We start from the raw sequence: 131,888 nt of genomic DNA on the forward strand, positions 1-131,888 counted from the left end.
GATAATGTCAGATCCTTCTCATTCGCAGTGAGCTGAGCTGAGCTGAGGTGTGTGTCTTCCCATCATCCAGATTGCTGGGTCAATCATTTCTCACCGTTCAGTCTTTGTACCTCAGGTATTTCTGGTTGTTCTTGTAGGCTCTCATTGTCCACCTTTTCTTTCTTCCCCCCACTTTCTGGAAGGCTCTTATGCTCTGACCTGGGTCAAACAGCACCCACTGTATAGCGGTATCCCTGTCGTTCAGAGGCACAGTGCCTGGGATAATCTTTACGTGTTTGTGCATTCCTTTAATAAGCCGCTAACATTGTCTGGCCCCATCCAACAGAGCACATTTTAAATACAGGAACATGCTCAATATTTCTAGCCTCACATACAAACGTTACATGCATACAGGTTGGCTAAACAGAGGCAATAGGTCTTAAGTTTTGCAATGATACCCCACATCAACCATCTGGCATAAGGTATATATTAGCAAAGAATTTGATTAGTCTCTCAGGATAAGTAAATTGGCTATTAGCCAAGATAATCAGGGATGCAGGCCCATTCTCTGCATGACCCTAAACCGTCCTTTGACTACCAGATGCTGGGAGTGGACAATGGGCTTGACTGGTCTGAGCATTCCCTTAGAAGCACCTGGCATTGGCCACTGTCACAAGACAGGATACTAGATTAGGTGGACTATTGGTCTGACCACCAATATTTACAGCACTGGTGGATTGACTCAAAACAGAGTTTTCACACTAGGCCAGAAATTCAGTCAGAGTGGAAGTCAGATGATTGAACAGAATAAACATCTGCTCTAAAAACGAGAAGAAAAAATTAGAATGAAAAATTCAGGGAATCCCAGCAGCAGATAAGACAACTTGGGACACTGCTATGAGACTCGATGCATTCAGAAACAGTGATAAGGGATTCTTTGTGTCTGAGGGGATATCTGTACCATGTTTCCCTGAATTCAGTCTCAGGGATTATCTACACTGGCAAGTTAAAGAGCTCTAAGTTGCTGGCTCAGGGGCGTGAAAAATCACCCCCTCCCCCTCGCCGAGCGCAGCATGTTTGAGTGCTTTAAAGCGGTAGTGTGGACAGGCTTGGCTCCCAGTGCTCGGACCTAATCCCCTCGTCGAGGTGGATTCCCAGGAGCACTGGCATCTGCAACAGGGCTTTGAAATTTGCAGTGTAGACAGAGCCTCAGTAGGTTACATCAGACAAAGAGGAGATGTATTGACTAGGCATGGGGATGCCTGTGCCTTTATGAACTCAGTCCTGTGCCTTTGAGAACCCAGTCCTGGGAAGCCGATGCTGAGAGGTTCTGCCTGGGAGAGGGGAAATAAAAAAGGCTCTCGCCCCCCCAAGAAACTATTTTGCAAGCCCTGGTGTCTCAGTCCCACTGGGGTAACTGCTACCCCCTGTGCCCCTGCCTGTGCTGGGTTTTGCCCTCTGACACCCTCTGCCAGCGCCTCGTTCCTGGGCTTAACTCTGCCTCCTCCCCCCATCCCTGATTTTCCCTTTAGCCCCTCTCCTCATGCTGCCTCCAGCTGCTTGACCCCCCTGACCATTCAATTTCTGCCCCCTGCTCAGACCCTGGCCACCCCCCTGTTCCAATTCACCCCCTTGGCAACTTTTTAACCCCTGTCAAAAGCCGTCCGCAGAATCTTACGGCTAAGAAGGGCAGGGTGAAGGGCAGCGGCTTCAGCAGATGTACGGCTCAGTACCCGGTAAGTAGCACATTTCTATGCAGAGCAATTTACTACACTACACCTGGCGCACCCGACTGGCTGGACAGAGCTCGGGGAGGGGGCGAGCTGCTGGCCCCAGCCCAAGTTCACTCATCAGACACAAGGGCAAACTTTTCTTAAAGGAGCCACATCCTTTTGTTTGTCCCTCTGCCCAGCACTAAAGGGGTCTGCAGCTGGTTTCTCCTGGCTGAAGCGGGAGCACAGGTCCTGGGGAGAACCCACGGTGGGCTGAAGATGGCTGGCTCGGTCCTTGAGAAATCCCCCGGCCCGTACTCCCCCCAGCAGCCCCCTGGGGCCAGCCCAGAAGCTGCCTGCCCATCTCCCCGCAGCCCCCTGCCGAGAGGCTGCCCACCCCATCTCCCCACCCCTCCTCGCCTGGAGTGGCGCGGTGCGAGGCCAGGGCCGGCTGGCAGGGAGCCTGCCCTGGCCCCAGTGCGTGCTGCTGCCACCCCAGAGCCGCTTTAGGTAAGTGGTGCTTGGCCGAAGCCCAAACCTCTCCTGCACCCCAACCCCCTGCCCTAAGCCCACTGCTGCACCCCTCCTGTACCCCAACCCCTTTCCTGAGCAGCCTCATACACTCCACACACCTCCTCTGCCGCAATCCCTTCCCCCAAGCCTGTTCCTGCACTCCTAATCCTTTCCCACACCCCACACTTCCTCCCAGCCCTCTGCCCCACATAGAATTTCCCCGCCCAGATGTGGCCCTCAGCCCAAAAAGTTTGCCCACCCCTGCTTTGAGCCTCGGAGTACTTCCATTGACTCTTGAGTCACCATCAACACTTGATTTGGTTGGGTTCCTGCCAGGTGTTTTGTAGGATAAAGACCTTATTTGTAAGCTCTTTGAAGTAGGGATCTGCCTGCAAACTCCAAGCCATGTGTTAATGTGCCCCAGGGCTTGTAAAAATGGTTTTGAGTTGGTGACACACGCGCACAATGTGAAACCAGGAGACCGTGAACTTTTCCTGTTTCTCCAGGGCTCTGTTGCAGTTGCACCGCGTGGGTCCTCAACACTCATTTAAAATCCCCCAAACCAACCACTGGATGTTTCCCTTCCTTTCGTATTCTCAGTGTTGTCACTTGTTTGTTTGTGAGTTTGTTTTGCCGTTTGTGTCGCTTTATTACTTGTTACTCTGCTATGTGTGTAAAACATTAGTCAAATTTGGAGTGGACATCACAGAGAAATTGTATAAGCCTGAGTGAATGCCTCTTACAATCTTTTCAGATACCTGAAAGGACAGTATTAATATTTACAAGGAGAGCATGACTATTTCTAGTTGACTCACAGATTTGTTTAGCATCTTAAGACTGCACGATGTGTGCAGATAATATGTATGCAAGAGGGTTAGCTTTACAATAGTTAGCTAATGGTACAAATGACTTTTGGAAAGATCATTAAGTGGTCGGCTGAGTCCCTCAGCAATTTTCAAGTGGTCCGCAGAAAGAAAAGTTTGAGAACCCCTGCTCTACGCTAAAGGTATGAATCTCCTCTCGCACTGGTGAGAGTCAGGAGTGACTCCATAGAAGCCAAGGGAATCTGTAAACTGGGGGGAGAGCAGAATTCAGCCCTAAATACTTCGAGGAGCTTCACAGACACTCAGTGTAAAGCAAAGACACACTAGGATGCTCCTTGGCTGGGATGCAGGGGGAAGAAGTAAATTCATTCACATCTCCTTTCCTTCCTGGCCCAGAGAGAAAAGGCCCCATACCTTGTTCCCCACCTTCATGAGCCAGCTAGCCCGCAACCCTGGTGCTAGATTGGAGCCAGTGTCCCAGTAGGGTAAAGCCCCTTATCCCATTTCTGAACCCCTGAGCCAGCCAGCCAGCCCCCTTCCCTGGGGTCGGCTCAGAGCCGGCACGCTCTCTATGGAAAGGCCCCAAATCCATTCCCCGCCCCTCTGGGCCAGCTGGTCCCCCAACCCTGAGGGTGAATTGGAGTCAACACTCCTGAGACGGAAAGGCCCCATATCCGATTTCCCCCCCGCCCCACCAACCTCTTGTTTGGCTTCTGGGACCTACGACATGATTCCCTGACTGCTACAGGGTGTGTTTTCTCTGTCTCCTGAAATAACTCTGTCAAGGTTCCTCCCCCATGCTGAACTCTAGGGTACAGATGTGGGGACCTGCATGAAAACCTCCTAAGCTTACTTTCACCAGCTTAGGTTAAAACTTCCCCAAGGTACAAATTAATTTTATCCTTTGACCCTGGATCTCCACTGCCACCACCAAACTCTAACTGGGTTTACTGGGAAATGTAGTTTGGACATGTCTTTCCCCCCAAAATCCTCCCAACCCTTGTACCCCACTTCCTGGGGAAGGTTTGGTAAAAATCCTCACCAATTTGCATAAGTGACCACAGACGCAAACCCTTGGATCTGAGAACAATGAAAAAGCATTCAGTTTTCTTACAAGAAGACTTTTAATAGAAGTAAAGGAATCATCTCTGTAAAATCAGGATGGTAGATACCTTACAGGGTAATTAGATTCAAAACATAGAGAATCCCTCTAGGCAAAACCTTAAGTTACAAAAAAGGTAGACAGACAGGAATAGTCATTCTATTCAGCACAGTTCTTTTCTCAGCCATTTAAAGAAATCATAATCTAACAGATACCTAGCTAGATTACTTACTAAAAGTTCTAAGACTCCATTCCTGTTCTATCCCTGCCAAAAGCAGCATACCGACATCCACAGACCCTTTGTTTCTCTCCCTCCTCCCAGCTTTTGAAAGTATCTTGTCCCCTCATTGGTCATTTTGGTCAGGTGCCAGCGAGGTTACCTTTAGCTTCTTAACCCTTTCCAGGTGAGAGGAGTTTTCCTCTGGCCAGGAGGGATTTTAAAGGGGTTTACCCTTCCCTTTATATTTATGACAAATTCATTTCACACTGATCACACCTTGTGCTGGGCTTTGGCCATCCCAGCTCTGAGACTACATCCCTGGGCACCAAGACTGCTACTGACCATTGCTTTGTGCCGGTTAGTATCTCAGTGAGGAACTGGGGTGCAGGAGTGGGTGAAGAGAGCTCAGAGACAGTCACCCTAACAAAACGAAGCCAATCTTCACTTTAAACCTCACTTTTCACGGGAAGAGGATGCCGGACAGGAATTGGTGTCTGACATTACGGGGAGAAGCAGGGCTTGCAGCTGAGACTCGCACGGTGTCTAGAAATGATAAAATTGCTACTTCTGTTGACTTTCGCAGGTGAGTCAAGGGACCTGCTCATTCAGGGAGGGGGGTTAAATGCAGAGAAATGGTCAGTTTGTGCAACCCCTTACGGCTTTTCTGGGGGAGCCCTAGGTGCCTTTCTTATGAGGGGCTGGATCCACAAAAGCCAGTGTGCTGGATGGAGAGCTGCCGGAGCCAGCCAGTCGGAACAGCTAAGGACAGGGGTGGCCCAAGCCTTCTGCCACAAAGGGACTTAGGTGCCTCCTGTTGGTTGTCGGCAGTTGGGCGCCTATGCCTGGTCAGCCCTGCTCACCTAACTCCACCGGAGGTGGAACCCTTGTTCTATGCCCGAGTTCAGTGGTTTGAGCACTGAGTCAGCAAGTGGAAGACCTGACTTCAAATCCCATCTCTATCTGATAGGAGCAGCGAGGGGCACCCAGGTCTCTTGCATCCCAGTTGGGTGCCCTGGGTGAGGCAGTCTCAATTGCCCCTGCTGGCGCTGTTCCACTTTGCATAAATCATTAAACATTAATTGCACCCAGGAGCGTGATGCTGCAGGCTGGTGGTCAGGGCACCCTCCTGGGAGATCAGGGTTCAAATTCCCAGTTCCAATGATTTAACAAAACTGGAGCAGCTTCAAGAGGAGAGATGGAGAGAGACCCACAGCAGAAGATCCCGTGACAATGATTTACAAGCTTTCAGTAGAGATCTCACTGCTATGCTTCCTGGATAAATGTCATAAAATCAGTGTATTCGGTGTGGTGAGTTTGTCAGGTCTGAGACAGGAGTTGCTTGTAAACAAGTGACTCCTTTGCCAATTGGCACCAACGAGCTTCTGTCACGCACGCATTGAGCTCTACAGTCCCACTCTCATAGAACAGAAAGGCGAGCACAAAAAATAGGGAAAGGAACAATAAGACACTAAAATGACAATGGTCATTCCTTTTCTGGAGTAGAAACCAAGAACTGAGTGTGTACTCTTTTCACCCCAGTTCTTTCCAAATCCTTGGCCTTGGTTAGGGTAAATTTACACTTCTCTGAAGTAGAATCCTTCACAAAACCACTCAGAATATCAACAGTGTTAGTGAGGAATGGCTCCCCAAAACATGCCCAGCTTTTCTTTAATTTGGTGGCACAGTTTCAGGCTACGGCTGGATCAGAATCTCCGTTAGTTACCAGAGCTGGAGATTCTATTAAAAAATAGCCATTTTTCTGCAGCTATTAGATTGCCAACACTGATTTTATACACATTTTAGCACATACAAAGGATAAATTCAACAAAAAACCCAAAAAACAGGTGACATCTGATTATTCAGAATCAGGACAAGAAATTCTCCCAGCACATTCTCCTCTGATCCATTCAAACATACTTCACTCAGCGCTGTCTCAAGAGTCAGTTATGTTATTTTCAATATTTTCAGTATACTAGGATCTGAATAATGGGGGGGAGGGTCCGAAATGACACTTTGTTTTTCCAGCCCCTGCTTCTCTTCATTTACATATCATTTGAAAACTTCCCAACATAACTGCTCTTCAGCAAAACCCAGAGCAACATGAGAACAACTGGCAATGATCCAATCTGTATCATTGGTGACTAATAACTACTTTGCAATAGGAGGAATGGTATAAATGTGATGTTCCCGCTTCGTGACAGGAAGCGATCACTCAAATTACTCATGGGACAATAAAAAGGAGAAATAGGTCCATCTCAAGAAGGCGAACTGCAAAAGGCAAAAAATGGGGCACTCATCTGGATAAGCTGAAGGATAATGGTGCAGCAAACAGAATTCCAAGTTACTATGTAGAAATCAGGAAAAGAAAAAAAGTATTGATAGCCCTAGAGGTTTTTATGGTGTTGATCTCCCTTGCAGATTCTCTGATCGCTAACATGGGCTGAGTGCCAAGAAAAGGTATTCCCACACTCACTGCATTCGGAGGGCCTCTCCTTTGTGTGAATTCTCTTATGACTAGAAAGGGCTGAGCTGGTAGAGAAGGTTTTCCCACACTCACTGCATTTGTAGGGCCTTTCCCCGTGTGGATTCTCTGATGATTAGAAAGTTCTGATCTTTGAGTCAAGCTTTTCCCATACTCACGGCATTCCCATGCCCTGTCAAGGTTCCTTCCCCACTCTGGACTCTAGGGTACAGATGTGGGGACCTGCATGAAAACCCCCGAAGCTTATTTTTACCAGCTTAGGTTAAAACTTCCCCAAGGTACAAACTAGTTTACCTTTTGCCCTTGGACTTCATTGCTGCCACCACCAAGCATTTAACAAATATGTAACAGGGAAAGAGCCCGCTTGGAAACGTCTTTCCCCCAAAAGTCCTCCCCAAACCCTACACCCCCTTTCCTGGGGAAGGCTTGATAAAAATCCTAACCAATTTGCAAAGGAGAACACAGACCCAAACCCTTGGATCTTAAGAACAATGAAAAAGCAAGCAGGTTCTTAAAAGAAGAATTTTAATTGAAGGAAAAAAGTAAAAGAATCACCTCTGTAAAATCAGGATGGTAAATACCTTACAGGGTAATCAGATTTAACAACAACAAAACCTTAAGTTACAAAAAGACACAAAAACATGAATCTACATTCCATTCAGCACAGCTTATTTTATCAGCCATTTCAACAAAATAGAATCTAACGCATATCTAGTTAGCTTACTTACTAAGTTCTAAGACTCCATTCCTTTTCTCTTCCCGGCAAAAGCATCACATAGACAGAGCCTTGGTTTCTTCCCCCTGCAGGTTTGAAAGTATCTTGTTTCCTCATTGGTCATTTTGGTCAGGTGCTAGCGAGGTTATCCTAGCTTCTTAACCCTTTACAGGTGAAAAGGTTTTTCCTCTGGCAGGGAGGCACTTTAAAGGTGTTTACCCTTCCCTTTATATTTATGACAGGGCCTCTCCCCTGTGTGGATTCTCTGATGGTGAAAAAGGCTTGATCTTTGAGTGAAGCTTTTCCCACACTCACTGCATTCGTAGGGCCTTTCCCCTGTGTGGATTCTGTGATGATTAGAAAGGCCTGAGCTTCTAATGAAGCTTTTCCCACACTCACCGCATTCGTAGGGCCTCTCCCCTGTGTGGATTCTCTGATGATTAGAAAGGGCTAAGCTGCTAGTGAATCTTTTCCCACACTCACTGCATTGATAGGGCCTCTCCCCTGTGTGGATTCTCTGATGATTAGAAAGGGCTGAGCTTGTAGTGAATCTTTTCCCACACTCACTGCATTTGTAGGGCCTCTCCCCTGTGTGGATTCTGTGATGATCAACAAGGCCTGATCTTTGAATGAACCTTTTCCCACATTCACTGCATTGATAGGGCCTCTCTCCTGTGTGGATTCTCCGATGCAGAAAAAGGCCTGAGCTTTTACTGAAGCTTTTCCCACACTCACTGCATTCGTAGGGCCTCTCCCCTGTGTGGATTCTCTGATGACAAGAAAGGGATGAGCTCCAAATGAAGGTTTTCCCACACTCACGGCATTCATAAGGCCTCTCCCCTGTGTGGATTCTCTGATGATTAGAAAGGGCTGAGCTGCAAGTGAAGGTTTTCCCACACTCACTGCATTCAAAGGGCCTCTCCCCTGTGTGGATTCTCTGATGATTAGAAAGGGCTGAGCTGCAAGTGAAGGTTTTCCCACACTCACTGCATTCAAAGGGCCTCTCCCCTGTGTGGATACTCTGATGTTGAAAAAGCTGTGACCTCTGTATGAAGCTTTTCCCACACTCACTGCATTCGTAGGGCCTCTCTCCTGTGTGGATTCTCTGATGACTAGAAAGGGCTGAGCTCCTAATGAAGGTTTTCCCACACTCACTGCATTCATAGGGCTTCTCCCCTGTGTGGATTCTCTGATGATTAGAAAGGGCTGAGCTGCAAGTGAAGCTTTTCCCACACTCACTGCATTCATAGGGTCTCTCCCCTGTGTGTATTCTCTGATGACTAGAAAGGGCTGAGCTGCAAGTGAAGGTTTTCCCACACTCACTGCATTCAAAGGGCCTCTCCCCTGTGTGGATTCTCTGATGACTAGAAAGGGCTGAGCTGCAAGTGAAGGTTTTCCCACACTCACTGCATTCATAGGGCCTCTCCCCTGTGTGGATTCTCTGATGACAAGAAAGGGATGAGCTCCAAATGAAGGTTTTCCCACACTCACTGCATTCATAGGGCCTCTCCCCTGTGTGGATTCTCTGATGACTAGAAAGGGCTGAGCTGCAAGTGAAGGTTTTCCCACACTCACTGCATTCATAGGGCCTCTCCCCAGTGTGGATTCTCTGATGATAAGAAAGGGCTGAGCTGCAAGTGAAGCTTTTCCCACACTCACTGCATTCGTAGGGCCTCTCTCCTGTGTGGATTCTCTGATGAGAAGAAAGGGATGAGCTCCAAATGAAGGTTTTCCCACACTCACGGCATTCGTAGGGCCTCTCCCCTGTGTGGATTCTCTGATGATTAGAAAGGGCTGAGCTGCAAGTGAAGCTTTTCCCACACTCACTGCATGTATTTTTCCTCCTTCTCCTGAGGATTTCCTGCTGGGTTGTGGTTTCCTTGAGGCCCTGCTGAGTTCCCCGACAGGAAATAAATTTACCCATTTTCTCCAATGGATGGTTTCCCTGCTCTCTTTCTGGTCTGTGATGAATCGCAAAGGATTTTCCCTGCTCATGACTCCTGGACACATTCCTTTTCCATCTTTGCAATAATTCTCTGTGTTTATCCACTTGTTCAACATTTTCCTGCTGAGAATTCTGCTCCTCCTTCTCACAAAGCATTGCCTCACCTGCTGTCATAGAGACAGAAACGTCAAACAGGGATGGAAAGGGGAAGACCAAAGGAAAACAAGTGCTGGAGAGGGGTCAAATAAAAATCATAGAATCATAGAATATCAGGGTTGGAAGGGACCCCAGAAGGTCATCTAGTCCAACCCCCTGCTCGAAGCTGGACCAATTCCCAGTTAAATCATCCCAGCCAGGGTTTTGTCAAGCCTGACCTTAAAAACCTCTAAGGAAGGAGATTCTACCACCTCCCTAGGTAACGCATTCCAGTGTTTCACCACCCTCTTAGTGAAAAAGTTTTTCCTAATATCCAATCTAAACCTCCCCTGAACTTCAGGTCCTGAACTCCCCCAAACTCTTCCACCAAATAGGAGAGAGGAGGAGGATCAATTCAGCCTTCACATCCCATCCAAATTCACAGGGGGAACGGAGGAAACTTCTGCCTGGTGTCTGCTAGGATCTATAGGAAGCCATGAGCTATATTTACCCTGAGGATACGACCCCTGCTAGAGACAATAATGAACTGAGAGACCTCCCAAGACTTTGTAGGATATCCCAGAGGTTTCCTTCAGGCACTTATAGATTCTGAGTTGGTTTAACGTTTCCTCACCTGTGCAGAGAGCTCTCAGGATCTCTCTTTCCTCTGGGACCCATGGCTCTTCCCCTTGTTCCAGCTGGGAGATCACATCAGGTTTGGAAACTGGAAACCCTGCTCAGATGAAAGGAAACAAAGGACTTCAGTTGATGTCACAAGACTTTGTCATAAATAAATATTCTATTAATTTAACTACACTGCTTAGTGTGAGGTGGTGTGCCTGGGGCAGTCCCTCACTGAAAAGGCCAAGGTCAGGGCAGGATGAAAAAGGGATAGCATATCCTCCCCAAACTGGTGGTTAATGCTGAAGTTAAGCTCACTGACCAGTCACAAACTGCTTCTCATCACCCACACTTGTTACCAAGAAGCTGAAAAAAGAAACCACGCAGCCCCCTTTATTGCATTCCAGTTCTCTGACTCCCAGTCAGCAGCTAAGTCCATTGCAGTGAGAAGTTAGTTAGTGAGTTAGTGACTTCAAACACATCCACAGCTTCAGATTCAGATAATAATCCACATTCAGACTTCCATCTGAAACACATCCACAGCTTGGATGGGTCATTCAGTCCTTTGTTCATTGCTTCAGTTTGTAGAGAAGTTGCTCCAGAGGTAGGAAGAGGGATTGAAGACAAAAGGGAGATGATGCAGCTACCCTTTATATGCCTTTTGCCATGTGGCTTGTACTTCCTGTGCCCCAAACACAAGTTTCACAGCACATGGCATGGAAAAGTCTTGGAGTTCTCAGTACACAGGCGCACCTTTGCATGTCTTGCTGACTCAATAGGTGTATCCCCTTGGTCCTTTCCATGGGCTCATTGTACAGCTGATGACCCTGGATGGGCCATCGAATAGGCTAGGTAGTGCTGATGCCAATATGTCTGGGGGTGTCACCCAGAAACACTACACAAGTCTGGAAATACAAATATACCCTACATCTCTATATCTCACAATAGAAAGGTGATACAAACTAGAAACAAAATCATCATACTAGGAAAATCATAACATTTTCACTGACAGCTTACATGGCACATCTAGCATGACTCATTGCAATTTTATCATATTGGTATTAATAATAAAATAATAATAATAATATAAAGAGTCTCACAATTCCACATAGTGTCACACTTAGTAAACCAGTGAATTCCCAGGACCAGCTCCTCAGGTCCTTTAAGATGCCAAATACCCACATATCTGCTGGGAACATACCACAGACAGACATTGTGTCAGTCTGTACCCCTATGTTCACTCTTCCGGAAAATTATGATCAATTTGGGACATAGTACGGCTTGTGAGATATCATTTGAAATCATATAATCTACTGAATATTATCCTCCTGTTAAAATGTGGAGCAACACTGTAAGTAAAGTTATGAGATTTTCCTGTATGATATTACTGAAAAGGTATAATTTTGGGGAACACCCCCAGACCAGTTCCCTCAGAGGCAGCAAGGCAAACAGCTGGTCAAATAGCCATTCTCCGGAAGTGGGAAGGTGTGAAGAAGACATGTACATTCCTTCAAAGGGACCACTTGAAGCTCACATCGACCACAGACAGCTTGTCAGCATCACTCAGCTGAGAACTGAAGTTGTTTTTAGTACAAAGGACTGAACTCTAAAAAGAGGTGAGAAAAACGCTTGAGACTCTCTCTCGCCTCTTTCCCTCTGTTCATAACAACTCCTGAAGAACTGACCTTGGGTGGCAGGGGCGGGTTATGGGAGTCCTGGCAGAAAGGACAGACACCAGCCTGTCTCAACATATGGTGAGAGAAAACATTTGCTTTGAATCCGTTTTAGCTTGTTAAGTTAGATGTTTGTGTTTTATCTTGCATTTCTTTTGTAAACAATTCTGACTTTTAGGCCTCATTACCTGTAGTCACTTAAAATGTTTTTTTTTCAGTATTTAACAATTTGGTTTTATTGTTTTATCTAACCAGTGTGTTTGGATTAAAGTGTGTTGGAAACTCCATCTGGAATAACGAGGCTGGTGCATGTCATTTTCCACTGATGAAATGACAGACTTCGTATGAGTTTGCATTGTTCAGCAGTGTGCTGGACAGTGCAAGATGCACATTTCTGGGGGAAAGGGCAGGGATATTACTGAATGCAGGAGCTCAGCAGTACTAGATGTCAGGATAGCATGTATTGCAGCCCATTGGAAAACATAATCCCAACAATACATAGAAAATGATAGGGTATAAATTAGCTGTTTCCACTCAAGAGCGGGAGCTTGGAGTCCTTGTGGATAGTTCTCTGAAAACGTTCACTCAAGGTGCAGAGGCAGTCAAAAAGCAAACAGAATGTTGGGAATCATTAAGAAAGGGTTCGATAAGAAGACAGAAAATATCATATTGCTTCTCTATAAATCCATGGTACGCCCAGATCTTGAATACCGCATGCAAATGTGGTTGCCACATCTCAGAAAAGATATACTGGAATTGGAAGAGGTTCAGAAAAGGGAAAAAATATGATTAGGGGTATGGAAGAGCTTCCGTATGAGGAGAGAATAAAAAGACTGGGCCTTTTAAAAATAAAAAATAAAAATATTAAAAATATTTAAAAATAGCCAGAGCTTTGCAAACCAGCTGAGCGGCGGCGAACCAGCTGAGCAGCACACAGGAGCAGTTTGCCTGGGAGTTCGCCTGGAGTCAGCCCAGTGAGGCTTACATCTTGCCAACTTCTCTGAGGAAGCTCATAGTAGGAAGGTGATATGGAGGGGGGGTGGGGTTCAGCTGTTGTAACCTGCACTGGATGTGCCATGTTTGTCTTTCTTCCACAGGACAGAAGCAACTTTGTCTGTACAAAGTGCAAGCTGGTCTCCATATTGGAAGAGAAGATTGAAGGTCTGGAGCAACAGATAACGACCCTGCGTTGCATACGAGAAATGGAGGATTTTCTGGACAAAAGTCAGGATATGCTTCTACGGGCACAAAGCTCTAAAGATTTAGAGCACGTTGCACAGCGGAGCCAAGAGGCCAGTGAAGAAGCTTGGCAATATGTGACCTCCAGAAGAAGAAGGGGGAATGTCCGGGTTCCAGCAACGCGGACACAGGTAACTAACCGCTTTCATGTTCTCTCCACAGGTACCATTGCGGAGAGTGGACCAAATGATATGTCTGGGGGGAGAAAGCAGAAGGAGACTTCGCTGGTTGGAAGGCATGAGATGCACTGTCCTGAGATGGGGGGGTTCCACAACCACCACTCCCAAGAGAAGGAGGCGGGTGGTGGTGGTCGGGGACTCTCTCCTCCGGGGGACTGAGTCATCTATCTACCGCCCTGACCGGGAAAACCGAGAAGTCTGCTGCTTGCTGGGGGCTAAGATTCGCGATGTGACGGAGAGACTGCCGAGACTCATCAAGCCCTCGGATCGCTACTCCTTCCTGCTTCTCCACGTGGGCACCAATGATACTGCCAAGAATGACCTTGAGCGGATCACTGCGGACTACGTCGCTCTGGGAAGAAGGATAAAGGAGTTTGAGGTGCAAGTGGTGTTCTCGTCCATCCTCCCTGTGGAAGGAAAAGGCCTGGGTAGGGACCATCAAATCGTGGAAGTCAACGAATGGCTACGCAGGTGGTGTTGGAGAGAAGGCTTTGGATTCTTTGACCATGGGATGGTCTTCCATGAAGGAGGAGTGCTGGGCAGAGATGGGCTCCACCTTACGAAGAGAGGGAAGAGCATCTTTGCGAGCAGGCTGGCTAACCTAGTGAGGAGTGCTTTAAACTAGGTTCACCGGGGGAAGGAGACCAAAGCCCTGAGGTAAGTGGGAAAGCGGGATACCGGGAGGAAGCACAGGCAGGAATGTCTGTGAGGGGAGGGCTCCTGCCTCATACTGAGAATGAGGGGCGATCAGCAGGTTATCTCAAGTGCTTATATACGAATGCACAAAGCCTTGGAAACAAGCAGGGAGAACTGGAGGTCCTGGTGATGTCAAGGAATTATGACGTGATTGGAATAACAGAGACTTGGTGGGATAACTCACATGACTGGAGTACTGTCATGGATGGTTATAAACTGTTCAGGAAGGACAGGCAGGGCAGAAAAGGTGGGGGAGTAGCACTGTATGTAAGGGAGCAGTATGACTGCTCAGAGCTCCAGTACGAAACTGCAGAAAAACCTGAGTGTCTCTGGATTAAGTTTAGAAGTGAGAGCAACAAGAGTGATGTAGTGGTGGGAGTCTGCTATAGACCACCGGACCAGGTGGATGAGGCTTTCTTCTGGCAGCTCGCAGAAGCTACTAGATCGCGCACCCTGGTTCTCATGGGTGACTTTAATTTTCCTGATATCTGCTGGGAGAGCAATACAGCGGTGCATAGACAATCCAGGAAGTTTTTGGAAAGCGTAGGGGACAATTTCCTGGTGAAAGTGCTAGAGGAGCCAACTGGGGGGAGGTTTTCTTGACCTGCTGCTCACAAACCGGGAAGAATTAGTGGGGGAAGCAAAAGGTGGTTTTTTCCCTACCAGACTGCTGCGCTGGGCATCACAACATGGGGAATAGATGGCCATCAGTGGAGAAACAACAGTGGAGAAAGAGGTGGTTAGGGACTATTTAGAAAAGCTGGACGTGCACAAGTCCATGGGGCCGGACGAGTTGCATCCGAGAGTGCTAAAGGAATTGGCGGCTGTGATTGCAGAGCCATTGGCCATTATCTTTGAAAACTCGTGGCGAACGGGGGAAGTCCCGGATGACTGGAAAAAGGCTAATGTAGTGCCAATCTTTAAAAAAGGGAAGAAGGAGGATCCTGGGAACTACAGGCCAGTCAGCCTCACCTCAGTCCCCAGAAAAATCATGGAGCAGGTCCTCAAAGAATCAATCCTGAAGCACTTAGACAAGAGGAAAGTGATCAGGAACAGTCAGCATGGATTCACCAAGGGAAGGTCATGCCTGACTAATCTAATCGCCTTCTATGATGAGATTACTGGTTCTGTGGATGAAGGGAAAGCAGTGGATGTATTGTTTCTTGACTTTAGCAAAGCTTTTGACACGGTTTCCCACAGTATTCTTGTGAGCAAGTTAAAGAAGTATGGGCTGGATGAATGCACTATAAGGTGGGTAGAAAGTTGGCTAGATTGCTGGGCTCAACGGGTAGTGATCAATGGCTCCATGTCTAGTTGGCAGCCGGTGTCAAGTGGAGTGCTCCAGCGGTCGGTCCTGGGGCCGGTTTTGTTCAATATCTTCATAAATGATCTGGAGGATGGTGTGGATTGCACTCTCAGCAAATTTGCGGATGATACTAAACTGGGAGGAGTGGTAGATACGCTGGAGGGGAGGGATAGGATACAGAGGGACCTAGACAAATTGTAGGATTGGGCCAAAAGAAATCTGATGAGGTTCAATAAGGATAAGTGCAGAGTCCTGCACTTAGGACGGAAGAACCCAATGCACAGCTACAGACTAGGGACCGAATGGCTAGGCAGCAGTTCTGCGGAAAAGGACCTAGGGGTGACAGTGGACGAGAAGCTGGATATGAGTCAGCAATGTGCCCTTGTTGCCAAGAAGGCCAATGGCATTTTGGGATGTAGAAGTAGGGGCATAGCGAGCAGATCGAGGGACGTGATCGTCCTCCTCTGTTCGACATTGGTGAGGCCTCATCTGGAGTACTGTGTCCAGTTTTGGGCCCCACACTACAAGAAGGATGTGGATAAATTGGAGAGAGTCCAGCGAAGGGCAACAAAAATGATTAGGGGTCTGGAACACATGACTTATGAGGAGAGGCTGAGGGAACTGGGATTGTTTAGTCTGCAGAAGAGAACAATGAGGGAGGATTTGATAGCTGCTTTCAACTAACTGAGAGGTGGTTCCAGAGAGGATGGTTCTAGACTATTCTCAGTGGTAGAAGAGGAGAGGACAAGGAGTAATGGTCTCAAGATGCAGTGGGGGAGGTTTACGTTGGATATTAGGAAAAACTTTTTCACTAGGAGGGTGGTGAAACACTGGAATGCGTTACCTAGGGAGGTGGTAGAATCTCCTTCCTTAGAAGTTTTTAAGGTCAGGCTTGACAAAGCCCTGGCTGGGATGATTTAATTAGGGATTGGTCCTGCTTTGAGCAGGGGGTTGGACTAGATGACCTCCTGAGGTCCCTTCCAACCCTGATATTCTATGATTCTATGATTTTCAGCTTAGAAAAGAGACGAAAGGGGGATATGAGCGAGGTCTATAAAATCATGGCCACTCTCGAAAGACAGGACACTGGACTACATGGACTTTGGTCTGACCCAATGTGGCCACTCTTATGTACTAGGGAATCTAGTGAGCCCAGTGTAACGGGAGGGAGTAGAAAAATCCCTGGGTGTGGAGAACACTGGGAAATTAGAAGCTATAATTCAGGAGCAACAGATGCTAATTAGTTTAGAAAAGCAGAATGTGAAAAATAAGACTCAGGGTCATGTGAAAATGAGGTAATCAAAAATCCAAGGAGCCTGCAGAGAAGAGAGGTAGTGGCTATCACACGTGCGGATGGAGAAGCAAGACTCTCCATTTCTCAGGAAGTTTCACTACCAACATAAGCCATTTTCACACGCTGCAGTGCAATCCAGACCAGTGAGGATTTGTGTCATCTGCGTGTCTGTGTTATAAGTAACCCTGGACCAGCAGCTCTGACTCCAGCAGCCTGCTTGTTACACCCCAAGCACATTCTGGTCTAGGTGGAGTAGGCTCAGGGTTTCAGAGAAGGCCGGGGCTAGGAAGCTTCTGTTGGTTATGCTGGACCTAAGCCCCAGTTTTACTTGAGCAAAAAGAGATATCTGACACTGTGCGATACTGCTCCTGTGCTCTGTTCCCAAAGTGTTCTTCAGCAGGGGAAGGTCTCTGGTCGTGTGTGTGACTGGCAGATTGGGGTGATGCTGAAACAGGACAGAGCAGAGATGCCATTGGGGGGTGGCGTGAACCGTATCTCTTCATTTCCCCTTCCAAGAACTGAGGGGACGGGAATCCTTACCCTGCAAGGTCACATTCTTATAGTTCTCCTGCATGACATCTCTGTAGAGAGCTCTCTGAGCAGGATGCAGCAGAGCCCACTCTTCCTTGGTGAAATACATAGCCACCTCCTCGAAGGTCACCGGACCCTGAGAGAGCAAAAATCCAACACTCAGTACCTGCTGCCCCTCTCTTTGTGTGGGAGAGGAGCCAATCAAATGGAAGCTCTGGGTGGATCATGGTCAGAGTCCCACCCCCACCTCACTCAGAGCATCCTGGAACCACCAGGGTGAGGGGACGAAGACAGAGCCCCTCCTCTCTCCCACCAGATCCATCACACACCTACTAGCCACAGAGTGATACAGGAGATGGAGCCCCCAGCAGGATCCAGGGAGAGCTCCCTGGTAGGAAGTCCAACACGCTCCTCAATGCGAGGAGCTTCATATGAAGGGAGGGGAATCTCCCCTAAGCCTGACTGGTGGGTGCCCCCTTCATATCTCATGGCACCCGCTGGTTAGTTGGGTCAGGCTCCCGCACTATGAATCTGGTTAGTTTTCGTAGCCCCATATAGGTGGGTTATTTTCTGTTCAACGAATTAGAGCATTTCCACCTCCCAACCTCATGGGTCTGGTCCCAGAATCTAGGCCACTTTTTCAGTAACTCCCAGGAGGTTTGTCACCCCGTCCTCCTCCCTTTTTCCACCTTGTGAATTTCCTGTCCCGGCCCAACCTCCAAACCAGACTGCGCAAACCTTCTCGTCTCTGGTGTATTTTCTGTCCCCCTCCCTCCAGAAGAAACCCACCCAAAACTCCCCAATAATCCCTACCTGAGCTGGCTCCACTGCAGCCATTTCTCTTCCCCGTCCCATGGGAGGAGCTGAGGTGGAGGATGGATGTCGTTTTGCAGCCTGGGAGGGTGAGAAGCGTAATTGTGGGGGTTTCAGAACAGGCTTTAATTAATTTCACATCAGAATTCCCCCAGGGCCCTTTCCCTGCAGACAGATATCCTAGATTCTGCCGTGCTGGAAAAATGCTTGATCTCTTTATTTCAGTGTAGACCTGGCCCCTCCTGCCAGGCTAAGAATCTGAGAAAAGGTGTAAATCTGAGATTTTCTTGGTATTTTATAATTAGAGAGACAGGGAAAATCTCAGGGCATAATCAGTTAGAAACAGACAACTGGAGAAAAAGTGGGGCAAACGTTTAGGGTATTTCATAACAATCTTTGATATCTGCAAAGAATACATGTCACAAAGTAAGTAAATGATAACATGAGAGAAAAAGACCAAGATCAGAGGGAATTTTATATTGCTATGAAATAACTAGTTGGAAAAGGGGGACTGTTTGACTGGATTTTATATGACTGTGCAATACATAAACAGAAAGTGATGGCCCCCATTCACAGGGGCAGCAAGGAGCCCTTTGAGGAGGTGATTTAAGAGGGCAAAGGAGGAGGAGGAGCTGGAAGGCTTCCTGGGTGAGGGAAGGGGGCAGCAGTGGGGGATGGGCAGGTGAGGGTCAATGGATAGCTGGGGGCAACTGTGTTGGCAGTTTGGGGCCAGCAAGTGGGATTGGGAAACCGGGGTCTGGGCAGTCTCCACGGGGGACACTTGCTCCTCGCTTCCCCCACCCTGGCAGAGAAGAGGCGTCTCATCCCAACCCCACTCCAGGGGCAGCCATGTTTTGGGAATCGACTCAGGGAACAATTTCTCACCTAGACACGGACAAATCGCTGCAGATAAAATGGGTGGGAAAATCCCCCACACCGGAGATGTTAAATTGACATTTGAGAAAAGGGGAAGAACTGGAGAGAATTTGTATCAGGGTGTGAGAGGCACCAGCAGGGAAAGGATCCAATTCACTCACCTCCCGCCCCCCCTTCTCCCCCGGGGGTTTCCTGAGGGTGCACAGGGACCGTTCAAGGCCCCCCCCGGATCCCCCCCCAGGAGCCCCCCCGGTCCCGGCGGCGCGGGGCAGGGCCTGGCTGCGGCTCCCCTGGGGCTGGGCAGCCCCGAGGCGTCTCCCAGGTGCGGCAGGACGCGGCCCCGCGGAGGAACGAGCTCCTGGCCGCAGCCTGGGGCCGGGCCGCCTCCGGGGGGGGCCGCTCGCTGCCCCCGTCCCCTCCCGGGGCTGCCCGGGCCCTGTTGCCGGCAGAGAGCGGCCCCCCAGCCCGGCCCCGCGGGGTCGGGGTCTCGCAGCCTCGCCCCTTAACCCGCTGCCCCGTCCAGACCCCGACTTGGGGATCGAGTTCTTGCGACGGGGCGCGAGCGGCGGAGGGGGCCAGGGAGCGGCTCAGGAATTGGAGAGACGCGGGGGGGGGGTCCGGGGGGGGTCTCCCTGGATGCGGATCGCTGGTGTCCGGAGAGGAAGCGGGCAGGACGGGAGAGGCTGGGTCCCCACGGGAGCGGTAAATCCGAGGGGATCTCAGCCCCCCCCCCGTTTCCCTCCCCGCTCCTCGGGGATCCCCTGCTCTTCTTCTGCCCCGGCCGTGCCCGGGCTGCCCCGACATTTCCCCCCCCCGCCCCTGTCCCCAGGTCTCCCCCCTTCGCCCCCCGCCCGGGCTCACGTCCCCCCCGCCCGGCCAAAGGCAGGGACCGCGGGGGGGGGGGGGGGCTGGTCCCCTCCCCCCAAGGCAGAGCCGGGCCGGGGGGCGTTGGGCTCCTGCTGGGACAGCAGCTCCGAGCCCCCCCCCCCGGGGCTCGCTCCGGTACCTGGAGGCGACAGCGGGGCGGGCAGGGCCCAGGCGCGGGGGGGGGGGGGGGCTAATGAAGCTCGCCCCGCCACAGACCCCCCCGCACACATCGGTCCCGCAGCAGCAGCCGGCGAGCTCTGCCTCTGCGCATGCGGGACTCCCGCCCCGCCCCGCCCCGCCCCCTCCATGTGCGCACGCCCAGAGCTCGAGCGGCACAACACGGTTCTGTGCCCTGGGATTGGCGCCGGCGGCCCCGCACGAGCTCGGCTCGTCCTCCCCAAGAACGTCACTTCCGCTCGCGGGAGTGTCAGGAACTCCATCTCCCAGCCTGCCCCGGGGGGTGCTTCCGCCTTCCCCAGCTCCGGTAAGGGAGGCTCCCGGGGAGCTCGTGCTCCCTGCCAGCTCGTGCTCAACATCGTGCAATAATATAATTGCTCTAGAGGTGGAGGCCCAAACAGCTTTACAAGCCGTGTAGAACCTACAGGAATAATTTCCCCCACCACTGAAATGCAGGCACCTCTGGAGTGAAATTCCACAGCTGTTAGCCCACCACGCTGCTGTGTGATGTCTCAGGGGAAGGGTGGAAGAAGAAGTCCACAATATTGCAGCTTCCCTTTTAGGGAAGCAAATTGCAGTCACACAGACTGGAACGTGGACAGTCTCAGATCCCCATTGTTCAAGAAGCGCTGTGGGATTTTTAATGACGGCAAACTGCCCTTGTTTTTTGTTCTCACCGGAACCCTGCTACTAGCAGGGGTACAGCGACCCCTACTGCCAGGCTGTGACACTGAGATCTTTTCAGACTTTGCAAGTGGTCCTTTCCTTCTCAGTCACCAACCAGGATTATATATTTCAACAGTGAGTTTCTCTTGACAGGCTGGGTCTGTCTCTGTTCAGCTTTTGAAAGCTGACAAGGTCGAATCAAGAGACTCCCAGCCAGTGATTCCTGCATAGAGCCCAGAATTTGTGATTGCATTAGAGCAGAGCTTTAGTAAGACAGGAACGTCAGGTAAAGACTTCAAGTGAATTCTCTCCTCTCTGGCCCCCCATCCAGAGGTGCTGGAACAATTTACCAAACTGTAAACTCTGGATAGAATGGAAACCACTTCAAGGCTGGGGGTGCTGAAGCACCCCCAGCACCCCTAGTTCCAGCACCTCTGCCCCCATCTCTGCCAACACCCTGCAGTCCTGACCTACAGTGTGCCTGGCTGTTTGGGCACTGACCCCTGAGAAAAGCCCTCCCTAGTATTTTGAGTCCGAAGGCTTTTTATATGGGTGTGGGAGGAACTGCAGCTATACTTAGAACTAGAGCTGCTATCCCTAGCTGTCGGAAGACAGGATACGGGGCTAGATGGACCATTGGTCTGACCCGGTGTGGCCGGTCTTATGTTCTATCCTGTAAACCTATTTTATGGAATTTGTTAAAAGAAATGGAAGTTTGCTGTCCTTTGAAGGAAACAGAAAAGCAAAACTCCTCCCACTCTTTTCCAATGGGGAAAATGTTAAGAATAAGTGTTCCCCTGCCACCCCATGAAAATTAAAATTAAAATGAAACCCCCCCCCCTGTCCTCCCCCCAAAAATCTGTATTTCCATTTTTTATTTACACACACAGAGGCAAAAAATGAACAATTTCAACTAAACTAAAAACTTCCCTTTTTGTCAAAATGGCATTTTCCCTTAAAAAAGAGCGTCAAGACTGGACTGGGAGCCGTGACAACTGCTCGGGGAAGAGCTCTCGCATGCTCGTGATCCAGAACGAGGAGGAGATGGTAACATAAAATATAGGCTCAAACTCCAGCTGGAGAGTGACGTGTGTCACTAGTTACAACCCCAGTGCAGCAGGTTTATCCAGCTGGCTCTACCCCCTCTGCCCCATTTCTCCTTTTCCCCCAGTTAACCAAACCCTGGGCAGCTGGCTGATTAACATACAATTCATAACAAGAACCCCACAGCTTTCCCACCCGGCTCCTGCAGGCTTTGCACCCCTGAGCCCTGTGTGAGAGCTCAGCAGAGACATTCTGCATAGAGCTACGCACACAACCTCCCTACTCCTGACAATCATAGAATATCAGGGTTGGAAGGGACCTCAGAAGGTCATCTAGTCCAACCCCCTGGTCAAAGCAGGACTAATCCCCAATTTTTGCCCCAGATCCCTAAATGACCCCCTCAAGGATTGAACTCATAACCCTGGGTTTAGCAGGCCAATGCTCAAACCACTGAGCTATCCCTCCCCCCTCTCCTCAGCTCAGAAAGACTTGCTGAGCTCATGGGCCTGGCCAGGGAGAATGTGGCCAGAGCCCAGAGGAAGCAGAAGGTCTGGTATGACCGCACAGCGTGGGCCTACGCCACCAGGGATCAGGTGATGGTTCTTATCCCCGTGAGGAAAAACAAACTACAGGCTGCTTGGGAAAGTCCCTTCAAGGTTGTCAAGCAACTAAATGAGGTAAACTATGTAGTGGAGCTGTCTAACGGAGCACATCACCGCTAGGTGTACCATGTGAATATGATGAAGCCACATTATGACAGGGGGAATGTGGTGCTGGCTGTGTGTGGACATTGGGAGGAGCAGGGAGATGTCCCAGGGAGTAGATCTACTAAAGAGTCAAGAGCTGGTTCCCCCCTGGAAACAATTCCCCTCTCTAATCGGCTAACCCCTGACCAGCAAGCTGAGATCAGAGGGGTGCTGCATCTGTACCGACAGCTGTTTTCCAACTAGCCTGGACGCAGTAATTTGACTGTCCCCCGGGTAGAGACAGGATCGCATCCCCCTATAAGATGCTCCCCCTTCCTCGTCACAGGGAAGACTGTTCAGGACCTGGAAAGAGAGGTCAAGGACATGCTGGCTTTGGGGGTGATCCAGCCATCTGCCAGCCCTTGGGCCTTCCCGGTGATGCTGGTCCCCAAAAAGGACAGGTTGATCCAGTTCTGTGTGGACTATCGGAAGCTCAATGCCATCACTGTCTCTGATACCTACTCCATGTCCAGGCCTGACGAGCTCCTAGACAAGCTGGGAGGAGCTCGGTACCTTACCACCATGGATCTTACAAAGGGCTACTGGCAAGTGCCACTGGATGCAGATGCCAGGCTCAGATCAGCCTTTATCACCCCTCTGGGGCTCTATGAGTTCCTGACCCTGCCTTTCGGCCTCAAGGGGGCGCCAGCTACCTTCCAGCGCCTGGTGGATCAGCTACTGATGGGGAGTTTTGCCGTGGCATATATTGATGACATCTGTGTCTTTAGCCAGACCTGGGAGGACTATGTGTTAGACAAGTGCTGGACCGACTCCAGGAGGCTGGGCTGACTATAAAAGCTGAGAAGTGCAAGGTGGGGATGGCTGAAGTGTCTGACCTGGGCCATCGGGTGGGGAGTGACTGCCTAAAGCCAGAACCAGCCAAAGTGGAGGTGATCAGAGATTGTCCCGCTCCCCAAACCAAAAAGCAGATCCAAGCCTTTATTGGGATGTCGGAGTACTATCAAAGATTCGTGCCCCACTTTAGCACCATAGCCACCCCCATCGCTGGGCTATGCAAGAAGGGGAAGCCAGACAAGGTGATCTGGACTGAGGAGTGCCAGAGGGCTCTCTGTGCGCTGAAGGAAGCTCTGGCCAGTGGCCCAGTTCTGGCAAACCCAGACTTTGACAAGCTTTTTATGGTGTTCACCGATGCCTCAGACACGGGACTGGGGGCGGTGTTAATGCAGGAGGATGAAAAGGGGGAGAGACACCCCATCGTGTACCTGAGCAAGAAGTTGCTACCCACGAGCAAAACTAGTCGGCCATCAGGAAGGAATGCCTGGCCATGGTGTGGGCCCTGAAGAAACTAGAGCCATATCTCTTCGGGCAATGCTTCACCGTGTACACCGCCCACTCTCCCCTGACCTGGCTACACCAAATGAAAGCAGCCAATGCCAAGCTCCTGAGGTGGAGCCTGCTCCTGCAGGATTACGATATGGATGTGGTCCATGTGAAGGGAAGTGCCAACATGATAGCGGAAGCGTTGTCCCAGAGAGGGGGCCCTGAACTTCCCCAGGTCACTGGTCAGAGTGACCCCGCTCAGTTCAGTCTCGAAGGGGGGAGAGATGTGACACAGTAGGGAGCGGGGCGGATTGACCTGGGAATGTCGTCCAGTTTTACTGGAACTGTCAGCATGGGGGATGGGATAGCAGGGGATGATTTTACTGAGGGACGAGACCTGAGCCTGTAACCTGAGCCAGGAGGGGGATGGAGCCAGGTGACACCTTTGCCCGGGAAACTGGACAAAGGCTGGAGGAGGAGCCGGGAGAAGGGGAGTGAGACCGGTGTCAGGGGGGAGTTGGCTGGGGAAGAGGAGGGAGCCCCCAAGTTTGGGGTTTTTAATCTCCCTACCCCCCAGAAGGACTTGACTGTGGGGTCCTGGTTGCACCTACAAGCTCTGTTTGGGATGTTCCTGTCCTCGAATAAACCTTCTGTTTTACTGGCTGGCTGAGAATCACGGTGAATCGCAGGAAGTGAGGGTGCAGGGCCCTGACTTCCCCCCATTCCGTGACACTGCCTCTTCCCCAAAGCCCCAGCCCCAGCTCCACCCCAGCGCCGCCCCTGCTCCACCCCTTCCCCTGAGTTACCTCCCGGGGGACTGCAGCAGGGGTTGGGCACATCCTGCACTCACCCGGTGGCGGTGGCGGGAAGTGGTGCGACCCGGCCCCAAACCGCTCTGCCAGCTCATCCTGGGGGGTGGTTCCCCCCTGCCCCCCATGCCTGCTCCTGTCCCCCACAGACCTTGGGCACAGCGCCTGCCCCCCCCTCGGAGGTCTGGGGCTGCATAGGGCACCACAATGTCTAGGGAGGGGCCCTGGCTGGCAGCTGCAGGCACAGAGCTGAGGAAACACAGACAAAGGGAGAAGTTGGCAGAAAGGGGTGTGGGCTGCGGAGGAACTGAGAGCACATTGGGATCCTGGGCCCCTCGTCCCACTGCCCTGACGCCCGCCAGAGCCTGGATCCCCCTTCCCCTGCCAGGATGCTGCTCCCTCTGCTTCTCCTTCCCTGGGCATGGGAGGCCCTGGCTGGTAAGTGAGGACTCCCCCTGCTGTTTTTGCTACCGGGGATGCATGGGGATGGTGTAACACTAGGGCCAGGGTGGGGAAGTACCATGCTGGGCTAGTGACCCTTGCTGGGGGAGTAGGACGGGGGAGGCAGGTTAGGGATCAGCAGGGAGACCCCGTAGTGCAGGATTGTTTACGGGACTGAAACTCATTAATCTCTCTCCCCACCCGCTTTGTCCTCCACTTGTTTCCTGCCCCCTGCCCCAGCCTCCCCTCCTGTCCCGCCAGCGTCTGTCACCCTCCGGCTGCTCCAAATCTATGTCTTCCACAACGCCAGCTCCATTGGCATGGAGGGGATGGCCCTGCTGGGCGACCTGGAGACCCACTCCATGGACTGCATCACCTGCAAGATCCGCTTCCGGCAGCCCTGGGCCCAGCAGGGCCTGACCCCGAAGCAGTGGCAGGACCTGGAGCTGCTGATCCAGCGCTCTCTATCCGACTTCATCCTTAAAGTGAACAGAAGAGCTCAGCAGCAGGGAATGGGCTGTGAGTATGGAGCGATCTGAGCGGATCCCTCTCCCCACCCACCCGGGGAGCTGAGAACTGACACACTCACCGCAGCAACTGAGTGTGTCATTGGGGGCAAGACAGCCAGTCCCTGGCCCTTTGGCTGATTGGAGCCAGCATCCCCCAGAGGGGAAACACCCGTGTGTCATTCTCCAGCCAGGTCTGGGGCCAGATTGTAGCCTGAACTTCCTAGAGCGGAAAGGTCCCGTGTCCCACTCCCTGAGCCGAGGCTCCTGGTCTTTCCTGACGTGTACCCTGACCCTTTGAAAGCAGGTCATTTGGGCAGGGGTCTGTATCTCAGGAACCCTGTGACCAAGGGACCCCAAATTTGCACCACAAACTCTGCCTCAGGCACCGATGTAACGCAGTGATTTTCGAGCCAATGACTGTGCCCAAGAAAAATCAGCTTTAATCAGAAACTGCAACTTACCCTTAACTCCAACCAGGGCCGCCCCACAATCCCACCGCCGTCCTGTAGCCCAACATCCTCATGGCACCTGACATTATGTCTTTACTCCCCCGGTCTCTCTACTTCTGCCCCCTCCTGAGACATCCGGATGCCCGTCCTCATCCCCCTGCCCTTCCTGTTCCAGACCCCTTTGTAATCCAGGGCTCCCTCGGGTGCGAGCTGCACCCCAATGGCACCTCGAGGCGATTCTATGACGCTGGAGTGAACGGCGAGGACTTCATCAGCTTTGAGGTGGACGCAGGCAAATGGGTTGCTCAGCAGGGGGATAATGTGGCTGCGCTCTACGCCCGGGACCTTCTCAACCGGGATAAAGGTGCAGCCAGCGTGATTCAGTTTCTCCTGAGAACGTGTGTCAATGAGCTCAAGAGCTTCGTCCAGCATGGGAAAGAGTCTCTGGAGAGGCCAGGTGAGGCTGGACACCACTCGCTGCCTCTGGGGTAGGGTGCGTTTGCTGTTTATACAGGGATCCCGCACCTAGTGCTCATATGCAGCCACCTCTGGGGTTGGGCGGGGGGGGCTGTTTATGCAGGCATCCCTTCCCTTGGACTGATATGCAGCCACCTCTGGGTTGGGGCAGGGGGCTGTTTATACAGGTGTAGAAATGCAGCTATATCTGGGGTGCAGCGCAGTAGGTATTTCATAGCTGCATTGCACAGCAGTTTAGGACAGGAAGTGAAGGGGGATTCCGTCACCACTGGTAACTGCAGGGTCTGGCCAGGACAGCGGGGCCAATGCCTGACCCCGGGGAAAGGAGCTGGGCTTGGCTAGGGAGTCCCTGAGGCTCAGGCTGAATCATCCCCTCTCCCACGCCCTGTCTCTCTCCCTCCTGTCTCAGAGCGGCCAGTAGCCGTGGTGTTTGCCCGAGCGCCTCCCCAAGCTGGGACCCCTGCGCCGTTACTGCTGGTTTGCCAGGTCACCGGTTTCTACCCCCGGCCCGTCTGCGTGGCCTGGCTGCAGGACGGGGAGGAGGTGCCACCGGGCTGTTGCTGAACTCCAGCGGGATCCTGCGCAGCTCCCTAGCCGTGGAGCCAGGCGACCGGCACAGCTACGCCTGCCGGGTGGAGCACAGCAGCCTGGGGGGCCAGAGCCTGCTGATTCCCTGGGGTAGGTGCACATCCCCAGGGGGTGGGGGGTGGTCATGGTCTCTGGGTGGTTTTCCTGCACATCCTGAGTTGGACGGGGGTGGGTCCAGCCAGCAGGATTGGGGCGGAGGGAGGCAGAGGGAGGCAGAGGGGGTGGGTGGGAGGTGTGGAGATGGATCAAGGGGAGCAGGATGGAGGAGCTGAGGGGAACGGGACACGACTGGGTTGTGGGGGCAGGAGTAGAGTGGGGGGAATCTGAGGGGGTGGGAAGATGGGGGGGAGAAGGGGTGGGACTGTGGGAGAGGCTGAGGGAACTGAGCTGTTGGGGGGCTGAGGGCATGGTTTGGAGGAGCAGCGGGAACTGCGGGGGAGGCTGACGGACCAGGGTCGGGGGGACTGCAGGCAGTGGGTTGGAGGTGGGGGGTGTGGGGCAACTGCGGGGAAGGCAGAGGGAACAGGGTCCATACTCCTGTCCCTGTTCCCAGCATGGCACCCCCTGTTTTACAGAGCAGACCAGGCGCTGGGGCCCTGGCCTGGTCGTGGGCATCTTCCTGGGGGTTGTGGCCATAGCTGCCGTAGCCGTGGTGCTGTGGTGGAGCAGACGCAGGTGAGTCCTCTCCCTCTCTGGGGTAGTGGTCGTGGGCCATTACACCCCATAACCCATTCCCTCTGCTCTCTCCTTCCAGGGGCTACCAGGATGTTGGACCAGGGGAGTCCAGTCCCTGAGGGGGTGGCACCGGCCCAGGCGTGGGGATCGGCCCGTCTCCTGGGGACATGGACCTTGGGGATGGATCTGTGCCCGGCTCCAGAGCTGAGGGCCCCGAGGGCAGGACTGGATCGGAGCGCAGGGAGATCGGGGCCCTGGGTGGCGGGGTGGGATTCTCCTCCCTCTGGGACGTTCGGGGCATGTTGGACACTTGGGGGCACTGTGGGATCGCTAAGATCCGGGATCTGCAGGAAGCCGGCGCTGGCCTGTGCCATTCAATAAACTCTTCAGGGAGGGGCTGCCCAGTGGGTCCCACCGGGGGCTGTAGGAGCCAGGGCCTGGGTGCAGGGGTCAGACACAGCTACATACACAAAGGGGATGGGTGGGGTCAGGGCATGGGAACCAGGAGGGTCCTGGCAGGGCATTGAGGCTGAGCTGGCGTGCCCGGGAAGTAAGCAGGGAAGCAGCTACCCACGAGGGAGACCTGACAACACTATGGCCTGCGGGGCGCCAGGGAGGCCGCTCCAAGTTGGTGGCTGGGTTCGGCTGAGAGCTCCTGGGGGCACGGCCCCTCCAGAGCTGGGTGTGAGGGACCCAGGCTCCAGGGGTAGGTTCTGTCTTTTTGTTCTGCGTCTGTGCAGCACCGAGCACAAGGGGGTCCTGGCCACGACCGGGGTCCTTGGCCCTGCAGTAATACATCTATAATAATAGTCCTGGCTGGGGAGGGGAAGTGCGTTCGTGGGGAGGGGGGAGCTATTCAGGACTCCTGGGTTCTATCCCATCTCTGGGAGGGGGTTGGGATCTAATGGGTTAGAGCAGGGGGACTGGGAGCCAGGACTCCTGGGTTCTGTCCTCAGTGTAGGAGGGGAGTGGGATCTGGCTGGTTAGAGCAGTGGTGAGTGCACTGACCAGCCTGTTACTAGGTAGAACAGCAGCCCAGAGCCACACGAAGAGATGGACAAATTCCCATCCAGACACCTCCTGCCGCAGGCTGTGTCTGCATGGCAGGGTCCAGAGCGGTGAGGCTCCGCCGGCAGCCCAGTGTGGACGCAGTGCTGACAGGAGGGGTCTGTCCCCAAAGTGGGGACAGCACCTTCCCAGATGGCACTCACCCGGTCCACACATGCCCTGTTCTGTGGAATGACTGTGTGCACATGGGGAGGGGTCATAAACATACAGCTAAGGGTAGCATAAAATCCCTCCTGGGCAGCTGTACTGAATCTTTACCTGTAAGGGGTTAAGAAGCTCAAATAACCTGGTTGGCACCTGACCAAAAGGACCAATAAGGAAAGAAGATACTTTCAGATCTGGGTAGGGAGGTTTTGTTTGTGCTCTTTGTATGTTCCTGGTCCAGATGGAGGGCGAGACCAGGCAGGGATATCTCCTGAAAGTATACCTGAAATGATTCACCTAAGATTACAAAAATTGTAAGTACGGGCAAGGAAATGTGTTAGATTATCTTTTGTTTTAGTTTGTCAATTTTCCCTATGCTAAGAGGTAATTTTATTCCTGTTTTTTGTAACTGAAGCTGAGTCCAGAGGGGAGTCCTCTGTGTTTTAAATCTTTTTATTACCCTGTGAAGTTAGATTCCATCCGGATTTTTCAGGTGTGATTCTTTTACTTTTTCTTTAAAGAAAGTTCTTCTTTTAAGAACATGATTGATTTTAGTGTCCTAAAGATAAGGGTCTGGTTTGTACTTACATTAAAGGCAATTGTTTGGTATATTATTCACAAGCCTCCCCAGGAAAGGTGGTGAAGGGACTTGGGGGGATAGGGCTCCAAGTGACCCTTCCCTGAATTTTTGTTTAAATCACTTGGTGGTGGCAGCAATACCGTCCAAGGACAAGGAAAGGAATTTGTGCCTTGGGGAGGGAAGTTTTTAACCTAAGATGGTAGAATATAATCTTAGGGGTCTTTCATGCGGGTCCCCACATCTGTACCCCAGAGTTCAGAGTGGGGAGGGAACCCTGACAAGGGGCTTGGCAACACAGCTTTGTGCTGGGATGTGGGGTCACACCCCTGACCCCCAGAGCTCTGTGCTGGGGGTGGGGGTGTCACACCTAACCTACAGAGCTCTGCTGGGATAAGGATTAAGTGTAGACCAGGCCACAGGCAGGGTTCAGGGGGACCATCCATGGGAGACAGGGACATGGGGCCGTTACTCTCCAGGGGGCTCCAGCTCTGATGCAACTCCAGGGTGGGGGGACTGGCAGCTCAGCGGGGTGAGGAATGGGACACCCATCCTTTCCTATTAGGGTGCACTGACTCCAGTCCAGCCCCAGAGCAGGGGTGGGGCTGGCTCAGGGAGATGGGCAATGGGACACAGGGCCTTTACCCTCCTGCGATGCCAGCTCCACTCTGATGTTAGTGACCAGAATTCCTCCCCACAAGGTCTGGTCTGTGCCCCTTTGTGGAGCATCGGTCTGTGTCCCCTGCCCAAACGTGGCCTCCCCCAGTGGCACCACCTCCCCCGCTCCATCTAACACGCTGGATGGTCACACTGCGCTCATCAGGATGGGATGGGAGGTGGAGGGTGGGATGGGGTGGGAATTGTCTGTAATATTTTGTTTGAATACTGTGTGTGCTTCAGTTTCCCCTGTATGCTGCATTGTTCGCTAGTTGCGGGGGAAATGGCTGTTTACTCTTTGCAGAGGCCCAGCAAAGCAGGTGTGGATGAGGCCCAGCTGTCTCGGCTTTGGGTCCCAGGTCCATGTAGCAAAGCCAAACACGGCAACATTCACCACCTAGGAACCAACAAATGACCCAGAGCATGTTGACTTCCTGCCTCTCAGCAAGGGAGCTGCACACCATTCCCCTGGCCAAGAACATGGACTGAGGAGGGGCCAGGTGATACCAGTCAGCTCTGTGTTTTTGGGGAACCAGGGTGCAGTATCTAGCCTTTTTGACTCATGAAAGACACCCCCTCCCCAGTCTTTGCTTGAACCAAAACCAGTCAGAGGAAAGGCTTGCAGAGAGCAGTGAAGGGCGTTGGGAGACACATCTAGACCCGTCCTGACAAGGGTGACAAGATTAAGACATCTCAATTTGCATACAGAATGGAGAACAGAGAACCGCACTGAACTCTGGGGCCAGAAAGGCAGGGAAGCATGGCATCATGGGGGATCTCTGCTCCAGATGTTAATGAACCCACGCCTGCACACATCCAGCTCAGCAGTTATCAGCCCAATTCTAGTAATTAATCCTTGATTGGTACCCAAAATACCGAAGCAGCCTAGGTGCATTGTGAGCTCCCTGGAAGGAACACTACCCATAGCCAAGAGTGATCAGCTCCTATTGTCTAGCCTAAAGAAAACCCTTGAGTCATCAGTTTACCCATAAACAAATCTAGTGTTCTCCCTTGAACCATTGTTGTTTCTCTACAAAAACCCCTACCTATGTTCAAGTAAGTGTTCTAATGTTTGGATCCAAACTCTGCATCAGTTCCACTGGGATTTCATCTTCTCCTGACTGATCGTGTTGGCCACCTGGGAACCCTGACCAGTTCACGCTACAGGGGGCGTTGGGATCCTTTTCTTTCTCTATCTGTTTTCTACCTCAGGTATTGACCGTTAATAATGTAACTGGTATGTTTGTTTAGCCCTCCTTGTGTGGTTATCACTATTATTCAATAAATAACTTCTATGGTTAAGCTGATTGCTTCTCTCTCTCTCTCTCTCTCAACTTTACTCTTTTGTGGTTTTAGCTTCCCCCATTCACTCTGCAGCAACTCTTCTTTTACCTAGGCTAAAGATCCCTGTAGCGCCCAAAAATCCTGTGGGGTTTGCTCATCAAGTGGGTTGTGACGTGAGAGCGGCGATAGGGACGTTTTAAACCTGTGGCAGATAATGGGGGGGGGTCGGGGAGCAGCTGAAAGTGCTGCTTGGTGCAGCCTATTGAGCCCAGGGGCACATAAGGGGGTCAGCTTGAGAGTGGTGATTGACCTGGCCTGCTCAGACTTGGTGTGTGTGCGTGCATGCGTGTATTCATCTGGTTCTGGGCTGGAGGAACCCAGTCCTGGGGAACCAAGGTCCTGCAGGATAGCTTCATTGGGAGGGGACTTGCAGCAGGGAGAGGTAGAGCTCCGTATGAGAACACAAGTGACTCAAGCAGTTCATTGATGGAATCACAGAATCCCTGAATCCCCCCCCAGAAGAGTAACCCTAATAAATGAGCGTACCCCAAAGTAACAGGCACATCTGGTAACACAGGTGGGGGGTGAGCTCAACCGGGAACTACAGACAAAGAGGGGAACAGGGGCCAAAGAGGCCCAGAACGGCAGCCAAGGGGTCCACACAGCTGTACCCCATTTCTCTGTGCTGGCCTGAGGGCTTCCTATGCCGTGTGCCAATCACCTCATAAACCCGCCTGCTTTGACAAGGCTGCCTGAGTCCCTGCACATGATGGGGAGGGCCATGGCCCCCTTTGGGGTACAGGTCTCTTGGAGGTGTCCAGCCCAGGGGGACTCGCTGAAGGACGCTCAGAGTGTGGGGCAGGGGTGCTAGCTCCCAGGTTTGACCCAATGCATCTCCCCTCCCCGGAGCATTTCCTGTGTCAGCACAACCCTGTCCACGGCCCCAGAGCTCCTGAGCAACCCTGCAATAACAAACCAGCCTGTCCACAGCCCAGTGCTCCCCAGCAACCCTACAATAACAAAGGAGTAGGTCCACACAGCCCAAGCAGGGTGACATTTGGCCCCCCCTAACCCCTCCCCCAACCCTCTCCTTCCGGTGGCAGTTGGCCCCTCCCCTGTCGTGCTCTCAGTGGCCACTGATGCCTCATGCTGCCGCCCCGCCCATTTCCCACCTCTTTTCCTTGCTCCCTCGTGCAGCCCCAGCTGACTCCGCTTAGCAACTAGTGATGCTGCCACACGGTGGCGCCTCCCATTGGCTGTCCTGCTGGAGGGGGCGTGGCCAAGGGAACAGCCCTGGGTGGGGAACGAGGAGGCGGCAGGACACTGGGCACGAATTCGATCCCTGGACACCTGCCCCGTCTGCCTGAGAGTGGCTCTTCCCTGGCACTCAGGGCTGGTCCCATTGCCCCAGGGCAGTGCTAGGGGCTGGGCAGCAGGGGCGGGGCGGGGCGGGGCACCAGGGGGCTCTCCCATGGGCAGTAGGGTGACCATACGTCCCTTTTTCGCCGTGACAGTCCCTTTCTAAAGCCCTGTCCTGGGTCTCCAAAAGGAGGCCTTTGTCCCATTTGCGGTGTAGAGGCGGCAAGCAGAGAGGGGCGGAGGGCAGGGCTGGGGCCGGAAGCCGGGGGGGCGCGGGTGCGCAGTGTGGCTGCTGTTTGTCGACAAAAAACTTCCACCACCCCACAAGAGGCAGGGACTAGCCCAGCGCCGCCCAGAGGATTCAGGGTCCTCGGGCAAAGCAGTTTCGGGGGCCCCTTCCACAATAGGTCCCCAAACTGAGCATTGTCGTGATTGACCCCAAAATATATGTGCCTAGGGGTTTACTCTGGCACTCCCTGTCTCAGACCTCAGACTTCAGACATTCTCCTGGGGGCCCCACTTGCCCCCGCCCCCCTCCAGGGCAGCCTTGGCTTTGCCGGCAGGAGCGCTGGTCACTCCGGCACTTTTCCTCGGTAACATATTCCTTGATATACTTCTTATGTAGGGGCATGTCCCCCCTCCCCCTGCTCCACCCCAAATACAGCAACTAGAAGAAAACTCCCTAGCTCAGGGGTTCTCAAACTTCACTGCACCATGACCCCCTTCTGACAAGAAAACTTACTACACGACCCCAGGAGAGGGGACCGAAACCTGAGCTTGCCCGAGCCCCTCTGCCCCGGGTGGGGGAGCCAAAGCGAAGCCCGACGGCTTCCGCCCCAGGCAGGGGGCCTGTAACCTGAGCCCCGCTGCCTGGGGCTGAAGCCCTCAGGCTTCAGCTTTGGCCCTGGGAATTGCGGCTCAGGCTTCAGTTTTGGCCCCGGGCCGCAGCAAGTCTAAGCTAGCCCTGGCGACCCCGTTACAATGGGGTTGCGCCCCACTTTGGAATCCTGACCCTCAGTTTGAGAACCGCTGCCCTAGATGCTCTCCCTGCAGTGTAACCCTTTCAGTGCCAGAGAGAGCAGCGGCAGCGGGGTCACCCATAGTTCACACCAAGCAGCTATTGGCAAGGTCGGTGCAGTAGGTGAGTAACCGGAGGCAGGGTTATTAGGGTCACTACAGGGAAAGGGGTTGCTAAGCCATTCCAAACATCATGTCAGTGAGTGCCTCCCTCCACCTCCAAGAGTCACTCCTGCTTGCTCTCAGCAGCAGGGAGATCTCGTGTTGTTTCCTTTTTGGGGTGGGGTTGGGGAGGAGTCTGACTCAAATCCCTCCGGTCATTTTTTTATGCGTGTCATTTTTCTTGCTCCTCATGTTGCACCAGTAACTTCACAGGTCGTTTTTAAGCCTTCCCCTGGGGCTGGGATACACGTAATTTGGGAGAACATTAGCAGCTGAGGCAGCGGTGATCAAAGAAAGATCAAGTCATATGCCAGGCATGTACTTCCCTGGAGATACCATGGTGCAGGGTGCTGTACACGCTAGTGCTCACACATGGAACAGAGCAGGGTGGGGATGGTGGTGCGGGAAGCAGCTTGAACTCCTGCCACCAGAACATGTGGGTCCTTGTCTCTGTGCCCCTAAGCTCACCAGGCCTCGTGACAGCCTGGCTGGGGGTGCCCAGGGAGGGCACTGGGCTGAGGGGAAAGGGCTCCCGCTGCTGCCTGGGAAGTCCCTGGCTGCTCTGCTGGGCCTGGGCTGTGTCCTGCTGCTCTCCCTGTGAGTACCCACCACGCTGCCCACAGCCAGCCCCTGTCTCCAGCCACTCCCGCACCCCCTGCCCGCAGCCAGCCCCTGCTGCACGCACCTCCTGCCCTGCCTCCAGCCAGTCTGTCTCCAGCCACCCCCGCACCCTCTGCCTGCAGCCAGCCCCTGCCTCCAGCCAGCCCCCTTCTCCAGCAACCCCCTGCCCTGCCTCCAGCCACCCCCGCAGCCCTGCCTGCAGCCAGCCCCAGCCACACCCCCTGCTCTGCCTGCAGCCAGCCCGTCTCCAGCCACCCCCTGCCCTGCCCACACCAGCACCTGCTGCACCCCCTGCCCTGCCCGCAGCCAGCCCCTGTCTCCAGCCACCCCCGCAGCCCAGGTCAGGCTTTTTGGTTCTTAAATTGCTGTCCAGGAGAAATTTTTAAATTTTAAAAATTCTTCCTGGGAAAATACGGATGTATGGTAACCCTGTTGGTACAAAAAATACATACTAGGGCACATCCCTTAAATCAGAACTTTTTATAGAGAACCAGTTGTTAAGATTTTGGCAGCTCATCACTGTATAACCCAATAATAAAAATATCCCCTCTGCCCTTGTATTGTACGATTGTATTCATTACTGATCATTAAGAAATATCTTTTTAATAATCAAGAGGTAACAGGTGCAGTTAGAGCTATAAAGGCTTGTTGGGATTTGCCCCTCAATGAACCGATGTGCAGGGGGGGGGGGCACAAGGTGGAAGTTTCGCCTAGGGCGCAAAATATCCTTGCACCGGTCCTGGGCGGCAGGCTCCGGCTGCCCATCTTCAGGCTCCTTTTCCCAGTCCCCTGGCCATGGGGCTTTGGGCTCTGGCGACGGGGCTTCAGACCACTATCTCCCCCGCCCCCACCAGCTCCATCGCCCCTGGCCTCTATTGCCCACCCCGACCCCCCATCCAGGGCTTAATTTGTCTCCAGGCTTGCTCAGGCTGAGTAAATCTGCTGTGAAAAGTGATACTTGTATGTTTGTTAATATCACTTTTTACAACAGACTTACTGGCTAGCCATAAGTAAATGACAATGATTTGGAGGGGTGCATGTGCATATTTATTTGTTTTTCTTAAAACTGAGTATTTTGTCAAAAAAAAAAAAAGTGTGAGAACGGCCAAGAGCAAGGGTTGGTGAGGCCACCAAAAAATGTGCCCTGAGAAACCCTGAGCTAAAGGCTCTGTCCCCTTTAAGGGATTTGGCGCGCTTTATGCTAATCAGACCAGTGTCATCACAGATGCCCCTCCCCGGCCCCATTCATTCTCAGCCACAGAGATGGGTGCCTTGTCCAATCCAGGAGGAGTATGGCGAGTCCCCTTGTGGTTGGCTGACTGGGTGTCTCGCGAGCTTTTCCTTGCCCTGTCAATGGCTAGTGGAGCGGTTGGGCCGAGCGCGAGCGCGAGCGCGGGAACTGGCCTTTGATTTGTTCTTGTCCCGCGCGGCTGCGGCGCCAGGTAAGACGCTCCCCGCGCGGGGGTCCCCGGCGCGCGGCGGTGGCCGGGGCCCGGCCGCTCAGGGCGCGTGTCGGGGCAGGGTGGCGCCGGCTGCCACGCGCTGCCCGCTTTGCTCTCTGCTCGCTCCTGCTGCTGGGGGGAGGAGGGGGCTCTGCTGAGGACGTGGGTCAAGGAGCCCAAGAGCTTCGTCCAGCCTGGGAAAGGGTCTCTGGAGAGGCCAGGGGAGGCTGGACACCACTCGCTGCCATGCAGCCACCTCTGGGGTAGGGTGCGTTTGCTGTTTATGCAGGGATCCCGCACCCCGTGCTCATATGCAGCCACCTCTGGGGTTGGGCAGGGGGGGGCTGTTTATGCAGGGATCCCTCCCCTTGGACTGATATGCAGCCACCTCTGGGTTGGGGCAGGGGGCTGTTTATACAGGTGTAGAAATGCAGCTATATCTGGGGTGCAGCGCAGTAGGTATTTCATAGCCGCACTGCACAGCAGTTTAGGACAGGAAGTGAAGGGGGATTCCGTCACCACTGGTAACTGCAGGGTCTGGCCAGGACAGCGGGGTCACCGCCTGACCCCGGGGAATGGAGCTGGGCTTGGCTAGTGAGTCCCTGAGGTTCAAGGGTCAGACACGGCTACACACACAAAGGGGGTGGGGCATGGGGAACCAGGAGGTGGGGGCCCAGTCCACACATGCCCTGTTCTGTGGATTGACTATGGGCACATGGGGAGGTGTCATAAACATACAGCTAAGGGTAGCATAAAATCCCATCCTGATTTTGCAGGTGTGATTTTTTTACTTTTTCTTTAAATAAAGTTCCTCCTTTAGGAACCTGATTGATTTTAGTGTCCTAAAGATAAAGGGTCTGGTTTGTACTTACATTAAAGGCAGTTGGTTGGTATATTCTTCACAAGCCTCCCCAGGAAAGGCGGTGAAGGAACTTGGGGGGATATTTTGGGGGGACAGGGCTCCAAGTGACCCTTCCCTGAATTTTCGTTCAAATAACTTGATGGTGGCAGCAATACTGTCCAAGGTCAAGGAAGGGAATTTTTGCCTTAGGGAAGTTTTTAACCTAAGATGGTAGAATATAATCTTAGGGGTCTTTCATGCGGGTCCCCACATCTGTACCCCAGAGTTCAGAGTGGGGAGGGAACCCTGACAAGGGGCTTGGCAACACAGCTTTGTGCTGGGATGTGGGGTCACACCCCTGACCCCCAGAGCTCTGTGCTGGGGGGTGGGGGTGTCACACCTAACCTACAGAGCTCTGCTGGGATAAGGATTAAGTGTAGACCAGGCCTGGGGTGTGTGTGTGCGTGCGTTCATCTGGAAATTGTACCCATAGCCTGCCTAGAGCAATAAGAACATACAGAAAACGACATCTCGGAGATACTGTTTTGTGCTCTGTAAAAACCTTTATATTTTTTTGTTAACAAAAATAAAATTCTAACTGAAGTAACAAAGAATCAAGTTCTGCCCCAGTGAGAGCAGCCAATGCGGGGTTCCACAAACCTGCGGCTTTGGGGCTCCGTATGTATCTTATACTCAAAGGCCCAGGAACTTATGCACCTAGGTCTAGATTTTTTTTCAGTGGTATTCACTTCCTTTAGCTTGAACTGGAATCTTGGATGCTCAACAATTCTCAAAATGCACTTCGCAGAACCAGATCTAAAGTCAGTTGAGTCCTTTCGCTAGTTTGGATCAAGCCTGTTTGGTGCTCGGTTCTCTGTAGCAAAATAAAATCTGGAACGTTCAGAGAGTGTGTGTGTGTGGGGGGGGATTTGTCCATTTTCTCTACTTGGGTTGCCCCCACCTCCTCTTTTCCCTCAGGCTTTTCCCACCTTGCTAACATTTAGTTGTTAACTAGATCTAAAGAGCTGCCCCTTGTGTATGGTTGCAAAAGACTCCAACCTCTCACTTTATTTTGTGTCACTGACCAGACTATTGTGTTTATATTGTGTTTGTGGCGGGTCCTTCCTGACCCTGTGCAATGGATCTCTGCACTGCGATAAAATCACTGTGAAATTCTCCCTCCCAGTTCTGTGTCCTGGGATCCAAATGTTTTTTGTCTAATAGGAAAGGTACAAATTCTGGTTTGTCACTAAAGGTCAAAGGCTGAGGAGCTGTTTTATCAAAAACTGCAGCAGTAGCTCTAGGCAATTTAATTCTCTTGTATCTCGAAACATTTTTTTTCTCTTTGTCTGAAACCACAGGGAAAAGGCCTTGGAATGCAAATGCCTGTATCTTTCCCCACACACATGCTTAAAATCATCAGTTGCCAAAGCCTAAAATGTAAGGCTGTGCCTCCGTTTCTCTACTTGTGGAATGGGGACAGTTTGCTTGGTTAGACCATGAGCTCTGCAGGGCAGGGGCTGTCTCACCCTGGGTGTGTTTGCACTGGAGCTGGAAGGTGTAATTTCTGGCTGGAGCAGACATACCCACGCTCGTTGTGATTGAGCTGCCGTGCTAAAATAGAGTGTAGCTGTGGCAGTAGGAAGGACCAAACAATTCAAGTACCGATCTAGGGTTTTGGCTGGGACTGCACTCGGGGCAGCCAGCCCCTCCCACCGCCATGGCTACAATCTCTATTTTTAGTGCTCAAGAGTGTGTATGTCTCCTCAAGCTGGAAGTTATATCTTCCAGCTCCAATGTGGATGTATCCCCTGTGTGTCCATGTAGCGCCCAGCCCAATGGGACCCTGATCTCAGCTGGGGCAGGGACTGTCTCTTGCTGTGTGTCTGGGCAGTGCCCGGCACAACGGGGCCCTGATCTCAGCTGACACATTTGAACGCTTAGGCATCATTCTCAACATCAGCAAATCCGTCCTCACCCCAACTCAAAGAATAGATTTCATTGGGGCAGTCCTCGATGCCAATCAAGCGAGAGCTTTCTTCCCAGAGGCGTGGCATCTAGCCCTCTCACAGATAATCGGCAGCCTTTGAACTTTTCCCACCACCACAGCAAGGCAGTGCCTCAGGCTGCTGGGACATATGGTGTCTGCACCTATGTGGTGCAGCATGTCGGATTGCGACTGAGGCCTCTACAAGCGTGGCTCGCGTCCGTGTATCGCCCGGGCCGCGACAGTCTGGACATGGTGCTGACCATTCCAAAGCATACCCTCAATTCCCTACGATGGTGGCTCGACCCCCGCATGGTGAGCGCCGGGGTTCCTTTCCACCCTCCCCAACCCACCTTGATTCTGGTAATGGATGTGTCTGTGCTGGGTTGGGGAGTGCATCTTGAAAGCCTGAGAACTCAAGGCTTATGGCAAGTAGAGGAACTGGTTCTGCATATCAACATCAAGGAGCTCAGGGCGGTCCGCCTTGTGTGCCAAGCGTTTCTGCCCCGCTTGCAGGGTCACTGTGTAACGGTGCTCACAGACAATACCACGGTCATGTTTTATATAGACAGGCAAGGCGGAGCCTGATCGTCTCTTCTCTGTCAGGAAGCCCTCCTACTGTGGGAATTTTGTCTAGCCCACTCCATCCTTCTCCAAGCTTCATACCTGCCAGGCATTCAGAACATGCTGGCGGACAGCCTGAGCAGATGGTTCCTTACGCACGAGTGGTCGATTCGTCCAGACATCATCTACTCAATCTTCCGCGGTTGGGGTTTTCCCCAGATTGACCTGTTTACCATGAAGTGTCCAACCTTCTGCTCCTTCTGGGGTCACAGCCCAGGCTCAATCGCAGATGCGTTTCTGATTCCATGGTCTGGTCAACTACTATATGCCTTTCCACCATTTTCACTTGTCCACAAGGTACTTCTCAAGGTCCGCAGGGACAGGGCGGATGTCATACTGGTGGCTCCGGCTTGGCCTCGCCAGTGCTGGTACCCCACCCTCATGGACTTTTCAGTTTAGTCCCCGGTATGCCTACCTCTCATTCCTGACCGCATCTCGAAGAATCACGGCTGCCTTCTTCACCCGGACCTTCAGTCGCTCCACCTCATGGCCTGGAGGATCCGTGGTTGAACCAGGCAAAACTCATCACTTTTGCAGAATGGATGAAAGGTTTGCCAGTCTCTTCCCAGCGGATCTCATCCTGGATCACGGTGTGTATTCACGCTTGTTATGACTTGGCGAAGGTTCCTCCGCCTGCCATTACAGCTCACTCCACGAGGGCGCAAGCCTCGTCGACAGCCTTCCTGGCCCACACACCTGTTCAGGAGATCTGCAGGGCTTTCATGTGGTCTTCAGTGCACACCTTTACATCACACTACGCCATCGTCCACCAACCTCGGGGCGATGCAGCCTTTGGCAGAGCGGTTCTTGGATCTGCAATACCTTGACTCCGGCCCCGCCTCCGCGGTAAGGGTTGGAAGTCACCTAACTGGAATTGATATGAGCAAGCACTCGAAGAAGAAAAAAAGGTTACTCACCCTTTTTGTAACTCTTGTTCTTTGAGGTGTGTTGCTCATATCTATTCCATTCCCTCCCACCTTCCCCTCTGTTGGAGTAGCTGGCAAGAAGGAACTGAAGGGGGCGCTGGTTTGGCAGGGTCATATATAGAGCACCATATCAGCACCATTCCAGGGGGCTCCACAGCCGGCCCAACGGGTAGCTGCTAGGGAAAAGTTTCAGACAGCCGTGCATGCAGCATACGCACATACCGAACTGGAATCGATATGAGCAAAACATCTCGAAGAACAACACTTACAAAAAGGGTGAGTAACCGTTTTTTCTTCGAGATGTGTTGCTCATGTCCATTCCACATCCCGCCCTCCTTCCCCTCTGTCAGAGTTGTCTGGCAAGAAGGAACTGAGGGTGGGGGGAGCCGCAATGCCCCTTACACCGCGCCATAGAGGGCCACTCCAGGGGTCGCTACCCTACGATAACTGCTAAGGGAAAAACTTCCGGCACCGTGCACGTGGCGAGCACACACGCGTATTGTGGAATGGACACGAGCAACACATCTCAAAGAACACCAGTTATGGAAAAGGTAACTGCCTTTTTCGGCAATTTAAACCTCTCCGAGGTTTTTCCTTGCAGGCAGATGCATTCATATGCTTCTGTCCTGGGTGCTGCTGCTAGTCATTACATAGGATTAAAGCAGTAAAAGAACCAAAAAACCTCTTGTATCACAACCAGTGATACTCGGACCTCAGTGGTTCAGGAGCAAATTAGAGATCAGCATTACCCCAAAAGAGCCACAGTCGTGTGAATCCATTGTTTCATTTACTATAGTACTATTCATACTTAAACAGTATGATGAGGAAATATTTAGTTTATATATGTATAACGTATTATTCTCACAGCAAACAAGGTAATATTTTAGTGCAAGTTGATAACTTAGTTGGTTAATAACATAGTAAAAGCATCCTGATTGGTTATTAACTTAGATTGGTTAACCATTAAATGACACAGTGTTTTAATATCATGTGCTGCAAAGAGCCCCAGGAGACACATTATAAACAGCCACTTGTTGCTTAAGAGCCACAGTCTGAGTGTCACTGGTCTACACTACCAATTGATATGGAAATCTCCCATTGGTGTAGGTATCATCCTCACTAAGTCAGTGCCGAGTTTACAATGGCGCCAGTGGTTCCATGGAGCCGGGCCCATGCTCAGAAGGGGCCCCGACCTGCTCTGCTTGCACTGTACCCTGAGACCCCACCAGCCCGCTGGCTCCCCCCACCTCGCCCACCACTTCCTCCTCTCGGCCTGCCTGCCAGTCGGCTGTGGGCTCCTCTCCACCCCCTGGCCTCACCCTCCAGCTTCTCTCTGCCTCCTGGCCAGACCCCAGTGCACCTCCGGCTCTGGGCAGTCTCTGCTTCCCGCCACCTGTGGGGCCCTGCCTGTCGCCCTGGAGCTGAGCCACCCAGGACTGGTGCAGAAGCCTGGCCAGGCTCAGTCAGTTTTTTTTTTTCTTTTTTTTGGGCGGGGGGGGCAGTGTGGGGGGATTGGCTGAGTCCCTCCGGGCAAGTGGGTCCTGAGGGAGCCCAGCCGGGGCAGATGCTGGCCTGGCTGATCACACCACACCCAAGAGGCCGGGGCAATTCCCGGCCCTGGGACTAACCCTGGCTACGCTGCCAGCTCAGCCTGGTAGACGGTCGCCTCCCAGCAGGGCTGGTGAGTGCTGCAGGGAGGCAGGACGTGGGGGAGGGGGTCTCTTAGGGGTCTGGGAGGGTGCTGGGCTGTGAGGGGGGTGGGGAAGATCTGTGTGTTGGGGCACTAGGGAGTGGGGGTTCTGTGTGGGGTGCTGGGCAGGTGGGTGTTGGGCAGGGGTGCTGGTATGCAGGGCACTGCATTTGTGGCAGGGTCTGGGGGATGCGCTGGACACAGCAGGTCTGGGGGGGCTCTGGCTCTAGGGAATTTGTGTGGGGGGGTGTTCTGGTGTTAGAGGATGTGTGGCGCAGCATGGGGCGGACCATTGTGCATCTGGCAACTGCCAGTTTGTAAATAGTGCCCTTGCACTGGGCTGGGCAGAGCGGGGCAGCCCCTGCCATGCCATTGCCCCTGGTAGGCTCCTCACTCTGGGGATCGATTTCCCCTCCCCCACGCCATGGTCCATTGCCCCTATAGGGGCCCAAAAATATGTTTGGCGCCGGGCCCACAAAAGGTTAATCCGGCCCTGCACTAAGTGCTACGGCACTGTAACCGTAGAGATGCCCAAAGCTTCAAAAAACAAATTAGAAAATGTTTAATAGAGCCTGGGGTTTTTTCAGTTTGTTTGATTTCCCAGAAAAATATGAGCCCCTGAGAGATGTAGTTATACTATTCCGGGGGACTGGAGTCTTAAACAGCATGCTCAGTAACGTCTGCTGAAACCACTGCCCTCCCAGGACGGTACCTGTCAGCACCTGCTTCCCACCGCTGATATGAAGTATTGAGCTGCTAAGGAGACTTGATTCAGTAAAATATTTTACATACGCCCCCTCCAAAAATTATAATAGTCATACATGTTATAGTTATTCCACGGTATCTCCCAATGGAAGGGCCTTTCTCCCGCAATCCCTCCCCTGGGGTTCCTTAGGCCAGTGTCTCTTCACCTGTGTTCCCTCTAAGTTTTGACAGGCCGTGTGCGCAAAAAATTGCTTCTGTGCAAATTTTTGTGTGGGGGGTTTAGGATCTGCGTGCGAGCGCACATGCGCACCGCTTGGAGGGAACAGTGCTCTTCACTCCACTGTGGTGCCTCGCCCCGACCTGTGGGCAGGGGAGAAGGCTGCCAAAGCCGCTCCCAGCAAGCCTATGTTGGCATCTTTGCGTATGTAATTGCCTAGTCATTTCCTTATGTAGCCTGTTGCTTGTTTGGGGGCTTTTTGCGGGGGGAGGGGACTGGGATTTTTGTTTTTTTTAATTTCCCGCCGTCGGAGAACGTGATTGGCTCCCAGTCGCCCAAGCAGCTTTAAAAAACGTTTCCAACGGCCGCTGGCTGACCGCTGCCTCATTCTTTCCTTTCACTTTCGGGTTCCTCACGTGGCTGCTGGACCCAGGGGAAAGGGGGCGTGGCTTCACTCGACTCGCGGCAATTGTCCTATCCAATCAGCGGCTCCCGCTAGGGTCTTCCACCCAATGACAGGCCCCCCCGCGGCTTTGCCCGGTTCCCGCTTCCTCTTTGACCACGCCCTGAGATGACGTAGTTAAGCCCCCGTCTGAATCATGTGACGGTTTTTCCAATACGGTCGCCCTCGCGCGACGCTCAATGGGCCGCTGCGCGTTTTTCAAAAACAAATGGCGGCACCTGATTGGTCGTTTGTGGAGGGGCGAAAGGGATTGGTCCTTGGTCCTGCCAGGCTATTTGAATTCAGCGCAAAGCACTGGTTTCTATCTTTCCCCTGCCCCTCACTACTGCCGGCGGAGAGGGGCTGGTGGCCGGTGCTTGGTGCTGCTCGGCTCGGCTCGGGTTTGGTTTTCCTGACAGAGCCCACCTCGCTCTAGGGGCGGACCTGGATTGCGCGCCCACAGCCCTACTCCACAGCTCTTCGCTCAGGTGAGGCGGAGGCTGGGCCCGGACTGGGCCCGGTCAGTTGCAAAGAACGTGATTCGTGTTGGGGGAGGGGGAGTCGGGCGCCCAACAGTTCGCGGGGTCGGTTGAGGCCGCCGGTTGGACGGGGACGGTGGCCCGCCTGGGACACATCGATGCGGTTGGCCGGCGGCGGGGGGGCGGGGGGGATGATCGCACTGAAGCGGCTGGAGGGGCCGTGCGGGTCGGTCGGTCGGGGTGGTTGGTTCACCATCATGCTGCTGTTCCTAGTGCCCGGGCGTGGCTCCTGAACGGACTGTATCGTCCCTCCCGGGGAACGGGCCTGTTTGTTTGGCGAGTATATTTGATTACCCCTAGCGCTGGCTCTGCTGTGTGTGGGTGGCCGGGCCTGCTGTGAGGGGGAGGTGGGATGCAGAGTTGGTTTGGGGGCGGGGGGGGTCTGCAGGCGCTCACAGTAAATGGTTCCTTTCGCACACGATACGGTTACTGTGTCAAACACGTTTAGTGCTGGCATTGAATGGTAGGGAAGTTGGCTAATGGTTCTGCTGCCTTGGTGAATTACTGGCCCAGAGGTTAGGGGTCTCTTATAGGAGTTGGATGGGTGAGGTTCAAGCGGCCTACAGAGTGCAGGTCTGCCTAGAGCATAATGATGCTTCCTTCTGGCCTTGAAGTCTGAGGCTATGTATACACCACAGCTTAGATCAATGTGAGTTATGGAGGACTTGTGGCCCCTTAGAGACTAACCAATTTATTTGAGCATGAGCTTTCGTGAGCTACAGCTCACTTCATCGGATGCATACTGTGGAAACTGCAGCAGACTTTATATACACACCGAGAATATGAAACAATACCTCCTCCCACCCCACTGTCCTGCTGGTAAGTTATGTTGCTCAGGAGAGTGAATAAGCCATCCTCTTTAGTGACCTAAATTACACCGGCCTAGGCCTCGTGGAATCGAAGCCTGAGCCTGCCCAAGCCCCATTGCACTGTGCAGGGCAGGCGGGTGGTGCAAAGCTGAAGCCCAAGGGCTTCAGCCCCAGGCAGGGGGCCTGTAACCTGAGTCCCAACACGCAGGGCTGAACCCTCTGGCTTTGGCTTTGGGCCCCAGCAAATCTAAGACAGCCCTGATGGCCCCATTAAAATAGGATCGTGACCCACTTTGGGGTCCCGACCTACAGTCTGAGAACTGCTGGCCTAGGTCTGAGTTTGCAATTTGTCATAGAAAAAAGGTACAGAAATTGACTAATTCTGGGGAGTTTATTACTGTCCTGGAGTGCTGTGCAAGCTGTGTAGGTTCTGACTGTTGTTACGTTTAGTAAAAGCATGGGTTCTAGTTCAAAATCCACACCACCTTTAAGCAAATGGGTCAAGTATGGGAAAAGAGAGTGCAAGTAATGGTGGGAAGAGAGGGGCCTAAAACAATGGATTGTGCCTGTGGTAGGGGATGCTGGTCTGGATGGCTGCAAATTCTGTAAACATGCCCTTTATGCCCACCATGCAGATCTGGTGCAGCATATGAAGACTGAGAAGCAGAAGAAAAATTCTGTTTCATTTCTTCTCAATGTGCTTGACTGACTTTGGGGTTAGTGTGGCTCCCAGCATGTTTACTACTGCTGTTTTAGTGCATCAGGTTGAACTGAAAGTGGTGTGCTTTATGGCATGCCACGCAGATGTGTAAGATGTGGATTATTTGGAGGAGATCATCAGCTCAACATTGGACAAGGACCTCAAGGTCCTCCATTCAAAGTGACAGCACCTTGCGCATTCTCTGATTTCCTGAAAGCTAGAGGTGACTCTGCTTGACTGCACTTAGAGCTGCAGCAGGACAGCTGCAGCGCTTAGTGAAGACACTACCTATGCCAACAGGAGAGCTTCTCCCATGGGTGTAGATATTCCACCGCCCCAAGAGGTGGTAGCTATGTCCTAGGGAGGGCTTCATAGTGCTGTCTACACGGGGAGATCTGTCTGTATAACTGCATCCCTCAGGGGTGTGCATTTTCCACACCCTGGAGTGACGCATGTATACTGACAACTTTGTAGTGTAGACCAGGGCTCAGACGATTTCCTCCTAGATGAAAGCGCTGACATTGCTGTGATTGGGCGGGTGCGTTGTCATTTGATACTTCAGCAGACAGTTACAGAAAATTGTTGCAATGTTTCTTGGTTTGCTTACCTGGGGGGAGGGGACAGCTGAAGCCTTTTCTGAAGCCTTGCTTCACTTTCGAACATAGGCTTAAAGTTTGACAAGGGTATCCGAATTGGAACAGAGTTGCAGTGTTATGGTGGGAAGAAACCATTCTGTGTACACTAAACTTTGGAAAAAGAAAAGGAGGACTTGTGGCACCTTAGAGACTAACCAATTTATTTGAGCATAAACTTTCGTGAGCTACAGCTCACTTCATCGGATGCATACTGTGGAAAGTGTAGAAGATCTTTTTATACACACAAAGCATGAAAAAATACCTCCTCCCACCCCACTCTCCTGCTGGTAATAGCTTATCTAAGGTGATCACTCTCCATACAATGTGTATGATAATCAAGTTGGGCCATTTCCAGCACAAATCCAGGTTTTCTCTCCCCTCCCCCGCCCCAAACCCACTCTCCTGTTGGTAATAGCTTATCTAAAGTGACCACTCTCCTTACAATGTGATAATCAAGAAGATAATCAGGAGAGTGGGGTGGGGGGAGGTATTTTTTCATGCTTTGTGTGTATAAAAAGATCTACACTTTCCACAGTATGCATCCGATGAAGTGAGCTGTAGCTCACGAAAGCTTATGCTCAAATAAATTGGTTAGTCTCTAAGGTGCCACAAGTACTCCTTTTCTTTTTGCAAATACAGACTGACACGGCTGTTACTCTGAAAACTAAACTTTGGGAGAGGAATGGATGTCTTGTCCTGTGGAAGTGTGATGCGAGGATCTTGAGCCCGGCATCTGCCGTGTTTCTTATTAGTGGCAAAAACTTCCCTACACATCCCCCTCTTTTCACTGCATTTACTTTTCAGGCGAGGAGGGAATCCCTTTGAAATTTAATTTCCCTTAGGGGGTGTATGGGGAAGATAAAATAGGAAGGAACGATGTTTCTCACTCTTCCCCAGATGAAGTGCCCATCGGGACCGGAGAGGAAACAACCTGACTTCTACTAAAGTAGCAGCTGGCTTGTATGTTGCTGGGGAGGAGATACTGATTTTTTTCTTTTTTCTTTTCATCTGAAAGAAGGATGGTCTCCAGGACTCCTGAGTTCTCTTCCCAGATGTGGGAGAGTGGGGTCTAGTGGTCAGAGCACATATTTGAAACCCAGCCTGGGGAAAAAGTTGTATAATGGTTAAAATGGAGGACTGAGTCAGGATGCTGGGTTCTATTCCTAGGGTTGGTACTGATTGATTATGTGAACACAGCTGGTGTTGCTTATTGCTAGAGCCCTGCGCAGATATGAAATTTGTATCCACATCCATCTGTGATCCACAAACATGGTCTGGGGATATCAAGCAGATATTTTCAGGGCTCTAATTATTGCCTCTTCCTTAATTTCAGCCTCTGAAATGGATGTAAGCATCCTCACCTTGCTTTGGAAAGCATCTTCAGATCTATTGTGGACTACTTGAATTGATTCTCAGGAACTTTGCTTAATAACTTTGTTACTTCCTTTGCAGGAACATCCCTTAGGTGTACAGACAGACTGAGGACTTGCTGATCAGGTAAGTATTATCCAGTGGCTCTCCTTTTGCTCAAACAGAAATCTTAATCCATCTTGATTTGTCTATTATATCATTGACCCTCTAAAAAATCATTCTGCTTTCTCTCCTCAGATTATCTCAGAGAACACCTCATTACTCATCCCAACAAATGATTATTAGCCTATCTGATAGGGAGGGATCATAAATCACAGAAACAGTCAGTCAGGTGAGAGGCTTGGTCTAGATGGTCCATGGATGATCTAGATAATACTCAGGTTATCATACCACACCCTCTCTCTGGTATGAGCACTATTAAGCGGTGGAACTAGCATCTGTCATTGGTGGTTCTGTCATAGGATTTCGTGTGGCTGCCCATCACCGTAGTATCTGAGCACCTTCAATGTAAAAGCAACAGCAAAGTCCCTACTGATCTTCATGGAGTCTCTCACAGATCTTCCTTTTTGGGGTAAAAACCCTGCTCTTGGGCCAGACAGTGTGGGTAATGGTTCTTAGATCCCTTGGTGCTCTTTTCCACTGCCTTGAACCAAACCCCAAGAAGGTTCTGTCTCCTGTACAGCCTTCCTTTCCTTTCAAGTAGGAAGTTTCATTGTGCCTGAAGAGAGATCTCAGCTCTGCTCTTGGGTGTCCTGGGCCCTGGCTGTTACACACCTTGAAGAGGACTCAATCTTGACCATGATGTGATGTCCTCTGGGTTGCCCAGGTAGTGAATAGAGGACAGGTATGATGCTGAGGAGGTGTGCTGCTGGGTTTTGTGCAAGCTGAAGTTTCAGGGCTGACAGCTTAACTTGTGGTTACTAACACAGATCAGGTTTCAGAGTAACAGCCGTGTTAGTCTGTATTAGCAAAAAGAAAAGGAGTACTTGTGGCACCTTAGAGACTAACCAATTTATTTGAGCATGAGCTTTCGTGAGCTACAGCTCACCGATGAAGTGAGCTGTAGCTCACGAAAGCTCATGCTCAAATAAATTGGTTAGTCTCTAAGGTGCCACAAGTACTCCTTTTCTTTTTGCTAACACAGATCAGTTGACTTGTTTGAAATTTGAAAATCAAGGCCCCATGATTCTGAAAACCGTTACACATATACTTAAATTTACTCACCTGAATTACGTTAAGCACATGTGGTTGCATGAATAGGGCCTAAATGAGAAAGTAAAACTGATACCTGGCATCTATTTTGGTGTACGAAAAATCTCCGTGAACTTCTAGTTTCATAATAAAAACAAAGATTATGCTGTGTGGTTACACGTAATTCTTTATCTGCCTTTCTAACATACACATTCACACTATTGGCCATGTTCTTTAAAAGTGCTCAGGACCTAGCAACTCCCTCTGAAAATCTGGCCACTTGATTTTTAGATGAAACTCCCTTTGGGGTTTAGAGAGCATGGCCCCTGCAAAACTTGTATGGAGGCAGAGGAAATACTGGCTTTTCCAGGGGAGTGGGGAGACTGACAGAGTGTGTCTATAGTTCCAGACAAGGGGACCAACAGTGAGCAGACCCTCGCATAGTGAAGCAGCCAAGAACCAGCTTGAAGCCTGGGAGGGACAGCAGCCAACTGGGGACATGCCAGGAGGAGCACGGTGCCAGGAAGGAACTACCCGAGAAGGACAAACTGGAGCTGGACCCAGTATCACTGAGGGCCTAGTGACCTTCAGCAGAACAGGTACCCAGCTTGTACTTCGTGTACCTGCATGTAGCCAGAGGTCTTGCAGTGGGTGGGGGTTGTTACCCCTCTGAAATCCTGGCCCCTATTTCCCTCTGGTCCAATTCACTTTTGCATGCCCTCTCTGTGTGAAATGTGTGAGAAGCACACACCCGAAACAGTCGCATGGAGGCAGGGCCTTGGGTGTGCATGAGAATGAGCTATTGTCTGGCGGTGGCAGTTAACGCTGTCTGTTCCTGCATATTTGCAGGTGCAGCTGCTGTGCCTGGGAGATGTGGTCCTGAGCTCTGGGGAAAAGCTCTTTGCTAAGGCTGACATGCAGGAAGAGGGGGATGGGGATGATGAGACCTCCAAATGTCACACATGCTGGAGCTGGGAGCTTCATCTCCCGTGGGGGCAGCCAGGGGTCATTTCCCTAAGTAACACTCTTTCGGTGTTTCATTGATGCTTATTGAAATCCCCTCTTTGTCCTGAGAATCAAGATTTCAAAGGAAACTTCCTTCTTCAGACAAGGAGAGTCAAGGATTGTAGGGAGTCTGAGAGATCAGACCCCCTGTGTAAACCCTAAAGCAGAGCCAGAGAGGCCAGTCTTTAGTCTGGGGATCTGGGGGTTGCTTCAGACTCTCAGCACAGAGGCTCCTGGGGGACGGACAGGGGTTCCTGTTGTACATCTGACACTTTTGCTACTTTCCCTCATGTAACTGCACTTAGCTCTAGAGAAGGAGCCTTAGAAAACCCAGTGAGTCTGTCCCAGGATGGTTTTCCCCAGGATCACTCAGTGGCTTTTCTGTTCAATTCTGTGAACCTGATTGTATTGTAGCAGCAAACAGATAAACTGAACCCCTTGTTTCTCAGACTACGTGGGTGCTGGGAATGTCTTCAGGTGGAACTGACACCAGTAGGGGTGTGTGTGTGTGTGTGTGTGTGTTTTTTTTTTTTTTTTTTGCACGAGTTTCCCGTAAGGGAGGGGCAGGGAGTTGTGGTCCAACCCTCTGAGTCGTTTCAGGCTGCCTGACTTAATCCAGGGGGTTGGGGGCAGCTGGAGTTGGCAGGCACAGTGCCTGTGGCCTGGTCTACACAAGGAAATTAGGTTGGTATATTTACTTTGCTCAGGAGTATGAAAAATCCAGCCTTGAATGATGCAGTTAAATCCACCAGGATAGACCACACTAGGTAGACAAGCTGTAGCTAGCTTGATGGGAGAATTCTCCTCTCAGGGAGGCGAAGTACCTACTCCAAGGGAAGAAGTCCTCCCTTTGGCATAGCTAGTCTCATCATTGAAATGCTAGAGCGGCACAGCTGCAGAATTGTAAGTGTAGATGAGCCCTGAGTATGTGGGAAAGGTTGGATTTTTGGTGTGTTTTGGTCCTCTTTCCCCAGTAGGGGATAGAAAAAAGGTGAGTGTGAGATATGTTCCCATCCCTTTACTCTGGTCAGCTGGGCCAAGAGCCAGTCTGGGTAGCAGTCTGTGCAGGAGCAGTGGGAGAAATTCAACAGTCAAATGGGTCCTAGGACTAGAAGATACCATTGAACTATGAGGTGGTTGGCAAGTGTGGGGTCATTTGGGTCCGGGCGAGTTATCATTGTGTTTAGCCCTCTGACTGGGGGCTGTAATTAATGTCTGTCCCCAGAGTGGGAAGGGCAGCACCCTGGGAATCACAGTAGAGATTTGCTCCACAGTGGCCCAGGCATGGATACAGTTAATGAGTCTGCTCCCCAGAAGCACTCATGGCTTTGTCTCTTTCAGGTCCTGGGTCTAACAAGTTCAGGAAACGCGTTTCCCGTGGAGTCCCAGCTGCCATCGTAGCTGCAGTCACAGTTTTTATGTTGGTCATCATCCTTACTCTAGTAGTACTTTTAGCAGGTAATTGCATCAGCCAGTCTCTGCTTCCCCTGGATTGTTTCTGTGGGGGGGCAGGGAAGGTATTAACAAGTGAATCCAGCGGGTCTAGAATGGTTTGTCCTGACTTACCTGTTAAACACCATTGTGTACCTCTGTATTCGCCAACTGCTCTGGCCCTTCAGATGTATCCTTGGTGTTAGTCATGGCTGGCCCCACTGCTGCTCCTTCCCTGAAAGGGTTAAACTTCAGGAGGTTTTCCAAGGAGTTCGTGTGACCCTGTCCCCGCTGCTGCACTGGGGGAAGAAGGCAGGGGTGGGGTTTCCAAAAGGTGGCTGTGGGAGTTGGTGCCCATTGAAATTCCCTAGGAGCATGTGACCAGACTCGCTGGCTTGAGGGTGCTGGGGAAATCCCCAGCTGAACTGTCTCTGTAAAGGGTGACTTTGGCACTGACCGCTCTTAACCCAGTGGTCCCAAAACTTTTTCAGTCGTGCATCCCCCCCCGTTCCCCCCCTTACCCAGCCCATGCTCTCTGACAGCTGAGGCTGGGGGTGACTGGGGCAGGAGGGGGGAGGCAGAGCCATGCTCAGGGCAGGACTAGGGAGCTGTCTGTCTTTCTCTGTGGAGCCTTTGAGTGCTCTTCCAGGCTCCGGCTGCTGCTGCTGCTCTTCCTGCCTCCCTTTGGTGGAAGCAGGTTACTGGAGGTAACTGGACTTTACGTGTCCAGGCAGCTGGGGCAGGGGCTGGAGCAGAATTGGAGGCAGAGTGGAGCTGGGTGGCGCTCCCTCCCTGTGACCTGGGCTCACTGTGCACCCCCCCCCCCAACATTTTGGGGACCACTGTCTTAACCTCACAGGCATTTCCATTTTGGGGGTTCTGGTGCCACCTTGTGGCCATTTTATGTCCCTGAGAATTACAGCACTCGTCTCAAACTCATTTACTTGGCTCCTAATCCTCTGCACAGGATAAGCTGCTCCGAGCTGTGCTAGCCCCCACCATCCTTTACCCTGGGCAGGGAACATCCCTGGAATTCTTACTGGTACAGACACCATAAAACACATCTCTGTTGGGCTGGGTCTCCAGTGTCTGATTCTCTGGGAGCCTGTTCCTTGCACAGATTAGTGCAGTCAGGGTTTGTTCCCTGATGTGAGTCTAAACCCATCTTCATCCCCAGATGCATCTCTAAAGCAAAGAGCCTGGGGAGGGGAGGCAGCCAGCTGCAGTAGCAGGACGTCCCTGAGTTAGTAGACCCAGCATCCCACACAATCATATTGAACTATATCTTTATTTGGTGTCAATATTTGTCTGTGCCAGCCATCAGGTAACACTCCCCCTCCCTGCTCTGTCTTTATGGTGAATCTGGTGCTACTGTACTCTGCTCTGGCTTGCTTGTCAGCTGCACTTTCTGTGAATTTGACCCCCAGAAACTGAGTCACTAAAGAAGAGGGGGTCAGTTGCCCATCTCTTGTTTCAAATGGTTGATTTCCTCCCTCAGTACAGCGGTCAGGGGTGTAAGGAGCTTGCAGCCTGGATCGGAGGGATCCTCTCCCCTTATTCACTCAGATACAGAGTCAGGCTGGGGGTAGGGGACACAGTCTCTGACCCTGTGTTACTTACCTGTCTGTCAGTGGAAAAATCCAAACCACCTCTGGCTGCTCCAGTCCCACCTGCGGTGCCCTGCTGCCCGGACAGCTGGATCGGGTACCAAGGGAAATGCTATTATTTCTCCGAGACTGAAGAGAACTGGAACAATAGCCAGAGCCATTGCTCTGCACTCAACGCCTCCCTGACTGGGATTGATGGTGACCAGGAAAAGGTGAGAGAGTGGCAGATGCTTTATCCCAACAGACTGGGCTTGGCAGGGCTGGAATTGGGCTCAGCCCCAGGAGTTTCAGAAACTGCCCTGTTGCCTCTCCTGCTGGGAAACCTGAGTGTTTCTGGTGGCCAAATCCAAGCCCTGTCTAGAACTGGGCTCACAGTCAGGGATCACTCACTCCAGCCCCCCTCTTTTCCCAGAGCCCCAGGCAGGAGGGATCCCCCTCTGTAGGGCTGGGCCAGCCCAGTCCGCTCCGCTCCTGGCCTGTGGGGAACCTGCCTCTGCAGCTCGCCACAGCCACTGACTCCATGGGGTGGGGGCTCCGTGTGTCTGCTGGGGGAAGCACTTGGGCTCTATAGGGAGTGAGCTCTGCCCTTCCTCAGAGCAGCTGCCACCTGGTTTGGCTGAGGGGGACGGAGGGTGGCACTACGTGCGAAGCTGCTGGGAAGACACCTTGCAAGGAAGGCAGAGGTTCCAGCTTCTAAACTGTAGAATGGCAGAGGTAGCTCTGTCCATGTAAACATGGATCTGGGGATGGAGATAGATGGGGGCTGCTCAGAGGCAGTCTTTACCTCCAGCTCCTGCACATGTTCCCAGCTGAGCAGGTCCCAGTCTAATGGGACGTCCAACAAACTGGGATTTTCAGCCAGCGATTGGTTCCCTGGCTGAGGCTGCTGTTAGAGGAGTAGAGCTGCCAGCTGCTCCCCAGATGGTCCTCCTCCACCCCCTTCCAATCCTAGAGTGGGGCCGGGGGAGGGGAGTTCTCTTTTTTGACGCACAGCTGGCTCTTTAGACTGCAGCTTGTTCTTGTGTCGTCAGACCTGGGGCTCTCAGCAGGCAAACTACAGGTGGCCCATCCAAACCTGAATGTGTGAGCAGGGGCCACACAGAGCCACAGGGGCAGGCGAGTGCCAGAGCCAGGGGTCTAAATATAATCTGGTTTGTCTTATTTTAAGCATTTCCTGCTGGGCTTTAAGGGTTTCTTTGGCCGTTGGATTGGCCTCCAGAGGGAGCCAGGCCAGCCCTGGAGATGGCCCAATGGCACCGAATTCGACCAGCGGTGAGTCCTTCCCTCTAGTGATATTCTCAGTGTTAGATCACAGGTGTCTGCCGTGCTGCCAAAAGAGGAATATATTTAACCAAGGTTGTTTTGGGGGTGTGGGAATGTGTCTGGGTTCTTACAGGTATTTGGTTTTCCTGGACTAAAACCAGTATTCCAGCAGCGTTTGAGGCCCAGTGCAGTGTTGTCATTATTTGTATTACTTTAGCGCTTAGGTGTAGCCTAGTGCCCCACTGTGCTCGGCAGTGTACAAACACAGCACAACTTTCTGAGAGGTGCCACGCTGTGCGTGTCAGAGTGACCTGTGGAATCTCTCCCCTTTGGGGCTGAACAGTGGTCGCCCCCAGGGGTTTACAATACAGTGAAGTTGTGAGCACAGGGAAGGCTGCTACCCCAGCTCTCTTTCAGCCCCACTCATCTCCTGGCCCTCCACTACCTGCTAATTTCCTACACTCTATTTTCCCTATTCTGCCAGGGAGGAGTCTGAAATGGGGCAGATGTCTGTACGTGCAGCTGCTCCCTCTGCTGCCCTGCACAGTGTGTAACTGATGGGAAATGCCCAGCCGCTCCCTGACTCCAGCCCCTGCTGTCTGTGTTGCAGATTTCCCATAAGTGGAGGAGGCCACTGTGCATATCTGATTGAAGACAACGGGATCAGCAGCTCGAGGTGTGGCACAGGGAGATCCTGGATCTGTAGCAGATCTGATGCCCATACAATGTGGAAGGGACATGATATGGAATCACAAGTTTGAGACTCATAGGAACCAGACCTGGAAAAGCTTTATTAGGGGTCAAATCTTCCACCATCCAAAGATGAAGAAAGAACCAGTCTCCTCAGGGAGAGTCTAAGGAAGGATTCCTTTGTTATGGCATTTTCCCTTTTGCCCAAGAAGAATCAATCATAAAGTTAGGGCTGGAAGGGACCTTGGCAAGTTGTCCAATCCCCTGCACTAAGGTAGGACTTTGTATTAGCTAGGCCATTCCTGGCAGGTGTTTGTCTAACTTGTTTTTAAAAGAATCTATTAATGATGGAGATTCCACAATCTCCCTAAGCAATTTGTTCCAGTGCTTAACTACCCTGGCAAGTTGGATGTTAAACCTCCCTTGCTGCAATTTAAGCCCATTGCTTCTGGTACTATCATCAGAAGTGAAGAACAATTTTTCACCCTCCTCCTTGTAAAAACATTCTATGTACTTGAGAACTGTTATGTCCCCCCTCAGTCTTTTCTCCAGACTAAACAAACCCAATTTTTTCAAGTTTTCTAGACCCTTAATCACTTTTGTTGCTTTTCTCTGGACTTTCTCCAATTTGTCCACATCTTTCCTGAAATGTGGCACCCAGAACTGGACACACAACTCCAGTTGAGGCCGTATCGGCGCAGAGTAGAGCGGAAGAATGAGTTCTTCTTTGAAGTCCATTCCACATTAGCTGTGTGTGCTTGCCACATGCACCAGTGCTGGAAGCTTTTTCAGAGCAATATTTGTAGGGGAGTGGATCTGCTGCCCTCTGGAGTGGCACCCGTATGGCATGGTATAAGGGTCACTGCCAGCTCCCCCCACCCCCAGTTCCTTCTTGCTGTCTGTGACAGTGCATGGAACATTCACTGCTCTTACTAGCATTGCTTAGACTTCTTGACTTCTTGTAAAGTTAGTGTACATAGTTAGTAGTTGAGTGAGTTTTCGTTAGTCCCATCGGGGACTTAGCCAGGGGATGGGGCATGCCCTGGTTCCCAGGCTTTAAGCCCTGCAATTGCTGCAAACAGCCCATGCCCATGAGCAATCTGCATAGTAGCTGTTTCGGGTGCCTCAGTGAAGGGCACGTAAGTGTCAAATCTGCAAGTCCTTTAAACCTAGGACTTTGTGAGATCAGACTCCAAGCACTCCTGATGGAGTTGGTGCTCACTCCAGCCCCAGTGCTCCGGCGGCAGTAGCAACGGCTGGGAGCCCCGGGGCTCCGGCAGCGATTTAAAGGGCCAGGGGCTCCACCCACTGCCAGGAGCCCTGGGCCCCAGGGAAGCTGCCCCCTGCCAGTGCACTCAGCTGTGTACCAGCTCTTACCAGTTCACTTACCGGCTTACTTTCGCCTCTGGCAACAGAGAAGCAGAATGAGAGGGAATATCCCTCATTACGTAGTGTCAGGTTCATTCCACTTTCATGTGAATTTTACAGTGAAATTTTTACAGCCAAATGTTTCATGAATCAGGTTCCTACCTCCATTCATATAACACTTTTCATGTGTGTGGCACTGATAAAATGTCCAGTAACTTGTTCAGAAATGTATTGGAATCCAAAATCTCAAAGGAAGAGAATTCATTGAGTCAGTGAATATATGGCATTGAGCTAGTCATCCTAAACACCTAGTACTGTCACAGCGGCCACCAGCGTAATGTTCCTAGCTTCTCCAAGCCATAGAGCACCCCGATGCCAACCTGGGCCCTGAGGAAGCCCCAGCCCCAGAGCTCGATTGCAAAAAAAAGTTTGAGAAACACTGCTCTAAGGCTTTAGAGCATTTTTTTTAACGTAACTGCACTCAAAAATAAAACTACATTTTTAAGTTTCACTTTTAAGATTAAGAGATTGCACTACAGTACTTGTATGAGGTGAATTGAAATAGTTACTTGTTTACAGTTCAAATACTTGTAATAAAAAAATAAAGTCAACACTGTATACTTGGTATTCTGTGTTGTAATTGAAATCAATATATTTGAAAATGTAGAAGAAACGTAAATATTTTGGTTAAATGGTATTTTATTGCTTAACTGTGCAATTAAAACTGCAATTGAGCGTGATTGATTTTTCTGTCATGTGGTTAATAGCAATTTTTAAAATTGCTTAAATAGCCCTTATAGACATATATAATAAAAAATGTCCTTTGCAGAATTGGGCAACTAAGAGCCCTGTCCAAAGTCACCCAGGAAGTCTGGCTGAGCCAGGACTAGATCCTAGTTCTCCTGAGTCTCATCCATGGTCCATTTCTTCCCTTCTTTACATGTATTCCAACAAACTTACAGGTGTCCTGTTTTATTATGGCATTGTGATGAGGTGTATGAACCCTGCAGTAGACAATAAAGGGTTAAAGAACGGATCTGGGCACAGGTGGCCCCAGCCCTGCTGCGCCTGTGAAGTCTACCAGAAGTGGAGAAGAAGCCCAGCTCCCAGGGACCTAGCCCTGGGAGTTGTACAGATCTCTGGTGCTCAGGTCCCAGAGACAAATGCAGCAGAGAGCCAGGTCCCTTCGGTTACCGATGAATGTGGAGTGGTAGGTCAGATGGCTTTTGGAGGGTCCTTGTGAGACAGGTCATCTGATGTTGCTCTTTAGTTCTGTTAGTTTCGCTTTTTTTTTCCCCCCCCTTTTGTTATGTTGGGAACTGGGTTTGACCCCAGGGCAAACCCCTGCTGACAATGCAAGCCTGCTCAAGAGAGGGTAGGCCAACATAGGCAGCAGCCCAGAGAAGAAGCAAGAGATTTGACCAGAGAGACTCTTGCTGCTTCCTACAGGCCCTGAGCTGGAACACTGGGCAGAGAAAGGTTTGAGTAGCAGCCGTGTTAGTCTGTATTCGCAAAAAGAAAAGGAGTATTTGTGGTACCTTAGAGACTAACAAATTTATTTGAGCATAAGCTATCATGAGCTACAACTCACTTTGTCGGATGCTCTAATAAATTTGTTAGTCTCTAAGGTGCTTTTTGGGCAGAGAAAGGGACTGCCCCTGGATGCGGGCGCTGGTCTGGCTTGTTGACCTGACATGAGGTCATGAGACTCTTGAGTTAAACTGGGGCTTATCCTGAAAGGGGTGAGACTAAACGTGACCTGACCAGAGGGCTGTCTGAAGACAAAGAGGATCACTGATGGATAGGGTTGCCAACTTTCTAATTGCAGAAAACGGAATACCTTTGCCCTGCCCCTTCTCTGAGGCCCTGCCCCCATTCACTCCACCACCCACCTCTTTCTGTGGCTCACTCTCCCCCACCCTGGTTCATTTTTATTGGGCTGGGGCAGGGGGGTGAGGGCTCTGGTTGGGGCTGGGGATCCAGGGTTTGGGGTGCAGGAGGGGGCTCTGGGCTGGGAATGGGCCAAAAAGCTGGATGCTGTAATGAACGGACACGAGGAAGGACTAAAATGTGCCATTGTTGGCATTGTGTTCCATAGGCTTGACATGTGTCTGCATGCCCTCCAAGCTGTGTTTGCTGTGTCAGGGGTAGCTGTATTGGATGGGGGAGATCTGAGGAGAGATGCAGGTGTATCCTGAGGATCAAGTTTGCCTCATTTCAGCACTGAGTAGCAGGGCATAGAGGTTTCATTGCCCAGGGGCTCGTCAGCTCTCTGGTGGCAGACATGGCAGTGGTGTCCTGGGCTTAGTGAGGGGTAAGTGAAGGCAATGTCTCAGAAGGAACCTTCAGGGCAAGGGTGAAGTGATGGTAACACCTAGCCAGTTTGGGATGGTTTGTGTGGCATAGGTGCAGTGTTGGAGTGTAGGCTGGGGTAGGTAGTGCCTGTTCCACGCACCTGACCTAAATCCAAGTTTTGCCATAGCAAAGAGAAGGTGTTAGACTTCAATGGATTCCAAGGTCAGAAGGAACCACTGTGGTCAGTCTGATCTCCTCCATATCACAGACTTCCCTGAATTAATCCCTGTTTGAACTAGAATGGATCTTTTAGAAAAGCATCCAATCTTGGTTTAAAGTGGAGAATCCACCATTGCCTTTGGTAGGTTGTTCCAATTGTTATTTACCCTCATTGTTGCACCTTATTTCAAGACTGAATTTGTCTAGTGTCAACTTGTAGCCCTTAGACCTTTGTCTGCTAGATTGAAGAGGCCTCTATCAAATTTCTGTTCCTCATATAGATACTTACAGATTGTGATCAAATCACCCCTTAACTTTCTCTTTGATAAGCTAAAGAGATTGAGCTCCTTGAGTCTGTCACTATAAAGCAGGTTTTCCAATCCTTTAATCAGTCTCACAGCTCTTCTCTGACCCCTCTCTAATTTATCAACATCCTTTGTGAATTGTGAGCACTGGACACAGGATTCCAGCAGTGGTCACACCAGTGTCAAATCCAGAGGTAAAATAACCACCTGGCTCCACCTCAAGATTCCACTCTTTATGCGTCTATGGATCACATTAGCCATTTTGGCCACTGTCGCACTAGGAGCTCATGTTCAACTGATTATCTATCATGACTCCTAAAATACTTTGTCCTACAGTGCTCATGTGTTTTGTGCTCAGAGTGTCCTGGAGCATCTGTGAGGGTAGAGTGCTACTGTGTGTTATCTGAGTGTTGGGGCATCACCCAAAGAGGGCAGAGTTAAGGTTGTGTTGCAGGGTGTGGTGGGAAGATTCCCCTGGGTGTTTATGCAACAATGACTTATGTTCATTTGCAAATATATGTGCAAAGCACATTTGGTATTTGACCAGGTACTTCTTTGAGTGCTTGCTCATATCTATTCTAGTTAGGTGTGCGCACGTGCACGGATGTCAGAAACTTTCCCTAGCAGCTGTCCGTTGGGCCAGCTGTGGAGCCCCCTGGAGTGGCGCCGATATGGCGCTCTATATACGACCCTGCCAGCCTGACCCCACCCTTCAGTTCCTTCTTGCCGGCAACTCCAACAGAGGAAAAGGCCGTGGGGAATGGAATGGATATGAGCAACACATCTTGAAGAACAACAGTTACAAAAAGAGTGAGTAACCGTTTTTTCTTCTTCGAGTGCTTGCTCATATCCGTTCCAGTTAGGTGACTCCCAAGCCTTGCCTTGGAGCTGGGGTCGGAGTCAAGGTATTGCAGACTGAAGAATCACCCTGCCGAAGGCCGTGTCATCAAGAGATTGATGGACAATGGCATAGTGCGACGTGAAGGTGTGCACCGAAGCCCAAGTGGCAGCCCTGCAGATTTCCTGGAGAGGAACATGCGCCAGGAAGGCCTCAGAGGAGGCTTGAGCCCTCGTGGAGTGAGCCGTAACAGCAGGCGGAGGGACACTTGCCAAGTTATAACAAGTGCGAATACACACTGTGATCCATGAAGATATCCGCTGGGAAGAAACCGGCGCACCTTTCTTTTGATCCACTATAGCGATGAACAACTGGGTTGTTTTGCAGACAGAGAACTATCCACAATGAATCCAAGAAGAATCCTTTCTTGAGTGGTAACAGCTAATTTAGACCCCATCATTTTATATGTATAGTTGGGATTATGCTTTCCAATGTGCATTACTTTGCATTTATCAACATTAAATTTCATCTGCCATTTTCTTGCCCAGTCACCCAGATTTGAGAGATCCTTTTGTAGCTCTTTGCAGTCTGCCTGGGTCTTAACTATCTTTAGTAATTTTGTATCATCTGCAAATTTTGCCACCTCACTGTTTAACCCTTTTTCCAGATCATTTATGAATATGTTGAATAGGACTGGTCCCAGAACAGACCCCTGGGGTACATGACTATTTGCCTCTCTCCATTCTGAAATAGAGACCCACACTTCTCAGTTTTAGCTTGATGGAGGCCGTCACAAGGTGGTAGTCGCTGCCAACATCTGCACCCCTTCTCACTTTTACATCTGCCAGTGAGCGTTGCCATTAATCATGATATGGTCAATCTGGTTCTTATCTCTACCATTTGGAGAACACCATGTCATCTTGTGAATTTCACGATATTCAAATAGGGTTCCGCCGATGACTAGGTCATTCATATTACAGAAATCAAAAAGCCTTTCTCCGTTTTCATTCATGGTGTCACACCCATGTCTTCCCATTGCTCTGTCGTTATTTGTGTTGTCCTTACGGACCTTGGCATTCAGGTCACCCGTGTCGATAGGTCGTGGTGTGGTACTCTCTCTAACTCCATCTGTGGTGTAAGGTAGAATTTGTTCTTTACTCCTTCATCACTGTCATTTGTTGGAGCATAGCCCTGAATCAGGATTATATTATTATGTTTCCCTTTCAGTCTGGCTCTCATAAGTTTGCTGCTGATGGATTTCCATTCAAGCAGGGAATGCTCCACTCCTTTCTTCAAAAGGATGGCAACACCCTTGTGGTGTTGTCCATCATCCTGTCCAGAAAACAGGAAAGTTTCTCCTGAGGCTGTTGTTAATCTTCCTGATCCCGTTCATCTGCTCTCGCTGACACCCAGGATGTGTAAGCTGTAGTGTCTCATCTCTGCTGTGACCTGAGCTAGCTTCCCTACTTCGTACATTGTCCGTATGTTCCAAAAACCAAGTTTGGTTTTAGTCGTGGTGTTGAGTGCTTCAGTCTTCATGCCCCTGGCTTCCTTTTGGCTTTCACCACTGACAGTCATACAGGTCATTGACTCCTGAAGGCCATCACACACAGTAATGGTCGATTTCTCTGTCACTGTTTCCGTAACATATTTTGTTTTTTACGGGACGGGGCTGTTAGCCCTGTGCCTAACCCCCAAACTGGAGGACCAGGGTGTCTGTTTTGTCTGGCCCGCCCCCACAGACCAATCCGGCATGGTTGAACCTGCCAGGAGCAAAAAGCCCTCACCGACACAGACTCTGGGGATTGTTAGAGCATGCAAGCTGTCTTGCCACGAAAAGACATAGACACTAGAGGACAGGGTGAATACACCATGCTATAATTCCCTGTCCTTTTTGCTCTGTGTCCACACAACAAAACCCTCAGATATCCTGACACATGGGTGCCCAAACAGGGCCTAATGGGACTTTGCTATATTCTAGTTTTTTCCACAGCCTGTGTTCACTCATGTTAGGTTCAGTGCATGGTTCCCAACTGTGTAGATGTATCCTTGGGAGGTGAAAGGGTTAAATCTCGCTGCCCAAGTATGGTGATGTGAAGCAAGGAGATTCTTTTCCCCAAGAGTCAGGCAGCACAGACAATACTGAAGAGGTATATTCACGGCGCCAGGAAGATTGATAGCTTCAAAAGTATGGTGTTACAGTGACCAGTTATATAGTTTTTTATCAATTCATTTGCATTTATCTTGTACTTACAGAGACAAACATTGTTTCAGAGAGAGAGAAAGAGAACACCTAACAGGATAATGACAGGAACAGAACATAAGCATAGAAACCATCCTGATTATATCAAGGGGTGGGGGTAGGGGTGAGTGTTCACAGATATCTGGAGAGCTGTGGAGGGTTTGTACTTTTCTTCCTTACTGAGACGATGAGTTACTGGACGGACATCTGACCATTTAAGTTATCAAGTGTTTACAGCTGCCATTGTCCTTGGGCCTCTGGTATGCCTGCTTGTTAGTTATGTAGGTTTCTGCCTCAGCTGCTAACTGAATTTTTAACTCTTGCCTAACAGTGGGGAAAGTCCCCAGGTGTCTGACAGCAGAGCAGAGATAGCAGTGGGCGAAGGAGGTGGACTCCAGCTGCGGGTGGTTACTCATCAAGAGCATAAAGCAGTCACCAGGAAGGGGAGTGCCACTCTCAAGGCGGGGTACAAGTGCTGGGCTCTCCCAGGCAGGAGGAGGGAGGCCTGACTGCTGGTAGAGGGGACTGAATGGCTTATTCTTCCTCTTAGTGCCCTCCTGGGTAATGGGAGGACGGATCTGGTGGAGCTGTGGGGCAGGAGATACAGACTGGCAGTTAGTCAGACTCAGGGACATGGTGGGAGAAGTTTCTAGGGGGAGCCTCAGTGAGGGGGAGACAGATGGACAAGCAGGCAGTTATTCAGGAATGGGGGCTTGTGGTGTAAGGTTCTGGCAGAGTTGGGCTCTGTCTGTGAAGAGGGGATAGATGGACAGGTGGGGAATGGCAGTGATTAGGGGCGAGGGGCGTGGAAGGTTCTGGAAGAGCTAGAGCAGTTAGTGTGGGGTCTGTGGCTGGACAGACACACTGGTATTTTGTCAGGGACAAAAGTGGGGATGGTGGCTGTGACCGTTATGATGATGTCCTGTAATATCCTGGACAACCCTGGCTGAATTAAGTTTGACATCTTTGGAGTTCATTGTTTTAAAAACGCAAATGTAGATGAACTATATGGTGGTGTTGGGGACACTGGGGCATGGCCACTAGGTAACTCGAGGGGATGGAAGACGACGAGTGTCGATGAAGCCCCCTCGCACTAGGCCCAGGTGTGCTTGCCCCCCCCCCCGCCTGGAGGCACTTGCAGCAGCTCTGCGTACTAGGCCCAAGTGTCCTTGGCCCCCCAGCCTGGAGGCACACACAGCAGTTATGCTGAGAATCTGCAACAATATGTTGCAGAGTCAGACTGCCTGAAGCTAAGCAAGGCCAAACAGGGGAGATACGGAAGAACAATGCTGAATAAAGCAGCTTTATGTATAGTTTAACAAATGATACAGAGAATCAGGGAACTAGCTGGGAACTGGATTGGCTGGCTATATGGATACTTGGGGCAGCTTGCTATTGGATAAATATGCTGGGAAAAAGGATGTATAAAAGCCTGTGTAACTTCCTGCTCTGTGTGCAGGATTTGAGATTTTATTCTCCCTGTACCTTTTTGCAGCTGCAAATACACTTTTCTGCTTCTCCACCCCGTTGTGATTATTGGGTGTAGCACACCGGGTAACGAACCACTCAAGCTGTTGTTCAGCCTCTCGGCACTGGGTGTCGGCAACAGTGGGATTGTATGGAACTCCTTTAGCAGGAAGACAGGGTTAATGCAGTCTCTGGGAGATACGAGGAACTTCAAAGGACTTTCTAGGACAATTCCTGTGAAATGGATTTCCTAGGAAATACTTGTGGGGTGAGGGGTGTGCAAATGACCCACTTCCAGTCCATCCTGTCAAATCTTTGCCCTGGGGAGAGAAACCCTGGAGCTACCCTGCTCCAAAGGGAGTGAGACACGACCCTCCAGCCAAGAAAGGCAACGGCTGGGGAGCCTGAGACTGGGGCTGGGGGTGCCATTGCTGGACCAGTGAGGGGAAACACAGGGGCAGTTGCCCTGAACTGTGCAGTGGAAGGTTCTGGAAGACCCAGGGGTTCTGTGAGGAGGAAATAGGCTGGCAGTTACAGAAGCATGCGAAGGGGGGGGAAAGTACTTCTGGCAGGTCCAGGGCAGTTAGTTCTGGTGGTCAGCTGCCACAGGGACAGGAGGAGAGAGTGCGGGGAGGTTGTTCCAGGGTCGGCCTGTTAGTGAGGGACGGGCATGTTTCAGGAGGGGCACGCTGGGGCGCTGTGCAGAAGGTTTTAGTAACAGTGGGTCAGTAGTGACGGGGGAACAGCCACAAGACTGGTCATGGTGGACGGTTCTGACAGATCTGGGATCTGTCTGTGTGTGAGGGGGAGACCAGTGGATAGAGAATGGAAGTGACTACGGGTGAGGTGGGGTGGGGGAGACAGAGTCATTAGTATCACTGCAGGGGGAGTGTTTTGGAAGAGCCAGGGCAGTTAGTGTTTATGGGGGGGGCAGTTGGTGGTATATCACTGCTGGGGGGGTGGAAGGTTCTGGGAGAATCAGGGCAGTTAATGTGTGTGTAGGGGTGGGGGCGACAGTCACTGGTATCACAGGGGGTTCCTCTGGGAGAGCCAGGGCAGTTAGTGTTTATGGGGTGGGGGGAGACAGTTGGTGGTATATCACTGCTGGGGGGGTGGAAGGTTCTGGAAGAGCCAGGGCAGTTACTGCGTGTGTAGGGGTGGGGGGAGACAATCACTGGTATCACGGTAGTGGGGGGGGGGTCTCTGGGAGAGCCAGGGCAGTTAGTGTAGGGAGGGGATGGTGGGGGGACAGGCAGACTGTGATCACCATGTGAAGGAGGGCCTGGAAACAGCAGAGTCAATAGTGAATGGGGAGCAAATTGGAGGGTGTGCGCATGTTTAGGGATGGCAGGTTCAGAGCTGGGGTGGGGGGGTGTCACTCGTGAGGGCAGTGGATCCGTCACCGCAAGGGGAGTTCTGGCCATTCGTGAAGGGCAGACAGCCCAGCAGAGTTTGTCCAAGACCTCACAGGGGCCTGGAGGAGCAAAGGAGGATGCTTCTGGTAGAGCCAGGCGAGGGGGAAACCACCTGGCAGTTAGTCGGGGTGCCACGGGGCTGGCGAGAAGAGGAAAGTTGTCACAGAACAGACAGACAGACTGACAGCGTTGAACTACCCGTGACTGGGTTCCCTGTCCCCATCCCACCCGCCTGTGACCACAAAAATCCTGGCTGCCTCCTTCGTACCTGCAACCCCATTCAAGCTGCTGTGGTGACCTTCCCCTCCCCTGCTCCTGTCCCGGACTCCTTTGTTGCCAGCCCTGCAGTATGGGCACCGTGAAGCCAAGAGGTGCAGCTTTCCGAACGGTGAGTGGGGAGGGAGATGGGAATCGGCCCTCGGCTGTGGCTGTGGGGTCAGACAAGATCAGGGTTGGCGCTTGGGATGGTGAGCCGGGTGTGTGGTGTAGGGTTCCTGAGAGAGCAGTGGCAGGAGGCCATATGCTGCCACCTACGTCTCTACTGGGGGTCAGTCAGTGATGACAGAGTGAGGGAAGGTCTGGAAGGGTGCAGCAGCTGCTCAGCGAGTGCCCATCCACACTACAACGTCAGCCACGCTTGTTCTAACCTTTAATTCCAGTAACCAATGATGTTGCTGTGTCAGTTTGTGTCTGATCTCTAGTTGCAGTTTTAAAAGCACCATTTTCTTTTGTTTGCCATGTCCTCCTGGTTGTCGGAATTGGGAATTCTTTGAACAATCACCATTGCTCTTCCTCCGGGGGTTACTTGTTAGACAGCCAATAGCATTTGTTCTTTTGTGGCAGCCAGTTCCAGGGGCAGAATTTGCACCCAGTTCCCTTTGGCAGCTGGATTGGGGGGTGGGGGGGACTGAATAAGAAACACTTTCCACACAGTAATTTGAGGGACCTTTATGTTAAATAATTTGCACTGAATGCAGGAGTTACTATCTCAAGTTCTCTAGTCTGGGTTATGCAGGAGGTCATATTAGATAAAGTGGCCGCGTCTGTTACTCTACTATTATCCACGTTTTATGGTGCTATAGAAATAACAATTTAGTACTGTAGTCAGTAAAATGTACTGCCTGACCACTAGATGCTGCTGCTGCTATAGAGAATTGAAGTTGAGACTATATCTAGGCCAAACTTTTCAAAAATAGGAGCCGAAAGTTGGGTGTCTATATAGATTTAGAAGCTAGGTGGCTTGGTTTGCAAGAGCGCTGAGCACCCAGTAGCTCCCACTAATGTCAGTGGCAGCGGTGGATGATCACCACCTCTGGAAAACACACCAAGATGCCTCAAGCTGGGAAACCAGAAAGTGAGGCACCTGAACAGAGTGGACACTTTAAAAATCTGTGGTAATGGAACTCAGATCTCCTAGCTCCAGTCGAGTGCTTTAACTGGAAGCCTGTCCTTTCTTTCTTCCCTCTGTCTCAAATCAGTGAGTGTTGGAGCATCTTAGGTTTAGTAGGACTGAGGACCTAACAATAGTGTACTCCTCAGTGCTTTAAGAAATAATGGTAATAGGCTTGCTCACCAGTCATAGCAAGTGTGTGGAGAACTCTTGCAGGATCTGAGATTACTTGTTATGCTACTTATGCAGAATTTGTTTCAAGTGAAACCGGAAATTCTCAAGGTGAATGGTGCCCTCTGCTCTGGCAGAATCTTAGTCAGAGCCATTTAGAGGTACTCTGGCCTGACCTTTCTGACCGGGACTGTGGAAAACTTAATAAAAGCATCTTTGTGGAGTGCATGGTAATGTCTGGGTGCAATAAAGCAGCAAATAATGTGCATCATAATCAGTACAACTGAAAGTAGAAAGGGGGAGAATCTGATTCTGTAGAATTTTAAGGGAAATTTCTATGGCTTTTCTGCATGATGTTAAAGTGACACTGTTAAAGGTGACTTGTAACAACTAAGTAAATGTGGAGGGGAGTGTATTGAATGTGAGCACTTTCTTGCTGCTTTCAGGTGCATGAAGGTCTGAAGGGGTCTTTTATGTTAAATTATGGATGCGGGCATGTTCACAGCATATACACAGAAAAAATAAATGAAAACAGAACCACTCTTGCTGGAAGGTTGCAATGTAACTGTTTTATTTCTTAGAATTGAGAATGATAACACAAGAACCCAAAACACACAGAGAGAAAACAGGCTGCTCCCTATGGTGGCGAGACACAACTCACCCACCTTGCTTTACTTTGGCTTTTTCACATGCTTTGCCACAGAGCTCCTTGTCTGCAAACAAGACCAGGAACCTCCTACTGTTGAAGAGAGCACTTGCAATTCTAATGCAGTCCTCAATACATGGGAGTCGGGGTGGGGTGGAGGGGATTTGCCTTTATATATTAGAAATGTGGATCTTGCCTGTCCTGTTTGTCGGGAGACTCGGTGGCTAACCAGAGAACTAGTGCGTTTATTGTATCAATATCAGATTCTGAATGTGGGGTTTGTTAGTTGTGCTCCTTCTCCTGTCTGGCTCATCAGCAGCCAAGCTACAACGCTGGATGGAGTACGTACCCAGATTTTGGGAGTAAATTACTTGGCACAGTAGCCCCTTTAAAGTTAAAGGGCTTGTTGATCAGAGGTTTTGAGCAGAACTGTTAGCAATATCCTGTTTGAGGGGCCTCTCCTCTTGTGGTGGTGATAAGTACGAAGAGTCAGTATGACTGGTATGAAAACACAATCCAGGCTGTGTTACTTACCCAAAATACCCAGCTAACACAGCTAACATCAGAGAGATGCTTCCAGCACCCAAAATTCCCCTAGTCACTTCATACCAACACAGACTGACTGTCTCTAAAGATCCATTTTGGGGTGAAACATTGTCATTGTCTCTTTGGAATAAAAATAGTCGCTGGGTATTCTAATGTTGTACTGCGACATGTTGGTATTTTCCTAGATCATCAGCAGGGAATGAAAGAAACACATTGGGGAGAGGGGAAAACCACAAGGGAAGCTAGAAAAAACCTTCATTTATTTCAGTGCATTTAACACCTCCCACATCATTACCAAAAGTTAACTTTTCATTACTGAGATGTGCTGTATATACAGAAAGGATACACTGCCTATGCCCCTTACAATATTAACAAAAGAAATGGTCAGACTTAGGCTTGACAGAATTTGATTCTTATGTTCTTCTTCGAGTGCTTGCTCATATCGATTCCAATTAGGTGTGTGCGTGCCGCGTGCACGATCGTCGGAAGATTTTTACCCTAGCAACAGCCGGTGGGTCGGCTGAGGCGCCCCCTGGAGTGGCGCCTTCATGGCGCCAAATATATGCCGCAGCCGACCCAGCGCCCCCTCAGTTCCTTCTTACCGAACTGTGACGGTCGTTGGAACTGTGGAGAGCGGCTTAGCTGAACTCCACTTTCCCTAGCTTCTCTTGTTAGCACTCATTAATAGTTGTAAAGAGTTTTAAATAGTTGTTAATAGTTCGTTAGTAAGTAGTTAGTAGTTATAGTTCTTAGTGTAAATAGTAATAGGGGGGTAAGGGGCTTTTCCCCTTCCCTCCATCCTGGTACCCGGGCTGATGCCTAGGTCTCCGGGTTTCAAACCCTGCTCGGCCTGCCTTAAGCCAATGCCTACGGGAGACCCCCATGACTCCTGCTTGAAGTGCCTGGGGGAATCGCATCAAGCTGACAAGTGCTGCATTTGCAAGGCTTTCAAACCTCAGACTGAAAAGGAGCGGGACTTTCGCCTGAGGCAGCTCCTTATGGAAGCGGCACTTAGCGCGATGTCCTCGGCCCCTCGCTGAGACCCGGCGCCGACTTTGTTGGTTCGGAGCACGCCTGCAGCACCGGAAGGCTCAGCGCAATGTCCGGACGCTGGCAAAGACTCCCAGCACCGATTGTCTCCGGCACCCCTACCAGCGCGGCGTTGCTCCCTGTCTCCGGGACCGAAGAGGCAGCACGAGGAACATGCTGCCCCTTTGCAGTCGCTGGAGCCACCTGTGCCTCCCTCGGAGCCGCGTCCAGTGTTGGAGCGACTGGCAAAGGCACCCACCGCTTCACCGTTGACTCCGGCGCCGCAAGGGCCGTTGAGTCCGGTGCATGTAAGCTCCCCGGTGCGCACCGTGGTTGAGCTTAGGCCACCGTCTACTCCGGAGACATTCTCTGCGGCGCGCAACCTGATTGCGCTCACCGAGCCTGGACCATCGCAGCCTCCAGTGCCGCCGGTACGGGCTGTTCCCTCAAAAGGAAAGCCCTCCATGCTACACCCTCCATCGCAGAGCGAGATAGGAGAGCACCGATCCCGGTCCCGGTCATCGTCCCGATCCAGACGCCGGTCTCGTTCACGGCACCGCTCATAGTCCCGGCAGCAATCACCATCTCGGCACCGGTGGCACTCGCAGCGCTGCTCCGCCTCACGAAGCTCTTCTTTGCTGTACGGTCGGTACCGGTCCAGCTCCCGGCACTGACCACGGCGCCGGTCTGAGCGCCAATTTACTCGGAGTCGATCCTGGTGCAGATCCACCCATAGATCTTCGCCGAGGTCCAGATCCGGCTCCAGGCACCGATATGGCCACCGGTACCAATCGGGATCATGGTCCCGATCGGGATCTCAACACCGATCTCCATCTCCCTGGTGCAGTGTGGTACCACATGCCAAGACAGCACCGCAAACGTACTCGGCACCACCTTGGCCGTCCCGCTCTGCCTCGAGGTCATCTCAAGCAGGAAGTGGCTACCACGTCCAGGACCAAGAGGTGGACGGCGCTAGCCAATGGCAGGATGAGGGCCAGGACCCTGGTCAAGGTCCTCCACGATGGTCCTTTTGGACTCCTTGGGCTTACCGTCAGGCCCAGGGTGTCCCCTTGGGGGCTTCTCGCTCTGCCCACTCGGAGCCCTGTGTACCAGAGGCCACCATGAGTCGCCCTCCCCCGGGTGGCTCAGAGGTGACTGCCCTGCCCCCAGTTCAGGCCCACGCCCCTAGCGTAATGGACCTAGGGCAACCAGACCCTCCCCAGCAAGACCTTCCCCAGGACCTGTTAGTCCCGGGTGTATCCTCCTCATCTTCCTCAAACGAGGTGGTAGCAGGTACGTCCTCCTCTGGCCCCCCACCTATAGACCTCCGTACCCACCAGGAGCTGTGCCACAGGGTGGCACAAAACATGAACCTCCAGGTGGAGGAGATGGTGGAGGTAGAGGATCCGGTAGCGGACATTCTGTCTGCCGACACACCATCCAGAATAGCCTTGCCCTTTATTCGGACTATTCAGGCTAATGCCACTACACTATGGCAATCTCTGGCATCTATTCCTCCTACTGCAAAGGGGGTGGAGAGGAAATATTTTGTCCCCTCCAAAGACTCTGAGTACTTGTATACTCATCCCCAGCTGTGCTCCCTCGTTGTACAGTCCGTTAACAAGAGGGAGAGACACTGCCAACAAGCCCCCGCGCCTAAATCCAAGGACGCTAGATGCCTGGATTTATTTGAGCGCAAAATATACTCTACTGGTGGCTTGCAGCTCAGAGTGGCTAACCAGCAGGCCCTCTTGAGCCGATATAATTATAATACCTGGAACTCGATGCAGAAGTTCAAGGAGCTTATCCTCAAGAGTCCAGGGAGGAGTTCGGGGCTTTAGTAGAGGAGGGCAAGAAGGTAGCCAGAATGTCTCTACGAGCATCGTTAGATGTGGCGGACTTGGCAGCTAGGACTCTAGCCTTAGGAGTAACTATATGCTGCATCTCCTGGCTACAGGTCTCCGGTCTCCCACCTGAACTCCAGAAGACCTTACAGGACCTACCCTTTGATGGCCAGGGTCTGTTCTTGGAGAAGACAGACTCCAGGCTTCAGAGTCTGAAGGACTCAACTGGGCCATCAAGCGCTCACTGGGCATGCATACCACGGTAATGCAACGTAGGCCCTTCAGACCCCAACCACAGCGCATCTACCCCAACCGCCGGCCCAGACAGGACTTCTTTAGAAGATGTGGCCAAGGTGGTAGGCAGAGACAGTCTGGTCAGCAGACGGGCCAGAACCAGGGTCCCCCCAAACCATCAGCAGGACCCAAACAAAACTTTTGAAGGTGTGACCGAGGGCGGAGCACCAGTCTCCTTCTAGGATCCTTCCCCGCCTTTCTACAACCGCCTCTCCCATTTCCTCCGTGCGTGGTCTCATATACCGTCAGACAGCTGGGTCCTATGCATGGTGGAAAGTGGATACAGCCTTCAATTTGCTTCCCTCCCCCCCCCCCATTATTCCTTCCCTGGAGACTGGTACGCCGCCCTCGACATGAAGGACACGTATTTCCACATAGTGATTTACCCGCCACACAGGTGTTTCATCTGGTGGCGTCTTTTCTCCCAGGAGTCCAGAACACTTTAGCAGACCGCCTCAGCAGATCCTTCCAGGCTCATGAGTGGTCCCTTCGCCCGGACGTCATCCACTCTGTCTTCCAGAAGTGGGGATTTCCCCACATAGACCTATTCGCCTCTCGCGAGAATCGGAAGTACCAGGTGTTCTGCTCTCTCCAAGGATGCTCCCCAGGTTCCCTGTCAGATACCTTCCTAATACCGTGGAAAGACCACCTGTGTTACGCCTTTCCTCCATTCCCATTAGTCCACAGGGTCCTGCTCAAGTTGCTCAGGGACAGAGCCTGCTTAATTTTGGTCGCCCTGGCGTGACCCAGGCAGCACTGGTACACCACTGTCCTAGAGCTGTCGGTGGTCACTCCAATTCCACTTCCGTTGTGGCTGGACCTGATCACGCAGGAACACGGACGACTCTGCCATCCCAACCTGTGATCCCTCCACCTCACAGTGTGGATGCTGCATGGCTAACTCAATCTGAGATACGTTGCTCCCACTCGGTGCAACAGATCCTTCTGGGTAGTAGAAAGCCCTCTACCAGATCCACGTATTCGGCCAAGTGGAAGCGTTTTTCCTGCTGGTGTGCTCTGGGTGATATGGCCCCCCTGCAGGTGTCAGTACCTACCATCTTGGACTACCTTTTGTCCTTGAAACAGCAGGGCCTGGCAGTTTCATCCATCAGAGTACACCTAGCAGTGATTTCAGCCTTCCACCTGGGCGAAAATGGGCGCTTGGACTTCTCCAATCCCATGGTCAGCAGGTTCCTCAAGGGATTGGAATGCCTGTACCCGCAAATTCGGCATCCGGTCCCTACGTGGGACCTCAACCTGGTCCTATCCAGACTCATGGGTGCCCCGTTCGAGGCAATGGCCACCTGCTCGCTCCTGTACCTTTCCTGGAAGACAGCCTTCCTCGTAGCTATCACTTCAGCGAGGTGTGTGTCCAAGCTTAGAGCCCTCACATCGGAACTACCTTACACGGTGTTCCACAAGGACAAGGTACAGCTGCAACCACACCCGTCCTTCCTTCCTAACGTGGTCTCTGCCTTCCATGTCAACCAAGACATCTTCCTCCCCATCTTCCCTCCTGCTGCATGCCTCTCAATGGGACCAACAGCTGCACTCCCTAGATGTTTGCAGAGCCCTCGCCTTTTACATTGAGCAAACGAAACCCTTTAGGAAAACAACTCAGCTGTTTGTTGCTGTGGTAGACCGGATGAAAGGCCTCCCGGTCTCCTCACAGCTCATCTCGTCCTGGATAACAGCATCATGCATCCGTGCGTGCTATGATTTGGCTGGTGTCCCATCTACACACCTTACTACCCACTCCACCCGGGCTCAAGCTTTGTCCTCCGCTTTCCTGGGTCATGTACCAATTCAGGAGATATGTAGAGCAGCAACTTGGTCATTGGTACATACCTTTGCTATCCACTATGCGATAGTCCAGGAGTCAAGAGGTGATGCGGCATTTAGTTCAGCAGTTCTACACTCCGCGACATCTCACTCCGACCCCACCGCCTAGGTAAGGCTTGGGATTCACCTTGTTGGAATCAATATGAGCAAGCACTCGAAGAAGAGAAGACGGTTACTCACCTTTGTAACTGTTGTTCTTCGAGATGTGTTGCTCATATCCATTCCAAACCCGCTCTCCTTCCCCTCTCTCGGAGTAGCCGGCAAGAAGGAACTGAGGGGGCGCTGGGTCGGTTGGGGCATATATTCGGGGTATACACTCCAGGGGGCGCCTCAGCCGACCCACCGGGTGTTGCTAGGGTAAAAATCTTCCGACGATCGTGCACGCGGTGCGCACACACCTAATTGGAATCGATATGAGCAACACATCTCGAAGAACAACAGTTACAAAGGTGAGTAACCGTCTTTTTAATAATTTTGACAGATAATTCAACATTTATTTTTAAGCATTTTTCCATTTTTATCGATTTAAATTTTCACAGTTGTAGGAAACTATTGCAGAAGGTCAGACAATTATTTAATGACAGTAGATGTTGAGATTCAAAAAGTTAAAGCTTTATAACTGTTAAAACATATTGTCAGTACCATATGTCACAGTATTCAAAGTAAATATCCTTAAATCAAACTCTTGTTCTGAAGCCCCAATTACTTTGTCTATCTGTAAATTTTGATTATTATTGATTGGAAATATTTTTGGGGTCAGTTTGTGTGTGTGGGTATGGTGAAATCTATGTTTACTGACATTTATTGATAAGAATCTAATCTTTCCAAGCCTAGTCATAAGAATGGCCATACAGGGTCAGACCAATGGCTTATCTAGCCCAGCATTCTGTCTCTGACAGTGGCCAATGCCAGATGTTTCTGGCAGCTGGAGACTTATGGGCACCTGGAGCACAGAGTTGTGTCCCTGATCATCTTAGTTAATAGCCATTGATGGACCTATTCTCTATGAATTTATGTAATTATTTTTTGTAGTTTTGGCCTTTACAACATCCCCTGGCAATGAGTCCTGTAGGTTGTCTGGGTATTGCATGAAGAAGTACTTCCTTTTGGTTTAAACCCGCCTAATAATGTCATTGGGTGACATCTAGTTCTTGTGTTCCCTATTCACTTTCTCCACACCATTCACAATTTTATAGACCCCATCATACCTCCAGCCCTTAGTCATCACTTTTCTAAGATGAACAGCCCCAGTTTTCTTAATCTCTCCTCATATTGAAGCTGTTCCATCCCCCTCATCATTTTTGTTGCCCTTGTCTGCACCTTTTCCAGTTCTAATGTACCTTTTTTGAGATGGGGTGACCAGAACTGCACATGGTATTCAAGGTGTGGGCATGCCATGGATTTATATAGAGGTATTATGACATTTTGTATTTTATTACTTATCCCTTTCCTAATGGTTTCGGACATGGTTAGCTTTTTTGACTGTCGCTACACATTGAGCAGATGTTTTCAGAGAACTACCCACGATGACTCCAGGATCTCTTTCTTGAATGGTAACAGCTAATTTAGATCTCATAATTTTGTATGTATAGTTGGGATTATTTTTCCAATGTCCATTACTTTTTCACTTACAAACACTGAATTTCATCTTCCATTTTGTTGCCCAGTCACCCAGTTTAGTGAGATCCCTTTGTAACTCTTCACAGCCAGTGTTGGACTTAACTGTCTTGAGTAATTTTGTATCATCTGCAACTAGTCTCTTACAATATGTATAGTACTGCATCTAACACACTGACGTAATGTACCAGAAGACCAGTCAATGGTCAGTTGGCAGGTTTTTGCCACCTCTTCCTCTCCGTTTTTTGGGCAGATTATCATTAAAGGAGTTAAGTATATGTGCTTCCAAAACCCATAGTCTCCCAGGCCCAGATCCTCAAAGGTATTAGTCCCCCAACTTCTACTGGTTTCAATGGAAGTAATGAACCTAAATATCTTTGTGACCCTACTGACTACTCTGAGGTCTGTATGAGTCCCTAATTGCCCCGTCTTAAAAGATACTTTTCAGAGTAGCAGCCATGTTAGTCTGTATTCGCAAAAAGAATCTGAGCAAATAAATTGGTTAGTCTCTAGAGTGCCACAAGTCCTCCTTTTCTTTTTAAAAGATACTGAGCACCTATAGCTCCCACTGACTTCAGTGGGAGTTGAGGGTCCTTAGACTGTGTCTTACATGCTCTCAGATAATTTATCACGGCTATTTATTAAGCTAACAAAGATTGTTTTGCTGCTTACCTCCCCCCTCCCCTCCCCTCCCTTCCCCCCATTTATTTGTTTAATCTACCTGTTGTCAGGCTGCTGGTGATGAAAGTTCCTACCTCACAGAGCTACTGTCTTATGTGTACGATGCCTAACATGACTGGGGCCTTTAGGGGCACCATTACAGAAATACTTAGGAATGGGTTAAGCAACAAAATTAGCATTGACGTATTGCCACAGTTACACATGCAACTGTGGGAATTGTATGCACAAACTAATTTTGCAATTGTACACTTTTGTGTACAGCTGCACTCGTAAGGCTTTGAAGTTTAGGCAAATAAGATCTAAAATAAGTGACCTGAATTGCCTCTTCTTTACAGCTGTATTGCTGCAACATGACTTAATTTTGGTTTCCTCTTTAAATTCATTTCTGGTTTAATACAATTGACAAGCATTCAGGTATAAAGTCTTTATACATTACTAGGAAGTTATTTGTCTCACACCTGTCAAATAATGTTTTTTTAAAACTTATTCATTGGCTTCTAACATGAAGATTCTTTACATCAAATTATATTTTTATAAAAATATAAAGTAATTTCATTGTTTTATCCTCATCAAGTTGTTGGTTTATCCTAAGCACCTGCAGTTTATTTTGAGAGGGAACTGTTTGAGCATTTGCTGAAGGATCATCTTATGGTTAAACATAGACTTAGTCAAGCAACATTAGTATGACTCCCAGCCCTGCCACAGACTTCCTGTGTGACTTTAGACAGATCATGTCTCTCTGCCTCCGTTTCCCCATCTGTAAAATGGAGATATTTACCTATTCATAAAGCCATTGAGAGGATTTAACATGTGTTTATAAAGCCCTCTGAGGGCTCCGGATAGGATATTATTTATTAGTACTAAATACTACATTTAATTGTAATTAGTCAGTTCTCTGAAAAAATGTACTACAGAAATGCTGAGTACAATAGTTATTCTACCTTGAGTCCCTCTTTGAGACGGGTGGCTGTGAAACCCTGTTCAGCTTGCATCTTTTTATGTTCTGTTAAATTATTAGATATGAAGGAGTAGCTAAGCCCACGCTAAGACTGTCCAACTTAGGATATAGTAGGCCTGTGGTAACAGTGACCTCTCATCAAGGGTTTGAACTGAGAAACCACTGGAAAATGTAGACAAGTTATAGCTGCAGATAGAAGAGCAATATTTAGACATTGTTAATCCGATTAGACAGAACTTCACGATGCATGAAGATTGTTTTCTGACCACACAATATAAAGTTAAACCAAAGAATCATACAGGTAATGATTGTGTAATGAAGCCAGACACACAACTCCATCATGTTATTCACTCTTATGGCTTGTCCACACTATGCAGCTTTTAGCAACTAGGCTGTGTTACAGCCTTGTCGCTAAAAGTCAGCGTGTGTGAATGCTCTGTCGGTATTTTGTCGGCACTTTTGCCGACAAAATACTTCAGTCCCGCGAGCGGCGTTAGCTTTGTTGGCAGGAGCAAGCCACATTCACACTGCCACTTGCATCGGCAAAACTTTTGTCTCTTGAGGGGGGCTTTTTTAAGTACCTGGGAAAGACAAAAGTTTTGTCAACAACATCAGAGTGTAGACAAGCCCTTAGATGTGGCTATCCTACACTTCCTCCTCCCTTACCTGTTCCCCTTTGGAAAACAGGGTTAGATGCTTTTTTAAATAGACCTAACACAAGTGGGAGCCTTTGAAAATGGGAGGGATTAAGCTCTAGGTGTTTGCCTTCACGCTGCTCAAAATCACTATTGTTTGTTGTTTGTTCATTGTTGGGGGTTGGTCCTGCTTTGAGCAGGGGGTTGGACTAGATGACCTCCTGAGGTCCCTTCCAACCCTGATATTCTGTGATTACTAGGAGTGGACATAGGCGCAGATTCACAAAGGTATTTAGACACGCAGACCCCAGAATTAGACACCTAACTCCCAGTTTTAGGCTCCACAGAGATCCACAACACTCCCACCAAGCACTGCAGACACCTACCTTTTCATGGGAAAAATTCCCTAGGTGCTTTTGCCTCTGAGCATAGGCCGTGCTGCCTCACTGGAGGTGTCAGGATGCCGAGCTCCCGCCTAAGTCCCCACACAATCCACGACCCAGGGTAGGTAGGTGTTTGCCCATCTAGCTCACATGCAGGGCCTGATCTGGTAAGTGTGCTCAGGGGCTGCCTCTCACATAGGCTCCCATTCAAGATGTGGGCAGCACTGGAGGTGAGAGCGGCAGCCACCTTATAACTTTTAGCCCAGTGGGTGGAGCACTCACCTGGAATGTGGGAGACCCAGGTTCAATGTCCCTCTCTGCCTGAGGGGGAGAAGGGATATGAAGAGGGGTCTCTTGGGAGTATGCACCAGCCACTGAGCTAGGGGATAGTCTGATGGGGAGAGGGTCCCTAAGTCTCTCCTGTTGAAGCTGTTCCACGGTGGATAAATAAATATTCATTGGAGCAGGGGGACTGGACCATGAGTCTCCTACGTCCCGAGTGGGTGTCCTAACCCTTGGACTACACAGCCATTTATTCTCTTTCCCCCAGAGGCGCCAACTTTCTAATGTGCTGTGGGGTGCTCGACCCCCCCCGGCTCTGCTCCAGGCCCCGCCCCACTCCACCCCCACCCCACCTCTTCCTGCCCAGTTCCGCCCCCTAATCGCACCTGCCCTCGCTCCTCCCCCTCCCTTCCAGTGCTTCCTGCATGCCATGGAACAGCTGATCCAAGGTGGGCGGAGGAACTGATCAGCAGGGCTGCTGGTGGGTGCTCAGCACCCACCATTTTTTCCCCGTGGGTTCTCCAGCCCTGGAGCACCCACGGAGTCGGCGCCTATGCTCACCCCGCTCCGCGTGCTCCAAAGGCATATGATATGTGAGCCAGGATCTGAATGAGCTCTCTTTCCTTCTGTTGATGCACTGGGGCTCATCTCTCTCCAGGGCGGCAGGGAACCACACCACCTCACTACAGTGTCCAAAGTGGCCTTGCTACTTGGGTGCTAAATATGTTTCATGCATGGCAGCCAAAATCTGTGCATCCAAACAAATGCTTTTATACATGAATTGGATAGAACTACGTGATGGGTATGAGCAAAGATCCTCTGCACATCACATGTGTTTTTCATGTACAAATACATAGTAACCTTAAGGCCTTTTTTTTTTTTTTTAAATGGCCGTCTTCTTCTGAGAGCTTTGCCTGAATAAGGCTTGGGCTGTATACTACATGTCATGCTCCGCTAAACAGCAGTTCAGACCTATGATGATCATGGGTTCCATATAGGTATTTCTGACAGGTAGAATGGGCCCCCCGCTGTAGCAAGTGTTGTACAAATAGAGCTGATTGTCCCTGCCCCCAAAACCTTAACAGTCTAAATATACAGGACAGGGAACGGGCATAACAGACAAGCACAGTAAACGAATGTGATGGCCTGGAAATATCCTGCTACTGCCCCAGTAATTTGTGTTCCTTGGGTGGGGTTTAGTTAGGAGGGGATTAGCTGCTGAACAGACAAAGGAAGGGGGCGAAGGGGCATAGGAGAGGGAGGGAAGGAAAGCGAGGAACATGGAAGCAAGATGGGGTGAGGCTGAAGGGAAGGCATTGGAGCAAACCAGTCCCTGCTGTAGCACTTGTTGAGGCAGCTTCTGCATCTGCTCCTGCAGGCTACTGTCTCTTTGGCCTCTGGGACTAGTTCCTCCATGGACGTTTTCTTTCCCCAGCCCCACATCATGGCTCGGGGTGGGGGGTTGCTGCTGCATGGGTCCTGGTGCTCTTGTAGGTTGCGGTGGGAGAGATCGCTCCTGCACAGTTCTGGTTCTAGAGGTATTGGGCAGGGGGGAGAGGGGGTCCTTCCAGCTGGGCCCCACCTCTTCCCCTTCCCCAGCCCACTGTGGCAATGCCTGCTGCTTTTGGATCTGCTCTTGCTGTCCTTCGTAAACGTGAATTGTGACACTAGACGTAGGGGGTTGGGGGGTCACTGTTTGTTTATTTTGGGTTTTAAAAAGGTAGAGATGTTTATTTTACAGAGATTAAGAATCTATGTGATGTTCTTTACTGGACTACATCAGTTTCCAGAGATGATAGATGTTGGTCTAAACTTTTTAATGTTGTCCCTCAAATTCTGTTTTTTATTTTGTATTTTCCATGAGAGTGGGTGTCACAACCCACGCTGAGTTAAAGATAGCCCGGCACAGTTTTCTGCTGTTTGCTTGCTGGTTTGTACAAGAAAGGAAACTGAGCCTTTCACCAGCACAATTAACACTTCAGACTTCTGATACTGCAAGCCCCTGAGCCCAGCTACCTTTTTACAGAGAGTTAGGCCCTGATTCTGCAAGCTCTTCTGCATGTTTACCTTAAAGCATGTGCATACTGCTCTTGATGCCAGTGGGACTGTTCACATGCGGAAAGCGAAACATCTGCATAAATGTTTGCAAGATGAGAACTTGTTTTGAAACCTACTGGAGAAAACAAAATCAGATGACAATTTTTGTTACCACTTCTGCGAGCGCCATAGTGAAGTAATTAACAGCTAACAAAATCTCTTTTGTGCATCATCTTGTTAACCACAAATTCTTCCCCCTTATTACCCACCTGCCTTTGCTAAACATCCGCATCATTTTTTCACTAATTGCTCTGCTCACAAATTACATGTTCCCAGACCTCATGGTTTTGCTGAATAATCGTACAGTTTTGTTTCCAGCTATATGCTACTTACTCTAATACAGTGGCGTCATTTCAGAATTTTTTTGTGGAGGGGGAGATTGTGTCAGTATATAGAACATAATCACATATAATGTTCTATCTTGCAAGGTTTGGGGGGAGGGGGAGCATATAGACCTATGAAAAGTTGGGTGCTCCAATGTTCACTGTGAAGGATCTTAAAATACCAAAATAATGTACATACAAACGCTCCCCATCATATTGCTTTGTGCTGTAGAAACACGTTTGCCCTTCCTGCCTCTTGCTCACTTAAACTGCAACTTTACGGTGACTTTAATAGTATATGGCTTTTTGCGTCTAGACTGAGATTTCAAAGCAGCCTAAGGGAGTTAAGTACCCAATTCCTATTTAATTTCAGTGGGATTCGAGTGCTTAAATCTCAGGGTCAGATGAAATCTCCTAATTTTTTAAAAGGAAACACCTGATTGGCATGGACGTGAACAACACATCTCGAAGAACAACACTTACAAGAAGGTTTCAGAGTAACAGCCGTGTTAGTCTGTATTCGCAAAAAGAAAAGGAGTACTTGTGGCACCTTAGAGACTAACCAATTTATTTGAGCATAAGCTTTTGTGAGCTACAGCTCACTTCATCGGATGCATACTGTGGAAAATACAAAAGATGTTTTTATACACACAAACCATGAAAATTGGGTGTTTATCACTACAAAAGGTTTTCTCTCGCCCTCACCCCCCCCCAAATCCAGGGTTTAACAAGAACGTCTGAGGAACAGTTGGGGGGGAAAGGAATAAGCAAGGGGAAATAGGTTACTTTTTATAATGACTCAACCATTCCCAGTCTCTATTCAAGCCTAAATTAATTGTATCCAATTTGCAAATTAATTCCAATTCAGCAGTCTCTTGTTGAAGTGAAAACCTGGATTTGTGCTGGAAATGGTGCACCTTGATTATCATACACATTGTAAGGAGAGTGATCACTTTAGATAAGCTATTACCAGCAGGAGGGGGGAGAGGGGGAGAAAACCTTTTGTAGTGATAAACACCCATTTTTTTCATGGTTTGTGTGTATAAAAACATCTTCTGTATTTTCCACAGTATGCATCTGATGAAGTGAGCTGTAGCTCACGAAAGTTTATGCTCAAATAAATTGGTTAGTCTCTAAGGTGCCACAAGTCCTCCTTTTCTACTTACAAGAAGGTGAGTAACCATTTTTTTTTTTTCAACAGGTCATACTTAAACATCCCAGGGTTGACAGAGCAGTAGCAGGTTCTGTGGTCAGAGTTAGACGGCAGACAGTGCCCTGTGACACGGAGGCTTGTACCGCAACAGCCTGTTTGGTAGTAGTTTCAGACAGCCCTGAAAGACGCCCCCCTTTCATGAGAACAAATTCACGCACGTTTTATAAACAACGAAGAACAAATTTAGGAGATTTTCATCTGAGCCTGAGATTTAAGCGCTCGAATCCCACTGAAATTCAATAGGAATAATTGGGTACTTAACTTAATGCATCTCATTCAGACTCCTTTACACCTTTTTTGAGGTATTTCAATTACTCTGCTTCTAACAACGTTTTTTTCATCCTCCATAACAGTTTCACTTTTCCGGAGGATGCAGAATAAGAGGTCTCTTTACAAAATGCATCTGAAATAAAGAGCATGTGGTGACGCCAGCAGAATCGTTATGTTTAGTGATCACACAGGAAAAGAGAACAAAATGAGTCAATGATCAGGCAGGCTTTGGTCATTGCTGAGGCTTCTGTGGTATAGATTTCTCCAGTGCAGCTGACACAAACACCAGCCTAGAACACAGGCCTGAGGTCAGAGTTTGAGGCTGTTTTTTAAATAAAGTATTTTGTTCTTCACATATCGGCCTATGGACACAACACATTATATTGGTGCAATGCAGTAGAGTACCTCAGTGTAAGGGTAGGTTTCAGAGTAGCAGCCGTGTTAGTCTGTATTTGCAAAAAGAAAAGGAGGACTTGTGGCACCTTAGAGACTAACCAATTTATTTGAGCATAAGCTTTTGTGAGCTACAGCTCACTTCACTGGATGCATTCAGTGGAAAATCCAGTGAGGAGATTTATATACACACAGAACATGAAAAAATGGGTGTTATCATACACACTATAAGGAGAGGTTTCAGAGTAACAGCCGTGTTAGGAGAGTGATCACTTAAGATGAGCTATTACCAGCAGGAGAGCGGGGGTGGGGGGAGAAAACTTTTTGTAGTGATAATCAAGGTGGGCCATTTCCAGCAGTTAACAAGAAAGTCTGAGGAAGGGGAGGGGGGAATAAACATGGGGAAATAGTTTTACTTTGTGTAATGACTCATCCACTTCCAGTCTCTATTCAAGCCTAAGTTAATTGTATCCAGTTTGCAAATTAATTCCAATTCAGCAGTCTCTCTTTGGAGTCTGTTTTTGAAGTCTTTTTGTTGTAATATTGCGACTTTTAGGTCAGAGATCGAATGACCAGAGAGATTGAAGTGTTCTCCGACTGTTTTATGAATGTTATAATTCTTGACATCTGATTTGTGGCCATTGTGTAAGGGTAGCAAGCTCAGGGCACTTCAGTCCCACTCTCCTTGTGCCTGGCAGGCAACACTCAGGAATAACATGACTTCTGTCTTATAAAAGAATGATACTTGCCACTTCCCTTTCTGTTACTGATGGACAACAATCCCACCAGCAGAATCAGAATGTGCTTTAAAAAAGCCTCTTTGTGAGTGAAGTTTGAAAAACTGTTTCATTTCTATTCCTCATCCCCCTTCCTGCTTCCATTTTAAGCCCCCTATGCACCTTCTATGCTGTCTCCTCTCCTTTCTTACCTGTCCCTTGTTCTCCTGCCCTCTTCTCGGTGTAAACATGTGTAAACGTCGAAGTGTAAAAGTGCAGGAGGGAGGGAGCAGAGCAGCTAACAGAATGTTTTTTAAAAGCGTCAGGGCTGGTGACGCTGTTGTGCTCCATCGGCGCAGCTGGACTGGTACAGCTGCCCTGCTGCAGCGCGTCTGGTGAAGACACGCTATGCTGACGGGAGAGGGCTCTCCCTTCAGCCTAATGACTCTACCACAGTAAGAGGTGTGCGCGTTGCTGGTGGGAGAGTGTTTCCTGCCACATAGCCTGGTGTAGACATCGCTTTAAGTTGATGTAACTTGTTGTCGCTCGGGGAGGGGGGTGGCTTTTTCACACCGAGCGATGTAACTGACATTGATTTAAGCAGTAGTGTAGACAAGCCCTTTATGTTTATATAGTATTTTAAACATTTCAAAAAGAGACGAGAGCAGTGGTCCCATCTTCATATTCCCCAATCCACTTTTTTAAACAACCTTAAGTCTAGAGCTGGGTGAAAACTAGTTTTCAATTAAAAACGCAGATTCAAGGCGAGTGAAACATTTTTGTGAATTCATGTCTAATTTACTAAATTGTTTTGATCAAAGAGAAACCTAAAAAAGTTCCCCGCAAAATGGAAACAATGGAAATGGATATCTTTAAAGATTTTTTTTTTTAAAACTAAACATTTTGAATCTAAATGGCTTTTCCTTTTGAAATGTATTTAAAAAAATTTTTTTTTAAAGATTGAAAACAAAATTAAATGTTTGGTTTCGGGTCAAACAAAACATTTTGTTTGACATCTGGAACAATTTTTTTTGTTTTGCTGTTTTACTTTTCAAATTTTCGGGACAGTCTGTGAACTGAAAAAACAGTTGTTTGCACAGCTCTCCCCATAGCAGCATCCAAAGAATACCCACTTTGAAACAACCCAGTTCGTCCGAGCCAGGGCTGGAAATACAACTCAGCCCCCTATTCTAATGCCAGACAGTGCTGCTTTTTTTCATCACCTGACATGCTGAGTCTTTTAAAGATTTGGCCATTGATTTTTATGCCTAATTACAACATGAGATGTCGATAAAATTTGATATGAGGACTATGGGGTCAAATCCTCAGCTGGTACAAATGGGCACAGTGACATTGACTTCAATGAATCTGCAACAATTTACACCAATTGATATTCTGACTCTAGCACTTCCTTATGTGTGAATTATATATTTTTCTTTCAATCTAACCTTTTTGCAGATCCACCTAGCAAATAAAATTATGGAAATGCAATTCTGACAGGGACCTCAAAAATCATAAAGTGCTGAGGCAGGACCAAGTAAACCTGGACCATCCCTGACAGGTGATTGGCCAACCATGATGCTTGGTAAGTTGTTTCAATGGTTAATTACTCTTACTGTTAAAATTTACGTCTTGTTTCCTGTCTGAATTTGTCTAGCTTCAACTTCTAGCCATTGGATCATGTCAGACCTTTCTCTGCTGGACTGAAGATATTAAATATTTGTTCTTCTTGTAGGTACTTCTAGACTGTAATCAAGTCACCCCTGAACCTTCTCTTTGTTTAGCTAAATAAATTGAGCTCCTTGTGTCTATCACCTCAAGGCATATTTTCTAATAATTTTCATGGCTCTTCTCTGAACTCTTTCCAATTTATGAACGTCCTTCTTAAATTGTGGACACTGGAACTGGACAAAGCATTCCAGCAGCAGTCACAACAGTGTCAAATACAGGGATAAAATAACCTCTCTACACCTACTCTAGATTCCCCTCTTTATGCACCCCAGGATCGCATTAGCCCTTTTGGCCGGTGTTGCCCTGGGAGCTCATGTTCAGCTGACTATCCACCATGACCCCCAAGTCTCTTTGAGTCCCTGCTTCCCAGGGGAAAGCCCCCCCCACATTCTCTAATCATGCCCTGCAGACTTTGTTCCTAGATGTATACATTTATGTTTAGCCATATTAAAATGTATATTGTTTGTTTGTGCCCAGCTTACCCAGTGGTCCAGATAGTTCTGTATCAACGACCTGTTCGCTTCATTATTTACCACTCCCCCAGTTTTTGTGTCATCTGCCAACTTTATCAGTGATGATTTAATGTTTTCTTCCAGGTCATTTTTATTAATGTTAAATAGTGTGGGTCCAAGAACCGAACCCTACAGGACCCCACTGGAAACAGACCTGATGGATGATGATTCCCCATTTATAACTACACGTTGAGACATATCCATTAACCAGCTTTTAATCCATCTAATGTTTGCCTTGTTAATTTTATAGCTCTCTAGCTTTTTAAATCAAAAGGTCACTTGGTACTGAGTCAAACGGCTTACAGAAGCTCAGTATGTTATGTCAATACTATTCCCTTTATCAACTAAACTTCTAATGTCATCATAAAAAAAGTTATCAATTTAGTTTGACAGGATCTATTTTCCATAAACCCTTTATTGATTAGTGTTGATTATACTACCTTCCTTTAATTCTTTGTTAATAGATTCATAGATATTTAGGTCAGAAGGGACCATTATGATCATCTAGTCTGACCTCCTGCACAACGCAGGCCACAGAATTTCACCCACCCACTCCTGCAAAAAACCTCACACCTATATCTGTGCTATTGAAGTCCTCAAATCGTAGTTTAAAGACTTCAAGGAGCAGAGAATCCTCCAGCAAGTGACCTGTGCCCCATGCTACAGAGGAAGGCGAAAAACCTCCAGGGCCTCTTCCAATCTGCCCTGGAGGAAAATTCCTTCCCAACCCCAAATATGGCGATCAGCTAAACCCTGAGCATATGGGCAAGATTAATCAGCCAGATACCCAGGAAAGAATTTTCTGTAGTAACTCGGATCTCACCCCATCTAATAGCCCATCACAGTCCATTGGGCCTATTTACCATGAATATTTAATTAAGTAATTAGCCCTGGTAAAGCTCCCTCTGTTGGACACTCACCAGGCTTCTGAGTTTGGGTCCTATCATGCTAGACCCTTGTGCTGTAAGCTCCCTGACTCTGAGCAGGCCCCAGCGCTCTCTCTATCATTGGCTTCTCTGGCATGCTCCCTGGATGCAGGTGCTATGTCTGTGGCCCCTTCATGGAAATGGGACCTTGTGTTCCAGTTACCCTAGGCCCCCAGGATCAGTGCTGACCTCCACACAGACATCCCAGTATCTCAAGCACTCTTCTCCAGAGGTTTGACGTTATGGGTATTTGGGGTTACAGTTTACCTCTCCAGGGAAGTGTGATAGTTGAAGCATGTAACACAGAGACTTTGCAAAAGGCTCCCAAACCAATCACTGTTCATTTTAGATAGCTCCAGAGATGTACAGTTCTTGTCAATACACTGAAACATCTATACAGTAACTTCTCGCTTAATGTTGTAGTTATGTTCCTGAAAAATGCTACTTTAAACGAATCATAGAATATCAGGGTTGGAAGGGACCTCAGGAGATCATCTAGTCCAACCCCCTGAATCAAATTTCCCCATAAGAATTAATGTAAAGGGGGAGGGCTAGGTTCCAGGGAAATTTTTTTTGCCAGACAAAAGACTATATTTTATATTTTTATACGTATATATATATATATACACACACACACATACACAGTATATGTTTTCAACAAACAATTTAATACTGTGCACAGCAGTGATGATTATGAAGCTTGGTTGAGGGGGTGAAGTCAGAGTGGAAGGGGGTGGGATATTTCCCAGGGGATGCCTTACTGCTAAATGATGAACCAGCACTCGGCTGAGCCCTCAAGGGTTAACACATTGTTAATGTAGCCTCACACTCTACAAGGCAGCATGAATGGAGGGAGGGGAGACAGTATGGCAAAGAGAGACAGAGACTCTGTGTGTGTGTGTGTGTGTGTGTGTGAGAGTGTGAGAGACACACACATAACGTGTACGTGAGAGAGACGCCCATTGCCCCTTTAAGTATGCTGACCCCACTCTAAGTACCTTGCTTTTTAAAGCAGATCAGGAAGTTGAAGCTGCTGCCAGCAAGCAACCTCCGTCCTGAGCCCTGTCATGTCCTGTTCCCCCCACCCCCTGCTCTGTGAAGATGGGGGGGAGGGGGACACCCTGCCATTTGCACCCCTCTTCCCTCCCTCCCCCGCCCCCGCACAGCAAGCAGGAGGTTCCCAGGAGCAGCTCCAAGGCAGAGGTTAGAAGCAGCACATGGTGTGTGGGGGAGAGGGACAGCTGAACTGCCCCGCAGTTGATAGCCTGCTGGCCAGCTGCCACACAGGGAACTTAGTGGAGTGGGGAGCTGATGGGGGGCTGCTGGCCCACCCTGGTTCCAAGCCCCCACCAGCTCGCTCCAATGGGCTGCTCTTCCTGCAAGCAGGGGACAAAGCAGGCAACTGCCAAACAAAGTTAAAAGGGAGCATTGCACAACTTTAAAGGAGCATGTTCTCTAATTGATCAATGACGTAACAATGTTAAGCTGGATGACTTTAAGTGGGGAGTTACTGTACACCATTCCTGTTTCACTTTCCTCTCCATGCTGGAGTGTTTGTCAGGATTTGGGGCAGTATCCTTTCAGAATTCCAAGTCCCCTCCTCTGTACCTCTCTCCTCATGACTTCTCCTCTGCAATGTGCAGTCTGCTCTCTCCTCCTGCCTGCTTCCTTTGACCTTGGCTGGTCCCAGAGTCAAAGAAGGTCCTCTCTGCTCCAAAAGCATCCCTCTCTATTCCTCTCTCCTGCTCAAACTTCCTCTGTCTCAGAGTCCCTCTGAGTCTTTGGAGAAAATCACCACCTGGTTTCTTTGTTTTCCTGTTTGTGGACTTTCTATTCTCCAAAACCCGCTCCCTTCAGACCATCTGGGTCAAATTGGTTCTCCCAGATCAGGCACCTTCCTTAACATACCCACTGTTTGGCCAAAGACCAGGTATTAAGGTTAATGATTTATTTTATTTGTTCTACAGGTTCTTTCAGACCATAAAAGGAAAGGAAGAGGGTGTTGTACATCTCAAGGGCCCTGCCAGACACACTGAGGCACTCAGTGATAGAGGAATTTCATAAAATTAACCAGAATTCATGAGTTGTACAAAAACAGATTCCCCAAATTGTCTCTGTTGCATTTCTCAAGGAATTTGGTAGGTGAGCTTCTCTAAAGGAGGTGTTGATTATTTCCATGAATAGTGGGCATAGCTGTTCTTACTTGTACTAGCGAGGAGGGGCATGGATCTGTTTCACAGGTTGTATCTCTAACATTTTTCAGGATTTCTTGAGGTTCAGTGTGTATGATGGGGGCAAACTCAGAGATGGTGGGGTGAATAATACAATCTGGTCAGCAATGGAATTTTCTTTCCCAGTCAGCTCCATTGGTACATATTCGGTTGATCTTATCAGTGAAGCATGTTGACAGCTCTTCACAGCAGTGGACGCCTGGGTCTGATGTCTGAGCTATGCAGCCTGGATTGCTTAGCCAGTTCACCATGCAAAATAGCTCCATTGACCATGATTCTGCTGCATGGATGTTGGAGGATCAGAAGGGTTGTTTTGCCTCCTTTACCGCAGTGCCATAGTCTCTAAGATTGCTGTACAGAGGGGGGGATTTGCTGCAGTAACAGGAGGGTATAAGGGATGGACAGAGAAGTGAGGTGGAGACGACTCTGGAGCTGCAGATTTATCAACCAAGTAGTTAAGAAACTAATGTTACTAGCAAGTGCTACGTGAGACCTAGGGGTGCCGGCATTACTGCATAAGACCAGTTTCCTCCAACTGTACTTCTTACTTGTCAGGTCACTGTGTGACAAGGGAACCTGACTATTTTACTGTGGGCACAAATTCTGCAGAACCTTGGCTGACTCCTACAGCCCCAACATCAGACACAGGGCTCTATCCTGTGAAGTGCTGAGCGCCCTTTCCTCCCGTTACTTCAGTAGGAGTTGATGTCACTCAGTGCCTTGTAGTCCTAATGCAACAGAGCAGCTTTTCCCTGGACCGGGCGCAGCTTGCCAAGGAAGTGCTATTACGAGAGTCTGAATATCCCAAAGGAATGGGACTAATGCTGTTCTTGCAGGTTTAACCACTGGCCTTCATTTAAGTCACGGTGGTTCTCAAACTTTTGTACTGGTGACCCCTTTCCCACACCAGACCTCTGAATGTGACCACCCCCTTATAAATTAAAAACACTTTTTTACATCTTTAACATCATTATAAATGCTGGAGGCCAAGCAGGGTTTGGGGTGGAGGTTGACAGCTCGTGACCCCCATGTAGTAACCTTGTGACCCCCTGAGGGGTCCTGACCCCCAGTTTGAGAACCCCCAATTTAAGATAAGTTAAGAAAAGCCCTGGCTGGGATGATTTAGTTGTGGTTGGTCCTGCTTTGAGCAGGGGGTTAGACTAGATGACCTCCTGAGATCTCTTCCAACTCTAATCTTCTATGATTCTATAATCACAAGTCCCCACTTAAGACAAAGGTGGATGTGAGCCCACCCAGAAATTAGCACTGTGTGGGAGAAGACTCCACTGTGTATTGTTTGACTAGAAATGTATGTGTGTGTCTGTGTGAAGAGAAGCATCAGACAGAGCAGAGAGAGAGAAACCGGGGGTGGAGGGTGAGAGGGGGACAGATACACAGGCTGAACAAGCCACTAGAAGCATGGTTTGGCCAGGGGAGTAGCCTAGAGAGAGGATTTGGGCTGGAAAGGTGAAATGAGTTTTGGACCTGTGAACAAGGACACTGGCTCCTGTTTGGTTCCTCCTGAGTTTGGGGAAACATGACTTTGTACATTCTTTGTAAATCAGATTGCATCAAAGGTAACAGACTCCATCAGCAATTTCTCTTCCTAACTGGAACGACCCACAGAGGTCCCAACTTTGAGCAGACAGTCAGGTTAAAAGGGGTAACAGTGTAGCACCTGAATAGAATAGCTAGAGAGAGGGGTATGACTGTCCCTAGTGATGAGACATAAATTAAAGACATCTCTCTCCAATGGGAAATATGAATTGTAATTAAAAAGTTCTTATTTTTCAATCTGTTTTCCAGTTTAATGCGATGATAAGAATTTCTTCTCTTAAAATGCCCAGAGCTTCTGAACCAAACGCACCAGGGAGCAGCTTTCTTTTAATATAGGAAAAATCAACAGTTTATGTGAAATCCCAGCACCAGCTCCAATGTATTGAGAGAATGTCTCAGATTAGCTCGTGCAATTGTATTTTAGACACTTTATCTCTAGTGCCTGGATTTCACTCTTAGATTGCTGGGAAAGAAGGAAGTCAAAACCTTCTGATAGACACTTCCTCTGACTGGATACGTCTGTCATCTTGGTTCATGCATAAATGCGAGGCAACTCTTAGACAGTCCGCCTTCTTGTAGCCTCTCATCTTCCTCTGCACTTGCCATGGCTGGAGAAATAGTATATGCTGATTTAAACATTCCTGAAGCTTTTTCCACTTCAAAGTCACTGCATCCATCTCAGCACCCCAGTAAGTATATTTAGCTTCTTAGTTTTGTACTGGTATGCGCTCCTTTTTTTGGTTTGGATTCCAATTTTTTGAATGTATTTTTTTGTTTTTACGGGTAGCACAGATATTTAAAGAAAGTTTTTCTAGAAACAAAGGGCAGGTGTGAGTCTCTATGTTCCATTTGTATGTTAGGACTCAGCAAATATGAGGTAATTTACCATCTGTCAGAACTAGGAACTGAATCTCTTTAATGCAATATTGTGCATTTTACTTTCATGTTAATACAAAGTGTCACAGAAATCTTCAGAGCTACTGCCAGTCTATAGATGTAAATTACATGTAAAGAACAATACAGGGTTATTTTATGGCATTTTTCTACTTACTTCATAAACACTTGGGGGTGGATACTCATGCTGTATTGAAGATGCAGTACATAGTATAGTGGGGTAAGTCGGAGGTAAAGAGCAATGCACTGATCAAGTCTTGGGAAGATTGAACACAAGGAGTCTGGGAGACTCGTATAATTGTCTTTCATTTCTTCTTGGAGAGAATGTTATGTCACACAGATCAGGGAGAAGGGACTGGTTTTGGAAAATTGCTGAGAAGTCAGTGCAGAAGGTCATGGAGGTGATTCCACATGGTGAGGGAAGTGTGGAGAAAAGGATCTGCTAAGATTCATGAAGAGGCAAGTAGGGAGACTGAAGTCTAGCAACCCAGGTTAGGAAATAGGGGAGGAGAAGAGAAAGACATGAAGGGCAATTTGGTCAATAAAGGATGAAAACTGTGGGGGATGCAGCAGGGGGTTGTACTGGATTCTGAATGGACCTGAATAGGGAAGATTTGTGAGGAGTCAAGTCATTACACTTGAGAGCAATTAAAGTTTGGACAACTCTTAACTCGGGGAGACCAACACAGTAGGAAGGAGAGGAGGAAACATAATAGCTTTCAGTGTTCCAGGAACAATGAATATACAAGGAACTGTAAACTAAACTTAAAAGGATGTAAAATGTAAATATATAAATCATAGTATAACTTTTTACAAGACTCTGCTGAAAAGATTGGTATATGAAAATAAAAAATTCTAATATTTCGCAGAACTGTGGTAAAATAGTAAATATATTAACTATTTTCAGAGCATATTTTCAATAAATAGTTGGGCTACTAATGAGAGGACATTTTAGATGACTATTCTGCTGCTAATCTTAGAATTAAAATATATAAAGCTGATATTTCAGGTGACAAGCAAATTAAATACTAACAGTCCAGATGTTGTATCACTCAGTCTGTGTACAGTACAGTATATGCAGGATTACATATAAAAAGTTAAAAACCATTATTTTGCACAGTGAAGCATTCAAAAGTTAGGAAATGCCAGACATACAGTTGCTTGTACAACCTTAATTCTACCCCACTGTGCAACCATCTTGTGTATTGAATGAGGCAGGGATCCTTTGGGAAAAAAGTAGTCTTTATTACATGGAAATATGTTGTCATAATGCATATGCACAAGGGAGCAGAGAGAAGTTTGCCAGGGTAACTGTAAATCTGGCATTTCCTAACTGCTGAGTGCTTGACTTTGCAATCTAAATAACATTATTTTGAGAAAAGTTTGAACCCTTAAGCTTCAGCATTGCAGCACAAACTGCTACTTCTTGAACAAGACTAATTTAATTAGCTGGCTGCAGCAAAACACTTATCGCAGAGGGAGGAAATAGACCACTGGGTTCAGGTGTTGGTTTGTGGGGTGGCTCTTGGTGGAGCCCAGTCCATGCCAACTCTCTCTCCCTTCAAGCCTTGAGGAGTTGGAACTTCTGTCCCTTGTGATGCACCCAGGCCCCTGGGGTCATGGGCTGGGTCCAGGATGATGTTAGGGAAAACCTGACCCAGCTCTCTAGGGAGTTGGGGGCGCTCCAGCCCTATGCGGTGCCCCCCGGGGCTGGAAAATGGAATGGGCTGGTGTGGCCAGGAGGTGGGTCTCTACACATGTCCCTTGCTTCCCTTGGAAGCTGGAGCTTAAACAGTGGAGCCACAGTAGTTACAGTGGTCAAAGAGTTTCTAGTAGAAGCCTAATTTTTTAACACCATCTCTGACGTCCCCCCTGTTTTATCTTGAAATTTGTTAATCTGGGGCCAGACAAGAATTGTTTTCTTTGAAAAACTGAAATCAATTTAACAAATCATTTAATTATTTTAATTAAACAGAAAAGCAGCTTTTTACTTTTTTAAAAATACACCATTTTTTGTCCACGTATGTCTCCAGAACATCTTGTTCTATGAAGGACATAAGTTTTATTTATTGTCAGTGAGAACTCTCACATAAGATGGACTTTTATGAATAATGGGCTACAGTTTTTAAAGTTACTCGAAGTTAAGTTCTTTGATATTGAAAGTGCTGAAGTCTCCTGTCATGATTTCAAACTCAGTGGAGTCTAGTAGAGACTATTACTCTTTTTATTTTAAATTATGTTTTTAAGTCTCTTGCCCTTTTCCTCTTCGAGGACAGCTTTGAAAATGTAAAGCAATTTCTAGAGTTGTACTTCATGGTGACTTTTCTAATTTTTTTTACAGTAGGAAAATATCAGAGCCATTTTAAAAGCACCAAATATTAGAATGTCAAGAAGTGGACAGTTCAGGGAGTGAGCGTGTTCCCTCTGCCACGGTCTACTGACGATTTTCTAAATCTTCTCTCACAGCCTTTTTGCACCATCCAACCAACACTTTCTTCCCTAAAATTTGAAAACTATGTGCAAATGTCAACATAGCAAGTTACTAGGAGACCAATACAAGGGCTGTGGCCACTGGGATAGTCCTGTGTAGATATTCCTGACCCCACTGCCCAGGCCTCATTATAGCAGCCCAGTGGAGGATAGAAGATCTGCCTTTTAAGGGCCAGTGAGAAGATCTGGAGAAGATCAGATCTACTCTTTGCCAGAAGCTGGGAATGGGTGACAGGGGATGGATCATTTGATGATCACCTGCTCTGTTCATTCCCTCTGGGGCACCTGGCATTGGCCACTGTCAGAAGACAGCATACTGAGTTAGATGGACCTTTGGTCTGACCCAGTAGGGCCGTGCTTATTAGAAACGTAGGTCCTACCCAGCCTGAGAATTATCTGAACCTTGACAGGTTTCAAAGGGAGGGCTTAGCAACAATCTGTATTAGGCGTATTGCTCACTAAGAAGGTTCCAGCCTCTCTCCACAGTGGCTGTGGGAGGAGACCTCGAAAGCACAAGAATGAAAACTTCCAGCGTTCTTCATCACAGTCCTCCTCCTCTGCCTACAAGCAGCTGGTTTAATGGGACATTCGGGCCAAACAAGTTTCTAGCACCTTCCCCTCTGACATTGTCTGTCCCCTCCCTTCAGTCCTTGTCTATTCTTCTTCTACAGCGACTGGTGCACAATAAATAACTTCTGACTGCTGGGCTTTGGAGACTGTCACAAGGCAGGGCTTCTTCCCCGTTTGTCAAGGATTCACTGCCACACCCAGTCTCCTTTAAGTAGGTTTATTGTCCAAACTTAAACAAACAGTTCCTCAGCTCACCCTTTAGATGTTAGACTCTTCCTGCCTCCCTTCCCAATGGATTCTGGCAGTCCTGCTTCCTGCAGCTTCCTAGATTTCTCTGTCAGCTTCCTTCTCACAGCTGGTCCTCGCTCAGTGGAACTTCCCCTGTAGCCCCACGTGCAATGCCTCCCCTCTTGACTGGCCCAATTGGGAGCACCTGCTATGGCACAGGACACTGGACCTGCTTCAAGTGACAGGAGCCAGCCACCCTGTGACAGAGACCATTCAAGATAGATATTCCATCCAGTTCTGCACCAGGTCCCCTCCTCAGGGACTCCCCCTCACAAGAAAGTCTTCCTGGAAGAAGGGGACTCACTCCTCTTGAAAGTAGCTATAGAAGTTCCTCTGTGTAACCAAGGGAAGGGACTCTACGCCCATACTTCCTCATCCCCAAGAAGGAAGGTCTATAACCTTTTCTGGGCCCCAAAGACATGAATAAATATGTCAGGCTTCAAATCCTTCCCTCACTCTTAAGGAGACTTGTATTTATCTCTCAACATGAAAGATGGATACTTCCACCTGGCTATTGGGAAGAACCATTGCAATTACCTGAGATTCTGCATGGGAGTCAGGAACTTTCAATTCACAGTTCTTCCCATCACCTTGTCAACAGCGCCATGGGTAGTTACCAAGTGTCTGCTGATGGGACTGGTGCACAGCAGACATTGAGGGATACATGTCTACATGGATGGATGGATAAAAAAAGCCAAGTCAGAGGCAGCCATTGCTGCCACTTGTAGCCTGTTTTTGCCATGCAGTTATATGGTGAAATATCTCCCCTTTACGAACACTATTGACCTAACCGCTGACAAAACTCCACAGAATGCCATTAACTTCACTGGAGTCACTGTCACGGTTCCACAGGATCGGAGCTGTTCCCCAGCTTTTGAACCGTCTCTTGGAGGATCCCCCTCAGTGTGCCAGACCCTCAAGGGGTCTCATGCTTCCTTCAGGGTAGACCACACAGCCTCACCTCCTCCTAGACTGAGCTACTGGGCTCCAGCACTCCTGTTCCACACTGTGAGCTCTGCTCAGTGAGTCCAACTGAGCTAGACTCCTGGCAGAGACTCATACAGCCTACAGCCACTACTGCACCCCAGCCAGTATTTGAAGTGACGCCTCAAAAAACGTCTTCAAAACAGAGTAGGATTTATTAGTCACCTGGAACACAAGATGGGAAGTCCTTAGGTTAGCAGACACATAAAGGTAAAACACAGACCATTCTGTTCTGGTCACAATTCACCTAACAAGCTATAATGAACTCCATTTTCACGCTCTTTTTCTCTCTTTGACTTCCTTTCTTAGTCAGTTCCCAGGTCAGAGAGAGCCATAAGCTTCTTCCAGAGCCCACACTTCTCCTCACACCTCCTGGTCCTTTTTTCTGGGGCTGGGGTCTCTGCTCTGCTTCTCTGCTGAGAGGTGGGCAAATCCTCCTCCCCCTGGATCATTGGTTGCTAGGTGTCAGTGCCCTGGTGACTGGGCTTTTCACTGTCTTCTCAGAATTTCCACTGATATGGGTCAGCCTTGGACAGTCCTGTTAATGACCCATTCAGTCAACTCAGACAGCTAAGTGACACACTCACACACCCTCTCTCAGGGCTTATCTACACTGGCAATTTACAGCACGGCAATTTTCTCGCTTGGGGGTGTGAAAAAACACCCCCCGAGCAGCAAGTTTCACCATTGGAGGCGGGTTTTTTAGAGCACTGGGAGAGCTCTCTCCCAGCGCTCTGCCGTGACCACACAAGCCACATTAAATCGCTGCCGTGGCAACGCTTTAGCGTTGCCGGTGTAGACTAGCCCTTAGTCTGCCCTGAGAGCAAACTTAATCCTTTTCCCTCCCCCGCCCCTCATTGCATAGCAATGCAAAGTGTGGGAGAAAGTAAGGTACGCATAGGATTCATAAAAATATTACAGAAAATTTCCACTTCATCACAGTGATGCCAGCAGAGAATCTGGCCCTCTGTGATACAGGATGATGTGAACTTGTTAACTAGTAAACATTAGGTTTCAGAGTAGCAGCCGTGTTAGTCTGTATTCACAAAAAGAAAAGGAGGACTTGTGGCACCTTAGAGACTAACAAATTTATTTGAGCATAAGCTTTTGTGAGCATGCATCCGATTAAGTGAGCTGTAGCTCACGAAAGCTTATGCTCAAATAAATAAATAAATAAATAAAATAAATTTGTTAGTTTCTAAGGTGCCACAAGTATTCCTTTTCTTTTTAGTAAACATTAGTTATCTTTGGTATTTCTTCAGCTTTCCTCTACTTCCATCGAGTTAGACAATTAATGTTGCCCTTGTGAGGGTGATGTGGTCTCAGAGTTTTAAACTCTGAGCATGATCATTTTCCTCCTCATATTACATGAGCCTGAACTTAATCCTTATCTCCAGTTGAGCAGCCTCCAAAGGAGAAGAAGTTTCCATATTTCATTATAAATCTTTACACTAGGTTTTGACTCTTGCAGATATCCCTCAGTGCCCACGCTGGCATCGGCTGGCTCTATGGCTTGGATGGGCTGGGAACATCATCCTGGTGGCAGCTGTGATCGTGCTTGGTGTTTCGGGTGAGTATCTCAGCACCATAGATTCACTGGCTCAGTGAATTCTCCTCTTTCCCTGCAGTTCCATTTAGATTCTATTTTTTTGCCTCCAAAACATTTCTGAATAAATTACCAGGCATTTCATCACTGCCATAGACATCAAAAGTGTTACATTAAACAAAGTAGAGTTGAGAGCTTGATAAATGAAACATGCATTATTTGTCTGTAACAGCTCCACTGTGAGATGTGCAAAAATGTGGAATGAACCTTACAATGGATAATGAGTGAGATTCCATCTCACGCTGCTTCTCTGTCCCCATCCTAACTTGATAGATATCCCACGGTATTTGGTGAGTTGATACTTTTTACCTTCTCTCTTTTGTTACACATCCTTGTGAAGGTCAGACTGGAAGACCGAGAACAACAAATGGAATTGAATGTAATTCCAGTCTGAAGGATTCCCAGTCTTGCTCGAATCAAAGTGTGTATCCAAAGCCAGACAACAACTCAACAGGTAACTGTATCTGCTATTCTTTGCGCTCTTTGCAACGTTGTGCCTACCTGGAAGAACTCTCACTCCAAACTCGCTGATTGACATTTCAGCAACTATGTCAGAATAATTTATACATGGCTGAGATGTACCAGACCTTCATCTTCCCGTCTTTATTTTTCTTGTCATTTGTTCTGTTTGATGGCTGCAAGATAAATGCTACAACTGGCTGAAACATTTCTGATTCTTAATCAGAAAAGAGGGTTTTTTGAACATTTATTTTTCATGACAAAATTTATTTTTCAATTTTTTGAAATTTTTCCAAAGGGGAAATTTTCAGAGAAAAACTAAATATTTAGTTTCAAAATCATGACCTTTTCCCCACTTCCCTATACATTTTATCTTTTCACATCTTTTCTCCAGTGAGGGAAAAAAAGGAGAGAAAGCAAATAAGGTAAAAAAGGGGAAAACCCTCTGAAAATGTTTTGTGGATAGTCCCACATTTCAAGCAGCTCTAATAAATACGTTTTCAGCTGTTTGTGCAAAGTAGTAGGAGTGACATCTACTGGTCATTCAGAGTACTTCCATTGTGTACGAAACAGGCACATTTTGTAGTGTAATAAAATTTCTATTACATAAAAAAACTACATTAAAAGAATGTTTTGGCTGCAAAGTCAAGCACTCAGAAGTTAGGAAATGACAGATGTATAGTTGTGCTTAAAACCTTCACTTTGCCCTCTTGTATTAGATAGGCTCTTGCTGAACATCGCATAGACAGTCTGTGGCAGAGTCTGGTCCAGTGCTTTCAACACGAGAGCATCTTTCCTCTTCTTAAAGCCATCTGACTCATCCACTGTCCATCCTATGCACTGAATGAGGCAGGGTCTCATGGCAAAAACAGAATGTGATCATGTCATTAAAGACCGTATCAATGTTTTAAAGAGGGGCCGATTAAAGGTTGTCTGGGCAATCTTATTTCTTACACTTCCTAACTTTCAGCTGCTTGCCTTCGCAGCCTAAACAACATTCTTTTAACATATCCGTAAATGTAACTTAAGAACTTCTTCAAAAGGAAAAGAGAGAAACAAATTTTCTTATGTGACTGTGTAACACGGAAATCCTTTCACTTACCACTGCAGCGTCACAACATGTGGGGTGAAACTTGCTAGCTGTTTAGCCGCACACAACACTATACAGTACCTCAGGAGAGGAAGTGAAGAACAATTCCAAATCCCAGAGTGTTTCAACTGTTTTTGTATAGAGCACCTACTGGACGCCTGCCCTCCCATTTGTAAACCCACAGACCCTTCTCCCTCCCTTTTGCAATCCTATTACATCCCAATGGCAATTGCAGCAGTTGCTCACATAAACAAGTAGTACTGGGAAAGCATTAAATGTAATTGTAAATGTCTTATAGTGAGAAATAGCAGCTGGAATTGAGGAGGATCCAGGCAGATGTGACCTGTCAGCTTTCATGGAGTACCTACAAGCACCCCATAGACCATAATTTGGAAATATTTGCTACATCCAACTGAAATTTCCAGAGAGATTTTTAGGGTGGAAAAAATGTAGTTACTCAAGCTGGTAAATCCTCTGTTAGTCAAAAGAGGATGCTGCGATTTTAATGATCATAAGTGTAGACACACCCAGAATGGGGCAGTGTCAGACCTGGGCTTAGAACCCAGGTGTGCAACCTCCCTACTCCACCACTAGGTAGCGCTGGCTTTCCCTATGCTGGTTTTTGGGGCACTGAGTACGGGCATTCAGGATGTGCAGATTATCGGTGAGGCTGGTAGCACCACCTGTTAAGACAGCACAATACCTCCCACTAGGAGAGCCTGTTTTCAGTTGCTTTTATTTTTGCTGAAGATTAAATGTTCGGGCTGAACCTTTCCATGCCAGGGGTCTGCCTCAGCCTGATTTTTATTTTTTTATTTTAGTTTCAGACATAATTGTCCAGCTGTTTCTGAGAACCAGCCTAGTGAAAATACATTGTTTTCCTCATGTTAAACAAATTCTGGAGACTTTGTCTTTCAGAAGCTCTAGTTCTGTCCCATGCTGTGGAATAGGGACTTGACATTTGGCAAGGGGGTGGCTTACGAATCAGGGATCTGTCTGCCTTTAGCTGCGCCTGTGAATATCTGCCCAAACTTGGCCAAGTTATAAGCCTTTGAAAATTCATGATTCTATCAACAATGAGCATGCTCCAGCCCAGAGCTACAGGGGGCTGAGTAGGACGTTCCATGCAGGTTTGGGTCCTGACAGTGGCACTGAGAGCGGGGAGCCTGTCTCTCACATGCTTGCTGTGTCCTTCTGAGCCCTGGCAGCATGGAGGAGGAAGTTGCCTGAGTTGAATGCAGAAGGAACAAGAGCCAGAAGGCGGGGGAGAGAGTACATTGGGGCTGGTTGTGGGGGAGAGTTACTTAAACCAATCCTCTCACAGGTGGTCACTCATTGTGTTCCTCCATTCATTGGGTGCCTCAATTGAGAGCCTGAGGTGTGATTTGTAGCAGTGCTGAGCGGTCACAGCTGTAACTGAAATCGATGGGAGCTGTGCCCTGAACATATGAAGTACTATAGAATGCTAAGTACTTTAAATGCCTTGATTTTTCAGGTACCTTATTCCTGCCTAAGTACCTTTTGAGGGTCTGAGTCTCAGGTTGGGCACCCAGTATTAGTGGATACTTTTGACCTCAAACTCTCCATGCCTAAGTTCCTCATCTGTAAAATGGAAATATTGCAATCCCCTGATCTCACAGGGGTACTGTGAAAATTCATTACTGTTTTGTGAAGCACTCAGATACTATAGAGCAGGGTGCCAGAGGAAAGCCCAGGAGGAAATTAATAGTTCTGTCTTCAGAGCCGGCTTTGAATAATACTACTGGGGCTACACATTGAATGAGAAGAAAACAAAATATTGAACAGCTGCTCAGTAAGTCAGCAGCACCGTCCGTCATGTGCCCAGAATGAAGCAGGGGTCTGGTGGAGAAAACTGGTATGTGACTATTTATATACGGACTGGATCATAATGCATATGCACCAGGGGCCCAATAAAGATTGCACAGGCAACCTCAGTTCTGACACTTCCTAACTTTTGAGTGCTTGACTTTGCAACTGTAATACTGTTCTTGTAAGGTGGTTTTGTGTGTGTGTGTGTGTGATCAGCACGCAGCCCTCAATTGTCTGGGAGACACTCTTGGAAGCCAGAACTTTCTACGAGAATCCCTTGCCTCCCTCCTTCTACTTTTAAAGTGCTCCAGAAGTGATTCAGCAGAGAAGGCGACAGTTTTGTTGTGTCTTTCATTTCAGAGGTTCGGTGCTCCTTGGGGGGAAATGCGTTGTGTGAAACTGAGCCCGTAAAATGTGAATTGTGTGCCCAATCTTATGAATTCATATTCACATTACAGCTCTGCCAGAACACCTCTCTCCTGACCCGCACCTCCATCTGCTATTTGAATAATGGGCCTTTCCTCAAACAAACAATGAATAAAGAGAAATGTCTTGGCTGAGAATGTTTATAGTTTGAAAGCCCCTGGTGAACATAGGGAAGCTCAGCACTGTTCAGAACCTTCCGGCCCATTTAATGTTGCCTTTTCCATGTCTGTTTCTAGAGGGCTGTGAGTGCAAACTGTGCCCCGCTGGCTGGCTGCCGCACAAGAACAAGTGCTATTGGGTCTCTAAAGAAAGTAAAACATGGAACGAGAGTCATGTGGACTGCTCAGCGAAGAGCTCTCAAATGCTCATGATCCAAGACAAGGAGGAGATGGTACAGTAAATAAAAATGGCTTAACCCGCCCCTTGAGAGATGAGTGTCACTAGTTATAATGTAATACAATGAGCTTGCAGCAAAACAACAATGCCCCAGCTGTATGACTTTTGGCTTAAGAAAAATCTTTTACAGAGCACATTAAAATATCACTGTTATGTGGAGGGGAAGGAGGGTGTGAGACTGGGAAAGGGAAACATCAGAAATTGGGTTTATATCTATTGCAGAGCTATGTAGCAGGTTCCCTTCCTTCATTTGCCGAGAGAGCAAAGAAGCCAGAGAATTCTAGCAGGTTATATTCACCCAGACTCCTCCGTCCTGTCACTTACAGGCGTATATACTGAGTATTTCACAATTGAACCTGGTTTGGCTTGGACTCAGTGTTACATCCCCAGAGAGGAAATGGACCTGGTTGGACGGCTCCACGTTCGATGAAACACTGTGAGTGTTCATGGTTCCTACTTTGGCTTTGAAACTGAGTGTGTCTTGCATGGTGCACAAGTGGGAACACAAGGTTAGTGCTCTCTAGTGCTAGCAGGAGCAGAGGCTGTCTGTGAGCACAAGTAAAGTTAAGCACCAGGCAGAGTCCTCCATGGAGAGATGGTCAGTCTCAAGCACCCTGTGTGCTTCCAAAGCCACAGGATAAACGGGGGTCAGGGTCTGTTTGGAGAATGGGCATGTCAGGGAAGACACTAGCTTAAGCTCAATACTTGTCTTGCTAAAGAGGCACTTGCTGAAGAGTTCACACCTATGTTCACACTCAGCTGTGCTGTTCTGCCTGAGTAAGGTGGCCCTTGTCCAGCAATGCGCTCATTAATGCAGGGTCAGGGTCCCCTCCCCTGCTGAGCAGTACAGTTTACCGCCACCAGGGCTGCCATGGGGGTGGGGGAAGGGGTGGTACTTTCCCAAGCCCCGCCCACCAACTAAGCTCCACCCACTTCAGACACCACTCAGTGCACATGGCACAGTTGTACAAAATAGGACCACACAGGTGCTGCTGGGCTCCTCGGCTTGGCTCCCCAGCAGTGGGGTTTGAATACGCCCACGGGCAGTATTGATCAATCATCGCAGTGGATTTTTGCGATGTTTTCCAGCACTGAACTGAGCCTGCCCAGCTCCTTTCCCACTCTGTGAGGCCTATTACTAAGTAGGGCTCTGTAGAAAAGTACGAATGAAGGAAGCTAGTATGGAGACAGACCACCCCTCCGAATGAGGGATAGCTGCTAAAGATCTTGCTCAGTAAAGCTAAATACCCAGTGACTCCTGCTCTTTGTTCCCCAGGTTCCAGCTAACAGGAGCTGCTGAAAGGGAGAGCTGTGTGATGATCAAAGGGAACCGTGCTCTTTCGGAAACCTGCCTGGCTTTAGCTAAATGGATTTGTGAGAAAGTTGCCCTGAAATAAGCAGTCACACTAATGAGCTGCACTTGCATAACTGAAATAGCAAGTGTCCTTGTTTATTTTCTAAAAGAAAAACACATTTGCTATTTAAAGAATTCTAAAGCCTCCAACAAACCCATTTTTCAAGGAAGATCCTTTCATTTGTTCCTCAGGAGCTGGGTCTGATTTCATGAGGAGCTGGCTGCCTCCTGGGCATCGTGTGTGAGCAGACACACTAGGCTCTTAGGAACCGTTTGAAAATTAAAAGTTGTAAGGCACCAATGTTACCGGTGGAGACCTATGTGCCATTTGGTCACATCTCAGAAAGGCACGGTTTTGAACATTCTTCCACCCTGCCCCACTTTCAGTCATAGCTTCTAATTCTGTGGGAGATTTAGGTGAAGAAGCACCAGTTTGTATTCCCACATCTGGTAGTTGCTTACCATTTATGCACCCAAATCTGAGCACACAGTAGCCTCCAAGACTCTGAAACTGGGGCCTCAGCAACCAGCTCTCTCTCTCTCTCTCTCTCTGTGGCTCCCTGCAGCAAATCCAGACTGTTTCGCTGTGGCGGATTTAAAGTTAGTGGGGCCATGTGCTCAGCTTCATTTTTGGGCCCCCCCCTTGGGACCCAGCCAAGAAAAAGAACATTCTTATCTCCCCCCACCTCCATTTTTCATTCTTTTTTCTTCATCCTCCTCCTATAAGTAATAGGAAGTAAATGAAAATAGAGTAAGGTACCTTGATTGTTTTTGTAGCCTAACTTATTTTTACTAACCACTTGAAAATCACGGAGGGTCTCGGCGGACCACTTAATGATCTCTGCAAATATTGTTTGTACCGTTAGCTAACTATTGTAAAGCACTTTGGATAAAAGCACTTTATAAAAAAACAGTGGGATGCGGGATCTGGCCAGGACTTGGGGTGCGGGAGGGAGCTCATGGCTGGGGCAGGAGGTGGGGTGTGGAGTGCTTACCTGGGGCAGCTCCCATTTGGTGTGAGGGGTGCAGGTGGGAATGTGGGGGGGTGCAGGAGTCAGGGCATGGGGTGTGGTGGGGCCTGGGTATGTGTGGGGGGCAGGGGATGTGTGAGGGGGTGCAGGAGTCAGGGCAGGGGGTGTGGGCTGGGGTTATGGGGGTGCTCCCAGCCCCCTGCCCTGAGCAGCTCCTGGTGCGGGGGGGTGGGTTGTGTAGGGGGAGTGCAGGGGCCTTGCCTTTGCTCCACCCTGCACTGATTCCACCCCCTTCCCCAAGGCCCCACCCCTGACTCTTCCCCACCTCCTCCCCCGAGCATGCTGCAGCCCTGCTCCTCCCCCTCCCTCCCAGTGACTTGAGCACTGGAAAACAGCTGTTTGGTGGTGGGGGGAGGGGCGGGAATGCAGCATGCTGGGGGAGGGAGGAGGTTGACTGCCGGTGGGGGCGGAGCCTGCAGCAGGAACCCCACGAGTTGGCAGGACCAAGCTTCTGCCCCCGCAGCTGCCCGGCCCTGAGGCCCCCTGTCATTGGGGCGGCCCATGCCAGAGCACCCTGTGTTTTACTGTAAATCTGCCTCTGCTCCCCTGGGAGGCTTGTGTACACTGTACCCTGCAGCACACAGTGCTCCCAGTGAGTATTTGCAGCAACATCAGGCAGCCTTTTCAAAAGACGGTAACAATTTATTAGCCGCCTGGCTACAGAATCTGTAAGTCCTTAGGGCAGCATAGAGAGGCAACGGTTAAGGCCTGGTCCCCAGTTGCCAAGCCAGTGCAATCAGCAAGCCAAGCTGGTATAGGATCCATTTTTGTCTCCGTCTCCTTATCAGTCCCAAGTGCGAGATTCTCTGTCTCTCCAGAGGCCAGCCCTTCTCCCAGCCATCACCTTTCCCCTTTGTTCTCTAGCTGGGGCCTTTGTCCTGCTTCTCTTCCAAGATGTGACAGGGAAAATCACCTTTGTTTTGGTTGGTGTTTGCTAGGTCTGAACATCATGGCCAGTGGGGTTCCCACTGCCTTTCCAGATTCTCCATTGATTTGGGTCAGTTTCTACCAGTCCTTTAATGACCCCTTCATACCATCCCAGACAGCTGTGTGACGCAAACACCTCCTGTCTCTTAATCTGCCCTCAAGAGCAGATGTTACCCTTTTGCACCCCCTGGATAGCAATGCAAAGCACACAGGGAAACTGAGGCACGCATAGGTGTCAAAATATTGCAGAAAATGCCCACTTTGTCATGGCATTTGCCCCCCAAAACACCCTTGTAGGTACAATTCTCTGTGTGCTAATCTACAGTCCATAGTGAGACCTCCCATTGGAAAATCTGATCCTAATCTTTGCAGACACTGCTCTGGGAATTCACAGGATTCAGAGCCGGCACTTGCTAGCCATTGATAGTCACCCTCTGGCCATAAACTGCTCCTCCAGCCTGACTGGCCAGTTTTTCAGCTTTTCTGGTGGTGGAGGCAGGGCAGTGTCACTGACCCACAGGGTCTGTGCTATGCCCGAACCTTCCATCAGTCTCCTGCTAGTAACTACTTTAATGTCCTGGACCCCAAGGATCCCCACTGTTCTGCAACAGCCAGCCTGTAGCCTCAACGACACTGAGACCGGGGCCTTGGGGCCCAAGCAACCCATTTGGCAAGCTGAACTGAGGTGGCGTCCTGTTCAGACTTTCCACTCCAGTGCCCTCAGTGAGTACCTGCAGTGACCCCAGGCAGCCTTTTCAACATAAGGTACCAATTCATCAGTCACCTGCCATACAGAAGCTGAAAGGCTGTAGGCTAGCATCAAAGAGGTAGTCGTAGGCCAGAGATCCAAGGGGGCAGGGTCCCATGGGTTCACCATGCCCTGCTTCCCTGGCTTCCATCTTTGTTCTCTCCTTATCCTGCTCTGACTCCAGCAGCAACCTCACCCCTTTGCTCTCCAGCCACAGCAAGCTCAGCTGCCTCAGTTTCCCCTTTGGTAGGTGTCATGCCCAGGCATTGAGGTTTCCACTGGTCCATAGGGTCTCCCATTCAACCCTGTAGACTGGAAACTAGAAAGTCCTAGTGGCAGCATGTCCCAAACACCACCTGCTTTCTCTGGCCAGGGGGAGCATTTTAACCCCCTGCATGTATTGTTCATAAAAGTAAATTCCCACTTTCATCACAGGGGGCTCTGGAGGTGGCTGGGGGAGAAAAAAGGGCAGGGAGGGACCTTAGTGGCATGGAGGGGGCAAGGAGGGGTAGAGAAAGGAGTCTTGGCTGGAGCTGGGAATGGCTTTACCTGGGCAGCAGGAAGCTTTAGTCTCAATTCACTCTTGCGCCAAGGCTTTAGATTCCTGTCTCCCCCCTCTCTCCCCAGCCAGAGAGCTCTGCCAGTCCCACTGCAGCCCCTGGTCTCGCCAGCGAGTCTTTCCCACTGGTCTCCTCCTGTCCTGATGCCTGACTCAACTCCCTCCCCATGGTCAAGGGACCCCACAACCCTCCTTAGGGGTGTGCTGCAATTCAAGCAGGCTTCCCTAGCCTCCCAGTCTCCATGCTGGTTCCTATCCCAGAGTCTCTGGACTCAAGGCTCCCCTTCAGTTTTGCTCCCCAGTCTCTCTGCCCTCACCCTCTTCCTGGCAGTTACCCTAACAGCTGCGTTTTATCATGTTAAGAAGGTAGCCACCTTCTTCAGCTGCTCTGCTGCTTCTTTGGGTACCTCTTTCCTTAACAGAGCCATGTCATGGAGCAGGGTTTGCTAACCCCAGGCTCCACCACCCCTTCAAGGGAACTGTACATGATTCCACCTCAGCTCCAAGTGCCCCCTGTGGCTCGCCCCCTACCCTGCCCCCAGCACTGGGGTTGCCATCCCCATTTTCCCGCTCATGTCCTTAAGAACTGTGAGACAGACTCTTGTCTCTATCATGCCCATGGTGGATTGATTTAAATCACTTTGATTTTAAATTAACAATTTTAATCATGATTCAGATCAGCAAACAAGAACACTTGATTTAAATAATCAACTTAAATTGTTTTGCATTTGTACTTCTTATTTTCCTAAAGAAAGATTGATTCTTCTTGGTTGATAACCATTAGTTCAGATGAGCATGTCTTTAAATACAGCCTTTACACTAACCAGGAGGATACACCATACCTATACACATTTATTTGAGCAATTATAGAGCTTACTGTACATTTATTCAGATTAATTTGTACATGTGTTTTATTACTAGATGAATCTTTTACTTGTGATTTATGTCAAGCACTATTTGGATGGAAATTCAACTAAAAGTGCACAAACCTCAGAATTTTAATGTTTTATTGAATAAAACTACCTTAAATGTGTTGGATGCATAAACTTTTTTTCTTATCAAAACATAGGTTTGCATTTAAAGTTGATTTATTAAACAAAGGCAGTAGTAGCCACAGTTAGTGAATTGAACTGATTATTTCTGGTCACTATGTCCTTCAGGATTTAGAACTAGTAGATCTTGTCTTCTTCTTCGAGTGATTGCTCATGTGCATTCCAATAGGTGTGTGCGTGTGCCGTGTGCACAATCACCAGAAAGCTTTTCTCCTAGCGGTATCCATCAGGTCGGCTGTGGAGACCCCTGGAGTGGTGCCTTCTTCTTTTGAGTGCTGTCCCCGTGGGTGCGGCACTCCAGGTGATGGTGCATCCCGGCACAGCTGATCAGAGATCTTCGGTAGCAGTGCCTGGTCGGGACGCACGTGCTCAGCTGCTGTCTCGTGGCGGCGTTAGGGTCTGCCTGAGCACACGCGTCCCGCACCCACCTCAGTTCCTTCTCAACCGTCCTCGGTTGAAGACAGGACTCGGGGCACTGTTAACCTCTTACCTGGTCTCTGAAGGAAATAAGTAGATAGAAATAGAAATAGTTAGCTAGACATATCCCAGTTTTCTCCCTTTCCTTTAGAATAGTTCGTTAGTTAAAAAAAAATTTTTTTTCTAACGTTAGTCTCCCATTGAGACTTCCCCCCCAAGGCAATCATAATTCCATTATGCCGGGGTCCCCAAACTTTAAAAAATGTGACTCCTGTAAGGAGTCTATGCCGCGGTCTAACGGGCATTCTCTCTGTGTGAAATGCCTTGGCGAGACACACGTTCCTGCCACATGTCTCCACTGCACCAACCTGAAAACAAGAGCTCGGCATGACAGAGACTTGCACCTAAAAATGCTCCTGATGGAGAAAGCTCTGCAACCACCATGGAGAAAGGCAGTAAACCCTCTCCCTCACACTCCCCTGCCAAGTCGGAACCAACCGGGATCGCGGCTTCACCCTCTCACGCGAAGAGGCACAAAGCCCCAATGTCTCTTCGCAGGGACATTCAGAAGGTTAAAAGATCTCCTGCAAGGTCTTTACCCTTGGTGCTGACAGTGCCAAGAGCAGGCACTTCCGACTGCCCCAGTACCTCAGCAGCGGCTCATGCGGGGCGCAAATGCAGGGACCCGACTTTCCACAGCAGGAAACTTTCCTCGGCACCGGCCCCCCCAGCACCGACAATGGACCCGGTACCAGCAGCGCATCCCACCCTGATGTCGTCAAGAATGTCATCACCGAGCCTGCCCATCACCCTCGGAACAGACGCAGAAGCCCTGCAGGGCTCCTACAAGCCTCTTGCGTCTCCCGCTAAAGCCAAACACAAATTGCTCTGGGTTGCCACTCACTCTCCACGCTCCACAGCCCCGCAGCCCACGGAGCAGCAACAATTCCTGCACCAGCATGATATTTCAGTGGCCCCTGAGCCCGACTCTCCACTCCTCGACATGGAGCACTCACTGTTTGAACAACAGCTCTCGCCACCCGACCTGGCTACTTTCACTGACAGTGAGAACGACATGCAGCAGCAGGCAGAGTTCTCCCCGCCTGATTCTCCCCACCACCACCGGAACCTTATCAAGCTTAAGGCATGGTACATAACAAGAACCAGCCTCAGTTTCCCTACTTTGCCCCTTCGTGGGTGGGGCAACATTTTTCCTACCCTGTGCCCTGGCCTCAGTGGTACCTGTGGCTGGCTCCTGCCACCACTCCTCCTTGCACCCCTTCCACCAGACCGCAAGCTCGTTCTGCACCTCTTTCGCCAGCTCCATCAACATCTAGAGCTCCTGAACCGCCTTTTGCAGAGGCGGGCCATGAACCCTTCCCGGATTTACTGGCTCCTGCCTCACCATCAGCCGCAGATGAACCCCTCATGCCTCCACCTCCACAAAATGTGAATGATGTTAAGCAATTCCGGAAACTTTTCAAGAGAGTGGCACTCAGCCAGGACATTTGTCTAGAGGAAGTCTAGGAGACACAACATAGACTCCTCAAAATCCTCCAACCCTCTGCGTCCTCAAAGATTGTGCTTCCCATAAACAAAGCCCTCATAGAACCAGCTGATAAGCTCTGGCAGACCCCTGCCTCCATCCCACCAACAGGCAAGAAAGCTGAACATAAATACTATGTTCCCGCGAAGGACGTAGATTTCCTTTTTTCCCACCCACAACCCAATTCTCTTGTGGTGGATGCAGTGACACACAGAACAAAGCAGCCACAATACCGACCCACTCTGCAAGACAAAGACCGTAAATGCCTTGACATCCTCGGCCACAAGATTTATACCTCCTCCACTCTGCAATTTGGAATAGCAAATTATTCCACCCTCCTCGCAAGCTGTGACTACGACAACTACAACAAGCTCTTTGATTTTGCCTCCCATATCCCGGAGGACAGGAGAGTGGACTTTAAGTCAGTCCTTGTCGAAGGACAGCTGGTGTCTGGGATGGCGTTACAAGCATGCCTGGACATGGCAGACACAGCAGCGCGCACTACGCAAGTGCGGTGGTGATGCACAGGTCTTCCCAGCTGTCTGCATCCGGTATCCCCAAAGACCTGCAGACCAAAGTGGAGGATCTTCCCTTTGATAAAGATAAACTCTTTTCCAGGAAAACCGACAAAGTCCTTCACATTATGAAAGACTCTAGGGACACCCTACACACACTGGGCATATACTCGTCCCTCCCCAGGAGACAACGGTATCAACCTTATCAAGGGCCCGCGCACAACAATATCACCAGCCCCAATCCAGACCATATGATACAGGGAGGAACTGCAACAGACCTGCTTGGTTCAGGCAGAGCCAGGTGCAACCAGCTAACTCCCACCCATCGGGGAACAAACAACAATTTTGAAGTGTTGGTCGAGGGTCTGCTTGACCACCCCTTGACTCCACTGCCTATTTGCCCATTTGGCCACCACCTCCAGGTTTTCCACCATGCCTGGCAACAGATCACCCAGGACCACTGGGTCCTGGAAATAGTTCAGTCAGGTTACTCCATCCCTTTTATATCTTGCCCGCCCACCCTTCCCCCTTCCCCGTCCCTCTTCAGGGACCCCTCTCACGAGCACCTACTTCGCAGAGAAGTGGCTCATCTTCTACACCTAGGTGCAGTGGAATCTGTAGCAATGCAATGTCGGGGAAAAGTGTTCTACTCCCTCTACTTTCTGACCCAAAAGAAAGGCGGGGGATGGAGACCTATATTAGACCTATGCCAACTGAACAAATTTGAACGTGTACAGAAATTCAAAATGGTCACATTGGGCACAATAATATCCAAGCTGGAACAAGGGGACTGGTTCACAGCTCTCGACCTACAAGATGCCTATTTCCGCATATCCAGTCACCCAGTACACAGACACTTCCTGCAATTCACACTCGGACATGACCACTTTCAATACAGAGTACTTCCATTCAGTCTCTCCACAGCACTGAGGGTATTCTCCAAGACCCTAGCAGTAGTCGTGGCCCACCTCTGCAGACACGGGATTATACACCTCAGTAATCGTGCTTACCACGGATGCTTCCCTGATAGGGTGGGGAGCGCACCTAGGGGAACACACGGTACAGAGCCGCTGGTCCCTATCAGAGACACATCTGCACATAAATCTTCTAGAGCCAGAGCCATCAGGTACGGCTGCCTTCACTTTCTCCCCATCATAAAGAGCAAGTTCATCTGGGTCCTGACAGACAATATAGCATGTATGTTCTACATCAACAAGCAGGGGAGCAGGATCTCATTTCCTATGCACAAAGACCATCCAGTTATGGAATTGGTGCATACAACATCACATAGAAATCACCGCTTCCTACCTGCCTGAGTGTCACAACACTACCGCCAACACACTCAGCAGACACTTCTCCGAAGAACACGAATGGGAATTGCATTCCCTGGAACAAATCCCCTCATGTATGCTTTTCTGCCAATCCCACTGATACACATACTTATTGCCCCAGCCTGACCCAGACAGACATGGTATCCTTACCTGCTGCGCATGTCCATCCGCCCTCCAAGGACTCTCCCCAACTGGACACATCTGCTCTCCCAGGACAACGGTCGGCTTCTCCACCCTCAGCTCCAGAAACTCCATCTGATGGCGTGGTTCCTTCATGGTTTCAAACCCATGAATTATCCTGTTTGGAGCAGGTCTAATACGTCCTCCTGCACAGTAGATGAGGCTCCACTTGTAAGACTTAGCTGCAAAAGTGGAAACGCTTCTCTATCTGGTGCTTCCACAGATGCTTGACACCCCAGACCATGACCCTCTCTGACATCTTAGCTTACCTTTTAAAACTTAAAAAGGACAGGCTCTTGCTCAGCTCTATCAGAGTACACCTTGTGGCTCTCACCACCTTTCATGATCCGCTGGACGGATATTCACTTTTTGTCCACCCCACCCTAAAACACTTCCTCACGGGCCTTCAAAATCTTTACCCTGAGATTCACTCACCAGCGCCTTCCAGGAATCTCAACCTAGTTCTTCGAGGTCTTATGAAACCTCCCTTCGAGCCCCTGGCTACCTCATCCATGCTGCACATGTCTATGAAAGTAGCTTTCTTGGTTGCCATAAGGTCAGCGAGAGGGGTCGGTGAAATAAGCGGCTTCATGGCCTACCCTCCCAACACGGTTTTCTTTAAAGACAAGGTTACAATGCGAGCCCACCCCAAATTCCTTCCCAAGGTGGCGTCCACCTTAGCCAGCCAATACACTTACCTGCATTTTACCTCAAACCTCACAAGACTTCACAGGAAGCAGCATTACATACTCTCGACGTCAGATAGGCAATTGCATTTTATCTGGACAGGACTAAGGTATTCCGTAAATCCCCGAGACTAGTTGTGTCCACTACTGAGAGATCAAAGGGTGCTGCTATCTCTAAGCAACAACTCTCCAAGTGGATCTCTGACGGCATCAGATCCTGCTACCAGACCCAGAACGCTCGACCACCCGAGGGCATCAGAACTCACTCTACTCGAGCGATGTCAACAGCCGTTGCGTTCCTCCACAACGTACCTATTACCGACACATGCAAGGCGGCCACGTGGACATCTGACCACACATTCGCCAAACATTACGCTATCACACAGGATACCACGGCAGACACCATAGTAGGCCACACAGTACTGTCTACCCTTATCACTGCCGCAACTCCAAAGTCCCACCAACCATAGTGGGTACTGCTTCACATTCCCCTGGTGTGGAGCACCCACAGGGACAGCACTCGAAGAAGAAGAGAAGGTTACTCACTTTGCAGTAACTGAGGTTCTTCAAGATGTGTGTCCCTGGCGTGCTCCACTACCCACCCTCCTCCCCTCTACTTCGGAGTAGGAATCAGACAACTCTGTGGTAGAGAAGGAACTGAGGGGGGTGCGGGACACACGCGCTTAGGCAGACCCTAACGATGCTGCAAGACAGCAGCTGAGCGCGTGCGTCCCGACCAGGCACTGCTACCGAGATCTCCGATCAATGGCGCCGGGATGCACCATCAGCTGAAGTGAAGCACCCACAAGGGGACACATCTCGAAGAACCTCAGTTACTGCAAGGTGAGTAACCTTCTCTTCTCCCCTGTGGAGCTAGGCTGAGGCTCATGGTGGCTGAGGGATAAACCAGACTCTCAGTGGCCCAGAGTCACCTCTCTGGCTGGTTCATGCCATGGGATAGGGTTACATTTTATCTTCTCTGGAACAGGGCTTGTTGCTGCTGCTGGTCCCTTTGCTATAGGAGTCTTCAGAGGTTTGCTAGAGGATGTTAGAAAATGCTGGTCTATTTTTAGCTGGGCTTTTTAGTTTGTTCTGCACACAGTCAGCTTGGAAATGTTTTGGCCCAACTCCACATGGGGCCTTGTTGTTACAAATACATTCAGTTCAGGACTAGCTGAATGCCAAAAATTACTCAAGACTTTCCCCCCTCAAACCCATCATGTTACAGAAACAGCAGAGCCTGCACCACCAGCTAGGCAATTTAGTTGAGATGAAGAGGAACAGGAAACAAAGTAAGATGCAATGTGAGCTCTCCCTGAGAGAGCAGAGAGTGACTTTCCTCTGTTCCAGCAGCAGCTCCTTACTCGGGGTCACTTTAGTGCACAAAGCAGCCATAGGGTTACAGATCCGGGTCTCCCTGTCTCCACCCCACCAGCCACCTACAAAGGAGGCTCCCTCCTTCACACAGATCATAATAGGTCCTCCTGCTTTAATCACCAGGCCCCCTCCTACAGCTGAGGCAAAGAATTCATTTGGTTTCTCCACAATGGCCTTATTGTCCTTGAGTGCTCCTTTAGCGTCTAGATCACCCAGAGGCCCCATTGGTTGTTTAGCTGGCGTCCTGCTTCTGATGTACTTAATTGTTTTGCTATTACTTTGAGTCTTTGGTTAGCTGTTCTTCAAATTCTTTTTTGGCTTTCCTAACATTTGTACACTTTGTTTGCCAGAGTTTATGCTCCTTTCTATTTTCCTCGCTAGGATTTAACTTCCACTTTTTAAAGGATGCCTTTTTGCCTCTGTGACCGGGTCCCAGTGGGGAGCCAGCTATGGTCACTCAATTAGGGTGAACTGCAAAGAATGGGGCAGCCAAACCCCAAAAAGCTGGTGGATATTCATAGAATCATAGACTTTAGGGTCAGAAGGGACCATTATGATAGTCCCGGAGTGGCCCTGGGGAGGGGGAGGGAGGGAGGGAGAAAGGGGTGGCCTGCGGGGGAGAGAGGGAGAAGGGCGGCCCCTAGGGTGCAGAGAGGGGGAGAGGGGTGGCCCCCAGGGGTGGCAGGAACGAGGGAGGGGGAGAGGGGCAGCTCTGGGGAGGGAGGGAGGAGAGGAGCGGCTCTGGGGATGGGGGGAGAAGGGACAGCCCTGAGGGGAAGGAGGGAGGGGGAGAGGAGTGGTGCTGGGGAGAAGGAGAGAGGCAGCCTCACGGAAGGGGTGGCCCCAGGGAGGGAGGCAGAGGGAAGGGGGTGGCCCCAGAGGGGAGGGAGGGGGACAGGGGGAGCCATGAGGGGAGAGGAGGAGAGGGGCAGCCCTGAGAGGAGGGGTGGCTCTGTGGGGAGGGGCGACCACGGGGAAGGAAGGAGGGAAGGAGCGAGGGGGAGAGGGGCCATCTGGGCGGGGAAGGGGAAAGGGTGGCCTGAGGGGGAGAGGGGCCATCAGGGGGGAAGAGGGGTGACCCCGGGGGGGGGAGAGATGGGGAGAGGGGCTCACCCAAAGCACCTTGGGATCTATGAATGACTGGCTTTGTATAAGTGCAGCAGGCTGTCAATTACCGTGCAGTTCAGTTGTCCCTCCCCCCACTGCCCTGTGATGCTCCTGCCCTCTGCCTTGGAGCTGCTCGCCCAGCCTCCTGCTCGCTCTGCAGGTCGGGTGATCAGATGTCCCTATTTTACAGGGACAGTCCTGATTTTTGGATCTTTTTCATATATAGGCTCCTATAACACCCCACCCCCTGTCCTGATTTTGCACACTTGCTGTCTGGTCACCCGATGTGCAGGTGGGGAGGGGGAAGAGGGGTGTTGTTGTCAGGGTGTCCCCCTCCCCCGTTCCTGCACCCCCATCTCCACAGAGCAGGGGGGACACGGCAGGGCTCAGAATGGAGGGAGCTTGCTGGCAGCAGCTGCTGTCTCAAAGCCCCTCTCTCTCACACACAGGGTGTGTGTCTCTGTCTCTCTCTCTGCCATGCTGTCTTCCCCACTCCCCCCTCCATTCCTGCTGCCTTAGAGAGTGAGGCTGCATTAACAACAACGTGTTAACCCTTGGGGGCTCAGCCGAGTGCTGGTTCATCATTTAGCAGTAAGGCATTCCCTGGGAAATATCCCACCCTCTGACTTCACCACCTCAACCAAGCTTCCCAATCATCATTGCTGTGTACAGTATTAAATTGTTTGTTTAAAACTTATACTGTGTGTGTATATATAAAATAGTCTTTTGTCTGGCAAAAAATAAAAAAAATTCCCTGGAACCTAACCCCCCCCATTTACATTAATTCTTATGGGGAAATTGGGTTTGCTTTACATCGTTTCACTTAAAGTAGCATTTTTCAGGAACAGAACTACAAGGTTAAGTGAGGAGTTACTGTATATTTTTTAAAATAATGTAAAAATGTGAGGGCTCTGGGGTGGGGCTGGTGATGAGGGGATTTGGGTGTGGGGGGGGCTCTGGCAGAGGGCTGGGGTGCAGGGGTGAGGGCTGTGGATGAGGGGTTTGGGGTTTGGGGGGGCTCAGGGCTAGGTTAGAGGGTTGGGGTGCAGGGGGTGAGGGCTCTGGGGTGGGACAGGGCTGGGGATGAGTGGTTTGGGGTGCAGACAGGCTGCCCCGGGGCAATTGCCGGAGAGGAGGATTCCCCCCAGCCCTCTCCCCGCAGGCAGCAGTGAGCTCCGGGGGAGGGCCCCACCACTTCCCCCCTGCACCACACTCACCTCGCACGACTGCCATTGCACGTGCTCCTAGGGTCCCTCTCAGGTACAGGAAGCCCCCTCGCCTCCCCTGTGGTGGGTGCCGTGCGGGGGGGGGGTGGCTGCCATCACATGTGCACCTCCTCCCCTGCTGCTGCCCCTCACTGTAGCTTCACTGGGGGTGGGGCTGCCCCTTGTCCAGCGTGGGGCAGGAGCGGTGACTGTGGGCAGAGGGGCCCCCTGTGCTTGTGGAGGGTCCCGTTGGAAAATGAAAGTGTCTGAGGGGGAAGGGCAGGCTCAGGGTCAGCCTGTTCTGGCAGTTGTGGGGAGGGGGGCGCTGGGACCCTTCGGCGGCAGTTGATGCAGGGAGGCAGCGGGGAGCTGCAGGGGAGAGACAAGGACTCTTGGGGAGCCGGGGCAGCAAGGGGAGGCCGGGGGACACTCGGGGGAGGTGCAGTGGGGCAGCAGGTGGGGCCGGGGGAGAGACCCGGCCCTGAACATTGATTGGGCCCCTGGGCTCTGAATATTGCTAGAGCCCTGGCACCACGGGCCCATATAACTCGCCGCCTCTGCACCATGGCACCAGCCAGCGCAAAAGCCACCCAGCGCTGCTTGGCTCCAGCTTCTAGCCTCCCACCTGGCCAGGGGGCAGGACATCAGGGGGAGGAGGAGGGGCCATCACTTAACTGAGGAGTTGCAGGGGGTGGGGTCACGTAGAGGGGCGGGGCCTCCCCCAATTTTCTGTCTAGCCCACCGCACTAAAAATTTGCCTCAATTTTTCAGGTCGAAAAGAGGCAACAGTAAAAGGGGGCAAAATTTGCACTCACTGGAAAGTTGGGGACCCTGGGGATGTCTAAAGCTTCTCTGTCTCTCACTCTCCCAGCGCTGTTGGTCAGCTTCTTCCTAGACACTTCCCTAGCTCCCGTCTCAGCCTGGCTTCCTGCCGCAGCGGTAAAGGAGCAGTGTGCAAAACGTCACACCCATCACGAAGAAAGTAGCAAGGAGCATATGGACAGCACTGCCCTTTTGCCAAGCAGGAGCAGGTTTCCAGGGCCTGGCCGGTCAGTTTCCCATTTGGAGGAGAAATCTGTGTTCAGAGTCCGGATGTTTTCCTAGGGCAGCTTGTTTCATGTATGTCGTGAAGCAGGGGGCCCAACCTTCTCACAAGAAATGGTTTCGGCGCAGAAGCCGCCTGGCTCCAGGACAGGGGTTCCTGGCAAGTGGAAAGAGAGACTTCCCTGTAGCCCGGATTTAAGCCCCTAACTCTATGAGAGAGATGGGGCTTAAGACACAACCTTAGGACCGTGGCCCCGCCCCTGTCCCACCCACACTGCGCCCCCAAGGCCCTGCCCCCCACTGGGCCTTTTTCCCCCAATCCCCGCCCATGACTCACATGGGGGAAATGGGACAGAGAGGAGCGGGCAGTGGGCGGGGCCTTGGGGGAAGAGGTCACGCGGGGGTGGAGCCTCGGGGAGGAGCACAGGCGGAGAAAGGGGGCGAGGGCCACGGTCCAAGTACCAGGGCCCCTTCTGAGTGTGGGCTCAGCACCAGTGACAACATGCCCCCTCTCACTGGCATCTCCCATTGGCTAGCTCAGGCAAGGAGACCCCTAGCCAGCTGGCTGTTGTGGTTTCCCATTTGGAGGCACCTGTCTCTCCCCATTCACCTAGGATCACGCAGGCTTGAAAAGCATCTGGGCCATTAACCATCTTTCGTGCAGCTGTTCTGCAGCCAAAAGGAACCTTAGAAAGGTTCACCTGCCCCTGGGAGAGGGATTTAACCAATATCCTTCCTCTCCACTCCTAACCATCACAGTTACCTGAGTTTGCTGTGTCCTCTTTCTATGAAGACTTTCATCTTGCATGCTCATGTACCAGTGACTCACAGTCACAACAAGGCTCTGATCTCAGCTGGGGCAGTGACTGTCTCTCGCAGTGTGTCTCGGCAGCCCCTGGCAAAACGGGGCTCTGATCTCAGCTGGGGCAGTGACTGTCTCTCGCTGTGTGTCTGGGCGGCGCCCGGCACAATGGGGCCTGGATCTCAGCTGAGGCCTTTATGCACAGCCATAATACACAATGACTCATGATAACAATAATGGAGAACAAGGCCCATGAAAGGACAGTCCAGGAGCCTACCAGTGCATATCCTTCGGTGGCTTATGGCTATATTTGTCACCTAATCACAGCTACCGCTCACATCTTAGTGAATAAGATCCAATACACAAAGTGTCTCTCCCATTTTCTTTATTGACTAAGATAAGAATGCCTGTTGGGGAATTGTTTGTGCAATTGCTTGATCAAGGGTTCTCAACCTTTTCCACATCAGGAGTGACTTCTCATTTAACACTATCGGAAAGGTGGTGTGGTTACAGCCCTTTTGTAACAGCCAGTTTGCAACATTCAGGTTGAGAACCCGGGTAGGAGAGGTATTGTTTCCAGAGGAAGGGAAGAACATAGTGTTTTCTTTGATGGTTTTTGTAGTTGGTCATATGTAAAAATATATTAATATCCAGAAAATTAACTTTTACGTTACTTGAAGGACCTAATTTGGACACTCTGGAACATTATTTGAGACCTGAGCTGGTCAGAATATAGGGCAGACGTTTTGTGTAGAAAACTTCAAATTTTATATCCAAACTGAAATATTTTGATTTAGAAATGCTGATTTAGCTAAACAAAGAAAAGATGAAGGGGTGACTTGATTACAGGCTATAAGTATTTACATAGGGAACAAATATTTAATAATTGGTCTTCAATCTAGCAGAGAGAGGTAGAATATGATCCAATTGAAGCTAGACAAATTCAGACTGGAAATAAGGTGTAATTTGTAATGGTGACGTTAATGAACCACTGGAATAATTTCCAAGGGTTGTGATAGGTTCTCCATGACTGACAATTTTTAAATCAAAATTGGATGTATTTCTAAAAGATCTACTCTAGGAATGATTTTGGGGCAGTTCTCTGGCTGTGTTACCCGGGAGGTCAGACAAGATGTTCACAGTGGTCCCTTTTGGCCTCAGAACCTATAAATCTATGAGAACTACATCTCCCATAATGCATCGCATCTCCCCTCTTGGAGAGGGGATGTGCTGTATCATGGGAGCCCCTGTCCATGGTGCATCATAGGAGATGTAGTCCAGGTTGGGAGCTTGGTCCACAGAAGAGATTGGGGGCATGAGGAAACAAAACTACAACTCCCATGATACACCATGGTGGCATTCTCAAATCAAAACATTTTGATTTTCAGGGGTTTGTTTTTTAACAAAATATCAAAAATTTCCGAACCCAATTTTCCATCGAAACTCAAGTGGGTCGACAGTGGTTGACATCTCCAATTTAGAAAGCAAAGTGACAAATAATGTGAGAGTAAGGCCTATCAACAGTGGTTTTCATCAATCTCCCTCATTCAGAAGGCCTTTCACTGCCTTTTGCCTTGGTTTTGTGCATCAGGTTGGCCTGCTGCAGACCCAGCGCCTCCCGGTGCTGCATCTTGAGCTGCTGATACCTTGTTCGTCGTTCAGATATGCGCATTCACCTCCTCCCCTTATGGGAAACCTGCAACACAAAGGCCATGGGATTTAAAAAACAAATCAAACAACACCGCTGGAGTCAGTGGGACAGATTCCTGGCTGGCGTAAGTCGTATAGCTCCGTCTAAGTTGAAGAAGTCAATGGAGCTACCCCAGTGCACACCAGCTGAGACTATCTCCCTGCACGTTAGTCGCCTTAGACCAAAATGATAGAAAGGGGATGCAAAGAAAGGGACTTACAGGTCGTTGAACGGAGTGCCATTTACCCATTTCCAGGGCTTGTCTTCTTCCCTGGTAAGGCCAATCCAGGTTTCTAAGCGTCCCTTATAGCGCAGCATAAAATCCTTATAACAAATAAAAGTGAAAATGAAAATTGTGCCGTACATATTACTGAGAAGTTAAGAGAGGAGATACAATAAAGACACAAGTGTCTGCATCACATTCCACACATGTAACTAGTTTACAAGACCACCAGACTATGCAATAACACAGTGGTTCTCAACCAGGGGCCCACGGCCCCCTGAGGGGCTGTAAGCAGGTTTCATGGGGCCCTCCATGCATGGCCGGCATTAGATTCGCTAGGGCCCAGGGCAGAAAGCCAAAGCCCCACCACATGGGACTGCAGCCCGGGACGCTGAGCCCCACCACCCGCCGCTGGAGCCTGAGCAACTTAGCCTTGCAATGCCTCCTAACACCAGCCCTGGCTTTTATATGCAGAAAAACAGCTGTTGTGACACAGCTGGATCGTGTGGAGTTTTTAGAGCATGTTGGGGGAGCCTCAGAAAGGAAAAGGTTGAGAACCCCTACAATAGCACATATCAAATAATGAAAAAAAAAATCCAACAGTTTTTTTTATACTTGGAACTTATGACCTTGTGAACAATTTTAACATGCCAATTATCCCCAGATGTATTCATTGAAAAATAGACATTTACGCCGGATCCCACAAGGGATTAAAGAGGGATAACAAATTTAAATGAACGAGGAGTACTTCTGGCACCTTGGAGACTAACACGGCTACTACTCTGAAATTTAAATGAGTCAACAGTGTGATGCTATGGGCAAAAAAGTCTAATATCATTCTGGGGTGTATGAACAGGAGTGTTGTGTGTAAGAAACAGGAGGTCACTGTCCTGCTCTACTCAGCACTGGTGAGGCCCCAGCTGGGCTACTGTGTCCAGTTCTGGGCACCGCGCTTTAGGAAAGATGTGGACAAATTGGGGAGAGTCTAGCGAAGAGCAGTAGAAATAATCAGAGGGTTAGAAAACATGACGTATGAGGAAAGGTTCAAAGAATTGGGAATGTCTTGAGAAGAGAAAGCTGAGGTGGGGACATGACAGCAGTTTTCAAATATGTGAAAGGTTGTCATCAAGAGGACAGCGATCAGTTGTTCTCCAAGTCCACCAAGAGTAGAACAAAGCTTAGTTTTGCTTGACCAGTACAGAAATCAACAACAAGGTAAGATCAGCTCTAATCTTCCTCCCCGCCCAGGAGTGACTGCTCCTAGAATTCCTCCTTCTGGATACTCAGCCCTCAACCTAGATCCTCTCTTAAGAAAACCACTCTCACTTCACTTATTTGTGGGATGAGTTGATGATCCACCTGCCTCAGAGAGTCAGCATAATCCATATACAGTAGAATCTCAGAGTTACAAACACCAGAGTTATGAACTTACTGGTCAACCACACACCTCATTTGGAACCAGAAGTACACAGTCAGGCAGCAGCAGAGACCAAAAATACAAAGCAAATACAGAACAGTGCTGTGTTAAACATAAACTACTAAAAATATAAAGGGAAAGTTAAAAAAAAAAAGATTTGACAAGGTAAGGAAACTGTTTCTGAGCTTGTTATATTTAAAAGCAGATGGTAAAAAGCAGCATTTTTCTTTTGCATAGTAAAGTTCCAAAACTGTATTAAGCTGATGTTCAGTTGCAAACTTTTGAAAGAACCACCGTAACGTTTTGTTCAGAGTTATGAACATTTCAAAGTTACAAACAACCTCCAGTCCTGAGGTGTTTATAACTCTTTGAGGTTCGACCATAACCCTTTCTTGGGCGCGTCAATGCCAGCCAACAGGGGGCAAATGTTGCCAGTTTTAAAATAGTTTTATTTCACTTTCCAGTTGTTTCTGTGCTAGTTATTTTTTTTTTAAATGGTGATGTACTGCAGTTATGTAGCTTGTCTAATTATTAGATGAATTCCTTCAGAAACTTTAAAGTGTTTTGCTTAGGAATATTGAGACGGTGTAGGAATTTGACTCCCAGAATATTATTAAGCCCATGATTCTGCTCATATACTACAGAGATGAGTGTGGCATAAGAACCTATCTAGATTGGACTAGAATAGACTCATCTTGGGCAGCCCCCTGCCTCTGTGAGTACAGGAATCTATCTGCCTGGAGCTCACTGTCAGATCAGGGCCTTAATTTGGCTTCTCATCATGAGACCTGGTACTGAGGCATCTCCTTGTTCTAGAGTTGCTGAGCCCTAGCATAAAATATTCCTCAGGTTTAACTATAGAGTTATGAGCAGCACCTCCTCAATCATTACCTAGCGATTGCCAAGCCCAGACTATCGGGATCACAGAGTTTCTCACCTTTTCCTCCAGGGTGTCAACTGTAGCCAGGGAGGCACTGAGCGAAGAGCAGTTGTTCTGGCTGGAATTCCAATCCCCATCGATTTTTGAGAAATAGTAGCATTTCCATTGGTATGTTCTCCCTTGAAACCCGATCCAATTGACTGGACATGTGGTAGCGGCATGATTTGGGCAGGGCCTACTTCTAACCACTGAAAAGGAAATTAACACAACAGTGAGGATCTTTCCCATCCCCTCTCTGTACAGGATTCAGAGGCAAAGAGGGATATTCCACCCTGGACTGAGAACCTGTGGACATGGATTATACCCCACACCCACTTAAATTCTCCAAATAGGATGCAAGTGGCACAAAGTTTGTGTGCTGGGTCTATACTTGGGTGAATTTTATCCTCATGGTCAAGGATATAAGAATGACCATGCTGGGTCAGACCAATGGTCCATCTAGCCCAATATCCTGTCGGATGTTTCAGCGGGAATGAACAGAACAGCGCAATTATCAAGTGATCCATCCCCTGTCATCCAACCCCCAGCTTTCAGAAGTCGGAGATTTAGGGCCACCCAGAGCATAAGGATGCATCCCTGCCCATCCTGGCTAATAATCCTCCACGAACTTATCTAGCTCTTTTTTGAACCCAGTTATACTTTTGGTCTTCACAACATCCTCTGGCAATGAGTTCCACAGGTTGACTGTGCGTTGTGTGAAGAAATATTTCCTTTTGTTTGTTTTAAACCTGCTGCCTATTAATTTTATTGGGTGACCCTTAGTTTGTGTGTTATGAGAAGGGGTAAATAACTCTTCCTTATTCACTTTCTTTACACGGTCATGATTTTATAGATCTCTATCATAGCCCCCCTTAATTGTCTCTTTTCTAGGCTGAACAGTCCCACAAAGCTTTGACGCGGCATCATGAAAGACTATGGGAGCTTTGCCGTTGATCTTAATGGGAGGAACGCAAGGCCCCAAATCCCCAGTATAATTCCATCATAGCACATTAGCAAGCAATGGAGGTGAGCGGCTTAATGTGCAATGCACATGCAAGCTGGAAACCAGACACAAGAGCGTCAGGCTGACTGTGGGGTTTTATGAAATAGGTATGCAAATACTGTGGAATAACATTGTCATGGGGGACTAGGCTTTTAAGGAGAGACAGGAACTGCCTGATCTGTGCCATAAATAATTTAGGGCTTCCCGGCCTGAGGGGGTGGGACTAAGGGGGCTGAAAGAAATCAATCTGGAGTGGAACCACAGAGAGTGGGTAAGATTCTATGGAAGGGTCTGAGCCAGGGTCTGCAGGAGGCTGTTACTCCAGCCTGGGGGGAGGTGGGGGGGAATTCTCCATCCCAGAGACACAGAAAGTTAACCCAGAAGGAACTGGGAACTCACCCTGGAGGGTGGGACTTTTAGTTGGACTTTTGTTACCCTGGAAGGGTGTTACATTTGTTTGTGACTTAGCCGGAGGGACCAGCCTCATTTCCAGCAGGTAGTTGCCCTCTCTTAGAGCTGTTGGTCCAGGCTCTCTGCAGACTCAGGCAGATATGTCTGGAAAACTAAGGATGCCCATCTTGGTGAGGGAAACTGAGGCTGGGGGGGGGTGCCATTTGGTTAGCAGAGGCTGCTATGGGTTGGTCTGAAATCACATGAGATATTTTCCCGGCTAAACACTAGGTAGGCATCAAAATGATGATCTCAGGTGCTGAGAACCTATTTATATGTGCAGTTATGATACATGCACGTATCATGACAGGGGCATGCATTTTTGCACTCAGGGCTCTGGCTTTCCTATCTGCAAACGTGACCTTTCAGGAATGAAAAATGCCCTTAAATCTCTATCAATTTTACATGTTCTAGGAAAATCTCTGTCATTGTGCCCCATTTATGATTAGTTAGTGACAGCGGTGTGTGTGGAATGTTACAGGTCGGAATTAAGATTCAGTTATTTCCCAGAGGAACCTACAGTCTAATATAGACAAAACACTACATGAAAAAAAGTGTTAAGTTTGTAAAGTCAAACACGCAAAAGTTAGTCCAGGAGGCTACTCAAAGTCCAAGCCTCTAACAAATCTCTACTGAGCATCTATGAATGGAAATTTTTAAAAGGCTTATGACTTGTCTAAATTTGGGTGGTTTTTCATGGGAACTGCCAGGGCAGAACCTTGACACAAAGGGTCACCGAACTTAACTCAGGCTCTTCCCCAGGTTTTAGCCCCCCATCCACAAAGGAAAAAACAGTAATGTGTTTGGAGGTGATTTAAGCCCACAGTGGCTGGGGGATGGATTAGAATCCAGACTCTGGTTTAACTCAGGCCGGAACCCACCAACTTAGTACGGAAGATGCAGGCTAAATTGCTCAAGTGAATGAATTTATGAAAATCATTCAAGTGCTCATAGTCGTCCAATGTCTTTCCCCACAGCGCCCCCTGAAGGACAGACAAGTTCTCCCACAAGTGACTGGGAAGGAATCCCAAAGCATCTTGCCACAAAGAATCATGGGATACACCATCAGAAGTCCTAGCGAGACATGGGAAGCACATAACTAGTGAGGACACAGTAACTCGGGTAGGGCTTTGCTGTGGGAATGCTTGCACCTGGGCGAGGCTAGCCTGGGTGCTCAGACTTGGGTGTCCATCATCTGGGTTATCTGCGCCATGTAGACATACCCAAAGCCAACGCCCCTGTCAAATCTCAAGTCGCTTCTCCAAGGCACAGAGGCCCTAGAGATTCTCAACTAGAAGGTTGTAAGAAACGGGGGTGAAACAACCAGTTCACGATTCAGCAAGAGGGATGAAGCAAAGCAGAAATGTCAGACTTCAGGCTCTTTGCTTTCCTATCGCATGCTGGTTCAGCACTACTAAGGTTGGGGAGGCTGGATTGTGCATCTTCCATGATTCTGACTGTGAAGGGTAAACAAACACCAAAAACTCAATTAGGAATTGCTGTCAACTCACCTGCCAAAACAATAATAGCAATAATGAGAAAAAGTATAAACAGGACCGTGACTAGCCTATAATATTTCCAGAGGATACGGCAAAGCCAGAAGTTAGATTTATCTGAAAAAGAAAAAATACATTATTGTTCCTGAGGCTCCTTTAGGAGAGATAGAGGAAACATATTTATCAACAATGTCCTGCAGCCAAGTCCCCAGTGGCCAAGTATTGTTTTGCAAACACTGTTATGAACTGTATTTGCCAGTAAATCCTGGGAAATGTAATATTGTGCATTATAGCCAGAGCCCTGTTTATTCTACAATTCTATGGCTGCAGGATTCATACCTTGCTGAATAACTGTGCTCCAGAATCTGACCTTTAGTTTAAAAATACATATTTCTAGTCCTTGTGGCTTCAAAGAACAGCTTGAAAAGGGGACATGAGTGCAACCAATGCAGCAGTATCTGCCTGAGTCTGCAGAGAGCCTGAACCAACAGCTCTGAGATAGGACAATACCCGATTCATCACTGTGAAGTATTAACTCTGAAACCTAGAGATAACAACGTGACACATGTGGAAAATGTAGGAAGTGAGTGAAATAAACTGAATTTAATATAATAAGAGCTGGTTGAAAAATGAACAATTGCAGAAAAACTGTGAAATTGTTTTCATTTTGCTGCGGTTGAAATCCTCTTTCCATTTTTTTTAATTTTGCAATTTTTTTTTCAAAAATTTCAATTGAAAAAAAGGAGAGTCCCCAAGAAGAAAACCATTAAATTAAAATGTTTGCTAAAAGCATCAATAAAAGTTTTATTTTTTAAAAAGCAACTTTTTATTTAAAAAAAATTGACCAGGGCTTTTCATATTAAATAGCACAGAGGATGCTGCACTCATTGCGTTATCTTTTTCATATTTAATTCCACAACAGCTCACATTTTTAATTTATCTGACACCACCGGAGAATTTCCACCGGATGCAACAGAATCCAGGAATAGTGAAGCAGAATTTAAACCCAGGTCGCCACAGAGTACATAGGGACTGGGCTATAATGTTATATTATAGAACAATTAGTTTGGAGATGTGCATTGTTTTCTAAGAAGTGTGAAGGAAACACTACTGAGCATCTGTGCAGCTATTTCTTGTCCTCCCACGCTTACTAAATAGGATCAGACAAGAACACGGTCTGAGTCCTGCCAGAACACTCCGGCACACTGTTCTGGGACTTTTGTTGGGAGGAGATCAGTGTTCTGGTACGTCGGTTCAAAGTCCAATTATCAGAAGTACTGGAATGTTGTGAACATCATTCTGGCTCCCCCAAAAAGTGCCAGAATGTGACCCCAGCATTTCTTTTTTCAGGCCTTGAGCACTGGACGAGAAAACCTTTTGATTAAAGGCGCACTGTAAACACAGCAATACTTTCCATAATTCTTTATCATTCTTCCACTTGCGAAGCTTCGCTTACCTGGTCTGGTTTTTGTCTGTGAGCCTGCAGGGTTAGTAAGAGCTTTGGCTGTGTCTTCTCCATTCTCTGTTTGATCCATGTAGCAAGTGGGGCACATTGCTTTCCCGTGCCTTCTGGCTGCAATCAGTATCGAGACACCACTGACTTCCTAAGGAAACTACAATCCATCGGTGATCTTCCTGAAAATACCATCCTGGCCACTATGGATGTAGAAGCCCTCTACATAGAATCATAGAATCATAGAATATCAGGGTTGGAAGGGACCCCAGAAGGTCATCTAGTCCAACCCCCTGCTCAAAGCAGGACCAATTCCCAGTTAAATCATCCCAGCCAGGGCTTTGTCAAGCCTGACCTTAAAAACCTCTAAGGAAGGAGATTCTACCACCTCCCTAGGTAACGCATTCCAGTGTTTCACCACCCTCTTAGTGAAAAAGTTTTTCCTAATATCCAATCTAAACCTTCCCCACTGCAACTTGAGACCATTACTCCTCGTTCTGTCATCTGCTACCATTGAGAACAGTCTAGAGCCATCCTCTTTGGAACCCCCTTTCAGGTAGTTGAAAGCAGCTATCAAATCCCCCCTCATTCTTCTCTTCTGCAGGCTAAACAATCCCAGCTCCCTCAGCCTCTCCTCATAACTCATGTGTTCAGTCCCCTAATCATTTTTGTTGCCCTTCGCTGGACTCTCTCCAATTTATCCACATCCTTCTTGAAGTGTGGGGCCCAAAACTGGACACAGTACTCCAGATGAGGCCTCACCAATGTCGAATAGAGGGGAACGATCACGTCCCTTGATCTGCTCGCTATGCCCCTACTTATACATCCCAAAATGCCATTGGCCTTCTTGGCAACAAGGGCACACTGCTGACTCATATCCAGCTTCTCGTCCACTGTCACCCCTAGGTCCTTTTCCGCAGAACTGCTGCCTAGCCATTCGGTCCCTAGTCTGTAGCTGTGCATTGGGTTCTTCCGTCCTAAGTGCAGGACCCTGCACTTATCCTTGTTGAACCTCATCAGATTTCTTTTGGCCCAATCCTCCAATTTGTCTAGGTCTTTCTGTATCCTATCCCTCCCCTCCAGCGTATCTACCACTCCTCCCAGTTTAGTATCATCCGCAAATTTGCTGAGAGTGCAATCCACACCATCCTCCAGATCATTTATGAAGATATTGAACAAAACCGGCCCCAGGACCGACCCTTGGGGTACTCCACTTGATACCGGCTGCCAACTAGATATGGAGCCATTGATCACTACCCGTTGAGCCCGACAATCTAGCCAGCTTTCTACCCACCTTGTAGTGCATTCATCCAGCCCATACTTCCTTAACTTGCTGACAAGAATACTGTGGGAGATCGTGTCAAAAGCTTTGCTAAAGTCAAGAAACAATACATCCACTGCTTTCCCTTCATCCACAGAACCAGTAATCTCATCATAAAAGGCAATTAGATTAGTCAGGCATGACCTTCCCTTGGTGAATCCATGCTGGCTGTTCCTGATCACTTTCCTCTCATGCAAGTGCTTCAGGATTGATTCTTTGAGGACCTGCTCCATGATTTTTCCAGGGACTGAAGTGAGGCTGACTGGCCTGTAGTTCCCAGGATCCTCCTTCTTCCCTTTTTTAAAGATTGGCACTACACCAACATTCCACACAAAGATGGACAACAAGCCGTCAGGAACGCTATCCCTGATAATGTCACGGCAAACCTGGTGGCTGAACTTTGTGACTTTGTCCTTACCGATAACTATTTCACATTTGGAGACAATGTATACCTTCAGATTAGCGGCACTGCTATGGGTACCCTCATGGCCCCACAGTATGCCAACATTTTTATGGCTGACTTAGAACAGCGCTTCCTCAGCTCTCGTCCCCTCATACCCCTACTCTACTTGCGCTATATTGATGACATCTTCATCATATGGACCCATGGAAAAGAAGCCCTTGAGGAATTCCACCATGATTTCAACAATTTCCATCCCACCATCAACCTCATCTTGGACCAGTCCACACAAGAGATCCACTTCCTGGACACTACAGTGCTAATAAGCGATGGTCACATAAACACCACCCTATACCGGAAACCTACTGACCGCTGTTCCTACCTACATGCCTCCAGCTTTCACCCAGACCACACCACGCGGTCCATTGTCTACAGCCAAGCTCTACGATACAACCGCATTTGCTCCAACCCCTCTGACAGAGACAAACACCTACAAGATCTCTATCAAGCATTCTTACAACTACAATACCCACCTGCTGAAGTGAAGAAACAGATTGACAGTGCCAGAAGAGTACCCAGAAGTCACCTACTACAGGACAGGCCTAACAAAGAAAATAACAGAACACCACTAGCCGTCACCTTCAGCCCCCAACTAAAACCTCTCCAACGCATTATCAAGGATCTACAACCAATCCTGAAGGACGACCCATCACTCTCACAAATCTTGGGAGACAGGCCAGTCCTTGCCTACAGACAGCCCCCCAACCTGAAGCAAATACTCACCAGCAACCACACACCACACAACAGAACCAGTAACCCAGGAACCTGTCCTTGCAACAAAGCCCGTTGCCAACTGTGCCCACGTATCTATTCGGGGGACACCATCACAGGGCCTAATAACATCAGCCACACTATCAGAGGCTCGTTCACCTGCACGTCTACCAATGTGATATATGCCAGCAATGACCCTCTACCATGAACATTGGTCAAACTGGACAGTCTCTACGTAAAAGAATAATTGGAAACAAATCAGATGTCAAGAATTATAACATTCATAAACCAGTTGGAGAACACTTCAATCTCTCTGGTCACGCGATTACAGACATGAAAGTTGCGATATTACAACAGAAAAACTTCAAAACCAGAGTCCAACGAGAGACTGCTGAATTGGAATTCATTTGCAAATTAGATACAATTAACTTAGGCTTGAATAGAGACTGGGAATGGCTAAGTCATTATGCAAGGTAACCTGTTTCCCCTTGTTTTTTCCTCCCCTCCCCCCCCACTGTTCCTCAGACGTTCTTGTTAAACCCTGGATTTGTGCTGGAAATGGCCCACCTTGATTATCATACACATTGTAAGGAGAGTGATCACTTTAGATAAGCTATTACCAGCAGGAGATTGGGGGGGGGGGGGAGAAAACCTTTTGAAGTGATAAACACCCATTTTTTCATGGTCTGTATGTATAAAAACATCCTCACTGCATTTTCCACTTTTATGCATCTGATGAAGTGAGCTGAAGCTCACGAAAGCTTATGCTCAAATAAATTGGTTCGTCTCTAAGATGCCACAAGTCCTCCTGTTCTTTTGATGAACTGTGTGTTATTCAAAGGTGGTGGAGCTAGTTTCTGTTATCAAGTATCTTATAGTACCACCTAGAGGCCTCAACTGAGATCAGGGCCCCAACAACCTAAGTACTGTATACCCACGTCATAAGAAGAACAGGAGTACTTGTGGCACCTTAGAGACTAACCAATTTATTTGAGCATAAGCTTTCGTGAACTACAGCTCACTTCACGTCATAAGAGACAGCTATAAGCAATGCTGGCCCTGAGCTTTCTCCCATAGTCAGGATCTCCCATCGGTTCGCACCCGCACAGCACTGGCCATAGCAGCCATTAAGGCTGCCTATGTGTTTCCATCACAATCCCCTGTTCGATCACTTTCTGAGACTTTCACCCGTCCGTCTTAAATTTTCCATGTCAGGTCTGGCTCAGGGGACATTTTTCCAGATTTTGAGCAAAAGCGGTTCAATGTTTTTGGGGGGGTGAGAGGAGAATAAAAGAAATATATATGTTCCCCATTAATTGTATCACTCTTAATATTAATAATAATAATAATTTATGATGATTGTTATTGCCCAAAACAATTTGTCAACATCGACACAAATTCATAAAACCTTTTGGGGTTGCCAAACCTGCAAAAAGCTTAGGATGAAAAATATCAGCCAGATCTAGCAGCGCAGGTGCCTCCCACATTCTAATACAATGGGGAGCGTCAGCTCCAGAGCCATGTAGGCGGGAGGTAGTTGTGATGTCAGGGATGCTACAGCCCAAGCTCCATTTCCATGGGTGAGTTAAAGGCAATTGCCTTGGTGTTGGGGGTTCTGACCAGTAGATTTCAGAGGCTGGCTGTTTTCCATGGCAGAACTGAACATGCTCCTCGCCCTACCAGGAAGCTGACTTGGCAGGCAGCCCAGAGCAACTCAATCAGACTGGAAGTCATGGTGGGATGGAACTAAGAGCTCATGGGAAGGAAGAAAGAACTGGCCTGGTGCCCAAATTCCTCACTGCACCACTGTTGACTCAGTCTCTACCCGGTGCAAGTGAAAGTGGGAGAGAACACGCTGGGAGTGAAGGGAGAGAGTGAAACAGGTGAGCTGGGACTCTGTAGACAAAGGCTGAGAGCCTGGCAGGTGCTCCTAGCCCCAGAATATCTCATGGGGCTGTGCTGAGGGACTTGGGAAGGAGTGAATGGAAGAGGATGATGGAGGGCGGAGTGGGAGGAGACACAGGGAGGAAGCAGAGAATGGTCAACCAGGAGTTAAAGTATGGAGGAAGCATCAGTTTCCTCTCTGCTAAAAGCAGAGCGAATGTGCCCTTTCCTCACCCCTGAACCACTCCCCACAGCCGCCTGTCCTCCAAGGATGGCACATTTCAATCCCTGCTCTCAGCCACGCTGAGCCACAAGGTGCGTTCTTACTCCTCCTCCCTGCCTCTGGTGGGTGACGGGAGTCAGGGTGATGGAGAAGTACATGATGAAATTGGGGCCAGGCTGAGAAAAGTACATTGGGGATAGAAAGGCTCAGAAAGGCATAGAAAGGGTCAGAGGAGGAGAAGGGGGAGACTCAGAGGGAGGGAGGGGAAAGAAAGGTTTATTATGGGGAGGGGAAATGAAAAATTGAGGGGACGAGAGGAGCAGTCATAGAAGGGAAAAAATATGGAATGAACACACACACATACACGCAGTTTACTACTTGGCTGGCTTGAGGGTACAGATTCCTTCTGGACACTTCTCACCTCTTGGCAGCATTCTCTTCCCTTCCTCCAAGTTGATGCAATATCATGTGTCCACTTGACAAGGACATCAGGATATCCTGTCACGCTTCTCTCTTACTTTTATTTTCTTTCACCACCCTCTCGCAATAACAACAACATGATGTAGGCCAGTGGCTCTCAACCTTTCCAGATGACTGTACCCCTTTTCAGGAGTCAGATTTGTCTTAGAATCACAGAATCGTAGGGTTGGAAGAGACCTCAGGAGGGCATCTAGTCCAACCCCCTGCTCAAAGCAGGACCAACCCCAACTAAATCATCCCAGTCAGGGCTTTGTCAAGCCGTGCCTAAAAAACCTCTAAGGATGGAGATTCCACCACCTCTCTAGGTAACCCATTCCAGTGCTTCACCACCCTCCGAGTGAAATAGTGTTTCCTAATATCCAATGTCTTGTATACCCCCAAGTTTCACCTCACTTAAAAAACGACTTGCTTACAAAATCAGACTTAAAAATACAAAAGTGTCAGGGACACTAGTACTGGAAAATGGCTGCCTCTCTCATTTTTACCAAATAATTATAAAATAAATCTATTGGAGTATCAATATTGTACTTACATTTCAGTGTAATATAGAGCAGTATAAGCAAGTCATTGTCTGTAAGAAATTTTAGTTTGTCCTGTCTTTGCTGGTACTTTTTATGTAGCCTGCTGTAAAACTAGGCAAATATCTCTAGATGAGTTGATGCACCCCCTGGAAGACCTCTGTGTACCCCCAGGGTACACATACCTCTGGCTGAGAACCACTGAAGCTAGGCAACCTGGCCTTGAAGAGAGATTGTATCAATTAGTCTGGTTGCTTAGCTAGAGGGGCATGGGACTTTATAGAAAAATTAAAGTCTCCAAAATCTTACAATCTAAATTTTACACACACCCACCCCTTCAGTGCTCTCTCCCCTGCTCTATGTGGGAAATCCGACATGTTACATTTCAGAACTAAGGCCTAACATACTTCCCTGATACAGAATGGAGATATATATATATGTAATGTAGAGTCACATGCCCATTTCTTTCTTTCTCACAGTGCCCCACCATACTATCTATCTTAAGGTTTTATCTTGCTACCCATCTCTGTAATATCCTCTGACTATGGGACTAACTCAATCCCTCTGCACAATACAAGAGTCACGTCTTACCTGAGAGATGAAAGCTGCTCAGCAGAGAGAGGAGTGTGACCCTGAGAAAGGATCAACTAGCAAAAGGCCCCAGAAAAGAGTGAGTCCACCCACAGGGTAACAGTCGTAAACTCCTGCCAATTGAGAGTGATATTCCCAAGACCAGCTGGGAGTCAGAAACTGCATGAACAGATCAGAATGTTACGGCAACAGATGTGACTTGTTGTGGTGAGCTGAGGATCTGACTCACTTGCCTCCAGACGGGTTGTCAGGGTGTGTGTTGCTGTGTGGAGTTGATTTTTTTTGTTTCTTGTTTCAGTGCTTCCCCTGAGAGTGTGGGGAGGGGCAGAAATAAAACAATTAATGAAATGGAGTCTGACTGGCCTTTGAAAATGGTGTAAGAAATCCCAGACCCTGTGATCTCCATGTCTGGGTGAGATCTGTGGGTTCTGGCGGGGCAGGAGGCGTAACAGGGGGAGGGGGATATTGGCCTGTGTCCTTCCAGAGGCTGATCCAGCGGTCTAGTTTGCCATTTTAGGGCAGCAGGGAACTCTTACAAATGCAATATAAGCAAACAGCTGTGTTAAACCCTGACTCTGTGCTGCTCCAACACCCCACAGAGCAACAGGGGATTTCTAGAGACTTCGGCCTTTGTTATTGGGTGAAGGAACCAGTACGTATTAACCCTTCACCCGCCCCAGTCTTCTTTTTTGGAGCTCTGGCATCTACTGGATGAAGCGGGAATTGAGCTCTTCTCAGAGCACAGCAAGGCCAGGAGGGAGAGGGAGCTGCAGGGGTGGGGCAGTCAGATTCCTGCCACTAGGGCAGGGAAGTTGAGGGGAGGGGGCATAGAGCCGGCTTTACCTTCTGCTGGATTCTCCCTGCCCCACTCTTGAGGAAACCCTGGGGCTGGGCTGGGCTGAGCTGGGGAGGCAGGTTCTCATGCCCTCCAAATCCCAGGGCAGCCCACTGGCCTGGATCTGACTGAGTCACCGGGGCGCTGAGCAGATGCAGCGTCAGGGAGGCTGGAGCCCTAAGTCCAGCCAGGATTCAGCTGCCAGAACCGCACTGACTCTGGCCGCCCAGCCAGAGATGCATCCGGGATCCACTTTGGACTACAGGGGCTGAGCCC

General features: G+C 49.2%; 4 protein-coding genes and 1 pseudogene across 12 annotated transcripts; 3 read left to right on the forward strand and 2 right to left on the reverse strand.

Annotated features, from left to right (window-relative positions):
- Positions 1 to 7,368: 7,368 nt before the first annotated feature.
- On the reverse strand, positions 7,369 to 19,962 carry LOC311530747 (uncharacterized protein). Of its 2 annotated transcripts, none has more exons than XM_084647614.1 (5): positions 19,862 to 19,962; positions 17,980 to 18,060; positions 17,176 to 17,302; positions 10,262 to 10,360; positions 7,369 to 9,659 (listed from the first exon to the last, which is right to left on the reverse strand). In XM_084647614.1, exons 2-5 carry the CDS (start codon positions 18,019 to 18,021, stop codon positions 7,753 to 7,755), a joined length of 2,175 nt encoding a protein of 724 aa, XP_084503740.1. In that variant the 5' UTR covers positions 18,022 to 18,060; positions 19,862 to 19,962; the 3' UTR covers positions 7,369 to 7,752. The 2 variants fall into 2 exon arrangements, with proteins under 2 accessions (XP_084503740.1, XP_084503739.1); XM_084647613.1 differs by having other exon boundaries at positions 7,369 to 9,656; positions 17,980 to 18,059; positions 19,862 to 19,945.
- Positions 19,963 to 24,417: 4,455 nt separating this feature from the next.
- Positions 24,418 to 27,843, forward strand: LOC311530751 (antigen-presenting glycoprotein CD1d-like; annotated as a pseudogene). Its single transcript, XR_014714585.1, has 6 exons — positions 24,418 to 24,883; positions 25,127 to 25,405; positions 26,020 to 26,301; positions 26,731 to 26,999; positions 27,485 to 27,584; positions 27,664 to 27,843. The product of XR_014714585.1 is annotated as an antigen-presenting glycoprotein CD1d-like (transcript).
- A 7,942-nt stretch (positions 27,844 to 35,785) lies between these two features.
- On the forward strand, positions 35,786 to 56,559 carry LOC311530763 (C-type lectin domain family 2 member D-like). 3 transcript variants are annotated; one of them, XM_084647642.1, is made up of 8 exons: positions 35,786 to 35,915; positions 47,483 to 47,527; positions 47,639 to 47,732; positions 48,996 to 49,191; positions 50,939 to 51,055; positions 52,660 to 52,847; positions 53,804 to 53,907; positions 54,509 to 56,559. In XM_084647642.1, exons 4-8 carry the CDS (start codon positions 49,092 to 49,094, stop codon positions 54,657 to 54,659), a joined length of 660 nt encoding a protein of 219 aa, XP_084503768.1. In that variant the 5' UTR covers positions 35,786 to 35,915; positions 47,483 to 47,527; positions 47,639 to 47,732; positions 48,996 to 49,091; the 3' UTR covers positions 54,660 to 56,559. The 3 variants fall into 3 exon arrangements, with proteins under 3 accessions (XP_084503768.1, XP_084503769.1, XP_084503770.1); XM_084647643.1 differs by lacking the exon at positions 47,639 to 47,732; XM_084647644.1 differs by lacking the exons at positions 35,786 to 35,915; positions 47,483 to 47,527; positions 47,639 to 47,732 and adding an exon at positions 47,739 to 48,245.
- A 26,964-nt stretch (positions 56,560 to 83,523) lies between these two features.
- LOC311530765 (killer cell lectin-like receptor subfamily B member 1B allele B) lies at positions 83,524 to 102,251 on the forward strand. Of its 2 annotated transcripts, none has more exons than XM_084647646.1 (6): positions 83,524 to 83,652; positions 95,722 to 95,820; positions 96,197 to 96,310; positions 99,898 to 100,052; positions 100,384 to 100,493; positions 101,334 to 102,251. In XM_084647646.1, the coding sequence occupies exons 1-6, from the start codon at positions 83,643 to 83,645 to the stop codon at positions 101,452 to 101,454; spliced, it is 609 nt and encodes a 202-aa protein (XP_084503772.1). In that variant the 5' UTR covers positions 83,524 to 83,642; the 3' UTR covers positions 101,455 to 102,251. The 2 variants fall into 2 exon arrangements, with proteins under 2 accessions (XP_084503772.1, XP_084503773.1); XM_084647647.1 differs by lacking the exon at positions 83,524 to 83,652 and adding an exon at positions 89,614 to 89,713.
- Positions 102,252 to 116,308: 14,057 nt separating this feature from the next.
- Positions 116,309 to 131,155, reverse strand: LOC311530766 (C-type lectin domain family 2 member B-like). 4 transcript variants are annotated; one of them, XM_084647651.1, is made up of 6 exons: positions 130,778 to 131,155; positions 124,593 to 124,709; positions 123,152 to 123,253; positions 120,206 to 120,396; positions 117,849 to 117,952; positions 116,309 to 117,634 (listed from the first exon to the last, which is right to left on the reverse strand). In XM_084647651.1, the coding sequence occupies exons 2-6, from the start codon at positions 124,687 to 124,689 to the stop codon at positions 117,526 to 117,528; spliced, it is 603 nt and encodes a 200-aa protein (XP_084503777.1). In that variant the 5' UTR covers positions 124,690 to 124,709; positions 130,778 to 131,155; the 3' UTR covers positions 116,309 to 117,525. The 4 variants fall into 4 exon arrangements, with proteins under 4 accessions (XP_084503777.1, XP_084503774.1, XP_084503776.1 ...); XM_084647648.1 differs by having other exon boundaries at positions 124,593 to 124,771; positions 130,778 to 131,154; XM_084647650.1 differs by having other exon boundaries at positions 124,593 to 124,792; positions 130,778 to 131,154.
- Positions 131,156 to 131,888: the final 733 nt, after the last annotated feature.

Source organism: Lepidochelys olivacea (assembly GCF_965140295.1).
Source record: "Lepidochelys olivacea isolate rLepOli2 genome assembly, chromosome: 14".
Lineage (NCBI taxonomy): Eukaryota > Metazoa > Chordata > Testudines > Cheloniidae > Lepidochelys > Lepidochelys olivacea.

What these genes read in the sequence shown, in the direction of transcription:
- LOC311530747 (XM_084647614.1), bottom strand. Translation starts at nt 18,021, where the DNA reads ATGGGACGGGGAAGAGAAATGGCTGCAGTGGAGCCAGCTCAG. An exon ending in TAAGAATGTGACCTTGCAGG is followed by an intron (nt 10,361 to 17,175) that starts GTAAGGATTCCC and finishes TCATCTGAGCAG; the next exon opens with GGTTTCCAGTTTCCAAACCT. An exon ending in CCTGAGAGCTCTCTGCACAG is followed by an intron (nt 9,660 to 10,261) that starts GTGAGGAAACGT and finishes TCTCTATGACAG; the next exon opens with CAGGTGAGGCAATGCTTTGT.
- LOC311530763 (XM_084647642.1), top strand. Translation starts at nt 49,092, where the DNA reads ATGCCAGGAGGAGCACGGTGCCAGGAAGGAACTACCCGAGAAGGACAA. An exon ending in AGTGACCTTCAGCAGAACAG is followed by an intron (nt 49,192 to 50,938) that starts GTACCCAGCTTG and finishes TGTCTCTTTCAG; the next exon opens with GTCCTGGGTCTAACAAGTTC. An exon ending in TCTAGTAGTACTTTTAGCAG is followed by an intron (nt 51,056 to 52,659) that starts GTAATTGCATCA and finishes CCTGTCTGTCAG; the next exon opens with TGGAAAAATCCAAACCACCT.
- LOC311530765 (XM_084647647.1), top strand. Translation starts at nt 89,629, where the DNA reads ATGGCTGGAGAAATAGTATATGCTGATTTAAACATTCCTGAAGCTTTT. An exon ending in GCATCCATCTCAGCACCCCA is followed by an intron (nt 89,714 to 95,721) that starts GTAAGTATATTT and finishes TGACTCTTGCAG; the next exon opens with ATATCCCTCAGTGCCCACGC. An exon ending in GATCGTGCTTGGTGTTTCGG is followed by an intron (nt 95,821 to 96,196) that starts GTGAGTATCTCA and finishes ATCCTTGTGAAG; the next exon opens with GTCAGACTGGAAGACCGAGA.
- LOC311530766 (XM_084647651.1), bottom strand. Translation starts at nt 124,689, where the DNA reads ATGTGCCCCACTTGCTACATGGATCAAACAGAGAATGGAGAAGACACA. An exon ending in TGCTATTATTGTTTTGGCAG is followed by an intron (nt 120,397 to 123,151) that starts GTGAGTTGACAG and finishes TTTCCTTTTCAG; the next exon opens with TGGTTAGAAGTAGGCCCTGC. An exon ending in GGCACTCCGTTCAACGACCT is followed by an intron (nt 117,635 to 117,848) that starts GTAAGTCCCTTT and finishes TTTGTGTTGCAG; the next exon opens with GTTTCCCATAAGGGGAGGAG.